Source organism: Mastacembelus armatus, chromosome 10 (assembly GCF_900324485.2).
Source record: "Mastacembelus armatus chromosome 10, fMasArm1.2, whole genome shotgun sequence".
In the NCBI taxonomy this organism is placed as follows: domain Eukaryota; kingdom Metazoa; phylum Chordata; class Actinopteri; order Synbranchiformes; family Mastacembelidae; genus Mastacembelus; species Mastacembelus armatus.
This window is the reverse complement of record NC_046642.1, coordinates 23,601,728-23,723,623: the sequence shown is the minus strand read 5'-3', so window position 1 is coordinate 23,723,623 and position 121,896 is coordinate 23,601,728. Positions and strand designations below refer to the sequence as shown.

Sequence of the window (121,896 nt, the reverse complement as noted above, 5' to 3'; positions counted from 1 at the left end):
TCCCTGGACCAGTATCAGTTCTTCTCATCAGTGAGGTTATCTTTGCATACGGTAACTGCAGAGCTTGTTGAATAAGATTTACTGCAGTGCTTTTTTATTCTGGCAACATATTTATCTGGCATTATTAACAGAGTTGTCATTGATATTACATGACCTCATGAGAATGTGACCAGATTTTAAATTGAAACTGGCTCATGTGATGACACTGGTAGGCTGTCAAGAAATACTTAAACTGGTGGCTAAGTCACTATGAGTTGCTCTTCCTCTGGCAGACAGGACTGACAGAGAGGGAGAGCTACACACACTGACTGATGGACATTGTGCTGTTTTAGCACGTTGGTGGTGAATGATTGAAACACACGCTCATATGACTCATAAACCCAACACACACAGAGACACAGAAGAGAAACTAATGCTGTGTGCAAAGTGTAGCTCTCATCTGTTTTGAATATTCTATTGAACTGCACAAATACACATTTGTTTGCAGCCTGAGTTTATCCAGGCAAACGTTACGCAACCATTAGCCTACATGGCACTTAAATTAATATGAGCAGTTCAGTTTGGTCTCAGTAACATCTGTAGGAAGTGCATAGTTTACTTTTTAAGAACTATACTTTGCATACAGGTATATTTTGTGACACGTAATGCATTAATAAAGCGGTTGATCGGAGATGGTACAATTTCATTTGTGTTATTGCTTTGCCTTGTATTATATTTTATTTATAAAGAAATAAATATTTCAAAGTGAGTCACAAATATATATTTTAATATAATATACATTTAATAAGTTATATTTATAGATATATTTAAAATTTCCTTTACACTCTGTAACAATTTGTCAGTGTAGTTTTTAGCAAAAGTTACTTAGTGGTACATGTACATTTTTCATCTGTGGATTTATACATAGTGGATATTGCAGTGAGTATTTCTCCCTGGAGCAAGACAACATATGTGGGATTTAGAACATCGAATGTCACCACACTTAAATCAAATTATATATTTATTTCATTCAAACATGACAGTACATGCAGTATATCTATGTACAGTGAGTAAAAAAGTCCATTGCAGGGTCAGCTTTAAATGAGGGATAGTATGTAGTGCATTTGGGTTGTCACAAGCATCCATGCAACCCCCTTTGTCAAGTGTGAACCATGCAGTCATTTTCTTCACTGTGTGGCACTGGCAGTGTTGGCTGACAGTTTTTAGCTGTCAATCAGGTATGGCTATATGCAGCTTGACTTGAGTCGCTGGGAGTTTATTTCAGTGTTTTCAGAAAAAAAATGCTAAAAAGCAACATGTTGCGGAGATATCAGAAGCATCACAGGATGTTCCTGTTTATAAGCAGAGGAACATCTATTCGTGCTGTTTGACCTCTGACCTCCACTGCACTCCAGTGGAGTCATGTTGCATAAAGGAGTGGGGGATGTGGATGCTTGTGACTGGCCACTTCCAGTGCAAACTATCAACTATTTTGTGATGTTTAGTATCTTTTCATCCAGCTGAATCAATAATTCTGGGCCTTAACTTTGCTCATTCAAGGAATTTCTGCGCCTTAACAACACCTACAGGTAAATCACTGTTTGATCATAAACATGTAAGATATGAGTATCACGCAAGTTGGGTCCAGAAAGAAAAATATGAATCGATAGGATAGATATAAGAGCACATAAGAGTTTATGAAGATGTGAGGGAACGTGGCAGTGACTTTTCTTACAGTCGTGGTCAGGGCACAGGAGAAAAGAATCAAGTAGTAGTCTGTCAGACCAGCAATAGTGGGTTTATCAGAGTGTATCAGGGAGTATACTTGTGTGTATGGCTTTAGGCAGGTCCTTCAGAGAACATTATAGTACCCCCCCCCCCACACACACACAGACACACAGTCCCATTGATGTTAGCTCACTTGTCCTTATTTGGTCATGCTGGCAGCTCAGCTGATGATTGGTGGAGGGGAAAAATGATTGAGACACACACCTGTGCAGACTTGCACACACACACCCACGCCTGTTTTAAGCAGCAGTGTATGGGCACACACAAGCTCGGTTTATTAGGAACACTTACAAACAATAATGCAGTGTAATCCAACAGTTCTGCAATAAATTCTGTCATGAAGGCAAATATGTTCCGTTTTTGTTAAGTTTAACCTTTTAGGAGGCTATAGTTTTTGCTGCCATTGCATTGTTCTCTACTAATGTGCTATAGTATCTTTGGGTTTATTACAGGGTTGCTGGACAAGAGTTTTACCTGGTGCACTGCCAACTGAATTTACACTGCGTTTTTCTAAACTGCCAGGGTTATGTCTGCATAGATGACTGCTGCCAAAAACAATGTGATATTCAAATCAGTTTTAATCTTTTTTTCCTAGTTTGCTGTCAGTCGAGCAATGGTTTAAGTTAAAAAGGCTGAATTACAAGATTACAGCTTAAGAGTATCCAAGACACACCAAAGCAGAAAATCAAAAGATTTGCACACACACAAACCCACACCTCAGGCTACCGACTTTGTCTAGACATGCAGTCCAATTGTCTGTCTGCAAAAATACACATGGCACATTCCTGCATCTGCAGATGCACCACTATCTTTCTATCTGTATTCTTTTTCTAATGCTGCCAAATTTGAATAGAGAATGAAAAGTCCAGAGGAGCATTCCAGACCCACCAGATGTGACACATGCAGCATTTTGAGGAAGTAGCTTATCAGTAATTAGAGAAAATGGGTTCATTATCAGGAGCAATTTGTGACTGCATTTTTTCCCCCTACAGCACAAATATTTTAAGATCATGGACTCAAATGAACTGGCGACCTGTCCAGGGTGCACCCCTGCCTTTCACCTGAAGGGAGTATCCCCATCTGTGGTCTCAACTTTTATTTTTTTAAATTATTTTTTCAGGTCTTTATCAGATGCTTTTCACTACTGTTTTTTTTTTTTTTTTACTGTAATAATACAGCAACAAGTCTTCTGCTTTTCACAAAACCTAAGCTGCAAACAACCATGTAATGCAAAAAATGTCTGTAAAAGGAGCTACTTTATGGTTCCCTAAAAAAATAGTGACCTCTAGCTGCCACACTAAAGAAAACACTGGGAAAGGTTTGTTTCTTTACTATTGTCCCATATATTTTTATTACACAGATACACACAACGGGTAAACAATTAATTTGTCATATTTTCCCACTCAATGGATTTTAAATTTAGTTATCAGCATCATAATGGTCCACACACCCTTATCTCATTCAGTCAGAGGGCTCTCCTGCAGACTCCAATTCAGATACAATGGCTCTGGACAGGACAGAGAAAAAACAGGATTCAGAAAATGAAATACTCATGTTATATAACACCAAGACATGAAAGGACTGGGGGCATGATTATCGAAACTCTGGCTTTTACAAGTTATATTGATTGGATTTAGGTTACAAATCTAAACTTTGCCTGTAATAATATGTGCTGAACCCAAGATTTATTTTCCATGGTTTAAGACAAGTAAAAATCTATTTTTTTTTTTACATTGAGACTTTTTTTGTAGGTATCTGTACCCTCACAATAACTATTCCCCAGATTATTTTTTTTGCATAGTTGCAGAATATTAAGGACAATTTTACAGTTATCTTCACTTTACTTGGGTATTTTCATTTTCTGCTACTTTTTACTTTAGCTTCAATACAATCCAAAGGCAAACATTTTCCTTTTTTGCCCCACATTCATTTGATAACAGTCAGATCAATAAAACAAAATACAACATAATATGACTTTATTCGTCATTACCCGGCAATATAAAATTAAATTCATATTATAACCAGTTAAAACTGGCTCCACACACACCATTAAGGAGACTAGGAAACAATAATAAGAATCCAACCATATTATACACAGCGCATTATTATGAGATCACATCACATGTACTTTTACCTTTGATACTCCAGTATAATTTGATTATGGCAATTTTTTTTTTTTTTTTTTTTACTTTTAAGTAACATTTTAAATGCAGGAATTTTTTTTTGGGGGGGGGGTTGCCTTAATTTCTTATAGGACAGCAGAGAGAGACAGAAAATTTGGGAAAGGAGAGCAAGGGGAGACATGCAGTAGGAGATAACTGGTCCAGGAAATGAACCAGTCTCACTGCGTTCATGGTTGGGCACATAAACCACAACACCACTCAGGGTCCCCGAATGCAGGTCTTTTACTTGTAATAGAGAATTTTTTCACTGTGGTATTTCTATTTCTACATACATACAGGATCTGAGTATCTCTACATGAAGATGATGTGTATTGCTGTAATGTATATCTACACCCCACACCTTTGCTCCTCAGTCAGGTCAAACTCAGCCAGTACTTGCTTTGCCAGCACTGATGTTGCCGGCAGGCAGAAGGCTGCAGACAGCTGGACCAGGTCCACCGCTCTCTGGCAGGAACCATCGCTGCGACACACTGACAGGAAATTGTTCAGAAGCCGCTCACTGGAGAATAACACAGCAGGAAATACACATTCACAGCTCGGCCATTGGGAACATTGCATGTATTACTGCATGTGATCACCACATCAGAACTGATTTCTTTATGGCTGAGAATTGGGAAGGGACTTACGAAGGAACTCTGTTCTTAGCTTTAAAGATCTGTAGCATCTCCCTGCAGAGAGAAGGATCGAGGGAAGATTTTACATACTTTTTACTTTAACAGTAACTGCCTGTTAAAGTAAAGCTCTCCTGTAAAATGACTGCACAGACAAACATATATACAGCTGTCTCTCTCACCAGGCCTGTTGGGTCTTGTTGGCTTTCAGCAGCAAAGAGGTGATGTGTGTGAGAGAGGAGGTGCTCCACTCCAGACCAGGCCTCCCTTTGTCACCATCAAACACACTCTTCACATCCAGAGCGCACACTGCAAGAGACTCCTGAACCTGCACACACCCAAATGTGTATTGATAAACATGGTCTAACATATCCTCAGTGTGGTTACATTCTTAACTGGTGGGAAACATTGTAGCCTCCCAGAGTGGAGATCATGCTGCTTTAAAAGTGTGACAGTAGCAGAAGCAGTTTTGAGCACAACAATAATCAAGCAAAAAAATGAAATGCTGCTTGTTCACTTCACTGACCTCAGGACTGTGTTCGTCTCTGGCCATCAGGCTGAGCACCTCCTCTACTAGAGCCAACTTATTATCATGACCCAGGGACCGTATATCTGGAAAGCATGTAGATATCAGACAGGGAGGCAGATACTGCTGACATGACATTTCATGATCCAGTGAAATAGTCTGTGCCACTAACTGGAAGTCACATTGTGTGAGTGATCAATCTCTTAAGATATGTGCTTAATAATATTAGATCCTTCCAACCGTAGCAGTATCTCTAAACTCACCTTTCCATATGGCAGGCAGTAAATCAAGGCGACTGTCTGTGTCCAGAGCCTGAAACAAGTCCCTCAGACTCTGAGGGTTTGGGTAATACAACTAGAAACAAAGAACACAGTCAAAACCACGACTGATTTCCAAAAAACAACGGTGAGCATAAGTTACAGTTCAGTATCCATCCCATGTTCTTAGACGAGCAGCTCTACTATGTTAAATGAAGATGACCACTTGGAAAACCTGATGCAATGTTTGTCCAAGATTTTAAGCTGCACTAATCAATATGTTTTCATATTAGCAACGGATGAAAAGACCATATGCAATATTACAATGTGTCACTTTCAATGACGAATCCACAGAGGAATATTTCTTAACTGGGTAGTTTTCTTCAGCTGTGTAGAGCTTTTTAGGTTCATTATGTTTTGTTTGCCCAACTGCAAACTCGTCGTCACCAGCACTTTTGCAGCGGCAGCAGGCAACTCTGACAAATCCACTGTCCGCTAATTGTGCAAAAAGCATTTTAGTAGCTGGTGTTTTTGCACGAGTGGGTGGCAGCCAAAAACAGCTAAAAGAAGTGGATATCAGCTTTACACTTTTCAAGTGGACAGAAACAAAGAATAAATATTAATGCTGCTTCTTATCTGTTAAATGTGTAAACACTGATGAGCAGAAACATTATGGTACAAGGTTTAATTGCTCTGTGAAGTTCCACCTGCAGCTTATAACATTTTTAAACAGGTACTGATTCTTCATGTAATGCATGACATGGTCTTGATTTGTATGAGACAGATGTATAGGTTTACTGACCGATGGAATGAGCAGTCTGTACCACTTCAGCACCTCATCGATGTGCTCCATAATACACAGCAGCTTGAAGAAGCGACCACTAGAGAGGGGACAGTGGAGGTCCAATTATAAAGGACAGTAAGACAGAGGATCAAGTGATTTAGTTGCACTGGATAATAAAACTGAACTTGGTATGTCATGACTGAATGAACAAGACCTAACTCGATTTACCATACATGAATGAATCAAACCTTAAAAACTTGCTTTAGTTTCAGTTAGTTCATGCAGGGCAGGATTTACTGAAATGCTAAATTTAAGGCTGATGGTCAGACACTGAGGTGGAGGTGCAGGGAAAGTGTTTTTAGCTGGGTTGAAGACTTTCACTTACTAATAAATACTCTGCTGGTAGGAATCTCCTAGCATCCTCCAGTTCTCCCCTACTTCGACAAGATTCTGGACCTTATAACCCAGTTCTAGGTCTTTACTCTCCAGACACTGTTATGACAGAGACATTTATGGCAGAGAGGAATTAAGGTGAGGTGCTTGGCTGGATATCAGTTATCAGCATGTTTTAAGATAAATTCATAGCACAATTAAATCAGATCAAAATACCACTGAGAATTTAGTTTTAGGTTCATGTAACTAGTGAAATAGATAAAACTGTTGCAACAAGCCTGGAACTGATTAGAATAGATGTAAATATGAAGAAAATATGTGGAAAAAAGTAAAAAGACTTACAATTCTCATTGCATTACAGAAGAAATGAACTGGAAAGGAGAAGCATGAGAATAAGTCAGGTTTAAATTCTTAAAACTCTGCTTTTCTATGACACATATAACTGCTCATGTTTCATGCATTTATAAAATAAGAAGTATGATCAGTCACTTCATACATATTCCACAACATACCGTCATAAGGGTCCTGACAGGTGAAGCTGCTTCCCACCAGCTCTGACATCACTTCCTGTAATATGTTTGTTTTGCCTTGCCCATTGGAAGCTGGAGAGGAAAATAAACCTGCTTAATGTAAGTTCAGCACACAGACAACCAAGCACTAAGGCCTGTACTGGTCATGTAACATCAGACTCCACTGCTGCGTTTACCTGATTTGTAAAAAACGGCAATGACATGGTCGAAGGAAGCCAGGCTGGGAGCTGCACACACGCAAAAGTGTTAGAGTGGGAATAAACAAGAAAGGTGACAAAACTCACAAATGAAATCTACTATTATTGCAGAGTATAGTATGACCTGTACTAAATAGGAATACTAGTGGCATATTACATGTCAATTTGGGTGCACAGCTTCCAACTGTGCTTGCTACTGTAACCCAAAGTGCATGTGTCAGTTAATAGTAATTAATAGTCACCGATTCCCACAGCTTTCATCTCGTTCAGAGTAAGCAGAGCCTGTGTTCTGGCCAAGGGGCCACAGCGCCTCAGAGCTTTGAGAACACTGTTGAAGGTCAGCAGGTTGGGCCACACTTTCTGTTGACTCATCTGGTTCAGCAGGTCCTGCAGAGAGAAAATGACAAATCTGCAAGTTTTAACTCAGCGACCATGCATAGAAACATTTCACTTGCTGCCTCAACTGTATAGCTTTGGGCAGCTCTGGTCTGAGTAATCACTTTGAGTTTCTTAGTGAGGAAAAATGCTATTTTGCCACCTTAGTGACTTTGTTTACCACACGTGTCTTCAAACCTTTAAATGGTTAGATGCTACAAACAATGCCATGATGTAGCTGTTATTCCAACAGATCAGTATATAAGCAAAATGCACTAGAATACAGTGATGACATAAGCCATCAGAAGGTTTCATATTTAGACACTCTTCATATTTTGTCATTATACAGTATATGGAGCCAAAAAGTGCTCAATAGTTTAGTAATACATTATGAAACTGTCACAAGAATAAATGGTGTAAAATATAATAAACCCATATGTGAACTATTCTTTACAATTTTAAATGTATGGTTATGAAATGGTTTTAAAGGTATGTTTTTATTTCAAATTAATTTTGGGGGCATTTTGCCTTTATGCAAATAAGTCATTGGAAGGTGTACAGGAAAGAGGGGGAGACTGAGGAAGAGAGGGGAGAGCTGCAACACAGGTAGACGGCTGGACCCAAACTTAATATACTTCAGAACACTGTAATTTCACAGTTTATTGGTTCAAATAGCACATTATTTATTTATATGATTTAGTGATCTTACAGCAATGAGGTCCCATCTCTCATTGTATTTCTCTCTCACATCTGGAGCTGCTGAGATCAGAACGTTGAAGATGTGGACATCAGCTGGAGAGAGAGATTTGCGTTATTAGCCATCTTCTTCCAACACACTCAAACTTCAACATGAAACAAATGCTATTTGCAATTTGATTATTTGTAGGATTTAGATGATCACATTTAAAGCCACTACATCAAGGCTTTGAAAATGTAACCAGCACCAACTAGTGTCAAAACTGATCGCGCAACAAAATAATATTGAAAAATCCAGTATCACCACTCAAATTAAACATCAAGAAAACTCGACTGACCATCTTACTTTATATCACAATGAGTTTTGAAGAAAACAGATTAAGTACATGTAATTGTCATCACTTGAAGCAAACATTTTACTCCAAATATTGCCTTTATCATAGTGTTTGCACACAGCAATCAGCAGTTTTCCTCTTCCCACTGTCTCTTGCTACTCACCAGTCAATCTGTTGTTAAGCAAGTCTGTGTACATGCTGAAGGCCTTTGCATAGGCTCCATGCTGCAGAGAGAGAGTGAAACAATTATTATGGGATGCACCAAGACAATATAACAACAACTCAGTAATGCTGCTGTACTTTCTTCACAAATATGAAGAGGCTATAGCAGCACTAGCAGCAGCGATAACAAATGAAGTCGTACCTTCACCATGCCTCTGATCAGAGCAGAGTAACACCGTGTGTCTCTCTCTGGCAGCAGGTTAAAGATTCTCTCTGCATTGTTGTTTTCTCTCCACATGGTCTTCATGAAGTCTGAAGCGTGACGGAACCGCCCTTTCCTCCTCTTCGCCTCCTCACCTGGCTGCTCCTGGTCATATGGCATAAAGTACATACAAAGTAAACACAGAAAGATATTGCAGCATTAGTGTGATGTCTGAAGTTACTGCAGCAGAATGCTTTCATGTTATCATGTGCCTCATCATCACCTTGAGGTTTGTATGAGGCAAAACTCACCATGTCCTCTGTCTGAGGCACCTCCTCTTGGACAGGGTCTCTGTCACAGTGCAGACAGATCAGGTCCAGAAGGTCATGGGTTGTTTCCATGGAGACTGCTGTACCTGGAGGAACAACATTGAAGACAAAGCTGATTGTGTAAAATTAGAGTAAAGACAAAGAATGTGTGTGTGTGTGTGTGTGTGTGCACACTCACCAGCTTGTAGCAGCTGATCGTACATGTCAACAGCAGCTGTGACTTTGCTCAAGCTGATTCGTTCCTTCAGTGCCTCCTCGCTCACCTCCTCAAGACGCAGTGACACCGTCTCTGGCATGAGACACTACAAATGCGACACATTGACGTCTTTACCATTAAAATTAAACCAACACACCGCCTCCACATGTTTACGTGTTTCTTACCGGTATATGTGGTTCAGCAAAGTCTTTGGTGAAGAACTTAGGATTGGTATTGACAAAGTATTTGGCTGCAGATCTGCCAGACTCCTGAGAGAGAGTGTACAACTTCTGCAGCAGGAGAGGGAGAAAATGATGTATGAAGTATGTCCCACTGATGGTACTCTTTACTGTAATTATGAATAGAGCAGGGCTATTAACACACACACACACACAAACACACACACTACGTGTTCACTTTATGTGAAGATATTTGAACACAACAAAAACAACTAAAGAGCTAACAGTACGTGTTTCACATACAAACTCAGCTGAGTTCCTGGGAGAGAGGTAGGAATCATCCTGGAGCTCATACGGATACGCTGTAGGGTCCTGCTGGGGAAAGACACCATGAGATCAGACTGATAAATCCATAAATAGCTCCACGTCCACACTGACACAAAGAAAGAGAGAGGTCTGACCCTACTGACAGTTGAAGCCAGAGCCTTCAGCACTGCCTCCCTGCTCCTGTTCAATAAGAAGGAACATTAAGTTGTTTAAAGAAACAGGTAAATACATGCTTACTTACACTGAACATCAGTAGTCTGCTAAAACTGAAACCTTTTGGAAACCCCACGGACTGTACGACACCTCAAGACTTCATGTAAGACTGAGATGCAGTATGCACATACCATGTTTTCCTACTGGGGATGACAACAGCATCTGCAGATTCTGAGAAAAGACAAATGGTCTGAGTGTCAATGACATGTTGTCCATAATATCAGGTCAAGAGTAAGGAAATGCTGAGGGTGTAAACTTAAAACCAGGATCTGGTCGTGCTCCCTGTGGGTGACTAAAAAGCCTGTGCTGGGAACTACTTTCTGCTGTGCACTGATACTGCAGCTGCAGGACGCTAAGCTCTAATTGCAGCACAGATCCGTATGGGTATGGGTATGGGTATGGGGCCTAACTAAGCACGTGACCCCACCTGGCTCTCCTGTGCTGGCCTCAGCAGCCTTTCGTCGCACAGCTGGAGTCCAACCAAACGCCCTGCAAACATGAGACAGAACAAGACTGCGTTAACTCACGTGCCCTCTGACCCTATAACCTCTCGGGCTCGCTGCACGTGCCGGGCCCGTGTAGCACCTGAAACCAAACGACAACAGGTATTTGGGTCACAAACGGAGCTGTCAGACCTGGTGCGGACAAATTGCTCCGCGGCCTTCAGCAGAAACCCGCAGTGTCTCTGCGCCAACCGTCCTGCCTGCAGCCCAGCCACCGCCATGTTGGGACGACTAGAGGCTTCTGGGAGGGCGAGACCATGTGGACTCGGATGAAGGGGGGAGATTAAAAAAAAATCATATATTGAATTTGTCTTTTGAAGACAGTCTACAATTTGCCTACCCATTGTAGGACCACACTCCGGCTTTAAGCGTGTGGTCCAACGTGACGTTTGACAAGGTAAACATTAGTGAGTTTAAAGAAAAGATTCTTCCCCAGTATTTGCGTCCCCGTAGCCTCGTTGGTTTGACGCCCCACGTGGGAGCAGAAGCAGCAGCAGCAGCAGCAGCAGCACGTGGTGTCTTGCCATGGACGGAGCTCAGTAAACAACCGGAAAACAACCGGAGACACGCTGATCCTTAAAATGCTGTTCGGGAGAGACGAGCCGTGGCGCCGTGTGGACGGTATATCCTTCGGCCTTTACTGTCCCGAGGAGATCAGGTACCTGGTCCATGCTAACCCCAGACCTCATGGCAGCTGAGCCATCGGGCTGGGTACCTGCAAACTACACGCTTTACTCTGACCAGTCTGTTTACACTGTGGGCTGATGTCGCACAGCTATTGGTTCTGGACTGGACCGAACTTGGAGCCATTGTGACCGGAAGTCAGGCCGGATACACACAGTCCTTTTAGAAAGGACTCGGACCTCCTTCACTTTCTCCTGTTTTCTTATGTTGCAGCCTGATACCACAACTGCTTTTTCTCACTAACCTACACTCAGTTCCACGTACTGACAAAATCAAACTGTAGAAATGTCTGTAAATGTATTAAAAAGGAAAAACGGACCTGTCAAATTTACAGAAGTATTCAGACCCTTTATTCTTTTTGGGTATGACACAACGAGATTTGCAAATTCTGTCAAGCTCGGCCAGGTTGGATGGGGACCATCAGTGGACAGACATGTCCACAGTGTCTCTCCACAGATGTTGGACAGGGTTCAGGTCTGGGCTCTGACTCTGGGACATTCACAGAGTTGTCCCTAAGCCACTCCTGTGGTGTCTTGGCTGTGTGCTCAGGGTCGTTGTCATGTTGGAAGGTGAAGCCTCTGTCCAGTCTGAGGTCCTGAGAGCTGGGGATTTCATTGAGGATATCTCTGCTTCATTCAGTGTTCCATCAACTCTGACCAGTCTCCCAGTCCCAGCTGCTGAAAAACACCCCACAGCCTGACGCTGCCACCACCATGCTTCACTGTTGGAAGGATGGTACTGGGCAGCTGATGAGAGTTGCCTGGTTTCCTCTAGATATAATGTTTAGAGCTGAGGCCAGACAGTTCAATCTTGGTTTCATGAGACCAGAGGATCTTGTTCCTCACAATCTGAGAGTCCTTCAGGTTTTCTTTTACAAACTCCAAGCAGCTTTCATGAGTTTTACACTGAGGAGAAGCTTCTGTCTAGTCACTCTGCCATAAATCCCAGATCGGTGGAGGGCTGCAGTGATGGTTGTCCTCCTGGAACTTTGTCCCATCTCCACAGAGGATCTCTGCAGCTCAGTCAGAGTGACCATCGGGTTCTTGGTCACCTCTCTTACTAAGGTTGTGCCCAGACCTCTTCCATTTGAGTATTATGGGAACCTTCAGTGCAGCAATCCTGTCTCTGAGATCTGCAGACAGTTCCTTTGACCTCGTGGTTTGGTTGTTGCCAGCTGTGAGGCCTTCTATAGAGAGGTGTGTGTCTTTCCAAATCATATCCATTCAATTTAATTTACCACAGCTGGACTCCAGTCAAGGTGTAGAGACATCTCAGCAAAGATCAGGAGAAATGGGAGGCACCTCAGCCTATTTTTCACATGTTGTTGCAAAGGGTCTGAATACTTTTATCAATGTGATATTTCACTTTTTCCTTTTTAATAAATTTACAGACATTCCTAAAATTCAGTTTTCACTTTGTCATTATGTGGCCCTGAGTGTAGAATAATGAGAAAACAGTGAATTTAAAGTATTTTAGTATCAAAATTGAACAAAGTGAAGGGGCTCTGAATACTTTCTGAATGCACTGTACATTGTCATGTTGATGCTTCCTCCCTTGTTGTGGTTGTACTCTAAAATCCATCCATAGCAGTCTGCTGTGGTATGAGAAATATCTTTGAAAATCATTTCTGCCTTTTACGTTTATATATCCAGCTTCTAGTGTCTCATCAAGATGACACTAAACAGAATAATGAATACACAGACAAATAATGTCATGGTGAACTGATCAAAGAGCTGCTAAGAATCCATAAAAAACAGTGGATATACCTATAAAGGAAAAAAAATATATATATATATATATATATTTTCTTTCTTTCTTTCTCATCTTCTGCCAGGAAGCTGAGTGTGAAGGCGATAACTAACTTCAGGTTCCTTGATGGTGTCGGGAATGTTGCTCCAAACAGCCTGTATGATCTGGCCCTGGGACCAGCTGACAGCAAAGAGGTGCATCTCCACTGAAAGTCTAGTGCATGCAGTTACGTTTTGGCCCTAGGTTTGAAAAAGTACTGAAAATGTACTTACATTAACTGCTGGGTAATTATTTGTCCAGGTGTGCTCAACCTGTTGTCAGGACTTCAACAACTGTCCAGGACACCTGGGACATGTGGAGCTTCCTCTGCCTGTGTACAACCCGCTGTTCTTTGATGTAAGCACATCTATAATCCAACACACATACGTATACTCTATGAACAGTACAAAGTCTTTCCTAAAGGGCTGGTTTTAGGAGCTTTTACCATCATTGTCTCTTCTTTTCAACCACTCTTCTTGATCAGAAACTCTACCTGTTGATTCGTGGGTCATGTCTGGTATGTCACATGCTTACGTGTCCCCGAGCCGCCATCCACCTGCTACTCAACCAGCTGAAGTTAGTGGACCATGGAGCCATACAGGATGTCTACCAAATAGAGCAGGTTCTGAGTCAGGTGGGTTTCTAAGTAATTATCTTTCATGTGGCTGTAGGTTGTCCTCGGACTGGTGTAGCCCTATGCTGTTTTGTAATCATTATAAATTATGCTTATACTTTATGAATGTGTATGTTAGTACCTGGAAGAGAACCCTAAAGCCACAGGACATGAGATTGAGCAGGTGCTTAAGGAGTTTACAGACACAATAATTGGAGTGAACACTGAAGGCTCAGAGTACAACAAACCAGTGAGTACACACACACACACACACAATTCATTTGAAAACTGTTGAATATTTAAAATATGTAAACTGACAATGATTTGAACCATACCATGCAGAGGCACAGTTACCTAATTTGTGTTTGTTTTTCAGATCAAACATCTTACTGAAAAGAAAAGCAGCCTGATAAATGACTTCTGGAAGATCCATATGAAAACTAGGAAATGTCCTTACTGCAGGTAACTTGATCAAGATGGTCAGACCTTGTTTTCTACATTGGTGGCCCAGTGACATTGAGCCTCTCTGCCTGAATATTGATGAAATTTATAATTGTTTTTTGTGTGATAGGAGTGGCAGGTCTGTGGTGCGTCGTGAACACAACAGTAAGCTGATTATCACAATGCCGTCAGGAGCACAGACCACTGACAATACGGAGGGTAAGTAAGATGAACAAACATGGAGCTTATGGTTTGTGCATATTATGTTTATTATATTACCTAGAGTTCTGCTGACTAGACAAGTTTGAGAATAAACATATTTTGTCCTTCGAAGTGATAGAGTGATTAGTGTGAAGGTTTGTTGTATGTGTTTGTTTTTGTGCAAGTGAGTGTAACCTGCAGCTGTGCAACATCATGTGCCCATTTTACATTCTGGACAAACCCTGCCTTTGCACGTGTGCATACAGTAAACAGAACTTGCTTGGTTTTTGTCTTGTTTTGTCACTAGATCTGGTGGCTGGAAGGAGAGTCTACCTGACGGCTAGCACTGCTAGAGAACACACCAGCAAACTGTGGGAGAAAGAAGGTAGGCCAACACGAGCCGTGCTACTTCTGACTCACTGCTCTGGTTTATTAATGTTTGAGTGTGGTTACAAAGGGTCTAGGTGGATGTTTCTTCATTGAGCTATCACTGTAACTGAGGTTAAGCGCCTTGTTATCTTTGAGAACACAAAGTGATGAAGCAGTAAAAGCAAAGCTAAAAGATCAGCTGCCTTTGACAGAGAGAATAAACAATTTTTGAAATATCACCTTTCTGTCCTCATTTTATTGCAGGTTTCTTCCTGAAGTACTTGTTCTCTGGGCTGGAGGAGGGCATAGAGAACGGTTTCTATTCTGATCTGTTCTTCCTGGAGCTGCTGGTGGTCCCACCCTGCAGGTGCAGTATTACAATACTTTAAAGCTTTCAGAGTACTAGATGTTTTTTTGTTTTTTTTTCTCATCAGAGACATGCATGCATATTTGGTAGGATGGATGCATGATAGGAATTTCTGTTGTGAACTGAGGTTGTGTGAGTATCTCATGTAGTCTTACACTCACCTCGTCCTTCCCCTGTCAGGTATCGCCCAATCAATCGACTGGGCGACCAGATGTTTACCAATGGTCAGACAGTCAACATACAGGCAGTCATGAAGGACTGTGGGATCATAAGGAAACTTCTGGCTCTAATAGCCTGGGAGAAGAATCCTGAGGAAGGAGAGGTAAAATGATATGAGCACGATTACCTGTAAATGATGTTGATTTCTGAAGAGGCAAAGCTGCACAGATCCTACATCATATTTTCCTGGCACAGCCTGTAATCTGGTGTTTGTGAACAAAACATGTCAGCCTGTCCTTTCTCATGTTTTTCAGGCTCCTGAACAGACCGACCAGTCGTTTCTGTCTAGCATCCCTGGACAAACATTAACAGATAAACTCTACAACATCTGGGTCCGGTTACAGACCCACGTCAACATTGTCTTTGACAGTGACATGGACAAAATGATGACTGAGAAGTACCCTGGAATTAGACAGGTATGACGTCATACAGAGGCATTGTGGGTAACACACAATAGCACAGTGTAACCTAACATTTCCAGGTCAATACTGAATAGCACGTTAAAGTGTATTTTAAGCTGCCTCTTACCTATTCCACAGATACATACCTTTACAGTGTAGCTAACCAGCATGTATCTAAACACTTTTGTCCCTGACAAAAACTTTGCTAAACTTCAGTCTCCCCTGTCAGATCCTGGAGAAGAAGGAGGGATTATTCCGGAAACATATGATGGGCAAACGAGTGGACTACGCAGCACGATCTGTCATTTGTCCTGACATGTACATAGGAACCAACGAGATAGGAATACCTATGGTACATGTGTTTTTCTGTGTGGGCGACACTTATGTGGAAATGAGATTACTTTCTCTTTTGACCACAGTCAAAGAATCACGATTCAACAGCTCTCAGTGTGCTAACTTTGAGACAAAATAAAACCAAAAAAACTCTCACTCTCACCTCTGCAGGTATTTGCCACCAAGCTGACCTATCCTCAGCCTGTCACTCCTTGGAATGTGAAGGAGCTTCGTCAGGCCGTACTTAACGGGCCTAACGTCCACCCTGGTGCTTCCATGGTGATAAACGAGGACGGCAGGAGAACCATCCTCTCAGCTGCCAGCCTTGCACAGAGAGAAGCTGTTGCCAAACAACTGCTGACACCCTGTCCTGGCCCACATAAGATGCCAATGAAGATAGTGAGCTAAAAACTCCTCTGACTGTTCAACAGACATAAACTCCTGTGCATCCTACAGTCTGAGCTTTTACTGTCAGAGCTATAACTCTACTTTCTGTTTCCAGGTGAATCGCCATATAAAGAATGGAGATGTTTTGTTACTCAATAGACAGCCAACTCTGCACAGACCTTCCATACAAGCCCACTGTGCCCGCATCCTACCAGGAGAGAAGGTAAGATCTAATATGTCCAAGCTTATATATTGCTTACTATGCAAGCTTGTATTATTCAAATCACATTGAATTTATCTTAACTGATGTTACAGGTACTTAGGCTGCACTATGCCAACTGTAAGGCATACAACGCTGACTTTGACGGAGACGAAATGAATGCTCACTTCCCTCAGAGCGAGCTGGGCAGAGCTGAGGCCTACACGTTAGTCAGCACTGACCAGCAGTACCTTGTCCCCAAGGTGAGGATATACCAGATTTTCTATACTATAAGTCCCTTTTTTTTTTTTCAAACCTGCAATTTTCAGGTTACAAGTCCAACTCCCTAGCCATTAGGCCACGACTGCCCCACAAAAGGAAAAAAGAAAAAAGAAAAAGAAATACAAGTGAAAATGCCACCCAAAACAAAGAGCTAAGCTGCAGACTTCAAAGTGCAGGTAATAAAGTCTGCAGCTGAAACACAGTTTGGACTGAGTGTTGGCATTCAGACAACCTGAGAGAAGATGCCACTTCACCTTTCGCCACATGTTGGCGCAGTTGTTTAACGTTACTTAACACGGGTGAATAAATTTCGTAATGCACTTCTGCTTGTTGTTATTCCTATGTTGTCCATAGGATAATTTAGACTATAATTAGTATAATTAGACATATGACTTATACACTGAAGCGACTTACAACAGCAACTTATAGTCTGGAAAATAGGGTGCTCACAGCTCTCATGCTGGTGACAACAATAGCTACAAACTCCTGTGTTTTAAACAGTTTCATTCAAACTGAATACAGAGTTCGACCTGTGCTGAGTAAATGAGTAAATATTTTACAAACACAATAAGGTCAGCACTTCTTTCGCTTTTTTCTCTCACTTTAACTTTAGGATGGTAAACCTTTAGCCGGTCTGATCCAGGACCACATGGTGTCAGGAACGAGGATGACGATACGAGGATGTTTCTTCACCAGAGACCAGTACACAGAGCTGGTATACAGAGGACTGACCGACAAACCAGGCAGAGTTAAGCTACTGCCGCCAGCCATACTCAAACCACAGCAACTATGGACCGGAAAACAGGTCATTGATCTGACATTTTATTCTGTTTCAGTCTTTTGGGGGTTTATTGAATGTAATGCCTCTGCAGTTTCATTGTCATGTCATCAAATTGTTTTTACTTGAAGGTTGTTTCTACACTACTGCTGAATGTGATCCCACAAAATGCTGTGCCTCTCAATCTGGTCAGCAAATCAAAAATCCCCAGCAAAGCCTGGATCCAGGTCCCACCGCGTGCAGCTCCGGGATACAGACCTGACAGCATGTGTGACTCACAGGTATACATACACACACAAAGTTGGAAACATATCACTTTCCAGTCCAAATGTTTTAACAGCTTGTGTTTTGGCATAATGAAACCTGTCTGTGAAATAACTCTTTTGTTAGAAACACACAGGAATCAAATTGGATAAATTAAGGTATGAAATATTTTTAGGGCATTGTCCAAAGTTAGTCAGTTTTTCACATTTTTCTAATATTTTCCCCCACTTTTTTGTTTCCCAGGTGGTGATTCGTCAGGGAGAGCTGTTGGTGGGGGTTCTCGACAAAGCTCACTACGGCTCATCAGCCTATGGACTGGTCCACTGCTGCTATGAGCTGTATGGAGGGGAGACCAGTGGCAAACTGCTTAGCTGTCTGGCACGACTTTTCACTGCTTACCTGCAGCTGTACCGAGGCTTTACTCTGGGTAAGAGCGCAGATGCAGGAAATGAGACACTAAGGCTAAGACCTTTCCAACATGTCCATATCTACAATAGCTGGATTTAATTTGAAATGGAAAAAAACATCAATTTTTGCCCATCAGTCGACACTCAATAGCCCACAGTTACAAAGTGATAAAATGGTTTTAGAACTTATGTAACCCAAAACTTAAATATCACATTTACAAAAAATGTTCAGACACTTCATAGAAGCCTTTTTGTCCATATGGGCTACTGGATGTCATAAGGACTGATATCCATCCATCTTCTGTACCCGCTTTTTCCTGAAAGCCAGCGTCACGGGGATCTGCTGGAGCCTATCCCAGCTCTCTCTCGGGTGAAAGGCAGGGGTACACCCTGGACAGGTCACTAGTCCATCACAGGGCCACATAGAGACACACAAAGACAGACAACCTCTCACACTCACACTCACTCCTACGGGCAACTTAGATTCACCAATCAACCTAACATGCATGTTTTTGGACTGTGGGAGGAAACCGGAATACCCGGAGTAAACCCACGCAAGCACAGGGAGAACATGCAAACTCCACACAGAAACAGGGTTGCGAACCCACGACCTTCTTGCTGTGAGGCAACAGTGCTAACCACTCAGCCACCATGCTGCCCGGACTGATATCCATTTCAAATAAAATTTACAATGGAGTGAAAAGGTCTTATTTGTGTAGCTCAGTAGTTGTGTGTAATTTACTGAGGATTAATACCTTTTTTGTCTTTGTGTGTAGGCGTGGAGGACATCCTGGTGAAACCGGGAGCCAATAAGCAAAGGAAAAAAATCATTCGAGAGTCACTGAAGATTGGCACCAAAGTGAGTCCACAATAAATGAGTGTTTAGAGAGAGACTGAAGCCTTGTCAAATTCAGTGCCTCCTGCTCAGTGGATGCCACTGGCCAAAATGGCTGCCACAGTGAAGGTGTAGTTCATGGGCCCCACAGAGCTTCACCATGACTGCTGTGGATAAATATGTACTACACACAGGCATTACGTACACCATTATGGATGGCCACCTTAGGTGACTTATGACTAAGTGTTTGGTCTTTAATATGTCAATCGAAATCATACAATCCAAAAGAAGAGAAAATTAATTTTGCATTAATGTTGTTTTGGTCATATATTTTAGTTGATTTTGTATATTTCAGTTTCATTGAAGATACATTGCATTAGACCAATGTCATTATTGAAACCACCACTGGATTTTTTGAAATTCCACATTTGGAGGCCTTAACCTGTAATGAAAGAGTTTTTGGTGGAAAGGGATGATATGTCTTTTGCTAGAATTAAAAATAGAGGTGTTCTGGTCTTTCATTCCCTCAGGCCCTCCAGGCAGCCTTCAGCCTGCCCTCCGGCGTGGATCAAGCTGAGGCTCGGAGCCGCTGGCAGGATGCACACCTTGACCCAGACCAGAGAGACTTCAGCATGGCCGACCACAAGTTCAAAGAAGTGGCTAACCAAGTGAACAATGAAATCAACAAGGTGTCTTATCACTACTACCACTACTAGTAGTAGTATCAGCACCACCTCTACTGCTGATGGTCAGATTAAAAATGTTAAGTCGTCTAAAGCCAAGTAGTAAAAGGAGGCAGCAGCAAAAAAAAAAAAAAAAAAAGTGTGTATTGGGGCATCCTCACAGGTCCTCTGTTTCTGGGAGAGGATGTCTGTAATAAATGATTTCCCTTTGATTTATTATGCACTTTCTAAAATGTTATAAAGACCTCCAAAAATACATGTTTAAAAAAATAGTGCCTGTGGCGAGTCTCCACAATTCTGGATGACGACATACTGTCTGGTGTGTGCGTACTCTAGGTGTGTATGCCAGCTGGACTCCACACCTCTTTCCCAGACAACAATCTCCAACTAATGGTCCAATCAGGAGCCAAGGGATCGACTGTTAATACCATGCAGGTACACCCCATCATCACCTATACTCAGTCTAACTTCACTAAAACCTAAAATAGTGTATGCTTTTAACCTTCTAATACACTGACCTGTTTGTGTGTTGTTTCAGATTTCGTGTCTGCTAGGTCAGATCGAGCTGGAGGGGCGTAGGCCTCCACTGATGCCTTCTGGGAAGTCCTTGCCATGCTTCCAGGCATATGACCCTGCACCTGGTGCTGGGGGCTTCGTCTATGGGCGATTTCTTACAGGCATCAAACCACAGGTTGACTCTGTTTAATTTGCTTTTACACTGTAGCTCTGCAATACCAAATGGCAAACAAAAAAGCACTCTGTATGTCTTGAGTCCTTTTATACAGTACTGCTGCTGTGACTTTGTAATTGTGGTCCTTAAAGAGATTTATGAAAAACTCTTCTTGCATGATGCACTTCATTTTGTCTTTGTGATCTGGTTGTGTTCAGGAGTTTTTCTTCCATTGTATGGCTGGGAGAGAGGGACTGGTCGACACGGCTGTTAAGACATCTAGATCAGGATACCTGCAGCGGTAATGTAAACTTCACTGCTTAGTAGACAATGAAATTCAATTCAATTTTATTTGTATAGCGCCAAATCACAATACAAATCATCTCAAGGCACTTTACAAAAACTAAAACTAAGAACCCAACAATTCCCTTATGAGCAAGCACTTGGCGACAGTGGAGAGGAAAAAACTCCCTTTAACGGAAGAAAAAAAACCTCCAGCAGAACCGGGCTCAGTTTGGGCGGCCATCTGCCTCGACCGGTTGGGGTGAGTGGATAGAGCAGAGAGAAAAGAACAGCAACAATAAACAACAAATAGACACTGCAAGTTGGTGGGGCCAGTAACTGCACATCAGCGATAAACAGCTCCAGGACCAGGGACACCTGCAGAAGGTACAGAGAGAGAGAGAGAGGGAGAGCACAAACTAGGGGAGAGAGAGAGCACAAGGTTAGTAACATTCAATGGTGGAATATACATGAGGTGGGAGAGAAGAGGGGGGGGGGGGGGGGGGGGGGGGGGGGGGGTGGGGGTTAGGGTAGGGGAGCTCAGTGCACCGATGGTCCTCGGGCAGTCTAGGCTTATAGCAGCATAACTAACTAAGGGATGGTTCAGGGTTGCCTGAAGCCAGCCCTAACTAACTAACTGAAAGGCTGCAGTCCATTCAAAGCTGTGGTCGCATATGTCTCACAGAGGCTCTGAAACAGGAACACATCTTATATAAAGCAAAGTACACAGCCTTTGACTTCACGGCTTGCCTGTGTAGACCCAGTCATGATTATATGTCATTTAAATTTGAAACTTTTCATTTGAACTACTTCCCATCAGATGATTTAATAACATGCTAACAGGCAACCATTGAAATATTTTGATGTGAGTCAGTGGGACTTTACAACCCAACCTTGATGGGACAGCATGGACCGTGACTTATCTTGTTCCTGATTTCTCCTGTATGATCTCTATAGATGTGTCATAAAGCATCTGGAAGGCTTGGTGGTACAGTATGACTTGACGGTGAGGGACAGCGATGGATCTGTGGTACAGTTCCTGTATGGTGAAGATGGGCTGGATATCCCCAAGACTCAGTTCCTGCAGCCAAGACAGTTTCCATTCATAGAGGACAACTATGAGGTAGCACAGAGCGAAATACAGACACAGGGATGTTGTCAACATGTCATAAAATTCAGTGGTTTTAATTTCTGTTTTTCTGCATTGTAGCTTAATGTGGAAGGATCATATTACATTAAATAACATCGAATTGTGTAGTAAACGTATTAAATATCTTCAAGCTAATTTGTTTCATAATTTAAGTAATTTAAGTAAGTCAAAAAGTGCTCACCTAAGTAAAGAGAAACAATAATACATCATTAATTTACCAACGGAAGGTCAGTCCGTCACCTTGAAGTTTCTTCAAGGTCTGTCACAAATCCCAGCAAATGTTTTGATGAAACTGCCTCTTGTGAGGACGAGCTCAGGAAAGCAAGATTATATTGTATTTCAGATTTGAGTTCACATCAGTGAGTTCAAGTGGTTCAAGTGACACATCTCATTATCAGTTGATTGGAGTAGACTGTGAATCCGGCTCTCAAGGTTGAGTTGCTGCAAAGTAAACACTCCTGGATGTAAGAAGAAAAGAACTGATTGGGTGAAAAAACAGAAGGTGAACGAATCATGTGTGCTTCCTACAAAAAAATGTCTGGTAATTGAGGTTAGACCCCATTAAGCCAATGAAGTGAATGCCATGTATTTACTTTATATGTATTCTACTGTACCTCCCCACACAGAACGCCTAGAGTTAATTACTGTATCACTGGTATAATTGTGATAATATTACTTTCTCCTCTTTTTAATTCCAGTGAGAGGTGATGTGTGCAGAAGAAAAACTGCATCATGGACAACACTTTGTTTTTGATGTTAGTGTATTAGCTGGCTTCAGGTTCATTCGCTCAGTGTTTTCACTTAATATTCAAGAAGCTCTTTCTGCTAAGCTCTTACTCTTTAACTTCCTGCCGAGTTTCTGTTAAAAATAAGCTTAGCAAGAACTGATTTATTTTTGTTTTTGTTTTCTCTCGCCCTTTTAGGTCATCAAGAGGTCCCAGGGCCTGGACAATGTTTTGGCACATTTGGACCCTCAGACTGCCAGTCAACACTTTACAGCCATCCAGCGATGGAAAGCAAAGAGAGACAGGGCATGTCCACGCAGAGGTACACAGCAACACACATTTGGTACAATACAATGAGCTTACATCTTCAGTGCTTCAACTTCTGTGACATATCATCAGATTGTTCAAAAAACCATTTGGTTCATTTAACTAATGAACTAAACCTATTGTAAAACAATATATAGAATTAAATACTTGTCAATATTTGGATCTGAATATGAGTGTATACTGATATATACTGTTTTTCAGCTGAAAAGGGTGGTTTGTGGGTTTAGTTAGATTGCAAAAATAGTAGCAAAAATAATCTTTTCATGGTTAGGTCTTTTCTAATTTGTAGGCGAGTATTGTAAATTTCACACTGTCAAGAGGAAATCAAAATATAAAAATGTTTTTGTTTCTGTAAAACATGCAGAGGTGGTCAGTCAGATTGTTACAGCAGCATATTCAGAGGCAAAACCTAAAACTCCCAAAAAAAAGTTGTTGCTGTTTGTCCTGCTTATTACAAAAAGGATGAAAGTTTCCCTCCAGGTGAAAATTACACACTTCACTTCACTGACTGCATCAGAGAACACTTATAGGTGGACCAGGCTCCAGGGAATGCACTGTGAAATGTTTGGCACACTTTGACTTTGACATCGTCTTGACCGTACTTTGTCATGTAATGTTTTATTGTGTGTCAGGAGCGTTCCTGTTCTTTTCCCAGAAGAAGTTGGCCAAACTAAAACAAGCAGAACAAATAATACAGCCAGATGTCTGCAGCAGAGAGGTATTTATTCACGACATCATTCATCTGTTTGTTGGTCACTCTGTTCTTTGAGCATCAGTGCTTACGGTATCAAGTGGACCATTGACCTCTAACCTAGTCCACCCTCATTTGAACCCTGCTCCCTCCACAGCTCACACAGCAGTGGCACACTCTGGACGAGGCTAGCAGGTCAAAATACAGAAAGAAGTCCTCCGCCTGCCCTGAGCCCTGTCTGAGCTTGTTTAGACCAGATGTCTGCTTTGGATCAGTATCTGAAACCTTTCACAACATCACAGAGAAATACCTGCAGAACAGAGGCAGGATGAGTCAGGACAACCTGGACACTCACAGGTAACCAAATTAAATGGAACCAAATCCCTGGATTTAGCTTGAGATTTTAAATTACAGTGGTGTGAAAAAGTGTTGCCCCCCTTTCTGATTTCTTTTTTTTTTTTGCATGTTTGTCACTCTTTAATGTTTCAGATCATCAAACAAATTTAAAGATAACACAAGTAAACACATCATGCAGTTTTTAAATGAAGGTTTTTATTAAGGGAAAACAAAATCCAAAACTACATGGCCCTGTGGGAAAAAGTGTTTGCCCTCCGTTAAAACATAACTTAACTGTTGTTTATCACACCTGAGTTCAATTCCTCTAGCCACACCCAGGCCTGATTACTGCCACACCTGTTCACAATCAAGAAATCACTTAAATAGGACCTGCCTGACAAAGTGAAGTAGACCAAAAGATCCTCAAAACCTAGACATCATGCTGAGATCCAAAGAAATTCAAAAACAAATGAGAAAGAAAGTAGATCTATCAGTCTGGAAAAGGTTATAAAGCCATTTCTAAAGCTTTGGGACTGCAGCGAACCACAGTGAGAGCCATTATCTACAAATGGCGAAAACATGGAACACTGGAGAACCTTCCCAGGAGTGGCCGGCTGACCATAATTACCCCAAGAGCGCAGCGACGACTCATCCAAGAGGTCACAAAAGACCCCACAGAACTGCAGGCCTCACTTGCCTCAGTTAAGGTCACTGTTTATGACTCCAACATAAGAAAGAGACTGGGCAAAAATGGTCTGCATGGCAGAGTTCTAAGACGAAAACCGCTGCTGAGCAAAAAGAACAGAAAGGCTTGTCTCAGTTTTGCCAGAAAACATCTTGATGATCATCAAGACTTTTGGGAAAATACTCTGTGGACTGACGACACAAAAGTTGAACTTTTTGGAAGGTGTGTGTCCCATTATGTCTGGGGAAAAAGTAACCCTGCATTTCAGAAAAAGAACATCATACCAACAGTAAAATATGGTGGTGGTAGTGTGATGGTCTGGGGCTGTTTTGCTGCTTCAGGACCTGGAAGACTTGTTGTGATAAATGGAACCATGAATTCTGCTGTCTACCAAAAAATCCTGAAGGAGAATGTCCGGCCATCTGTTTATGACGTCAAGCTGAAGTGAACTTGGGTTCTGCAGCAGGACAATGATCCAGAACACACTAGCAAGTCCACCTCTGAATGGCTGAAGAAAAACAAAATGAAGACCTTTGAGTGGCCTAGTCAAAGTCCTGACCTGAATCCGATTGAGATGCTGTGGCATGACCTTAAAAAGGCGGTTCATACTCGAAAACCCTCCAATGTGGCTGAATTACAACAATTCAGCAAAGATGAGTGGGCCAAAATTCCTCCACAGCGCTGTAACAGACTCATTGCAAGTTATTACAAACACTTGATTGCAGTTGTTGCTGCTAAGGGGCCACCCCAGTTATTAGGTTTAGAGGGCAAACACTTTTTCACACATGGCCATGTAGTTTTGGATTTTGTTTTCCCTTAATAATAAAAACCTTCATTTAAAAACTGCATGATGTGTTTACTTGTGTTATCTTTGACTAATATTTACATTTGTTTGATGATCTGAAACATTAAAGTGTGACAAACATGCAAAAAAAAAAATCAGGAAGGGGGCCAACACTTTTTCACACCACTGTACTTCAGTCTAAACTCAGTGAATATTGTCATTAGTTGTTCAGAGTTAATTTCCATTTGCACATGAACACTTTGTATCGACAAATGAAATAAAATTGATAGAGTAATCTAGCAGAAATGCAAGATTGGTGATTTTGAATAAGTAAACTGGCCAGTAGCTCCTGTAGTAAATAAAGATTATGTATCTTTCATCATTTGGACTGTGTTCAGTAAAGCCAGAAGGAAATTAAACATGCATTTGTATCAAGTAGAGTTAATTAACCATGTTGTTACTATACTATACTATTTGAATATTAAATTTTTATGTATATATACACTTGCATTACTTTGAGGTAAAGCATCAAAGTGTGTGTGTGTGTGTGTGCGCGCGCGTGTGTGCGTGTGTGTGTGTGTGTGTGTGTGTTTGCACCTTCAGCCTTCGCCAGCTGTTGCATTATAAGTGGCAGCGATCGCTGTGTGATCCAGGTGAAGCAGTGGGTCTGCTGGCAGCTCAGTCCATAGGTGAGCCCTCCACCCAGATGACCCTCAACACCTTCCACTTTGCTGGCAGAGGAGAGATGAACGTCACTTTGGGAATCCCTCGGTAACGTCACCTCCGCTTCACCCTCCTGTTCCTTATTTACCTTATATATTTTTATATATATATATAAAAAATATATATGTTTATATATATATATATATATATATATATATACATAGCAACAAGTGTGTATGGATCAGTGAATAACAAAATCAGATTTTTTAAAGTGTTCACGGTTCAGCCAAGGATTCTACACAACATGGTTTGGTTCCTTATTAGCATCCTTTCAAACAATCCAACAGTTTAATTACCACAGAAGAAGAGCTAATCATCAGTTGTGACTGTGCTACAGGGTACTGTAAAATAATTGTAGGGTAGGAAGTAGTTTCCTCCAAAGTTTCAGTTGTCATGGGCAAAATGGCAGTTTTATCAAAATTAATCAAGATAATGTGTTCAAAAAGTGAAGGGTTCTGAATACTTTCTGAAGCCACTGCACCATAGTTGTGGTAAAAATGCAGCTGTGGATCTGTGAATCACAGGAAAAACACAAAGTATATGTAGTACACTATATACTACATGACTACGCCACTACATAAAAAACTTTGCCACTTTCTGTTTCTCTCTCTGTGTCTGTCTCAGACTAAGAGAAATCCTCATGGTGGCCAGTTCCAACATTAAAACTCCAATGATGAGTGTTCCAGTGCTGAACAACAAGAAAGCGTTGAAGAAGGCCAAGACTCTTCGTAAGAAACTCACCAGGGTTTGTCTGGCTGAGGTAAGGATAAACTCTAGTGTTTGTCTGTCTCCTGTCATCTCATCTTCCTGTGTTTCATTTTTGCTGTGGCATGTTTGGTGTCTGTGTTTTTGATTTTTGGTTACTCTTATTTTTCCATCCTCACTCTGTGTTTTCGCTTCGCTCAAACTGTCAGAGAAATGTTGATGGATGTAAGGTTAAGGTAAATGAAAAAACAAAACGTGTGTGTGAACGGGCAGGTGCTGCAGAAGGTGGATGTGGTGGAGACATTACGAATCGAAAATCACCAAAAGCTACGGGTTTTCAAAGTCACTTTCACCTTCCTGCCTCCTGACCGCTACTGTGATGATAAGCTGCTATCACCCCAAAAGATCCTCCGTTACATGGAAACGAGGTGTGTGGGCTGTTGTAGTCCCTGTATCTTTTATTTCTATGCACAAAATCACAAACCTGGGCCATTCAGCCCCTAGAAGCTGCACATCTTCTTATCATTTGTCCTCCCAGGTTTTTCCACCTCCTCCTTGAAGCCATTAAGAAGCGTAGTGCCAAGCTGGCCTCCATCGCTGTGGAGACCAGGAAGGCCACTCCCAGGGATAAAGACCATAATGGTGACTCAACCAGTGACACAGGAAGGGTCTGTTTATTTGTAATTGGCTTATCTCAAATGCAACACATCACTAATTGTAAAAATGCTTAAGGGACTACCCCTTAAGCATTTTTACAATTAGTGTTGTCACTCAGACTTTTCTTTTCCTCTGTGACACCCACCAAATTTAAATGGCTTTGGAATGTTGCTCCTCATCAGTTGGATGACGGGGAGGGAGAAGAGGAGAGAGAGATTGTTGATGACCAGGGGAACGAAGGAGACGCTGACGCTTCTGATGCCAAGAGAAAAGGCAAACAGGAAGAGGAGGTATGAAGATAGCTACAACTTTGTATTGTCCTGTTGAGGCATGTTGGTGAAGATCAATGCTCATTTCACATAGCTTTAGTCTTGAATGCCACAGTATTCATGGTTACTGAAGTATTACTGCAGACTACTTTCAATTAGGAAAATATTGCCTCATCTCTTGGGCAAAAATGTAGGTATGGTATGTTTAAACTTCCTCCTGCATGTAGTTGTGGTAAGTTTTGAGTAATTAGCTACAGGTCACCCCGCACACACACATAAGTTCACTGTAGAATTTTAAGCCAAGAGGGTGGGGGCTGTTTGGTCATAGGTATTTGAAGAATGAGAATATTGACCTGATGATGACAAGTTAAGGAAAACTGTGTTTCAGCTGCAGACTTTATTACCTGCACTTTAAAGTCTGCAGTATAGCTCTTTCTTTTGGGCAGCATTTCCTGACTTCCTGAGGAAAGGACTGTAAATATACACATACACGACAGAGGAGTAAATTATTGACTTAGAAACCGGAAAATCCGGTACAGACATGCATGTGTGTACCAAATATGGCAACGCATCAAGTAGGTGAGACCTGTTTTTTTCACCTCATTCATTAGAATACTAGTCATACAGTGTCCAGATTTTGCTTCTGCATTTATTAGATGTTAAGATGTTTTTGTGGAGAGACATGAGGGTCACCAAAGATATTACAATTAATTTCCTGGACACTGTTAAGTCAGAATTGCTAACCACAGAGGCACATAACGAACACTAGAATGGATAAAGATGAAAGTAAGGTTTGTGTTTGCAGCTTGACCAAATAAAACAAAAAGATATATGTCATAGTTCAATGTCAAGCTCTTTCCAGAACTTTTGACTGGAGCCTGTCGTCAGTGGCTTAAACAGTGAATTTATAATCCAAATAGCCATCTTGTTTTCTCTTTTCTCTCAATAGTTGCTAAGCATATCAGTGTGACAGCAATGTGGTCCACTTTGGAGCTTTATTTCTATCAGAAAAATATTGACATTAAATATTTACTTCATTCAATGACATTTACATATTAACAATGTGATTCAAATGGAACCCAACAAGATAATGAAGCATGTTGAGACCCTTGAGCAAGGCACCGGACCCCCAACTTCTCCCCGGGCGCCGCAGCATTGGCTGCTCACTGCTCCTGTTGTGTGTGCACGGTGTGTGTGTGTGTTCACTACTGTGTGTGTGCACTTTGTGATAGGTTAAATGCGGAACACAAATTCCGAGTATGGGTCGCCATATAAGTCACTTTCACCGTATGTTCCTCTTTGTTCTTAAACGTCCTCTTCAAACACAATGAAACACAATGTGTGTTTCTTGTTTTAGTCGAGCTTTATGTATTTCAATAAACATGTGAACCACAAGGTGAATGGGGTGATCTACAATTGCTACTGTCCTCATCAGTTGGCCTCCTCTGAGACAAAATTTAAAAAAAAAAAAAAAAAAAAGACAGTGACAAAAGACAGGGACTACTGCCTAACCTATGACATACCCAGGTCCATATGTTGTATGGTGACACATGATATACAACTAATGCCCACTAATCGGTTTTCTTCTGCAGGTGGACTATGAGAGTGAGGAGGAGGCTGAAGGTGATGATGCAGAAGATAAAGAAGATCAGGAGGAGGAGAACATGGAGAAGAACAATATGGAGGATGAAGAACCAGAGTCTGCAGGAGTCCAAATGGAGAGGAAGAAGAACCGGACAAAAAGACGGGAAGGTGAAGAGACCTTGAACCAAATGAGAGTGAACTTTGTTCTGGAGTCCAACCCGGCGATAGAGAGGTACTGCTACGATCAGCAGCACGAACTCTGGTGTGAGGTGAGTTCACGAGTGGTGCACAAGCAGATCTAAAAGAATTTACCTGCTACTAAGTATTGTTTGTGTAGCTGTAACCTCATATATCCCATTCCTCTTTGCCATAAAACCCACTGTCATCCAGAAGCTACTAAGAACACAAAAGCCCTTTTGGAAACGCTACATTACTTTCGTGTAATCTTGCTTATGAGTCCTTTTAATGACCTTTATGGAGAGCACAATCAGCAGGGTCTTATTTTCTTCCCCACCTTATCCACCTCTTGCCTCCTCTGTGTAGGTTGACCTGGTTTTGCCAATGAGCAAGGTGCACTTCGACCTGACGACAGTCCTGTCAACTCTGGCCCAGAATGCCATCATCATGGAGACCAGGGGCCTGACCCGCTGCCTGCTGAGTGAGACTACAACAAAAACGGGAGAAAAACAGATGGTTCTCAACACAGAAGGCATCAACATGCATGAAATGTTCAAGCACAGTGATGTATGTAGTTATTGGTTTCACACTTGTCATTGTAATCACTGTGGGTTCACCGTGTTTATTTAAGGTCTAAACAGCAAAGCCGTAAACAGACACTGGCACTTCCTAGTTTCATTTGTTGTTATGTTTCTCACATTTTACTGTAGTGTCCCCAGTAGTTCTTCGACATGGCTTTTCAGTGTAGCTTGTCTTGGCCTGTGAAGGAAACACACATGCTACAGATACATCTACTGAATATACTGCAGTATCATATCATTCATTACTTTGATAACAGTGGGTTTCTCCTTTCTGTTCTCCACTTTTAAAAGCCTTGCCATTGCATGTTTTACATTACACACCAGTCAGAACATCAGATTACTTTCAGGGCTCTACTATTACAAATTCCTAATGGTACTGAATTGTTTAGAGGTTCTGGTCAAGTGAAATATGAATTCTGGGTATATATTTAAAATATGACCAGGCAACTGATTTGATATCCATACCTATATTTAAGATTTAGATGTGATGCTGTATCCACAGAAACTCTGAGAAGTTGTGAAATGCATTGACATTCAGAGAGTTTATGGTTAGGGTTAATTGCTCAATAAACGTGGTAAAGTTGTTACAGAACCTTACATGTTGCTTGGTAGTAATTGTGTGTTTTCCCTTCAGGTCTTGGACATCAGCAGGCTCTACTCCAATGAGGTCCATGCCATGGCCAACACCTATGGGATTGAAGTGGCTCTGAAGGTCATCGAGAAGGAGATCAAAGATGTGTTTGCTGTCTATGGTACGCAATAACACTGACACACATACAGCACACAGGTAGACCACTGGGCTTTGAGAACAACCTGTCTGCATTTCTCTGCCTCCAGGTATTGAGGTTGACCCCAGGCATCTGTCACTGGTTGCGGACTACATGTGTTTTGAAGGTGTATATAAACCACTGAACCGGCATGCCATCAGGTCCAACTCGTCCCCTCTGCAGCAGATGACTTTCGAGACCAGCTACAAGTTCCTCAAGCAGGCCACCATGCTAGGTGAGGGAAAGGTGATGATCATGGTACAGATACATGATAGGGTGGGCTGATTTGAGCCAAGAACGCATCTTTCGTGTCAGAAGTTAGTGTCTGTAACTTTACGTGCCGTTACACCTTATGTGCCATTTCTCTTCCTGTTTCAGGGTCACATGATCAGCTGGCGTCGCCCTCGGCCTGCCTGGTGCTGGGGAAGGTAGTCAGAGGTGGAACAGGCCTGTTCGACCTGAAACAGCCTTTGCAGTAGGAGTGCGACTGGTTTGCTGTGATAGAGAAGGAGATCTACCCCGATCCTCCCGTAGAGATCTGACCCGGGTTTATTTTAACATCCTCCACATGCTGTGTAGCTTCCTTGGGGTTTTTTTTTTTTTTCTGGTGAACTTTATACTTTAACACAGATTAAACTTTTATTATGCTCAGAATTCATGTCCATCTGATGTGAATGTGTGTGTGTGTACTTGTATGTCTATTGATTATGTGGATCAATTGGATTTACATAACCTGGGAATAACAACATTTTGGGAAAGTGCTGACATTTTGGCTGGTCTTTTGCGAAAGCGGAAGTCATGGCAAGTGTCTGGCCACTGATTGGCTGCTGGACACGCGAAGCTGGACCGAGCCGCTTTGTGACCAAAGACGATCTCTGCAGGACGGACCCGTTATGGCGCATGGCCCGGACCCATGACAGGGTGAGTCCATCAGCTACTGGCCAGGATTCGCGGTGGTTTGGCGGGTACACCGCGTGAAAGCCGCGGTCCACAGGCTAACGGGTGCAGTTGCGTAGCTTTACGTAACTTGGAGCTCAGACGATAACGAACCATCCACTACTGACCCGAAATATCTGAGCCGCTTTATTTCTCCACTCGGTGTTTGTGCTGCTGCGGTACCGGCGTTGTTCGGATCGGTTCGGTCCAGATGGAGACGCGTTAACGTCCGGGAAAATATGGCACCTGGTTGATGCTCGCTGCCATACGGCAGAAATGAACTGCAGCAGAAATAAACTAACTGTTACAGCAGAAGTTGCTGTATTTAGCATATGCTTATACCTTATTCAGAAGTCATAGCACCGAAACCTATTTTCCTAAATGCGTTGACGGTGACCCCACCCTGTGAGCATTGCGGGACGATCGCCTGGGGTCTGATCATTTTTTCTGCTAACATTTCAATAGGATTGATCGACTGTGTTTGAGATGTTCCACAGTAGCTGGTCTTTTTCTTCATGGGGGACAATGAGGTAAAGGTGTGCTGGCACATCGCTCAGTTATGACACACAGTTAAATGTGAAACTGTACAAGACCCTCCACTAGCTGCACACCCAGTGCATTTATTGTAAATGTATTAAAGTTTCATCTGAAAAACAGTATTTCCATCCTTTGGCCAGTACTTTGAAGAAGCAGCCTGGCTGAGAGTCTGCACAAGCTCTGTACAGCTGAGCGCCTTATCCCTGCAGGGAGAACAGTCTGTGTGCTCTGAGACATAATGAAGACCTTTATGACACTATAAAACTACCTGATGGCCACAGGCATCCTAACACTACACTGGTAACACTGTTGTGCTTGATTGTGTAGTTACAATACTAGTCCGTTGATGTTAATGCATCAGTTATAATAATTCAATGATATATTACTTATTGTTGGTAGTTTAAACACACTTTACTGTTTATTCTGTATTTACTTTGGAGTGAAAGTATGACTGCACTATGAGATGTTGTGGTATTGCAGAGTTAGGGATTGAAATAAATGATGCGAAGACAGAAGTGCAGATAGAGTGGCCAAGCTTTAGAAGATTGTTTTTATTTACAGTGATTCAATTCAATTCAATTTTATTTGTATAGCGCCAAATCACAATACAAATCATCTCAAGGCACTTTACAAAAACTAAAACTAAAAACCCAACAAATCCCTTATGAGCAAGCACTTGGCAACAGTGGAGAGGAAAAACTCCCTTTAACGGAAGAAAAAACCTCCAGCAGAACCAGGCTCAGTTTGGGCGGCCATCTGCCTCGACCGGTTGGGGTGAGTGGATAGAGCAGAGAGAAAAGAACAGCAACAATAAACAACAAATACACACTGCAGGTTGGTGGGGCCAGTAACTGCACATCAGCGATATACAGGGTTAGGGTAGGGGAGCTCAGATGGTCCTCGGGGAGTCTAGGCCTATAGCAGCATAACTAAGGGATGGTTCAGGGCTGCCTGAAGCCAGCCCTAACTATATGCTTTGTCAAAGAGGAAGGTTTTAAGTCTAGCCTTAAACGTATAGAGAGTGTCTGCCTCCTGAACCCAGGGTGGGAGCTGGTTCCATAGGAGAGGAGCTTGATAACTAAAGGCTCTGCCTCCCATTCTGCTTTTGGAAACTCTGGGAACCACAAGTGGACTGAAGTGGTCTATTGGGATAATATGGTACTATGAGGTCTTTAAGGTATGAAGGAGCTTGATTATTAAGGGATTTGTATGTGAGAAGAAGGATTTTAAAATATATTCTGTATTTTACAAGGAGCCAATGAAGAGAAGGAGAAATATGATCTCTCTTGCTAGTTCCTGTCAGGACTCTGGCTGCGGCATTCTGAGTTAACTGGAGGCGCGTTTTTGCGCTGGAGGTGCGATAGAATGACAGAATGGCATACTCAAGAGCAAACTAACAAAATGCTGTGAAGAAACAGCCCTTTGTCCACAGGTGCAAGCTGCTCTGTCATCAAGAACCACCGGAGGAAACACTGGAAAGACGATTCACCAGACCACATCAGATGCTGCTGACTATGAACACAGCAGTGAAGGTGGATGGACATACTTCGTGGGTCCACGCCAGTCACTGTAAGAGGATTCCAACACCAGACAACGACCCCCACCCAGATGTACCCCGACTGGACGAGGAAACAGCTGCCATGGAAGATGATCAACAAGGCACAGAGAGTCAAATTTGTTACCTGAATTGTTCACCTCGGTGAGGGGGGAGAAGTGCTGATTGGGCAGGGCCCACACTTCGAGCTCCAATAAACGTCAAGACAGGTGAATACAGGAAGGTGACAAAGACGATATCTGGTGCCCAACGATAGAGAAATCATGCAGAACAAGTGCATCCTCTCTCTTCACTGTGATTTCAACAATCACGTGAATGAGTTACAAATTATGGCAAGATCAGCAGATCACAGAAGTTCACCACCAATACGGGACTGACAAGGAATATGACTGAACCTGGACATTTGCTCAGCAGCAGCTGAGAAGAGATTCTGACTACATTAACACCAGCACTTGAAGCTGGTTTGATGCCGTGGTTGGAAAATGAAAAGCTTTTCTTGTTTCTTCACACAGTTTGGGCTCTCGGGCTCTCTCGCTCTCTCTCTCTCTCTCTCTCCCAGTTCTCTCTCTGTACCTTCTGCAGGTGTCCCTGGTCCTGGAGCTGTATATCGCTGATGTGCAGTTACTGGTCCCACCAGCCTGCAGTGTCTATTTGTTGTTTATTGTTGCTGTTCTTTTCTCTCCTCTATCCACTCACCCCAACCGGTCGAGGCAGATGGCCGCCCAAACTGAGCCCGGTTCTGCTGGAGGTTTTTTCTTCCGTTAAAGGGAGTTTTTCCTCTCCACTGTCGCCAGGCGCTTGCTCATAAGGGATTTGTTGGGTTCTTGTTTGGTTCTTGTAAAGTGCCTTGACATGGCTACATTGCAAATTGGTATGATACAAACATTACTCAATGACAATGCCTCCCCTGTATCTCTTTACACCTCTGATTGGGAAGTTCTGTTTCATGAAGAAGACATCAGTGTCTAGCCTTGAGCATTATTCCTGGAAAAATAAGTGACAAAATGTTGTGAAAGTCTTTGTGAATTAACATTCCTGAGAAAACATCCTGATTTTTGCTCTGCCTTAAGAAATCCTGACCATTTTTATTAACCTTTTTAGCTGTGGTTATCATAGAATGATAAAAGGAGGGATATGTGAGGGAAATTTATACATTGACAGACAAATGTCTACTACCCCCCTTTTGTGTCCTATGTTAATTCAATAAAGACTTTTAACACTGCTTTGAAGTCACAAGGAAGCAGACGGAAAGTCAGGGAGACGCTAATTATATTATGTATGCCATCCTGCCGGCATGATTTACATGTGAGTGACTGATGTGTAAATTAATGCTGTTCAACTGATACAAAAGCTGATCGTTTTCTGTGCTTGTGGTCAATCGGTGTTGACCCGTCCTGCAGGCCGTATGTTCTGTTGTGACTCTGCTGCTTTGCCCGTTGCCTTGACTATTAAATTCCATCCTTTGACCTGAGATTTGCCTCCAAGTATTTTTTTCCACGACAGTCTTACAGATGATTCAAGAGTTACTGTAGTAGAAGGTTCATTTATTGCAGGTATAGGAAGCATCTGCTGAATTTTATCTCTAATAGTTGTGATTTTATTTGTAAAGAAACTCATTACTCATTATAACATATACTCATTAAATTCATTACTGCTGAGAGCTAAGGGAACACTGGGCTTAACAGAGCTGTGACTTTTTGTCAGCCTGGCTACAGTGCTGAAAAGAAACCTGGGATTTTTCTTATTTTCCTCTATTAGTGATGAATAGTATGCAGTTCGGGCTTTACGGAGAGCTTTTTTATATGTTAGTAGACTGTTTTAGACTGTTGTACTCAGGAGTACATTTGGATGGGCAGCACCGCTGTGCTCTGTCCTCTCTTTGTCCTATGTTCTCTCAGTCATCTCTTCTCATGTCCTATTCTCTCACCTCCTGTCCATTTAATCACGTGTTCTGACATTTTCAAGGGTGTTTTTGTGCCTATCATTGACATTGATAAAAGAACAGCATATTCATCCAAAGTCCAGTCTGTACAGTTTCTCCTGGTGCTAGAGGCACATGGCCACATTATTCGGTCTTAGTAGTGGAAATTTTCACACTTATTTGCAAATTTGCTAATTTATCAGCTACATGATGAGTCATTGTACCTGCACTCAGCAATTACATCGAAGATTTTGAAATAGTAATGAACTACTCCTCAGCCGTCTCTGGTGTCTGCTCTGATCGAGTGACAGCTTCTGCTGGAACACAGCAAAACCTATTGGACACAGCACACACAGAACTGCATTAGAGTATATTATAATTATGGCTGTGTTGTGGTATTGCAGTACTGCACTGAGTAATCAGCCCAGCCCTTAGGTTAATCATTATAATGATATGCAGGCCATAAAGTGACATAGCAGGCCGCTTTGTCACTTTGCTGTGAAAAACTAAGTTATCCATGAATGTACTACTGCTGAGTTAGTATCTTTCCGGACTAGTGTGGCTAATGAATAGTTCACATCTAATGATTGTGTCTGACTATCCTGTGTTTCCAGGACAGCAATCCTGAGAGCCAGAGGGCTTCAGTCTTCGGCAGAGAGACCTCAACAATCGGACTCCAGTGTGTGTGAGCACAACATGTGGCTTTCTCTACGCAGGGCAGCACACAGGTGATGTTCACATAACACGGCACAAAGAATCCTGCATGTGGTCTGGTATGCACAGCTGACTTGGTCTAAGGTGTCCTTAACGTTTTAATGTAGTTTCTAGGGCTGCTCGATTATAGAAAAAAATCATAATCACTATTATTTTGGTCATTATTGAAATCACGATTATTTTACACGATTACTTATTGACTTTGGAAATAAGTTGCATTTATTGAACCAAAACAATGAATTCTCCTTAAAGCAAATAATATAAAATATATTCAAATGTATAAATAGCCTTGCTATTTGGATTTCAAGGTGGAGCTTTAAACAGACTGTTGTGACTGTGAACTTTGGGTCGACATTACTGTGGCTTAGAAAGTGTGTGGTTACAGCTCAATGGTGTGAATATTATCAAACAACATTAGCTGACTTAGCTTAGAAATAATAACATGCAGTATTATGAAGCATTGCAATTATTCTTCTTCATTAAGAAATGAACAGAAACTCTTATTTTATGTTTACATTAAACACTATGGTAACTTTGCGCTAATTAGCAAACTTCTATATCACATACTGTTTTTATGATGGCTTTAGACACATTGGCTATGCAGTTACACAAGGAAGTATTTTTCCAGTATATTTATGGACAGTGACAGTTTAATAACTGTCTGTTTGCCCATACATAGTTACGTAATAATTGACATAACTGATCAGCCATCGGCTGCGTTGAGTTCTAAAAAGCAGCGTTCTTCTCTTTGACTTTCTACAATGTTGTGATGTTCTGTTCTTATCTTAACCTACTAATATCTCTTTTTGTGTCACTGCAGTGATAAGGTCTCTGCAGTTGCTTTTGTTGGAAAAGTCTAGGTAGTGTTGTTCTCTCTTCTCAGGTGTTGAGAGAGTAAATGTGGTGAGGAACACACAGGCATGTGCAGGTGAAAGAATAACTAATGTCACACAGTTGAATATCCAGCTTGAGCATTGTGAGTATGTCCTGGGCTATACACCTAATTGGCTCACACCCAAATGCTAACAGGTTGTAGAATGAGGCTTTCAGTTATGCAGGATTACAACATGTAGTTGTCTTCTTACAGCTGCAGTCTTCATGCTGTTTGGTGATCCACATCAGTCATCAAAAACCACATGCAGCCTTTATTGAAGGCATCAGCCTCAGCTTTGTCCTGTCTGTGATCACTGACTTCACTAAGCTTTCATGAATCAGTGGCACAGGTAGTTTGTTGCTGCTGTACATCTTGCTTATCTTTCCTTCGCTCATCAGCTGCTGCAGTGCTGAGAATCATGTGCAGCAGATTCACATAGGCGAGGTTTCTGGTTTTCAGCATGCAACTGCTATTTCATCATTATGATTCCTGAGTAAGCGAGAGCCGTGTGGTGCATGTACAAAATCCAGTACTCTGAATAAATCTTTAACTCCTGCTTTTATCTTGTTGTTAGAAAATGTGTGTGTGTGTATTCTGTTTGGGTTCTGGTTCTCATCTGCACTTGATTGTCTGATCACCTTGTACACTAATTACAGTACTGACTCAATCAAGCAAACCTGTCCACTGAATAAAAAGATGCATCTATTCCACCCTCGCCACACTCAAGTCTTTTGTGGTTCTTCGAGGGATAGCACATAACAGAGTTCAATCCATTCTCTGCTCCTGTGTACATCTATAAAGGCATTTGAATTATATCTGCACTTTAGCCTGTGTGGTATCAAGGAGTTGCTTAATAAAGCCCTTTTCACAGCATGAGGAATCTTCAACACTTGTCACGAAGTAGGAAAATCAGAACATTTTCTTAATACAGTTCCGAACATCTCATTTACACCCGATTGAAGTCTGATCACACACTGTGTACATCTCAACCATAGTGATGTTAGCATTTATTTCTTTTATCAGCTTCTTTACTCAGCTCTTATGCTGATATATTTTTTAGCTGTTATTTCCTCACAGTGATTCAAACTCTAAAACAAAACTCCCTCTCTCCATCTTGTGTGTGTGTTGTGTCCAGGCGTGTGTTGGTTCTGGTTCTGGTTTTAGGTTTGCTGGTTTTGGTTATAATCTTTCCACTGAGGATCGAAATGCCGACTCACAAACCTTTGGACATGCTCATCAACCCTGCTCATAAAAAGGTTAGAGTAATTTACCTGCAAACCGGAGAGTCAACATGCTTCACAAATGTGATTGTAAAATGTTTGCTTAGATCTCATGCTTCCTTTTTATCTTTTTGCACACATATTCTTGCTCCTCAAAGAATGAAGCCTGCTGACTGTGTAGGCATCCAAACCTTTAGCACCAACATAAGCTTGACATAATTCCTTTTATAGCAATGGAGAGCAATGAAATTGGGCCCAGACAATCATGGTGCTCAGAGGGTGAATTATAAATTTATGTGCTGGCTTTTCTCCTAGTTCAAAACAACAGGGCCACATTTCAGTCACTTCATGTTTCCTTTCAGGTCCAAAAGAATTTCACTGACCCAGAGCAGAGGTTTTTGACTAAATTGTCATTGTAAGCATGTTAGCATGACTGTAGTGTCTTAGTACTGTTTTGTTTTTGGCATATACACGAGTTCAATGCAGCGGGCTCCATGCTTTTGTTGTGCACATTCAGTTTGAAATAAAATAATGGATTCTACATTGTACCAAGTCTCAGCTATAACATGAATAGGTTTACATCAGTACAGAAAAAAATCTAGAGATACAGTCCTCTTAACACAAAGTGACCACATCGCAGATGATTTGTGTCTAGGTGTTGAACGAATGAGTGTTGAAACATCACAGCTACCCAACAAGCATTTACTAGCCAAGTGCCTGATCACTTTTCACCCGCTGCCTTTTGGCACTAAGTGTTGAAAGGGCTTTGTCTGCTACTCTTCATTTCTAATTTCATTCATTACTCAATGTGAACCTACTTAAAATGAAACTCAGCACTGAATGTAGTATCCATTATTTAATTTCAATCTGAAGTACAGAATCACTATCCAGTTAATTCAAACTTAGCTTCAGATTTCTGGTCCACTTAATGTCAAATGGGCACAAAGCTTTTGCTAATTGTTATTAAATCTCTACAGTCTTTACAACAAGACTGAAAATCCTCTGAATTGTTTTATCACAGTGCTTTCAGCTGCATATGTTCATATATGCAATGCTTGTAACTGACTTTCTGGTTTCATGAGCTCTGTTCTACTTGCAGCATGTGCATGAGCACACACACAGAGTTCTGGAGACTCAGTGCCGCCCCGGCAAGGCTAGGCAGAGCTTGTTACTTCGACTCCCTTCTTCCAGTCAAAAGACACAGCCCTTCCTGTGGAACAATTTGCCACTTCCTGATGACATTTTCCTGCAGCCATCGCCATTTGGTTTCAAGGGCTTTCAGAGGAAAGTGGAAGACCTGCTAAAACTGGTAAATGCAACTTATTTCTAATTTTGATTTTATTTGATAATTACACAAATTTTAGACATGGTACTTTTAATGTTCTGGCTATGTGACATGTGAGCTAAGACACTCCAAAAGCTTGGTGTGTCATCTGGCTTTGATTGGAAGCTGCCTTTGCCATATAACCATACAATACAAATATAGTGCAGCAGTGCACCACAGTTGTTACAGCAGTTGAACCTCATCGAAATACTAATTTACTACTCCAGATTGACAAGCTGTCTGATACAGATTACTAATGTCATTAGTCATGCTGACTAATACAGATTTCGGTTGTTCATTTTTTAAAAATGTGGAACTTTTTTATAGTGATGGGCGAATTGATCAATTTACAGTAAAGAATGCAAAACATGACAGGAACTGAATACGTAAGAAGTCATCGTAACAGAGCCAAGCTTTTTTTCAGTCATGCACAGGTAGCTCGACCTGTGTTTGATGACTCACCACTTCCAGGAATGTGTTATAATATACTGCACACACAACATTATTTTGTGACGTGTAATACAAACAATTTTTATAGTTCAAACTCATCTGAGAGCATCAACATTGGTGCAGAAACTAATAACCGTGTAGTGTATTGTTCTGTGTACCAAGTATAAAAAAATGTATTGAGATGCACTTGATGCATTACTTGACAATCAAAGTATATGTTATAGTATATGTTTTTTTCAAATTCATACTGGTGTTTTAACCGGAGTAATGATGTTGGTTTGTTTGACACCTGCCCAAACCTTGGTGCGGTTTGAGAATGCACTGATAGAGATTTTAAGTTTTCATAGCATTGCTGTGTCACGGATTGGCCAGGGTCTCCCCTCAGACAATCAACAAAATCCGCTTCACCTGAGTCCTTAGCACGATCACCTGCACCTCATTACCACAGCCACGCATAAAAGCACTCCCCACACTCCTCTCCTTGTCCGATCTTGTAAACACAACGTGGACCTTACTCCCGCGAGCTTCCGCTGAACTACAATTCTCCTATTCCTGTTTCCTAGGTTTTCCTTTTGTGGCAGTCTCTGTATTCCTGTTTAATAAAACACTGGGGTGACTTCACTTACCTCTTACTCCGCTAGTATATGTTACATGCTGAGGCAAATGTAGTTTAGAAAACTGAGAAGAATTCATGCCTAATATGTATATTGTGCAGCCTAGTAACACAGAGATCACATGTTTACATGGGTTTCCTTTGGGGGAGAGAGGAGCAGACAGCACTTCCATGAGCATAAATCTAACAATTCTGTGAAATTTTCCTTGAAAGCTTCCAGACTTCAAGCCAGAACAAGAAAAGACCTCAGAGACATGTCGGCGCTGCGTGGTCATTGGAAATGGAGGCATTCTCAGAGGTCTGGAACTAGGCCCACTGATAGATCGTTTTGATACCATTATAAGGTAAGCGTGGCAGTGTCACTTAAACACTGTAACATGTCCCTGTAACATGTTGAATTGACAAAAAACCTGGCTAAACCCATGTATGTTGTGAAGCCATATCATGTTTTAGTTTGACTAAAAGGTTTAGTTGCTACATGTTCTAGAAATAATTATCATTGTTGAAAGCTCCCACTGTGCACACTCACTACAGCATTTTTTCACTGAGTATAAGCTAATCAGTGGCTGTGTCCTCCTCCTCCTTGCTCAGGTTAAACAGGGGTCCTTTGGGAGAGTTCAGTGATGACGTCGGAAATCGAACCAGCATCAGGATGAGTTACCCAGAGGGTACTCCCCTCCACTGGGTTGACACAGACCCATACACTCTGTTTGTAGGTGTGGTGTATAAAGAAGTAGACATCAGCTGGATGTCTGCTATGATCAGCAAGCTTACCGTGGTGAGTAGTGGTAGTGTGTGTTCCTGTTTGGTGTTGATTTGACAAAGCTAGTCTACTGAAAGCACTTGAAGATTAATGCAAACATTCAAAAGGATTCAAAACTTGAGGAAACAGTAGGTAAAGAAATTCACTTTAAATCACAAAATGTAGCACTAAATATTAACTGTCTTAAAATACACAACCTGCCAAAGGTTGGCTGCCATATATGGACATGCTTCACAGTAAGCTTGAAAGCAAAGAAGCAAGTAGACCCATCACCTCAATTCATTTCCCCTTTGGCAGTCTACATTATGAGGTTTAGGAATTACCCATCTTTGGATTAACTTCATCTTCGTCTATACTCGGTCTGGATTTAAATGATAGTTTGGACTGTGTGAGATCCCAGCTGTGACACATCTGTGCTTTCTGTTGTAGCCTCTGTGGGACTGGCTCTTCTTCTGGCAGAAGGTTCCAGATCATATCCCAATTGAACCCTACAGGTTCAGACTTTTAAACCCGCATGTCATCAGAGAAACTGCACTTGACCTACTGAAGTACCCTGCACCCAGATCACACCTGTGGGGTTCGGACCAGGTAATAATACAAAAATGCACAATGATGAGCATGGAGTGAATACTAAAGTCATTCATAATGAGTCGTTATGTTTCATATTATTTAAATATAATTTAAACCACAAAACACACTTTGTACTTCCATAAGAAATACCTACATGAAGCATTATGTGCTGTGGCTTGCTTGCTCAAACCTTGGTGTGTTCAAGCTTTATATTGGCCTATACCATTTCCATGACCAAATAAATGAAACCATGACGTTGGATACATAAAACATAAGCAAAAATGTAGCTAATTGTATTAAAGGGTTTATTATACACATATACAGTATATTCTCATAGAGGCCAAATTTTGGATATTGGAGATGGATTTGACCAAGGTAGTCTGTATTTTAAGGTTAGTTTGTGTGGTAATGGCTGTGAAAAAACACAAACTCTTTGGCTTGTTTTTTTTTCCATTGGGTGGAGCTGTGCCCACTGTTGTGTATGGGAGGCTCCCCCTTGAGGTTGGTTTTGGTTACGGCACTGGCAACAATAAAACCAGTATTACCATTTGTATTCCACATTATAATTCTGAATTCATATCAGCAATGGCAGTGCAGTATATTGAGGTTTTAAGCATTGAACCACATCAAGCCTCTCCTGAAGAAGAGCAGTCTCAATGCCATGGTACTGAACAACTACCGGCCCATATCGAACCTGCCGTTTTTAGGCAAAATCATTGAAAAAGTTGTTTACCAACAACTTACTGACTTTCTCATGCTAAACAACTGCTTTGATGATTTTCAGTCAGGATTTAGGCCCCATCACAGCACTGAAACTGCCCTTATCAAGGTGACAAATGACATTCGTCTGAACACAGACGCTGGCAGAGTCTCTGTCTTAGTACTGCTGGATCTAAGTGCTGCTTTTGACACAGTGGACCATGTGATCCTGTTACAAAGGCTAGAGGACTGGATAGGCATCTCTGGTACTGCCCTTAAATGGTTTAAGTCCTATCTTGAAGACAGGAAGTATTTCATTGAAGTTGGTAACTGTGTCTCAGACCAAATGGTGTTCACATGTGGGGTCCCCCAAGGGTCCATCTTGGGACCCCTTTTGTTCAATCTTTACATGTTTCCTTTAGGCCAGTTAATACGCAGCAATAATGTGTCATACCGTAACTATGCAGATGACACTCAGATTTACATTTCACTCACAGCTGGTGAATATGGACCAGTCGACTCACTGTGCAGCTGTATTGAACAGATCACTCTGTGGATGCAAAACAACTCTCTGCAAATAAACAGTGACAAGACTGAAATAATCATCTTTGGGCCTCAGAAACAAAGAGAAAGTGTCAGCAGTCACCTCGAGTCTCGTTCTCTAAAATTTAAAAATCAAGTTAGAAATCTAGGGGTAATCATGGACTCAGACTTGAATTTTAACAACAATTTTAACATCGTCAGCTTTTTACCATCTCAAAAACATTGCCAGAATCAAAGGGATCATGTCTAAACCAGACTTGGAAAGACTCATCCATGCATTTATCTCTAGCTGGTTAGATTACTGTAATGGCCTGTTCACGGGGCTCTCAAAACGAGCTGTAAGGCAGCTACAGTAGATTCAGAACGCTGCTGCTCGGGTCCTGACTAGAACCAGGAAGTACAACCACATTACTCCTGTTCTCAGATCTCTGCATTGGCTTCCTGTCTCTCAGAGAATAGACTTCAAAACAGCACTGCTTGTGTATAAGTCTCTTCATGGCTCAGCACCACGTTACATCTCTGACATGCTGATGCCATATGAACCATCTCGAACTCTGAGAACATCAGGGACAGGCCTTCTGCTCGTGCCCAGAGTCAGGACTAAACAGGGAGAAGCAGCGTTTCAGTTATATGCAGCTAAAACCTGGAATAGTCTTCCTGATGATGTTAGACAAGCCTCATCTCTGGCAATGTTTAAGTCCAAGCTAAAAACCTTTCTTTTAGTGTGGCATATAACATATGACCAGACTAGCCCTGACAGTGTTTTATCCAAACCGATCTATCTGCACTCAGTTTCCTTTAATATTAATTTTTACCTTTTTATTATTATTTATTTTTTCTTTTTTAAAACTGTCTTGTCACTGCTTTTGTCCAGTTGGGGGAGACAATCGGACTCTCGGTCAGTACTCTAAGTTGATTAGGTTGGGAACCTTCGATCTAAAGCCAATTGGGTCAGGGACTCAGGGGTTAGGAACCCTGGTGCTTTAGTGTTATCCTTAGAATACGGGTCTAAACAGCTGTAGACTTAAATAAGGGGTTTGGAACCTCCAGCTGTAGTCTACTCGATCCTAGACGTAAGAGTCCGGGACTCAGGATCGTCTCCGCAGATAGTCTGTGTTGAGGTACTTTTAGTCCATCAGGGATGGGACAAACTGAAAGTAGGGGACCCACAAATATGGGTCAGCGTGGTCCGATAGTCGATATCACAAGGGGCAAATATGGTAACAAAGTGGTGGCATGCCTTTTTATTTTTTATTCTTGCTTATGTATTTTTAACCTGTCTTTTATTTCTGTAAAGCACTTTGAATTACTCTGTGTATGAATTGTGCTATATAAATAAACTTGCCTTGCCTTGAACCACAGGAACATTGATAGAGGAGAAAAATGAATGAAGCCTGTTATTGCTGCTTTGCTGGGTTTAGTATAGACCATGTTCAGTGAGAGGCACTTGCATATTCTTTCTGAATAACCACATATCTATATATTGTTTTCAGTTTTTCAGTCATTATTGTCATTACCATGACAGTTTTGGTGTCTTTTGTCCCTTGTGTCCCATGTCTTTTGAAATTTATTCCTTTTTTATAGTGTCGACAAAGGCAGTAACTTAGTGTAGCGTATGCTAAATTATTACTGTGAAGGACCCGGTAATAATAATCTATCTAGGTATAGAAAAACATAACATATAATGATGTGACATCAATGGTTAATTAGGTAGTTTATTATTATTAACCATTATCTATACCCACTTATTCCTAACCAGGGTCACAGGGATCTGCTGGAGCCTATCCCAGCTCTCTTTGTGTGAAAGGCAGGGGTACACCCTGTCTATCAAAGAGCTTATTATAAGTATAAATGTAGTTTATTGAGAAAACACAAAACACACAATCATTAATGTTTTTTCCCTAATAAATAGTTTTGGGTCTTTTTCTGCAGAATGTGCCTACCCTGGGGGTCTCTGCACTGAATTTAGCCAGTCTGCTATGTGACGAGGTCAGTCTGGCGGGCTTCGGCTACAACCTCTCTCAGCAAGTGGTGCCACTGCATTACTATGACAACCTGCCCATGAACACCATGTGGCAGCAGAAGATGCACAATGTGGACAGAGAGACTGAACTCCTACAAAGCCTTTTCCAAGAGGGAACCATAACTGACCTGACAGGGGGGATTCACTGCCCCTTCTGCCCCAGATGACCACATGGGACTATAAAGCAACTTTTTAAGTGCTTTTAAAATAAGCTATGGCAAGATAGGTTAGAGAAGAAGCTAAATGAATACTGGATAAATCTCGTTGACAAAATGCTCTGTCAATTCACATCATCTGATTATCTACTGATCTTGTTATGTTTTTGTATATAAATAAATTTATTTGGACCCAAGGATGCAGACAAAGACTATATTTAACATATAAATCAAAACTGAGCTTAGGTATAGATCTAGGAACACTGGGGAGAGTTGGACTAGGAAACACAGAACTAGATGAGGGCAGAGGAAATACATGGAAAGACAGCAGGAACCAGGAAACTCACAGGGGCTAGGAGAGACAGGAGAACTGGAACAAGGTGACACAGAGCAAATGTGGACAAAAAGCCAGGGTACCAGAAGGGAGTGTGGTTACTGTCGTGGCAAAATGTAACCAAGAAGCAGAACTCAGGTTATAGGATGGCAAGTTTAATGGGAAAAGTAGCAGAGTCACAAGCAGAGCATTCATTCTACAGAATGGGCCAATACCGATTGACCCGGGACAAAGGAAATTACAACTTTTATATCAACTCAGCAGTTTCAGTTCACACATCAGTCAGTCACATGTAAATCACGCCTGCATGACATACACATAAGTGAATACACAGTGGTCGGTAATATGATTAGCATGTCTGTGTGACTACCAGTGTTTTCTTCTGCTTCCTGCATTTCCCTACTGAAATACAAAGCAGTGTCAAAAGTCTTTGTTGCATTGACACAGGTCACATGGGCAGGTAGCAAACGTGATGGGGGGCGGGGGGACCAGGGAACACAAGTAGATGTAGGTGAAAGCAATTAAAGCAATCAAAACTAAAGCCTAACTAGGGAACCACAGGAAATAAATACAAAACAAGTCCAAAACAGAAAGTTAGAGCTGAATTATGATCTTTACAGTCTTTCAGTTTTCCATAAATAAAATGTAGCAGCAGTTTAATTCACCTGAACCACACATTTAGCCCAACCATTGAAATACTTTTAAAGTTTACACCCATGGTGCATGCAGAATTATATATTTTTTAAAAATTATTCATCCATCCATTATCTATACCCGCTTATTCCTTAACCAGGGTCACAGGGATCTGCTGGAGTCTATCAGCTGTCTTTGGGTGAAATGCAGGGGTACACCCTGGACAGGTCACCAGTCCATCACAGGGCCAATTCTTTTTAATTATTTGAATCCATATCAACATTACACACTAGAATTCCTTCACATGTTCAGTGTATTTGAGGTCACATACACTTGTGTATTTACTTAAGCTTTACAGTTTAGCAGTGGCGGCTTACCACCAGAGGGCGCTAGAGCGCCACCCCACCACTCACCACATTACCTTAAGAAAGATGTAAATAAAATTAAAATAAAATACTATATGAGTGACGACACTGTTTTATCTCGCCGCCACACGGTCACGTGGTTCATGTATGCTTCAATAGTTCCAAACAAACCCACACTGGGAAGGACCTTACCAAGTACTGCTGTCCACACCCATGGCTGTGAGAACTGCTGAAAGGCCGTCCTGGATTCATCTAACTCACTAGAAGTACTGTCTGAGTAATTCTGTCAAACCAGCAGGGACTCACTCTAAACTCCAACTAACCTGTGGTGAAGTCTGGCTACCAAGGGGGGTGGGACTAATAGGGACCACTCGTCTCAAACCAGTGAAGAAACCAACCACACCCAGGGGAATTAGGTGAGTGAGGAGTAGAGTGACCTGGGGAGAAGACTGCTCAGAAGTACATTTTGCCACGGAGGGTCCAATATATCGACCCTGGCACCCCTTTAGAAGATATTGTGGGATGAGATTGACGTTAAGCATTCTGACTGTCATAGCGCTGATCATAGTGATGTCACTTTTACTTTTTGGAAAGGGATTGCGACAGCCAGGAGGTGCCGTTAACAGCACTGAAGTAAAGCCTAGACCAAAGAACAAAGAGAGCAAATAGTAATGTACCTACCTTTGTCCTTTGGAGTGATGAGACTCAGACTGTACAGTTTGATCTCTGCAAAATAGACTGTGGTGTTGAGAGCCACAGTCACTGAAGAAAGAGCTAAGGAAACCTTTACTGTTGAAACAGGGTTTGTTGACAGGAACAAATGTCTCGTCTGGGTCACATATTCTTCTCAGCAGCTTAATATGTTTAATTGTTTAGCCTGTGTAGACTCCAGACTACAACTAAGAACTATGACTTACTCCACACAATGATCCAACAGGCCTGAACTGCACACTACAACAACAGTTTAAGATAGTTTAGGTCATTTTGAGAGTCCCTTTTCTATGTTTTAGTGAAACAAAAAGAAATCATTTTAACAAATGGACAAATGGGGTGTAGTTGAGCCTGTCAAAATTATTCTTGGCATGAGATACGACACTAGGAGAAACAAAAAAACAGGATGTTATGATCAGGTCCCAGTAAAAGAAACATGTCCCAATTTTGGAATCATTAAAATTTGTGTCGAAATGTAGAAAGACTTTACAGGAAGGCAGAAATCACATTTTGAGGACTTCTATGATGGAAGTTACTTCCAGAGTCATCCATTATTCTCAAAACATCCCAGTGCTTTACAAATTCAGATATACGGCAATGAATTTGAAACTGCAAACCCTCTTGGCTCTAAACGCAGGTGTTATGAGCATAGGTTTTCTGTTTCCTGTCAGACTTTTATTTTGATGTTCTGGTTTCCTGTGTTCCCTAGTTTAGTTGTGGGTAGCTTTGTTTCTTGTTAGTTGATAGTTTTCACCTGTGTTAATTACTCATGAGTTCTGTCTATATATACCACCTGCCTTCCTTTGTTCTTTGTCGTAGCATTAATTAGATAACTGTGGATGAAGCAGTGTGTTGTCTCCCTGTACTTATTGTTTGCCTACTTGCCTGCTTGTCCTCAGAGTGGCGTTTCGTCCCTGGACAGTAATCCTCCGTTTTCTTGTATCTGAGTCTTGTGTCCGCGCCGATGTCCAGCCAGTTCCAGTCCCTCTGCGTCGCGGCGAAGGTGCCCACGCCGAGCCCCAGCCAGTTCCTTTCCCTCTGCGTCACAGCGAAGGAGTCCAGGCCAAGGTCCAGGCCCCAGTTCCAGCTCCTCAGCGGCAGAGTGAGGTCCTCTGCACCGACGTCCAGCCTGTTCCTGTCCAGCCAGTCCTAGTCCCTCGGTGTCACGGCGAAGGCGCCCCTGCCGAGGACGAACCTGTTCCAGTCCCTCGGAGTTACGGCGAAGGCATCCACGCCGAGCTCCAGCCAGTTCCAGTCCCTTGGTGGCGGAGCGAGCTCCATAAGAGGCCAGTGCTGTGTGGATCAGGCAGTGGTCAAAGGCGGGGACCTCGATGACCCAATTCCTGGATGCTGGACTGGCTCTAGGGACATGGAATGTCACCGCGCTGGGGGGGAAGGAGTCTGAGCTTGTGTGGGAGATTGAGCAGTACCGACCAGAAATAGTTGGGCTCACCTCCCAATAGACCACTTCGCTCTCAGAGTGCAGGCCTACTTGTGGTTCCCAGAGTTCTCAAAAGCAGAATGGGAGGCAGAGCCTTTAGCTATCAAGCTCCTCTCCTGTGGAACCAGCTCTCAGCCTGGGTTCAGGAGGCAGACACTCTCTGTACTTTTAAGGCTAGACTTAAAACCTTCCTCTTTGACAAAGCATATAGTTAGGGCTGGCTTCAGGCAACCCTGAACCATCCCTTAGTTAGTTATGCTGCTATAGGCCTAGACTGCCCGAGGACCATCGGTGCACTGAGCTCCCCTACCCTAACCCCCCCCCTCTTCTCTCCCACCTCATGTATAATCCACCATTGAATGTTACTAACCTTGTGCTCTCTCTCTCCCCTAGTTTGTGCTCTTTCCCTCCCTCTCTCTCTCTCTCTCTGTACCTTCTGCAGGTGTCCCTGGTCCTGGAGCTGTTTATCGCTGATGTGCAGTTACTGGCCCCACCAACTTGCAGTGTCTATTTGTTGTTTATTGTTGCTGTTCTTTTCTCTCTGCTCTATCCACTCACCCCAACTGGTCGAGGCAGATGGCCGCCCAAACTGAGCCCGGTTCTGCTGGAGGTTTTTTTCTTCCGTTAAAGGGAGTTTTTTCCTCTCCACTGTCGCCAAGTGCTTGCTCATAAGGGAATTGTTGGGTTTTTAGTTTTAGTTTTTGTAAAGTGCCTTGAGATGATTTGTATTGTGATTTGGCGCTATACAAATAAAATTGAATTGATATTGAACCTCCACGCACAGCCTGGACTGTGGAACCCAACTCCTTGAGAGAGGCTGGACTCTCTTCTACTCTGGAGTTGCTCACGGTGAGAGGTGGCGAGCTGGTGTGGGCTTGCTTATAGCTCCCCAGCTCAGCTGCCACGTGCTGGAGTTTTCCCCCCTAAATGAAAGGGCCACTTTCCTGTGCATTTGGGTCAGGGATAGGTCTCTCTCTGTTGTTACGGTCTATGGGCCGAACAGTAGTGCAGAGTACCCGGCGTTTTTGGAGTTTCTAGGAGGCGTGCTGAAAGGTGCTCCAACTGGGGACTCCATTGTTCTGCTGGGGGACTTCAATGCTCACGTGGGCAGCGACAGTGAAACCTGGAGGGGCGTGATTGGGAGGAACGGCCTCCTCGATTTGAACTCGAGCAGTGTTCTGTTGTTGGACTTCTGTGCTAGTCACAGCTTGTCCATAACAAACACACTGTTCGGGCATAAGGGGGTCCATCAGTGCACATGGCACCAGGACACCCTAGGTCAGAAGTCGGTGATCGGCTTTGTGGTCGGGTCACCTGACCTTTAGCCGTGTGTCTTGGACACTCGGGAGAAGAGAGGGGCAGAGCTGTCAACTGATCACCACCTGGTGCTGAGGTGGATCCGCTGGCAGAGGAGGAAGCGGCTCAGACTTGGCAGACCTAAACCTATTGTGAGGGTCTGTTGGGAACGTGGAAACCTCTGTCAGAGAGGTCTTCAACTCCCACCTCCGAGAGAGATTCCACCAGATCCCAAGTGAGGCTGGGGACACTGAGTCCGAATGGACCATGCTCTCCACTTCCATTGTCAATGCAGCAGCTTGGAGCTCTGGTCGTAAGGTCTCTGGATCCACCTGCTCCCCGAACCCGGTGATGGACACCGGAGGTAAGGGCTGCCGTCAAGCTGAAGAAGGAGTCCTACCAAGTCTGGCTGGCTTGGGGGACCCCAGAGGCAGCTGATAGGTACCGGCAGTCCAAGTGTGGCGGAGGCAAAAACTCTGGTATGGGAGGAGTTTGGTGAAATCATGGATAAGGACCATCGGTCAGCCACGAAGAAATTCTGGCAAACCAACTGTTGCCTCAGGAGGGGGAAGCAGTGCTCTGCCAACACTGTTTACACCGGAGGTGAGGAGCTGCTGACCTCAACTGGAGACATTGTTGGATGGTGGAAGGAATACTTTGAGGATCTCTTCAACCCCGGCGACGCTCCTTCCATAGAGGAAGCAGAGGCTGGGAGGTCAGAGGCTGATCTGTCCATTACCCAAGCTGAAGTCACTGAGGTAGTTTGGCAGCTACTTGGTGGCAAAGCACCGGGGGTGGATGAGATCCGCCCTGAGTATCTCAGTCTCTGGATGTTGTTGGGATGTCATGGTTGACACGCCTCTGCAACACCGCTTGGCGACTGGGGACACTACCCCCGGATTGGCAGACCGGGGTGGTGGTCCCACTTTTTAAGAAGGGGTACTGGAGGGTGTATTCCAACTACAGGGGATCACACTCCTCAGTCTCCTGGGGAAAGTCTATGCCTTGGTGTTTGAGAGGAGGATTTTATTTTTCTTTTTAACACTTTGACCTATTAAGGGACTACAGCCATGGATTGTTTTCAACATAAATATTTCAACATGTCTGGAAAAGAAAACACATTGTGCCAAAACTGCCGGATATATCTTGAGGAAATCAATGTGTTACAAATGAAGATTCTTGCTCTGGAATCTGAAAGAGGACTTCACGACACACTTCTGTTCAGACCCAGTGGTAAGAAGCCGAAACCTACTATCAATAATAAGTGCTATGTTGACCAAAACGCTACTCTGAACCTGGACGATAGTGTTTCCCAAAACTTTCAAGAGTGGGAATAGATCAAAATGAAGCCACCTGGCATAAACTTGGTGCCAAGCCAAAGCGTCACAGAATTAGAAAGAAGAATGGTGGCACCCCAGGACCACATGTAGCATCAACAAACATACAGCTCAGTAACAGGTTTCAACCACTGTCTGAACTAAATCTTATTGAGCAAGAAATGTCTGCTGTGACTGAAAACCAAAAAAGCAATAACTTTAAAAACAGGAGCCATGGAGCCAGTCAGAGAAACAGAGACAAAGAATCTGTGACAAATGTGAAGGACAGAGATATCCTTCTGCTTGGAGACAGTGCTATCAGTGACATAGACAACAGCAGAATTATTACATGCAGCTATCCAAGTGCCATGGTCACTGATATAGCAGCTCTCCTCCCCCAGGTCATCTCAAAACACCATGGAGTCAAACAGCTGATCCTGCATGTGGGTGCAGTGGACACCAGAAAGGGAGAATCAGAGGTTTTAAAAGAGGACTTCTATAAATTATTAGAGAAACTTGACAAACTGAAAATCCAGTCATTTGTCAGTGGGCCTCTCCTAAACATTGACAGGAGGATTAATAACTTCAGTCGGCTGCTTGCATTGAACACATGGCTGTCCAAGGCCTGTGAGATAAGAGGAGGAGTGCACTTCATTGATAACTTCAACCTGTTTTGGCAACGCGACGACCTGTTCAAGGGAAAGGGCCCATATCTGAGCAGGAGTGGAGTGAGACGGCTAACGGATAACCTCCTCCACTCTCTGAGACACCACACTGGGTCTGGATGGCCGTCTGAACAGCTAACGGCTCCTCTGAGAGAAGAGAGGAGTGAAGTAAACACTCACACCACACCAGGAACGGACCCCTCATCACCCAAGGATCCCCCCTCAACAGCACCTTCAATGGTGCCCCGTCCACTGCCCTGGGCCCCCCCAGCTACATCCGCATCCTCTGCAGACTCATCATTGACTATCCCATCCCCGGCTTCACCAATGGGATTTCCAAATCATTTGGAAACCTTGGTGAAATCAGGAATTAAAATGGTGCCTCTTACCCCTAACCTGGCAAGATCACGGGTATTATCATCAACACCAGTGAATTCATGCCCCCAGCAAACACCACCCCCTTTGCCACCCAGGAGCATGACCTATGTCCCTCAATCAATTAAAACTCCACCATCTCGACCACCTCGGCCAACACCTACACCTGTCTTTCCTCAGAGCACCCCTGTCAGACCCCCCCACCTGCTCCCGGACAAAAGATCCTGACTAGCATCAATGCTGCTATCAGCAACTAGGACACCCAGGGCCTCTGCTGTTCTAGGACTTATAGCCATAATAAACCACTTATCGACCTGAGGCCCAGGGAGAGAACACTCTCCCCTAGTGCTATAGCTATAGTCAAAACACGCAGAGTGGCTAAAAGTGACAGTTAGACTGTCCAATCAGAGGAATCTAATTCTAATCTTTTGCAGACAGATAGTTTCAGGTCCTATTCAATCTAATTTGAAACTTGCAGTGCTCAATGTCAGATCTCTATGTAACAAATCATTCTTAATAATTTTATCTCCTTTTACAATCTTGATTTTATGTTTTTAACAGAAACATGGTTAGATAGCAGGACAGCAAATGCAGTTCTTATTGAATCCACCCCACCTAATTTTACATTTCTATCAGAAACACAAGAAAACAAAAAGGGTGGTGGCGTCTGTGCCTTTTTTAGGGATAATATGGTTACCCATAGTTTGTCATTTGGGGAGTTCTTATCATTTGAGTATGTATCTTTTAAAATGGAGCAAAAATTATCTCCCTCTGTACTTTTTATTATCATTTACAAACCTCCCCAATGCTGTCAAAATTTTATTGATGAATTTACTGAGATGCTTTCAGTTGTCCTCACAGAATTTGACTGTTTGGTTATTACAGGTGATTTTAATGTTCACATGGATAAGGCCTGTGACAGATATGCCAAAGAACTTTCTGCTGTCCTTGAAACATATGGCCTTAGCCAGCACGTTAGAGAGCCGACCCATACCAGAGGTCACACTCTGGACCTTGTCATTACTCAGGGTGTTAACGCTTCTAATATCACTGTGACTGATGTTGCTTTGTCTGACCATTTTTGTGTCTTTTTTGATTTGTCCATAATTCCCAAAGATGCAACTGGACCTACACTTGTTCAGAAAAGACACATAAATGATAACACGAGGAAACTGTTTATGGAGATGATTAGGTTTGAAAATACCACTTTCTCTCATGTTGAAGATTTGTTGAATTCATATACTTCTAGTGTACTAAATGTCATAGATGTGATTGCTCCTGTTAAGGATAAATTAATCAGGAACAGGCAAAAGCCACCGTGGAGAAATGATGACTCGGTCAGGGCACAGAAAAGGGAGTGCCGGGAGGCTGAACGAAGATGGCGTAAATCAAAGCTCCAGGTTCATTATGACATTTATAAGCAGATGCTGTGTGTGTTCAATGAAACTCTATGTAGAAGGAGAAAAATGTATTTTTCTGAAATCATCAACAACAGTAGTAACAACTCACGTGTCCTGTTTGCTACAGTGAGTAGGTTAACAAACCCTCCATCTCCATTGCCACTGGAACTCATTTCAAAATCTAAATGTAATGAATTTGCATTATTTTTTAATGACAAGATTCAGGGTATTAAACAAACAATAAATTGCACAAGGCAGATACCAACTCTGCAGTCATCCAGGAAACACTTGGTAGAACTGACACACTTTACACCATTAAATGACATAACAGTTGAAGAGATCATCTCCAGTCTGAGCTCATCCACCTGTTGCCTTGATGTTTTACCCACTAAATTTCTGAAATCAGTACTAACCAGTTTGTTACCACAACTCACTCAATTAGTTAATAACTCATTACAGTCTGGAACATTTCCAAGGGCCTTGAAAATTGCTGTCATCAAGCCTCTCCTGAAGAAGAGCAGTCTTGATGCCATGGTACTGAACAACTACCTGCCGTTTTTAGTCAAAATCCTTGAAAAAGTTGTTTACCAACAACTTCCTGACTTTCTCATGCTAAACAACTGCTTTGATGATTTTCAGTCAGGTTTTAGGCCCCATCACAGCACTGAAACTGCCCTCATCAAGGTGACAAATGACATTCGTCTGAACACAGACGCTGGCAGAGTCTCTGTCTTAGTACTGCTGGATCTAAGTGCTGCTTTTGACACAGCGGACCATGTGATCCTGTTACAAAGGTTAGAGGACTGGATAGGCATCTCTGGTACTACCCTTAAATGGTTTAAGTCCTATCTTGAAGACAGGAAGTATTTCATTGAAGTTGGTAACTGTGTTGACATGTGGGGTCCCCCAAGGGTCCATCTTGGGACCCCTTTTGTTCAATCTTTACATGTTTCCATTAGGCCAGTTAACACACAGCAATAATGTGTCCTACCATAACTGCAGATGACGCTCAGATTTACATTTCACTCACAGCTGGTGAATACGGACCAGTCGATTCACTGTACAGCTGTATTGAACAGATCACTCTGTGGATGCAAAACAACTCTCTGCAAATAAACAGTGACAAGACTGAAATAATCATCTTTGGGCCTCAGAAACAAAGAGAAAGTGTCAGCAGTCACCTCGAGTCTCGTTCTCTAAAATTTAAAAATCATGTTAGAAATCTAGGGGTAATCATGGACTCAGACTTGAATTTTAACAACAATTTTAACATCGTCAACTTTTTACCATCTCAAAAACATTGCCAGAATCAAAGGGATCATGTCTAAACCAGACTTGGAAAGACTCATCCATGCATTTATCTCTAGCTGGTTAGATTACTGTAATGGCCTGTTCACGGGGCTATCAAAACGAGCTGTAAGGCAGCTACAGTACATTCAGAACGCTGCTGCTCGGGTCCTGACTAGAACCAGGAAGTACAATCACATTACTCCTGTTCTCAGATCTCTGCACTGGCTTCCTGTCTCTCAGAGAATAGATTTCAAAACAGCACTGCTTGTGTATAAGTCTCTTCATGGCTCAGCACCACATTACATCTCTGACATGCTGATGCCATATGAACCATCTCGAACTCTGAGAACATCAGGGACAGGCCTTCTGCTCGTGCCCAGAGTCAAGACTAAACAGGGAGAAGCAGTGTTTCAGTTCTATGCAGCTAAAACCTAGAATAGTCTTCCTGATGATGTTAGGCAAGCCTCATCTCTGGCAATGTTTAAGTCCAAGCTAAAAACCTTTCTTTTTAGTGTGGCATATAACATATGACAACTGACAGTGTTTTATCCAAAGTGATTTATCTGCACTCAGTTTCTTTTAATATTAATTTTTAACTTTTATTATTATTTCTTGCTTATGTTTTTTTAACTGGTCTTTGATTTCTGTAAAGCACTTTGAATTACTCTGTGTATGAATTGTGCTATATAAATAAACTTGCCTTGCCTTCAGGGTGCTTGAGGGTTTGTGGGAGTTTGCCCAACCAGTTCACATGGTTTGTGGGCTTGGAGAAGGCATTCGACCGCATCCCTCACGACATTCTGTGGGAGGTGCTCTGAGAGTATGGGGTCCGGGGCTTTTTGTTCTCTGGTCTTTTGGTCTCTGTACAACCGGAGCAGGAGCTTGGTTCGCATTGCCAGCAGTAAGTCAGACTTGTTCCCAGTGCATGGTGGACTCTGGCAGGGCTCCCCTTTGTCACCAGAATCTCTAGGGGCAAGCAGGGACGGGATGGACCACAGGTTTTTTTGCAGATGATGTTATTTTTCAATTCAATTTCAATTCAATTTATTTGTATAGCGCCAAATCACAATACACATCTCAAGGCACTTTAGAAAAACAAAAAACCCAACAAATCCCTTATTAGCAAGTACTTAGCGACAGTGGAGAGGAAAAACTCCCTTTAACGGAAAAAAAAAATCTCCAGCAGAACTGGGCTTAGTTTGGGCGACCATCTGCCTCGACCGGTTGGGGTGAGTGGATAGAGGAGAGAAAAGAACAGCAATAATAAACAACAAATAGACACACACTGAAGGTTGGTGGGATCAGTAACTGCACATCAGCAATATCAGTGCACCGATGGTCCTCAGGCAGTCTAGGCCTATAGCAGCATAACTAAGGGATGGTTCAGGGTTACCTGAAGCCAGCCCTAAGTCTAGGAGACTTTAAGTCTAGCCTTAAAAGTACAGAAAGTGTCTCCCTCCTGAACCCAGACTGGGAGCAGGTTCCATAGGAGAGGAGCTTGATAGCTAAAGGCTCTCCCTCCCATTCTGCTTTTGGAAACTCTGGGAACCACAAGTAGACCTGCACTCTGAGAGCGAAGTGGTCTATTGGGATAATATGGTACTATGAGGTCTTTAAGGTATGAAGAAGCTTGATTATGAAGGGATTTGTATGTGAGAAGAAGGATTTTAAATTCTATTCTGTATTTTACAGGGAGCCAATGAAGAGAAGCTAATATAGGAGAAATATGATCTCTCTTGCTAGTTCCTGTCAGGACTCTGGCTGCGGCATTCTGGATTAACTGGAGGCTTTTTATGGAGATATTGGGACATCCAGATAGTTCTGAGTTACGGTAATCTAGCCTTGAGGTAACAAATGCATGGACTAATTTTTCTGCATCATTTTGAGACAGGATGTTCCTAATTTTGGAAAGAATGCAGTTCTAGAGATTTGTTTTATGTGTTAGTTAAAGGACATGTCCTGGTCAAAAATAACTCCAAGGTTTTTTCACAGTAGTGATGGAGGCCAGGGCTATGCCATTTAGGTAGCTATAATTTTAGAAAAGTTATTTCTGAGATTTTTTGGCCCAAATATAATGACTTCTGTTTTCTCTGAGTTTAAAAGTAAAAAGTTACTGGTCATCCAGGCCTTTATGTCAGTTAGACAGGCTTGAAGTCTGGTTAACTGGTTTGTGTTAACAGGTTTAATAGATAGATATAACTGAGTGTCATCTGCATAGCAGTGGTAATTAATAGAGTGCTTCCTAATGACATATCCTAAAGGAAGCATGTACAGGGTGAACAGAATCGGTCCTAGCACGGAGCCTTGTGGAACTCCATAACTAACTTGTTCGTGTGGAAGGTTCATCATGGACATAAACAAACTGGAATCTGTCCAATAAATTGGATTGGAACCATTTCCGCGATCATGCTCTTATTTTGAATAGATAACAGGATCCACTCGTTCTTGACTGTCACGCTTAAATTAATTCCTAATTGAATTCACCTGTCTGCTCTTTGATTTCAGATAAGTAGGATGCCTCGCTCATGAACCAACCGCCAGGTTGTCTGTTGCTGACCCCACGTCAAGACCGCTGTACTTGGAACTTTTCCCGCGACCTTCTACACTGAGTGTTGGAAACCTCGCCAGGAGAACGCCTTTTTGTTTTTTGACTCATGATGACTTCGACAATAACTAACCATCCTGCTCTTTTCCCCCACCAACTGGTCCTCATATCATCACCTCCCTCTTCAGAACTTCTTAAAAGAAAAAGAAAGAGAAAGAATAAAAGTCGGTTTTTGACTCTTTGATAATTGTGTGGATAATTTTGTGATCCAGACTTCTGATTCGTGACAAATCTTCCCTGATTCACTAACTTCTTTTTCAGAGGAGCCACAGTATCAAGTGTTTTACACAGTGAAACAACACTGTCAACAACATGATCAATTTGGTAGGGAGTGGGATTGAGGCAGCTGCCCTCCACTGTGTTGGCACATGGCATAGATGTAAATAAAGATGGAATCATTATCTTAAATTTATCAACAGCGTAGTCAGATAAACATCTGTTGTAGTGGAATTTTCTTCCAAATGCTGCATGATCCATTATCTTAAATTCAAAAGTTATTAAAGAATGATCTGACAAAATAGGATTTTGGGGGAGAAACTATTAAATGTTCAATTTCAATGCCATCGGTCAGAACAAGATCAAGGGTGTGATTGAAAAAGTGAGTGGGTTTATGAAGATTTTGAGTGAAACCAATTGAATCTAATATTGAATCAAAGTCAATTTGGTGATCAGTTATCAAATCATTTACTAACAGAGATTTAGATGAAAGAGACCTAATATTTAATAATCCACATCTGACTGTTCTGTTTTTCTGTTCAATAAGAGGAGTGGTCTTAATTTGTGTTAGGTTTTTAGGAATATCTCTATGTGGTTTGAGGGGGGTGACGGCTCTAAGGAAACTGCAGAGAGGCGTTTTAAACTGAGTTTCTGCATCACGGTCTGCATTCTGGATTGTCAAACTTTAGGTTGGCTAATACCCTCGACCAAATTTCTACAGATGAGAGCTGCACCATCCAAAGTGGGATGGATGCCATCCCTCACTACCAGACTGGGTTTTGCCCAGAAAGTGGCCCAATTGTCTATGAAGTCCACATCGTTTACTGGACACAACCTAGCAGCAGGGCCAAGCTCAATTTGTGGTAGTGGCAGCGAGTAGTGGCATCTGCAGTGGCATCCGCCAGAAGTGCCATTAAAAATGCCGGAAGTGCCACTACAGATGCCACTGCATTTCAAGAGGTGCCACAGCAGCTGCCACAGGATTTTAAGAGGTGCTGTGACATTTTAGTACTAGTTAGCAGCCCCACGAGTGGCATCTCTGGGTGCTGCTGTATTTTGCGCAGTGTTAGCGGCACCAGAAGTGGCAGCCGGCGATGCCACTGACATTTTTATTGACACCCCATGTTGCGTAAGCAGCCACACTGTTATTGTTGTCCTCTTTTAAACAAAAAAAAAATGCAAAGGCACATTTAACTAAATAACCTAAATATAACTTTGTTTACGTAGCCTATTTCCACACCTCCCCGATGGTTTTCCTATTGTTGTTAAGGTGACACTCATGTCTACACTCTCAAATATGGCGTAAGCTGCAATGTTTTCTGTGATTATTTTTATTGTCAATATTTGGAGCCACATGATATTTAAAGTGCTAATACAGAAATAGATTGGTGTATGACTTCTTAACCAGTAGGTGGTGCTGTAGTAAAAATGTATAGCAATGCGAGGTTAGAGTTTGATGCTTAAAATAAGACAAGGATCAAACAGTACATTTTTATATACACCAGAACATTGATGACCGTGTAGACTAGTCTACGCTTTTCTTGTCTTCTCAGCAGTCACAAATCAATTAAATGAATAAATAAATAAGTTATGTTTTCCGGGTGCCACTGCAGGTGCAACTACTCGCTGCCGCTGCCACAAATTCAGCCTGCTGTCTCTCCCACCTAGACAGCCAGCGACGGAACGACGAGATGCGGCTAAACATGTCATCGCTGGTCAGATTGGGGAGGGGTCCAGAGAAAACTACGGAGTCCGACGTTAATTTAGCAAAGTTACACACAGACTCAACATTAATTTTAGTGACCTCCGATTGGCGTAATCGGGTGTCATTGCTGCCGACGTGAATATCAATTTTTCCATATTTACGATTAGCTTTAGCCAGCAGCTTCAGATTTGAGTCGATGTTGCCCACTCCGGCCCCAGGAAACATTTGACTATGGTCGCTGGTGTCTCTAGCTTCTGTAAACTTGTTCGTTTTCTGCAAGCAGTTACCTGCAACCAACTTCACAACTAGAGAAGTGCCTAACTTAGCATTATACAAACTTATATATGGAAATGTGCTTCTATCTAGCACCGTGGTTTAAACTTAAACTTAGCCCTCCCATCGTTGGTGGCTCCTCAGCACGACATTGCATCCCATCCGATGAGCCTACGCCCTATAGGTGGCTTCAGTCTTCTTCTGCCCAGCAACCCTGTCAACTAGAACACTATGTATTCTAAGAGATTAATGCTAACTCTGTGTTACACCCTATTGAGCAACAGTTCTGACTGGCTACAGCAGATTAGACACGTGAGACTACACCCTTCCTGTTTATGCCCTCACAGGGGAGCTCACTATTTGACTGTCACTCCCCTTATACACGATGCAGTTACTCAATACAATCAGTAGCCAATAGATGAGAATTTGGAAATTCTTGGTTCCCTGATATGTCCTCATGAATGATATCTAATTTGGAGCAACTGCCCTACATTGATTAATCAATTGACAAGCTTTCATCTGGTTCTGGAATCATCCGCCCACTATGGAATCAATCTATCTATGGAATTGCCAATTATCAGAGTCGGTTTCTCAGCGGGTGTGTCACTGAGCGGGGAAAATCTATTAGAAACGTGAACAGGCAGGTGATGAGCCGTGGGCTTCTGCTTAGGAGTACGTTTCCGTCGGACCGTCGCCCAGGCTAATTCTCCGGGCTGCTCCGGAGCTGCCCTTGGACCGCTAACAGACCCTGAGCTCGGTGGCTCCACACCTGCTAACGGGGCTAGGCTAGCTGGCTTTTGTTCAAAGGTGCGGAGCCGAGCTTCCAAATCAGTGATCCTCGCCTCCAAACCTCCAACCTTACACTTATTACAGGTATCATTATCGCTAAAGGAGGCAGAGGAATAACTAAACATGTGGCACACCGAGCAGGAGAGAGAGAGGGAGAGGGAGAGATGTTACTAGCTAGCTAAGCTAACCGGTAGGCTAACGAAGTCTGGAAATAGCAATATTACCGGTCAAAATAGAAAGGTACTTGACTAGTACCAGAATGTGTAGCGGTTAAATTCATTGTTTAGAGAGTTTAGTTATTTTTGGTGTGTTAGACTAAAGCTAGTCTATTGCTAATCTGCAAACGAACTATACAGCACAACACGCTTGCAATAGGAAGCGATTCACTTACCAGTTGGTTTTGTTGGCTCTATCGAGCCAGGACCTTCAGTGTGCACTGGGGCGGTTTGCAACTGAGCGCAAAGCGGTGGGGATGAAAATCAGCACCTCCAGGTCCGATGCCATGGTCCTCAACCGGAAAAAGGTGGCCTGCCATCTCCAGGGGAGAGTCCCTGCCTCAGGTGGAGTTTTAGTATCTTGGGATCCTGTTCACGAGTAAGGAAAGGACGGAGTGGGAGATTGAAAGACGGATCGGTGCATCGGCAGCAGCAATGCGGTCGGTGTACCAGTCATTTGTGGTGAAGAATGAGCTGAGCCGAAAGGCAAAGCTCTCGATTTACCGGTCAATCTATGTTCCAACTCTCACCTATGGTCATGAGCTTCTGGTCATGACCAAAAGGACAAGATCTCGGTTACAATCAGCTGAAATAAGCTTCCTCCCCAGGGTGGCCGAGCACTCCCTTAGAGATAGGGTGAGGAGCTCGGTCACCTGGGAGGAGCTCGGAGTACAGCCTCTGCTCCTGGGCGCCTCCCCGGGGAGGTGTTCTGAGCATGTCCCACCAGGAGGAGGCCCTGGGGAAGACCCAGAACACGCTGGAGGGACTATGTCACTTGCCTGGCCCGGGAACGGGAAAGTGCCATTCGGATGAGATGGAGGAGGTTTCCAGGGTAAAGGATGTCTGGGCGTCCCTGCTTAGGCTACTGCCTACTACCTGGTCCCGGCTAAGCAGAAGACGATGGATGGATGGATAAAATGGCTAAACAAGCTGTGATGTAACCCCCCCATACCATATCAATGTTCTTTACTTGCTCTATGTCCTGCACAATTAATATTTAAGCCTCCTTAAACCTTATTACACGATACGCTAAACATAAGCACTTCCATTAACAGTTCAATTAATAATTATTTGACCGGCTCTAATTTGTTAAATTAAAAGTTAATAATTTTTAAAAATCGAGTTAATCGGTCATGTGATTAATTGTCATTATATAATACAATTATTTACTTACATATACAGTGGTGTAAGAAACACTGAGGTCCTTTAACATAAAAAAGTACCACAGTAAATACCACAGTAATACTGTTACAAGTAAAGGTCCGCTGTCAAAATTTTACTTATATTATGTTTTAATATTAGCAGCAAAATATACTGGAAGTAGCCTAACAAAAGGTATTCAGTAATACATTTCACATGAATGTATTTTCTTTTATTAGATCATATTTAGTGCATTACTGAACAGTGAACACTGAACAGTGACCTGAATAAGCTGGAGTGTATGTTTGTCAATTTGCGGATTCATAAAACACCAACAATATTAGTGTTAGCCATTCATAGAAATAGGTGTTGGTTGCACAGGCAGACCTGCATGTGTGTTTAGAGTGTGAGCTCTGCTACCACCAAGTGGTCACAACTGAGATCACTCTGTTGAAAATGCACTGGACAGCACTAGGCTGACAGATCACTGCGCTTAGAAAAGTAGGTCCTTCAGTTCTTTGAATACTTCATTTTCTGCAATCCTTCAATAATTTCTTATTTTGAATTAAGCTCAACAGCTGAACTTGCAAAGGATAACGGTATCTTAAGTGAACTGAATAAATGTCTTAGTGGGTTATTAAAACAATTACAAGCGTAATAATCCAGCAGCTCTGTATGTTGTGCAGTCTCATCAGCTATTTGTTTAGATTTCATGCATGACACAGGAAGTGCAGCAGAGACCATGTTTATGTGAGTTTGAGTGGTGGTGGTGCTGGTGTATAAACCAGCTCAAAGCCATATGTCTGCATTCTCATCATTAGATGCTGAATTCCTGGTGATATTTCATTAAGGCTCATCTTGATGATAGAAACTAGTGGGCGGTGATCTGTTTCTACAGTGGAGAAGGGTAAACCATATACTGTAGACTGGGAATTAATTTACTGATGAAGTTCACTATTGCTATTATGCAAAGCACTCCTGTTTTGTCTGTGGGTCTTGGCATGTGCTCTATTGCCTTGAATTTTTCTTGGTCAGGTTGAACACCTTGTGCTGAGAGCTTGTCTCTCAGAATCTCTTGCACTCCAAACTGGCAAATAGGTCCTGTTGAGTTTAAGCCCATGCTTTCATGTTTGTTCGAGCAGTCTCAGTCCTTCCTTGTTTTCTTGTGTTGTAGAGCCCCAGACAATTAGGTCATCCACATAAACTCAGACACCTTCCAGGCCTTTAATTTCAACTGCAACTGATTTTCATAGACTTTATCACCAAACACTGATTCATATTCTTCAGCCCCAACAGAGAGCCATAGTTGGTGCACTTTATTTTCACCATAATATTCAACCTGCATATGCCAAAACTCTGAATCCTTTGTCCATTGTAGTCTTAAAAAGAGCAGATTTCGTTCTTTGATCAGATGTGCTTTACCACCGATGTCTAGTTTCAATGTGACAAGTGTCCCATTGACTGCCAATGGTGTTGTCCATTTGTCTTCAATTATGGCATTTATTTCTGTTTCTGGCTCATTTTCACAGTTAACCAAGCCAACAAAAAATGTCTCACCTATATCAGCATCTTCAGCTGTGTTTTCTTTTTGAGAAGCATTGCTTGGCAAAGTGGTCCCCTTGGATCTTTTTACCATAAGCTGGACATTGGGCACATTTTTCAGGCCGCAGTGCCTGCAGTCAACAATCCTGTTGTTGGACTGCTTCTATGTGTGTCTCTCCCTTGTTGGAAACTGCTCCCACAGTAACGTTGTCACTGTCTTTGGCTGTGCACTGACTGTGTGTTTTTAGATACTGGCATTAATAGACAGAAAGGTCCTCTTTAAACATGCTCAAACCAAAAAACATGTGTAAGAACCTCTTGCCTGATAATAACAGCAATGATGCAAAGCCCTACTGTGTTGTTTTCAAGTGCAGTGTTCTATTTATGTATTTTTTTAGTAGGTAGCAATGATAAAGACATTTTTTAAAATAAGATTTTAAAATGTATTGAACAAATACAGTCTACAGATTCTTTTGTTTAGGAGAGGCTGTATGGAGAACTTTGTGATCACATTTAGACTTTATCTAGATTTCTGTCTCAATCTCAATCTCATCTGAAAACAGTTATGCTCTGTTGCCACCACCTGTCAGGACTGGACTCAGACCTCAATACAACATTTCATGGGGAGCAAATCTCTCATTTAACCTCCCTTGCAATGAACTGGCAAAACACTGGCATATGCATAGGAGTAAGCACTCTGACTCTTTATATGCACAGACAGCAGGGTGGCATTCAACCATCGAAGTATGCAGAACTGTCCAATGACAACCTGAACAGAGTTGATGGTGAAATTCTTCAGTCTGCCTCAAATGCAGGTGAATTTGAGATGATGTGGGTTGCACATTCAAAATCCATGTTTACTTTAAACTCAATAATGTATTTTGAGGTAGTTCCTGCATCATGTTCTTGGTGAAGAAATTTATTTGAAAGTTGTGGAGTGGCTTGGAACAGTACTGACACATGTGGCAAAGGCAAGAATTGTTCCCAGTTTGTGTATTCCTTCTTGATCTAGACAAAAAACAGTAACAAGTTACAAAACAAATTGTAGTTCATTTTTATTTACGAATGAAAAAATAATTCATTTTAGAAAGAGTTAAAACAACTAACAGCAATTTCCTCAGCATGTCTTCTATTGCTGCCAGCTGGGGATAGGTGAATGGTAATGGTTTTAGTGGCATGCAGTTAAATTGCAGACATTGCAGAGACTAAAGAAGAGTAACAATTTATTTACAGGGAAGCAGGAGACTGAAGAATACAGAAGGTGAGGCATGAACTAACTAAGGTGAAGAGTGAAGCAAAGAACACAGACTGGTATCTTCCAACAACTGAAGGTCTGCTCAAGTAGATGGCCAATCACTTAACACGCTGCAGCTGCGTCTCATCAACCTCTCACCACCAACTCCTCTGAAACAGAGAGGGAGGGAGAGAAAGCACAAACACAACTACCAACCCTAACAGAAAGCTTTCTGGTTGGGCTTGGATTTTGTCCAACTCCACAAAGGTTCTCAGTCAATCTTGAAATTTGTTTAAAAAATAAATAAAGCACATTTTAAAATTGGTTTTAATACACAAATGTTAATTTTTAAATTTGTACATGTATAATCTATTTAAGGTTAGTTACAGCAGTAAAGTATGTTTGTCAAAGCCATGCTGTTCAGGGCACCTCCTAAGCTGCCAAGAGCAGTGTTAATTTTGACAGCAGATTTTAATTTAGTTTTAGTCATAGTGTTTTGACTAAAATGCAATTTTAGTTTTAGTCATATTTTAGTCATCTGCTTTGTTTTAGTTTTAGTCTAGTTTTAGTCGACTGAATAGCATAAGATTTTAGTCGACTAAATCTACAGTAGATTTTAAAATCTATTGGGTTTAATTTAAGTGTAATTTAGTTAAACTATTGTGATATACAAAATATTCTAAATTAAAATTAAATGAAAAACAAGTTTCATTAAACATATATGGAATATGGCCTTTCCATAAAAGACCAAAAATTAGATATGCATCATTTATAACTTGCATATGACATTCGTCATTCTTTAAAGCAAAAGAGCAATTCCAAAATATTTAAGATAAAAACTGTATTTAGCAGTAATGCCATTGCATCAAAGATGAAACTGACCCATATATCTTCTCTTTGTTTTCTCCCAGCTGTTGCCATTTCATTATAGTTTAAGTCAGACAGAAACCCAGTGATGATGATGTCGTGTACTCGCACATCCCGCGTCACTAGGTGGATCAGTTACTTTTCAAATGTGCGTGTGTGTCTAAGAAGATTAATTCTGACTGGATCTTATCTAAAAACGTCCCTCACTCACATTCTCGTCTCGTTTTTATTAGTCAACGAAAATGTCAATATATTTTTATTTAGTTTTCGTCGTCATCACTTAATTTTTATTTAGTTAACGTCTCGTTTTCGTCAGTGAAAACTTGTTGACGAAAATTATAACGAAAATACTTCGTCAACAAAATTAACACTGGCCAAGAGTCAAAGGTGTCATAGTTTGCCAATATATGTGGAGGGCAGGCATGCTCTGGCACACTACACTGTTAAACTGAAATGCTCACATTGGTTTCAGTTCCTGAGTGGAAAGGCAGAAATGGATTAAAATTAAGGCTGTGCAAAAAAACCGATATTTAGATATATATCAAGACATTTTAAAACATTACAATATTGATATTACAGTCCCTAATATTGTTATTTCCTCCAGCCATAAGGGCCCACTGTAGTTTCCCCACTTGAACACAAATGACACTGCTGTGCAAGAGCTGAGGCTTAAGGCACTTTTTTATGTTTGATATTTATGATTTTTTTATTGATGTTTTTGTTTATGTTTTTTATGAATTTGAATGTTTGAATTCATTTATTTTCAATATTATTATCAATATTATTTTCATATTTACAGCATATACGAATGTAACACCACTGACATATGCACTTAATTTTCATGTTCATACTGTATAAGAATATAATATTTGTCTATTTACTGTGGTCTACCAGGTGCAGTTGCGCCAGAGGAACCTGGTGGTTGACCTCCACATGAATTGTCTTTTTAATACTCTTATTTAATAAAATCTTGTTTTAGTCACATTGGAGTTGTTAATGTTAGGATATTATTTTGCTTGTAGGTCATTAGATTAATGACTTCTTGGCTGTGAAGTGTGTCCCATGTCAGTGCTGACTTATTTTAGTCTTTATTCTGCATCATTACAAACTTTGAAACTTAAAGTAAGTGAATGTAAAGTAGCAGAATCATCTCCATCAGCAATTGTTATGTTTGGCTTTTTGAAAATCATGATTTTAGAGTACTTTTTAAATAGGATAAACCCAGTCATTGCCTTTTCCACATCCACATCACTGTAGAAGTAAAAAAAAATCAGATCTGATGAAAAGTAATATAGGGCGGCCAAAAAGTTATATACTTCTATTTGAAGAAAGAAAAAACAGTTCTCTGTGACACCTGAAACAAATGCCCTGAATCACCACACTCACACCTGCTGCATGACTAACCCAGTCATATAGAGGGACTATTATAACATGTCCCTGGGTTAGATATGTGCTTGCTGTTGTATATGTCTTTGCATGATTGACAGCTGCGTTCTGCAGCTCTGCTCAGCTCTCCTGTGACTTTGCTTGTGAATGAAATATCAGGGAGCTGAAAGGCAGATAGACAGCATCCTAAGGCAAAATACACTGGTGGGATTCCAGCTGAGAAATCTGTTTGATGACAATTATATTTCATCACACACCTGTTTCATTGTTAGCATTTTCTGCTTGCCCCTGCCAAAAACATTGCATAACCAGTTCCATCTGTTTCCACATTTGACTTTCACATCACTTCTTGCTTTCTTTCATTAACTTTTCTCAAGAGATTTAAGAAATGTTTGGATTAGATGTGCTGACAGATTAATGTGCTCACTCTATTTTTAGATGCCTCTAAGTACTGATGGATACATATAGGTAAAAACAAACCCAGGTGATACACACATCAATACAATTGGTTACAGCTGTTTGTGTATGAGAGTGACTTGTAGGTACATAGCCCCCAATAACTAATGTTTTAACAAATATTTTTCCTATATTATATAACTAATCTGGGGGGCGGCCTCTCTGCGGGGGTTGGGCCCTTGCCAGAACTCGGTAAAAACTTGCACACACACATATTTATACACACACATATACTCTTGCACGCGTTCACATTTTCACATACACGTAATTTATGGTAGTTGTCATCTCTGTCGCATTGCTGACACTGTAACTTGTGTTATTAACATATAGTTAATATTAGAATCATTATTACTATTATTATTAACAATTTTGTATTGCAGCTGTTATCACTGACTGTCAGTTGTTTTTCTGTTATCTGTCTTTCTCCCTCTTCTCTATCTACTCTCTTTCTCAATCTCTATCCCTTCTTCTTCATATGGGTCATATTATTCCTCTGTATGTATATTTGCTTTTTTAAATTTTGTTTTCCTTTATCTTCCTTTTTTTGATTTTTTCAGGATTGAAGGGATAGCGGAATAATTACACCTTCTCCTGTGTAGCACTGCGGATGAGCAACAGTCATTCACACATTAATGTTGGATCAGACATTTCATATTTCAGTTTTTCTTTTTTAATAAATTTGCAAAAATTTCTACATTTCTGGTTTTTTCTGTCAAGATGGGGTGCTGAGTGTACATTAATGAGAAATAAAATTAACTTTTTTGATTTTGGTTTCAGTGACCCCTTATGGAGCGACAATTGAAGACCGTGACGTCGCCCGGCATGGCGAAGCCGGGGCCCCACCCTGGAGCCAGGCCTGGGGTTCGGGCTCGTAGGCGAGCGCCTGGTGGCTGGGTCTCCCCCCATGGGGCCCAGCCGGGCAAAGCCCGAAAGAGTGACGTGGGGCCGTCCTTCTGTGGACCCACCACCCGCAGGAGGATCCATAAGGGGCCGGTGCATAGTGGATCGGGCAGTGGTCGAGGACGGGGACCTCGGCGACCCGATCCCTGGAAGCTGAAACTGGCTCTAGGGACATGGAATGTCACCTCACTGGGGGGGAAGGAGCCTGAGCTTGTGAGGGAGGTTGAGCGGTACCGACTAGAGATAGTCGGGCTCACCTCCACGCACAGCCTGGGCTCTGGAACCCAGCTCCTTGAGAGGGGCTGGACTCTCTTCTACTCTGGAGTTGCTTGCGGTGAGCGGCGGCGAGCTGGTGTGGGCTTGCTCATAGCTCCCCAGCTCAGCCGCAACGTGTTGGAGTTTTCCCCCCAGAGTGAAAGGGTCGTTTCCCTGCGCCTTCGGGTCGGGGATAGGTCTCTCACTGTTGTTTCGGCTTATGGGCCGAACAACTGTGGTGAGTACCCGGCCTTTTTGGAGTCTCTCGGGGGGGTGCTGAAAGGTGCTCCTACCGGGGACTCCATAATTCTGTTGGGGGACTTCAACGCTCACGTGGGCAGCGACAGTGAAACCTGGAGGGGCGTGATTGGGAGGAACGGCCTCCCCGATACGAACCCGAGTGGTGTTTTGTTGTTGGACTTCTGTGCTAGTCACAGTTTGTCCATAACGAACACCATGTTCAAGCATAAGGGTGTCCATCAGTGCACATGGCACCAGGACACCCTAGGCCGGAGGTCAATGATCGACTTTGTAGTCGTGTCATCTGACATTCGGCCGTATGTCTTGGACACTCGGGTGAAGAGAGGGGCAGAGCTGTCAACTGATCACCACCTGGTGGTGAGTTGGATCCGCTGGCGCAGGAGGAAGCGGGACAGACTTGGCAGGCCCAAACGTACTGTGAGGGTCTGTTGGGAATGTTTGGCCGAATCCACTGTCAGAGGGGTCTTTAACTCACACCTCCGAGAGAGCTTCTACCAGATCCCGGGGGAGGCTGGGGACATTGAGTCCGAATGGACCATGTTTTCCACCTCCATTGTCGACGCGGCGGCTAGGAGCTGTGGCCGTAAGGTTTCGGGTGCCTGTCGTGGCGGCAATCCCCGAACCCGGTGGTGGACACCGGAGGTAAGGGATGCCGTCAAGCTGAAGAAGGAGTCCTACCGAGCTTGGTTGGCTTGTGGGACTTCCGAAGCAGCTGACAGGTACCGCAGGGCTAAGCGTGCTGCAGCCCAAGCGGTGATGGAGGCAAAAACTCGGGTATGGGAGGAGTTCGGTGAGGCCATGGAGAAGGACTACCTGTCGGCCCCGAAGAAATTCTGGCAAACCGTCCGGCGCCTCAGGAGGGGGAAGCAGTGCTCTACCAATGCTGTTTACAGTGGAAGTGGTGAGCTGCTGACCTCGACTGGGGATATTGTCGGACGGTGGAAGGAATACTTCGAGGATCTCCTCAATCCTGTCAACACGTCTTCCATAAGGGAAGCAGGGGCTGGGGATTCGGAGGCTGATCCATCCATCACCCAAGCCGAAGTCACTGAGGTAGTTCGGCAGCTCCTCGGTGGCAAAGCACCGGGGGTGGATGAGATCCGTCCCGAGTACCTCAAGTCTCTGGATGTTGTTGGGCTGTCATGGCTGACACGCCTGTGCAACATCGCGTGGCGTTCGGGGACAGTACCCCTGGATTGGCAGACCGGGGTGGTGGTTCCTCTTTTTAAGAAGGGGGACCGGAGGGTGTGTTCCAACTACAGAGGGATCACACTCCTCAGCCTCCCGGGGAAGGTCTATGCCAGGGTGCTGGAGAGGAGGATCCGGCCGGTGGTCGAACCTCGGATTCAGGAGGAACAATGCGGTTTCCGTCCTGGGCGTGGAACACTGGACCAGCTCTACACACTCTCGAGGGTGCTCGAGGGTTCATGGGAGGTTGCCCAACCAGTCCACATGTGTTTTGTGGACTTGGAGAAGGCATTCGACCGGGTCCCTCGTGACATCCTGTGGGAGGTGCTCCAGGAGTATGGGGTCCGGGGCTCTTTGCTGGGGGCTATCCGGTCTCTGTACAAACGGAGCAGGAGCTTGGTTCGCATTGCCGGCAGTAAGTCAGACCTGTTCCCAGTGCACGTTGGTCTCCGGCAGGGCTGCCCTTTGTCACCGGTTCTGTTCATTACTTTTATGGACAGAATTTCTAGGCGCAGCCAGGGGCCGGAGGGAGTCCAGTTCGGGGACCACAGGATTTCATCTCTGCTTTTTGCAGATGATGTTGTCCTGCTGGCTCCATCGAGCCAGGATCTCCAGCGTTCACTGGGGCGGTTTGCAACCGAGTGTGAAGCGGCTGGGATGAGAATCAGCACCTCCAAGTCCGAGGCCATGGTACTCAACCGGAAAAAGGTGGTTTGCCATCTCCAGGCCAGGGGAGAGATCCTGCCTCAAGTGGAGGAGTTTAAGTATCTCGGGGTCTTGTTCACGAGTGAGGGAAGGACGGAACGTGAGATTGACAGACGGATCGGGGCATCGGCAGCAGTAATGCGGTCGGTGTACCGGTCCGTTGTGGTGAAGAAGGAGCTGAGCCAGAAGGCGAAGCTCTCGATTTACCGGTCAATCTACGTTCCCACTCTCACCTATGGTCATGAGCTCTGGGTCATGACCGAAAGAACGAGATCGCGGATACAAGCGGCTGAAATGAGCTTCCTCCGCAGGGTGGCCGGGCGCTCCCTTAGAGATAGGGTGAGGAGCTCGGTCACCCGGGAGGAGCTCGGAGTAGAGCCGCTGCTCCTCCACATCGAGAGGAGTCAGTTGAGGTGGCTCGGGCATCTGTTTCGGATGCCTCCTGGGCGCCTTCCTGGGGAGGTGTTCCGGGCATGTCCCACCGGGAGGAGGCCCCGGGGAAGACCCAGGACACGCTGGAGGGACTATGTCTCCCGGCTGGCCTGGGAACGCCTCGGTGTCCCCCCGGAAGAGCTGGAGGAAGTGTCCAGGGAGAAGGAAGTCTGGGTATCCCTGATTCGGCTACTGCCCCCGCGACCCGGCCCCGGATAAGCGGTAGAAAATGGATGGATGGATGGATGGATTTTGGAAAATGGCTGCAATGACACAAAGAGTGAAAAATTTCAAGGGGTCTGATTACTTTCCGTACCCACTGTATATGCACACCTAATTTTGATGACCCATATTTTACCGATGGGCTTTTCAGCAATCTCCTTTTCCTAAACTTGAATTGCGTTATTAATCCTTCTTTAGATCGCTGAAATCTTTGTACTTTGGCCCAATCCTCTATATCTATCCATCTGTCCCTGGAGGTTTTCCAACCATCACCATCACAACCTTCACAGGTGCATCAATAGTATTCTTGCATGGATTACTTTTTCGTTGACAGCTCTCTTCTCCCCAAAATGACTTCTTCCAAATACTATTCAATTGTTATTTCAGATCATGCCCCCTTATCGCTAAACATAAAATTTTCTGAACGGCCCTGTTTTTTCTGTCAGGTTTTGGGAAACTGATATAAATTTTGGACCAAAAATGCGCCCACTCTGGTACTCAATGTTCAACACAAGACTTTATTTAATGAAATAACACAAGAAGCCAGGAACAGACACCAACTAAGCAGGGATTGGTCTAGACAGGGAAACTCATGAACGTAAAACAAGAACGGACACAAGAAAACAAGGCACGAGGGTCTACATAAAAACATGAACATGGGACAAGAACACAAGGGAACAAGGTCGGAGGAATCTGGGTCACACACACTTGGGGAGACGCACCAGATCACACAAACACTTGAACATGAGAGACGGGGAGTCAGGGCATGAAGGTCTGGGTCACACACACATCAAGGGAGACGCACCAGACCAGATAGGGAACACGAAACACATACAGGGAATCAAGGCATGAAGGGATCTGGGTCACACACAGCTAAGGAGACGCACCAGACCACACAGGGAAACCTGAACACGGGATTCAGGAAAACACTGGGCATGAAACACCTGGGCATGAAACAAGAGACAAACATGGGACAAGGACACATGAACCGAGGACATGGGAAAAGACCAGCAAACTAAAATAAAAGGAGGCAGAATACTTAACTTAAACTGGCAAACACAAGGTAGTCCAAGAACCAAAATCCAAAAGAAAACACAAATGTATAAATAGACTCAAAACAATGCCCTAGCAGGACTCTAAGCTCAAACGTAAACAGCGGCAAAAACAAACAACCTGGCAACTAAAACATGGATCAAACAAGGTATATAAAGACAGGGGACAAAACAAGAAACAGGTGAAAGCAATCAAACTAATTGGGTCAACATAAAGGGAACAGACTAACCAAAAACCAGTTCCTGTCAGGATCCTACAAAATAAAATAAACAGGAAGTCTGGAGAAATGGATCCTGACATTTTCAACCCACTGCTGTTAACCAATGATGCCTTTATATCTTCCTCAATAGACGATTTCATTGCTCTGAATAAAAGTGACTCTATTAGTTCTTTGTTAGTATGGTAATCACTCAAAGCATATTTATGTGGTCAAATAATCTCTTATTCAGCATATTGCAATAATGTCTGCAAGGCAAAATTGCAAGAGCTAACATCTAAAATTTTAGATATAGACAGACTAAATTCATTAAACCCATCCCCAAACCTGAAGCAACGACTTAATTTGCAGTCAGGGTTCGACCTTCTATCAGCAAAAGAGGCAGAACATCTTCTATTACGTTCCTATTATGAACATGGCGATATTTGGCTCATCATCTTAAAAGACAAGCAACATCCAGATTGATCCCCAGAAATAGAAATTCTCCTGGCTCACTCACTTCTTATCCAACTTCCATCAACACAATTTAAATTACTCCTCTCTATACGAATCAGGATCTTCATCTGAACCATTAGAAATGACCTCCTTCTTTGTAAATTTCACTGTCCCTACTGTTGATCTAGAATGTGTCAGTCTCCAGGTTCATTATGGTGTAGACTAGAGGGTCAGTCACTCACTTCATCTTCCCTACCTGCTTTACTCTCCTCCTCCCTACCATTGAATCTCACAAGTAATTCTGTGGTACTTTGCCTTAAGATTTTGGCGTCAGTTTAGGCACCATTTATTTCTGCATCTACCCCCATGTCTGTGACTAAAAATCAATTTTTACAAATTTACAAATTTTTTACAATTTGACAGAGTCGAGGAAAGAAGCATTTCAGAGATCCCTATCTTTTCCACATTTTCAGATCTAATGTCAGATTTTAGCTAGCTTGCTTCCCACTTGTTCCATTATTTCCAACACTGACATTGTGCCTCTCATCTATTTCCAAGGCCAATAAGTAGAATTTCTTACCTCTTCTTGTTAGGGACATGCTTTTAGGAAGCCCTTCGCTTCCTGTCAACCAACCATGGAACAGTCTTCCAACCTTGAAGTCTAGTCACAAGTCTGTTATATCTAAAATATATGCCCAACTAATGTCATTTGATGGTCACTTGGTTGCTAAAACCCACATTTCTTGGGAATGGGAACTACAGATGAACTTCATAGATCAATTATGCGTTACTTACTTACTATACTTTCTAGCACGCCTTGTGCTAGACTATAACTTATACAATTCAAAGTACTATATAGAACCCATTTGCCAACATCTTGACTGAAATATATCCAAATATTGTAGACCAATGTGATAAATGTCATGCCACTCATTGTAATCTAAACCATATGTTTTTTCTTGTCCTAGGTTACAGAAATTTTGGGGTGACTATTCTATAACCATGTCTAAAGTTCTGGAGACAAATATCGCTACGGGTCCTCTTGTTGGTCTCTCTGTTGACTCCTCTCATATCAACTCTATACAATGAGATATAATGGCCTTTACATTTCTCCTTGCAAGACCTTGTATTCTATTTTCATGTAAATCCAATTGGGTTAAAAGAAAGAAAAAGGATAGGATAGAGGAAATCTATATTTTGTGTAACCTTATTTCTTTGTATTCATTGTTATGTTTCTATAAAAAGATGAATAAAAAAAGAAAAGAAAAAGCAGCTCTCTTGTCTCAACAAGATATCCAGATCCTCAATACTGTATGCCAAGCAGCTGGAGAGGAGAGGTTAAAAAAATAATAATTTGAACTAGATTTGACTTTGACAGCTTCCTAAAGGCATGTCCCTAAAAAGAAAAGGTAAGAATTTCTACTTATTGGCCTACTTATTAAGAGCCTCTGGCTCCTGGCATCTGTCATTTGGATGCTTTAAAACTTATTTTAAGTCCCGTGGTCACAAATTTAGGTAAAAAATTTGATAAAAAGATAAACTTGGTGGTGAAATCTGGCTTTTCCCAGTCTGCCTTCTCAGCTAAAATCATTTTTTATCTCATCCTGATTTAGAAAAAAAGCAATTCATACATTCATTGTCATTACTAAGGCAAATTATATAGGTGAGTACATTCGTAGCAAGTACATTCGTAGCAACCAAGAAAGGCATCCTAAAGAATTTATTGTTTAACTGGTAGAATAAATCAGGGGCGATTCTAGGATTCGATCACCTACTGTCACTGTCACCTCAGCCCCTCAGTAGGTGACAGGTGAGAGAGATGGGGCTACTGGGTATAAAGACCTTTTCTGTCACGAGTACCAGCATTACATCCGGTCCAGACAGGGCCATAAATGGGGCTTAAGAAACATTCTAATCGATGTTGCGTAGTAGTAGTACACATACCAAAGTGAACCTCTTCCTTTACATCAATATTTGAAAAAGTCGTATTAAAACTGGGGCACTGAAGAGGAATATGAATATGCTTGTGAACATACAAGGGCAGTGAAGGTGCTCGCGCAACTGATGTAGGGGGAAACTTTATTAATTTTTATTTCAAAACAGTATTTGTTCAACAGTGTTGGGGTTTAAGAGATTCCTCTTTTTCCAAATGAGTTCTCTGGCTTTGTGGAGCTTCCGCTGGCTTTATATCTGTCAACACATCGTGCCATAATTTGAACCACTTCCTTCAAACGTCATCGATGACGTCACTCACAGTAAACAATACAAGCCTTGATATGTGCTTCACTAAATACTTCCTGGATTTCGCAACACACACTTCAAAGCATTGGCACATCCCATCCCACTACTTGTTCCTGTTTCCTGGACCTTTCTCTTGGCTCTCCCAGGAAACTGTGTTTGACTCTGTGTTTTTGGACCATCTTGCCCTGCCTGACTACATCTCCCAGGATTCCCTGCTTGGCAGTCTTCTTACCAACTGACATATTCCACTCCAAGTTAGACTAGTGCCACTCCCAGTCCCGGGAAGGCCCCTACTATTGCAACCTTGACTACATTCTTTATTTTGTCACAATAAATATTATTTTACTTATATTAGCAGTGTCTGGCAATTTAACTGGGTTCCTCCAGCCAATGAGTTTTCTACACTCACCCTTACACTTTTATAATAGACCCACGATACCAAAAAAAAATCTTATTGAAGAATGATCTCTCAATGTATGAATCTTTTTCGTGGGGTCCCTCCTCATCTACCCATAGATGAACTGTACTGGCATTCAACCCCCTGTTAACTTTTTCATTTCTGTGGCTTTCTAACGGTGTGAGTGAACAATCAGATTTCAACAGTATACAGTTCTTTTCGAAAGGACCCTTTCTAAATGTTTAATGTAAATTGAGAGGATTGAGTCATAATGACCAGAACTGTCCAAACTAAGTAAAACATGAATTTTGAACACTCAGTCGCTCAGACACCCACCAATCAGAGACACATGTGACTCCTGCATGTAATATTACACTTCCTGCTTCTGTAGAGTGTAGACGCACTTCTGCTTGCTCCTGCTTCTGCCAGTTTTACTTTGCTTTTATTCCTTTTTACTTCATGCATTCTTACCCAATGATTTTATAATACTTTTTAACATTATCTTACCCCTTTTTTACCGCATTTGGAATTTTGGTGAGAATTTTATTTTTTATTTTATTTTTGATCAACCTCCGATGACCATGCCTCCCTTCCCTGAGGATGATCACAGCAAACTCCTACAGAAAATCACTATGCTGGAAACTAAAGTGCAAAGGTTAGAGATGTACGTGGAGATAAATGGACTATCTGGGAAAGAGGACACTACTATACCACTCTACCATAGTAGCAGACAAGAGCATGCTAGTATACAGATAACTAGCACTAACAAGACCGAGCAACAGGAGGGTTGTGTCCGGGTAAATAAAACTACTGGTATCAGTCCTCCCTGGAACGCTCTCGGAGCAAAGCCAAAGACTAAATCAGGACAAGCAACAGGCAGAACTCAGCGCCCAGAAATCTGTGATGCGACAGGCTGGCCAGCGTTACCATCCTCCTCAACTCCTGTGCAGAGGAAAGCACAGCCATGGATTACAGCTAAAGGGAAAAGGAGCAACAAAACTCCTAAGAAACTAATTGTACAGCTACAAAATAGATTCGCTCCACTACTGCAGGACCCTGGATCTTCATCTGATCACTTGGACAATCCTCCACATCCACAGAGAGGGGTAAGGTCTGAAAACTCAACAGAAGACAGAAAACTAAGAGGAAAGCTAACAGGGCCTCAGACTCTGATTGTGGGCGACTTGGCCATAAAAGATGTGAGACAGATGTGCAGTAACAACACAAAAGTGCTGTATTTCCCAAAAGATATGGTCTCTGACACTACTGACAAAATCCTGAGCATTGTTGCAGAAAACCCAACTGTGAAAAACCTCGTACTACACACAGGGGCAAATGATATTGTGAAGCAGCAGTCCGAAATCCTCAAAAAGGACTTTAATAATCTGCTAAACACAGTAAGGTCGCTAAATGCAGAGGTTTTTATCAGTGGACCTCTACCACCAGTCAGAGGAGGAACTGAGAAATTCAGCAGGTTACTAGCACTGAACACATGGCTTTCAACTGCATGTGATGTCCACTCAATACATTTTATTGATCATTTTAACCATTTCTGGGATCGCAGGCATCTTTTTAAGGGAGACGGATTGTCTCTAAATAAATCAGGAGTTAAAGCTTTCACCTCCAACCTATTTTTCTTCCTGCGCCACAACCTTCCCTCTGCCAAGGACAAGATACGACGGGAATCTGCCAAGGACAAGATACGGGAATCTAAACAAAATGAAGAAACATCAAAACATCCAAAGCCAACACTCCCCCCCGAATGCTCTAACATGGAGAGAAGTCAGAGCAAAGATGAGGAGGCCACACCCCCTCCACTAGCAGACACTGCCTGTGAGGATTCACTTCCCACAACCCCGCAAACCCTACCTAGTTCACCATCTTCCCGGGGCATCCCATTCCCCATCACCAAGAACCTCGCCAACCTAATGAAGCACATCACTACTGGGCCCAAACTGACCTCCTCCCCCAGTGTCATTTTCACCCCCAGAAGTCCCTCAAAGCGGCATGCCCCACCAATTCCTCAGCAAGCTCTGCTGCAATCACAATTGCAGCATCCACCAACCCCTCCTCCACGCCGTCATCAAAATCATTCTTTGTCTCCACAGCCTGATAACAGCACTGTAAGCTCTAACTGATATGTGCTGGGTCCAGGCTGCAATACTGTTAGTCATGGCTCTCTCCAGGAAAAGCCGGGGCCCAGTATGCAAATAGCTGTTTCAATCCCAGTTTTGATAGGTAACAGAAAAAGTTTGGTAAATCTACAGAGAAATAAGATTTACCCAACGCATTCTGCAAATTTATGTATCCCTTGCCAACCACAGTATGTCCCAGAACATGGGGAACACAATGTTTTTAACACACTAAATTTAGCTCTTTTAAATGTCAGGTCTTTGGTAGGCAAATCATTTTTAATCAATGATTTTATTATTAAGCACAAGCTTGATTTTATGTTTTTAACCGAAACATGGTTAGGACAAGATAATAATGCTGCAGTTCTTATTGAATCAACCCCTCCAAATTTCAGTTTTATGAGTGAAACAAGAATACATAAGAAAGGAGGTGGAGTTGCTATTTTATTTAGTGATAGCCTCAAATGCAAAAACATATCATATGGAAAGTTTGACTCCTTTGAATATGTTGCTATTCATACCAAATCCTCCTGTCAAGCAATATTTGTAACTATTTATAGACCCCCAAAGTACAATGCACATTTTTTTGACGAGTTTGCAAAATTACTATCTATTGTATGCATTGACTTTGATTGTATTGTCTTAGTGGGTGACTTTAACATTCATGTTGATAATCTCAATGATGCAAGTGCAAATGAACTCTTGAACATCCTGGACAACTTTGGGCTTTCTCAGCATGTAACAGATCCAACACACATCAAGGGACACACACTGGATCTAATAATCTCTAAAGGTCTTAATATTTCTGAGGTGGAGGTGACCGATGTTGCTCTTTCTGATCATTGCTGTGTTTTTTTTAAAACAACCACCCCTACTGCTTTGAACACAGGTGAAACAGAGGTAGTCAAAAAGCAGAACATCAACGAGAAGAGCTGTGCATTATTCATTCAGGCATTTACATCATCACCAACCATGCCATCAGCCCCTGTTGATGATCTTGTAAGCAGTTTCAGTTCCAAAGTTATGACTGTTATTGATTCCATTGCCCCAATTAGGACCAAGGTATTGTCAGCAAGAAAAAAGTCAAAGTCACCTTGGAGAAAAGCCACAGTGGTTAAAATTCAGAAAAGAATATGCAGACAAGCAGAACGCAGGTGGCGAAAAACCAAACTCCAGGTTCATTTTGACTTGTACAAAGAGAGTCTTCACAACTATAACCAAAAACTAAAAAATGCAAGGCAATCATTTTTCTCAGAGGTTATCAATAGAAACAGCAATAATGCCCGCGCATTGTTTTCTGTTGTAGACAGACTCACAAACCCAGCACCCTCTCTTCCTTCTGAACTACTGTCCAAAAAGTCATGCAATGATTTTGCAGCCTTTTTCACAGACAAAATATTAAAGATAAGACAAACTATATCTAGCTGCAGTCCTAGGAACACGACAATATCACCTGTGCCTCCTTGTTCTCCAGTGAATCTAGAACATTTTGATCTCCTTGATCACAGAGCTCTGGCAGAAACGCTTCTACAATTAAAATCTACATCATGCTGCCTTGATATTTTACCAACAAATTTTTTTAAAAATGTTTTTAACAGCTTAGCTCCAGATGTATTGCAGATTGTCAATAGTTCTCTTCAGTCAGGGCAGTTTCCCCAGGCCTTAAAAACTGCTGTTATAAAACCTCTTCTTAAAAAGCCTAATCTAGATGCTTCAGCAGTAAGTAACTACAGGCCAATATCAAATCTTCCATTTCTGGGAAAAATAATTGAAAAAGTAGTTTCTCAACAAATTCACAGATTTATGGTGCAAAACAATCTTTTTAATGCACTTCAGTCTGGATTTCGCGCACACCACAGCACAGAGACTGCACTTATTAAAATTTTAAATGATTTACAATTAAATAATGATGAGTCCAAAACCTCTGTTTTAGTATTACTGGATCTCAGTGCTGCATTTGACACAGTTGATCATGATGTGCTGCTTCATAGACTAGAAGCTTGGGTGGGAGTTACTGGCTCAGTGTTAAATTGGCTAAAATCTTACAAGATAGAGACTATTTTGTCTCACTTGGTAACTATGAGTCTGAGCGAACAAAAATGAAATGTGGGGTTCCTCAGGGGTCTATTCTTGGTCCTCTCTTATTCAATATCTACATGCTGCCCCTTGCTCAGATTATGGAATACTACAACATTGACTACCATACCCATGCAGATGACACCCAACTTTATATATCAGTATTATCTCATGATTATAGTCCTCTAATTTCATTATGTGAGTGTATTAATCAAGTCAAAGAATGGATGTGCCAGAATTTTCTCCAGCTTAATACAGACAAGACAGAAGTGATTGTTTTTGGCCCCAAAAATGAAAGGTCAAAGGTCATTGCTCACCTTGACTCCATGTCATTGAAAGCTACAAATCAAGCCAGAAACCTTGGTGTAATCATTGACTCAGACCTGAATTTTAACAACCACATAAAATCCATCACTAAATCTTCCTATTACCACCTGAAAAACATTGCTAGAATAAAAGGTTTTCTGTCTACACAAGATGCAGAAAAACTTGTTCACGCATTTATCTTCAGTAGGTTAGATTATTGTAATGGCTTGTTCACAGGTCTTAGCAAAAAGTCAATCAGGCAGCTGCAGCTAATCCAGAATGCTGCTGCCAGAGTCCTTACAAACACCAAGAGACTGGACCATATCACACCAGTTCTCAGATCACTACACTGGCTTCCCGTTAGTCAAAGGATAGATTTTAAAATTTTATTGCTAGTTTATAAAGCACTAAATGGTTGTGGACCAAAATATATCCAAGATATATTGGTTCCCTATGAGGTTTCCAGACCCCTCAGGTCATCTGGGACAGGTCTATTGTGTGTTCCCAGAACCAGAACCAAACAAAGTGAAGCAGCATTTAGTCACTATGCTCCTCAATTGTGGAACAAACTTCCTGAACACCTGAGGTCTGCTCAAACTGTCAGCTCATTCAAATCTGGAGTGAAAACTCTGTTGTTTACTGCTGCCTTCGAATAATTGTTATCTTTGTCTTCTTAATGTGCTTTTATGTTTTATATTAATTTACTTTACTTGATTTAAATTTATTTTATGTTAAATGCCTTTATTTTTAAATGCTCTTTTCAATGCTTTTAATGCTTTTAATGTAATTGTATGCCTTGTAAAGCACTTTGAATTGCGTAGTGTATGAAAGGTGCTATACAAATAAATTTGCCTTTGCCTTTTGCCTTTGCCTTTGCCTTTGCCTTTAATATCATTTATTTTATTTGTCCATTTGAACCTAAAATTGTTCATTTCATGTTTAAAAAGCAAGTCCTCATAATCTAACACAACACACAACACAACATCACAAAATCATGAAGATAATGACTTTAATTTCCAGGGGTGCTGAGCTGAGAATTAGGGGTGCTTCAACACCCCTAAAAACAGCGAGCGAGTCAGGAGGTGAGATCACCACAACTAATCAAGAGACCCCTTTTGATCCTGGACACACACCAGATGTGGAGGCGTGACAGAGATCCTTTGATCCTGCACAAGTGACTTATACATTACATTCTGGGCTCTTAGGGAGATAAACTACTGAAAGCTTAGCATCTCCTTAGGTCTCTCAATGCTAACATTTTTGCACTGGAATAATGGTAGCACTGAGACACCTAAGGAAATCTCAGCTTGCTATGTTCCGTTCTGAATCACATTATGCTGTGAGAAAGAAAAGGCAGTGGATTTAATAATATTATTTAGAGACTGCAGTGAGACAACACACTGAAACACATCATTGTAAGGTTACAGTGAAGCAAGGTTTCATACTGTTATTCCCCACAGGATTTCTGCTACAGTGGATTTTTGCCGACTTTGTCTCACTCATGGTTGCAGAAGGTTGCATCAATCCCCTTTCATGTCATCTAAGTTCAGTAACAGTTATTCTCAGGATAGTGCTTGAAAGCACTGTCCTATTTATAATGATGATGTTCATCATTCCTCTGCTACTCCATGTAGGAAAATTTGATCTCCCTTTGTAATGTTGACACAGAACGTCTCTCGTCTTTAAAAACAGAAGCCTTGTGTCTAAATTGTCCTGAAGGCAAATTTCAACCTGATTATTGGTTAAAATGCAAAATCAATGTGAATGTGTTTTATTTCCTTTTCTTCAGTATGTGTTTGGAAATAGCTTAAACCATATGGTAAACTTTATGTTACTTGATTTTCGTTTATTCAATATTTCAATAGTGATTAGATCAGATTTATCTCTAATTATAGGTTAATCATTCTTATTACACACACAGTGTACTTGACACTTGTAAACACAGACCAAAATTCAAAGTACGATGTTTTTTTATTTTCTACAGGTTAAATTGTATATAAAACTTACTCAAAGAAATGAAGGGAACACCCGATGGTCACATTACAACATCAAGTCAGTTAAACTTCAGGAATATTTAGGAAGCACAAGGTTCACCTGATTCAGGGCAAATGAAAGTAACAACAGGTACAATGGAGAGGCAAAAGCAAGACCATGGTTTCCATGTGGTAGCATCAGACAAATGTTCTGTCCTTCTCCTTTATGACTGATTCTTCTCAATTGTTTACAATTTTTAAAACTAATTATTTTTCATAATTTTAATTACAATTGTGAGAGCCACTTAATATTTACTGCTAGCAATCCCTGATGTAAAACTGACAACAGTAGTTTATACGTTATTTCATGATTTGCTTTTCAATTTCAATTTATTTATTTGTATAGCTCCAAATCACAATACAATCAATACAGTCATGTCAAGACACTTTTCAAAACACAAAAACAAATCCCAACACATCCCTTATTAGCAAGCACTTGGCAATGTCAAGCAGGGTGTAGTGAACGCACCCAAAAGCACAAACTAGAGGCGATGTAGAAGTAAGTAGAGCTTTAATCAACTACTCTACAACGTAGACTAGAGGCAGGCAGAGGTATCCAAAAAACAGGTAAGACAAAAGACAAGTCAAACACGAGCAGTAAATCAATACACGGAAAACACTTTACTAACACCAAACACTAGCAAATACCCTGGTTAGGATGGATGGTTATGAAGGTAACAGATAAACTGGCACCGGTCAAAGGAACACGGGGAGTATATATACAGACAGGGGTAACATTAGCAAGACACAGGTGGAAACAATTAGGGAAAACACGTTTGTGAAATGAGGACATAGGAAACAGAAGAACAATTTCAAAATGAAACAGGAAACAGACAGAACATGAAACACTAACAACATAACATATATACATGACATGTTTGGCTGTAGATAAGTGGATAGAAAACCAGTTTAACCCCAGTTTTCCCAATACTTATTTCAATGGGATACTGACTGTTGCTGAGAGTTTTCGGCACACATTTCAGTAAAGCTGACTGATTTAACTGCTATGTTGCTCTGGTGATAGTATTTACTTTCAGCTTGGACCTCAGCACTAAATGGCATGAAGGGATTTTTTTTAAACAGCACAAGCTAACATTTCAGATATCAGTTGTCTGCCTGTGTGTCAAAGAGTGGCAACAGTTTGTGCTGTTATTTGGATGATATAGCTGATATAGCTTTTGATATAGCTGCAAATTTGTCTGCATCTTGTCTGATGATATGTCTTATCTGTGATATGTCTTATATATGGCCTCATGGGGGTATTGTTTAAAAGTTGCCTTTTAGACCATTTGTGGTTAAAAAAATTCTATCCACACAAGCACTATTTTAAAGAAAGCTTTGTCCACATGAAAACACACAAACAAGCTCTCAGAAACATGACTAATCAACAGGCAATGAAATAAACAACCATAAACCATATTGACTAATTACAGTAGAAACCTGAAAAATTTAATTACCAGTACCAGCAACAATGTGTAGAGCATTCAGGCACCTCTTTCTGTCAGGTTAGTGAAACACCCAATGCTGATGTCAGAAGCCAAAAACTCAGTGTGTTTACATTTTCCTTCTAAAATCTTCCATAACTTTAAAAAATAACTGTATATGTGTGGGCAAGGCCTGTCACTGTAGACCCAAACAATAGCAATATGCATATTTTCTATGTACACATTGGTGAGGTGTCCTGATTTTTTTTCTTTTAAACATTTAGTCCTAGCTGACCTGTATCACTGTTTGCGTGGGTAGGCCTGGGATACATCTGACTTGGACTTAGCCTGTCCAGGCTTTGTGCCTGGTATGGGGAAGTTTCTGATCTCCCACTAGAGCACTTTACCAGTTTGAAAACTTGTACCTACAAAACTCAGTAACAGAACTAATTTATTAATGAAATGAATCCTCAAACCAAACCCAATCTGAACTATGAACAGTCTGACAGCAACTGGGCTAGGGAACAAAATAAATGATGAACCTGAATACATTCAAAGTGAATAATCTGTAGTTATACATGCAGATTGTTAGGGCAGAGGTACTCTCTATACCTCATGTTTTTACTGGATTAAGTTCACTTTTGTTTCCACCTGCTCAGATAATCTTTTTGGCAGAGGAGCACATTTTGTGAGCACACTGGCACAATGTGGATACCTTTATGAATTATTTAAGTCTTCTACACTGTAACTGTATGTAAGTGGCTTTGGGTCTATTTTAAACCTGTAAACCAACCAACGAACAGTCTGTATGTATTTGTTTAATGATATGCAGACAGTTTACAAACTTACTTTTAGAAAACACTGGATAAAGAAGGAATGCTGTTACTCTGACTGGTTCATGAATATAGCCTATGCAGAACATGGCTGTCCTTGGTCAATTGTTATCATTTTAGGATTAGGATTAGGCTGTACACACATCAAAATTAATTTAGTTTAGTTTCTGTCTGTAAAATTTTATCAACATTTCAGATGTTACAATTACAGTATCCTCAATAATTTCTAGCATACTACACCCAGAAAGGCAATCCTTAGACTCCCTTCAAAAATCTTCTTTGGAATATTTTTTTAATGTTGGTTTGGATTTCATGTAATACATTATTTCTTTCTTCATGTAAAAAGTATGTAATCTCAAACTGCTGCTTTCCAACATCATAGTTGCACCGTCTGTTTCTTGCTTTCCTACTGTAAATGTTACTAGTTGCTAGTTTTTTGGCATCCATTGTCAGTCTGTTTTGCTGTACCTTCTATTTTCAGTCAAAATTCTCCCAGAGGCGTTTTTATGGGCTCCGGCTCACTAACAGATGTTAATTAATGGTTATTGGTGCACACAGCGGCTCCTATGAGACTTAAAATACAAATGAATTTAAGCGCCCCCTTTGGTGGGTAGTAGTTACAATTGCATCAGATTTTACTTTTAAATAGAAACTTCTCAGATCACTCCTATCACATAGCCCTCTTTGCCAGTGTGCATCTGGGCGGGACCAGCTCTCAAGCCCTACAGAGGCTGATATTCCAAAGGTTTATTTTGGGCTTAAATATGACATTCAGGTAATGTTACAGTATCTCTGTTGTGATTAAATACCACCTGTCTGCAGCTTTCCCTCCTCTTGGCCATCAGGCATCCATAGATCTGTCCGTCTGCCGTCTTTCCTGCTCTCCTGCTGATGCTTCCTGTACCTCTTTAAGGACTGAAATGAGAAAAAGTTGGGCTGTTGAAATGGGCTGTTAAAAATGTCCTCAAAGACACGATGACAATAAACTGTTGGGCACTGAGTCAACATTAGGTGGAGCAGATGTCCAATGACACGCTGTCATTCATGTGACAATCTATGAATAATTCATGCTAATTAATGTTTTTAAATATATGAATTCAATCAAGAAAGTTGACATTGTGATTAAATCTTGTCTCAACTTTCCTGCTGCAGAGTCTATGTGTCTGTCATGGAAAGCTTGACAATCCCCACTTCCCAACTGACAATTTCCTGTGACAAGCTTTCCTTCTGAGGGACTCTCAAGCTTTTCCTGTTTTCTTCTGTCCATCACAATATTTTAAAAACTGCTTGCTGAAAAAAATCTGATCTGTATTGTTTTGGGTTAATTCACTGAATTTATTATTACAAGTTTCTGTGAAACATCAACTTATTTTCAAGGGTACTTTGTATGGAGCCAGAACAGTGACAGTTAATTTTGCCATAAAAATAAACTTTGGGCTGGCATTAAAAACAAAATCAAAACTATTTTTCAGTGCCAAAGTTTAACTCCCCTGTTCTGACTCCATAAATTTGAAGATGTGCTCTGATGTCATTTGTCTTAGGCTTAGAGTAACGAAATGTAAATATTTCACGAAATTAAGTTCTGCAGTTTTCTTCATACTGCATGTGTCAGGATTTGAGGATAACTATAAATGGTTAGGACCAAAGATGCGCCCACTCTGGTACTCACGGTTCAAAACAAGACTTTATTTAACTGAACTAGGCCAACAAAACAAGATACAGACACTTGGCAAACCAGGAACAGAACAAGGCAGGGAAACACATGGATATCAAACATGAACACGGGACAAAGACATGGACACCAGGGAACGAGGCGTGAGGGTCTGGGTCACACACATTTATGGAGACGCACCAGACACACAGGGAAACATGAGCATGAACATAGGGAAACAGGGCATGAGGTAGTCGGGGTCACACACTTCCAGGGAGACGCACCAGACTACACAGGGAGCAGGAACATGGACACAAGGTTAACAGGGCATGAAGGGTATGGGTCACACACACTTAAGGAGACGCACCAGACACACAGGAAAACATGAGCATGAACACAGGGAAGCAAGGCATGGAAACACAAGGGCCTAAAACATGAAACATGACATGAGACAAAGACACCAGAACAGAGGACATGGGAAAAGGACCAGAAAACTAATAAGGAAAAGGAGACAAAATACTAGTGATGGGCAAATGATACCGAGGCTTCGGAGCTTGTGTCACTCTTCCTGAAGCGGAGTGATTCGAAACACTGTGTCGGAGCTTGTATCAAAATATCAGTGTCACGTGACTTCGAACGTCATCACTGTTTCGCTTCGCGCTTCATTGCTTCAAAATGTTTCAAAGCTTTTCATTGGCTCATAGTCTTTCAGTGTGTGTCATTGGCTCATGGCGTTTCAATGCATTCTGAGGCAATGACAGCTTGACAGGTTTGACAGATTTGAGTGGTTTGGTGCCATACCAGCTATATAAGATGCATCATTCTGCTTCAGGAATTGGAGAGTGAGAGTATTTTGGCAAGTTTCACGGCGAGTCCCACAAATAAGCGACGTTCTAAAGTTTGGGATCATTTTGATTTCAAGAGGTCTGAACTTTTATTGCTGTAATGGGTTTGTAACAGTGCCAGTGCTTCATTCGTGCGCTTTAGAGGTTGCTATTGCTTCAGTTGTCCACCAGATGTCACCGTCACTGACATCTCGAAGCTTTGAATCTTTTTCGGCACAATTGTCAGGAAAGCCTCAGAGCTTCATGAGGCTTCACTTGCCCATCACTACAAAATACTTAACTTAAAACCTGGGGAAAACAAAAGGTAGTCCATGAACAAATATCCAAAAGAAAACACAAGTGCCTCAACAGGCTCAGAAACAAAACTGGCAGCACTCACCCTGCATTAACAGAACCATGGCTTAACACAAACAGTGTCAAAACAGACAACCTGGCCAAGGACAAAAGGCAAAAAGGTGTATAAAAAGGCATGGGGAGAAAACGAGGTGAAAATTCCATCTATAAGTTTGTCTTTCGATGACCAGGTCTTAACCTTAAAAGTACATGAAAAAAAAAAAATTTAAATCAACATGTGAGTGGAAACCAATCACATTATCATCACATTAAAATGACAACAACTAAAGATAGTGTTCCTCTTAACCTCAACCAACTGATGTTATTTCTTAAGGTTTCAAAAAAGTCAAATATACTGTAAATGTTGCATTAAAAGTCCACAAATGTACAGACAGTGCAAATCTCAATTTATGGTCTGTTTTTCCTAAACACTGAATAAAGAAATGTGTGAATAAATTCAGTGGACAGAAAAGAACACTCAGCCTCTATTTAGTGATCACTCAGTGGTTTAGATTTATTACTCTGAATTATACTCCTCCCAGACCACCACTTTCCCCCCACAGTTAATTCTCATCCAGACAGCGAAAATGCCAGTCTGTGTAGAGCGGCCGTTTTTTATCTGCAAAGAAGCATCGTAAAACTATGATATCCCCCTAGATGATATTCTGTTGTCTGAGTCCCAAAACACAGCCAAGTTGTTAGGTAGCAGCTGTCTCACAATTAAAACAGGCAGAGGGGAAGTTCCCTGTCTGGAGTATAAAGAGTCATTAATGTTGTCTTGCTGCTTAGTTCTTTCCAGAGTCTCACCTGCTGCTACTGATATCAACTCTTGTAAAGACTTGCCATCCTCCACATGTCCTGCTACAGAGAATACTTGTATGAACCAATCAGAGACTGTGTTTTTTAGCATTTTTTTAGAAAGACTGGCTCCTGCAGTTTTTGCAAGCGTGCTTGTTTTCTGGTTCAGTCTCAAGACTGGCGGGATTAAATCTAGGAGGGGCAATTAGAAATAAGGCAGTGCTTTTCTTCCTTCATTGTGATGCCCTAAATACCCTTAAATCTAAAACAAATAAAAGAAAAAATAAAGCTAATAATTCATGTATATGTAGTATCATAATTGTAGCATAAATAAGAAATATGCTGACTGGCATGAAATGTGCAAGTAGTCCCTTCAGTATTCTTTGGTGTTCAGCATGCATTAGAAGTCAAGCGACAAGAAGTCAGTTCAAGAGCAGTAACCAAGCCGAGCTGAATGTGCAGCAGTATCGGCGCCAATAACATACAGTACTAAGCCTCAAGGGGAAAACATGAAAACTTTGTCACACAGTTCTCAAGTGAGCTCTTAACATTGGTCAAGATTGTATATGCTTTCAATTGTATAGCTGGTAATTTGGTAATATATAAAAGCTGAGAGGATGAAAAGCTGTGACAATAAACAGCACTTGTGGATCAATAAAGTCACAACTCAAACAGTTATTAATCAGCAATTCTTGCTCCAGTTGGCTGTTACCATAAAACAACACAAAATACTCTGTTACAGCTATATAAAGAAGACCAGTAAAACTAGACTTTCAGCAAAGTTAGAATGAATGGTAGTGGCCTTTCTATTCTACCCAAGATAAATAAAGAGATAAATCCAGATACAGAGACAGGGAGACCATGGTAGATAACAAAGAGGACATGATGAAAGACAAAATGTGAAGCTGCAATGAAAAAAAAAAAAACAGGATGGGCTACAAATGGAGAAAAAAGAAAGACAGCCACTCCCCTTCATATAAGTGCAGATAACATACCACCTTGGGCTTCAAGTAATGCGATTTGATCTTCACCAAAGTCTTCACTGGAATCCAAAAAAACTGGACTACTAGCTAAAACTAATCCATCAAAATCTATTTGGAGACACACCATCACATACTGTATGGGCCACACTAATTCAATTCAATTCAATTCAATTTTATTTGTATAGCGCCAAATCACAATACAAATCATCTCAAGGCACTTTACAAAAACACTAGCAGTATCATCTAGTAAACAATATGTGAAAGAAACACACCTGCATATGAATTACAATCATAGATTTTTGTAATATATTAGTGAAATTTGTTATTTTCATGGTGTTTTTTATTTTTATACTTTGTGAATAAAAACTGTATGAGAAAGATCTTATTATTTGATAGTCCACAACTGCAGCAACAAGGCAGCTCCACTAACTAGCATAACTTTATATTAAATTGTATTTCCACTCTATGACTAATTAGTATTCTATAGAGAGTTTGAAAGATTAGAATTCAAACAGCACTGTACAGCAGCAAATACAGGACCAGACATCTTTATCTTTTTCCTACATTGGATACTTCTAGTGTAATGACACTGTGTAAGTCTGAGATAACCAAGACTCTGAGTGCATTTCTGATGAAACTAGAGAAGAGAAAGCTGTAACATTACCCTGCTAGATAGATTCAGACTAGCTTCCTTCTCACTACTGTAAATTCAACAGGTGTTTGCACTGGGCTCTCTGGTAGCTGTGGTCCTAAATCCTCTCTGTTGTTCCCACTGCTGGGTGCACAATATTTGAAACATTTCGATTGTTTTATTTGAACGCTTTTCTTTAAGCTTTCATTAACACCTTTGTTTCTTAAACTTTGCTTTTGATATAATGGTGGTAAAAATACCAACCCATAAAATTTAAACAGGCAGGTGGGGCTGGGAGACAAATGTGACTACAAAGAACCAGTGTACCATACAGCCTGTTGAGAATAGACCTGCCTTTATCTCTCTGACCTTTCCACTATTCAAAATTACTTTGGTTTTTCCACTGTGGACACTATTGATTCAGTATGTGACACATTATGTTTATGCTAAAATTGTTAGTGTACTCACACAAACCTAAATGCTTGTGCAACTGGTAGATCCAGTTGATGTGTTGATGTTAGTAAGGTCCACCCACAAAACACTGAAACCATACAAATTTTATGGGCCATGCAATGAGCCTGCTGTCAGCACTGTCACACATGCAGCAGCCAGTATTCAGCAATGCTCTGCTTTCCCCTATCTGTATCTTTTTATTGAGGTGCCCTTGAGCAAGACAACTGTTCTGGTGCTGATGAAATGGCCACCAGTACCAGACTTCCTAGATAACTCCCAGAATGAGTGTATGAACACCTGGACATTGCTCCATTCACACACTGAACAGTATGTAAGGTGGACAATGTCACAGCTCCCAAGATGTGAAGCCACCATATGTCATCACCCACTGGTGACTGGTTGTAGTCATAAACCCCTATCTCTGCATGCTATTTTTAGATGGTGCAGAGGAGAAAAGTGTGACCATACACCTGAACATACACGTGTGAACACCTCAAATCTACAGCCAGAGGCAATGTAGTACAATGATAATTACAAACATCTAATAAAATATAATTTAAGGAATCTGCTACTATAATTGTGTTAATCCAACAGTATTTCAATCATAATGTTGTAAATGTGAAAAAAACAGCAATATGTTGTAATGCAGGTCAAAAATGAAACACTGACTGCTGAAACTACTTATAAAAGGTTGGACAGGATACTGTTACACAGGATTAACGATGATGTAATAAAGGTAAAGATATTGCTGGTTGTGTGTAATGGCACTTCGCTCTGTGTGTGTCACAGCTTTCAGAGCTGTCACATTTCCTGCCTCAGCCCTGTGCAACCTGACCACTCTTCTTCCAAATCTTCATCCTGACACCACATGTTCTCGGACTCCTTCCCTTTGGCTTGACTTTTCAGAGAAACAATGACATCGTTGGGCGTCATCCTCAGGGTGGCATGAATGTGTGTAAAATTTTGACTCAGTAGATGGTGAGGCACTTTAATGGATAAGTAAAAACTCTGAGGAACAGTCATTGGGTGACTGAAGTCTTCAGTGTGTTCAACATGTGCTATTACACTCAATCAAAGAAGAAGGAAGACCTAGGATTCCTCTCTGTTGTTTTCTACACACCTCTCCCTAGGAATGGCAAAAGAAAAGAATTGTGAGAATTGCAGTGTTGATTTGGGTCATCATTAACTTTTTTTTTTATGGGTCCAATCATTTATTATTGTTAGTTATGAGGGAAGGGCTGCCTCCCCTAAATACCACTATCTTCCTTTACAGCATCAGAGTTGCGACAGCTATTCACTTATCTGTCTTTAGATACTTTTGTTTCTTTCTTTGCATATTTTTTATTTTGCCTCCTAATCTGATTTTCTTCTACCCACCTTATCATTACACTTTAGGTACATTCCATTTCACTATTTGTACTTATTTTTCTAATCTTTACATTCCTTGGTTTTGACCTACTTCAGTGGCATCCATGTGCACAGGATTGCAGCTGACTAGTGCTGCAACAGTCTTTTCATTGTATTAGATTTTGTCCTGTGCAGTGACAAATTGAATCTGAATTTGACCATACTGCATGATTTCTAATGGATGGGTGATTTCTTCTTCTTTTATACCCAAATAACATATTTACATAACATAATAAATTGTTTTTATTTGACTACCTGAAATGTTAATTCCAGATCTGATCATAAGTCAATAGTGTATTTCAGTATATCTCTGTTTTGCCCTATTTTTTGTCCCATTTGTGGTTTTGTCTCTTAACTTCTTGTTGTTATTGGCTATTCCTGTTCAAATGCCTTGCAATAAGAGGCTAGAAAGCCAGTCAGGTTTGCATGATATTATAAGTCTTCCTCCAGTGGCATTCACATGAATATTTATGATTAGGTAAGGCACCATTTTTCATTGTCATTGGGACAAAATATTGTTCACTGATCATAAATATGCAGACTTTATGCCTCTTCACATATTCACTGAAGTCTCTGGTAACAACTTACTTGAAAATACTGTGATATATTATAGAAATTATAAATCCATGGGAAGGAAAGCATAAACATCTCTTGCCATAAAAGTATTAAATACCATAATAGTACAGTTTATATATCTTGATGTTTTCTGATTTATCACCTGTTACAAATCACTGACACATTTTATATGCAAAATACTCCTGCACACAAAGCTAAAAATACTCTCTTAGTATTTGCATTATTAGATTAGTTTTCTCTATTAGCTCCACCGGGTTGACAGCGCAGCCAGAAGCTGGTTTGCATTATGAAATATTTACAGTTTTGGTTTTTGTATAGGTTAAATAATTAGAAATTAAATGAGATTGTGTGATATGTGAGATTGATTTAATTATGTCTGATGGTTGTTTTTGTAACTAAACCGTGTTTTTATGATATTATATATGTGTAATTTTTTTCTTGGTGTTTTGCAATACATGAATATCCCTTTTATTTATCTTATCTTTATACATATCTTGATCTCAATGAGGTTTCCTGATTAACTAACTAATTAATTAACTGACAAACATAAGAACAGGAAGCCTAGAATAAAGTGACAGTGACAGTGCGAAGATTAATTAAGATTATGACTGCATCAAGTTCCAGGTGTTTTTCAAAATTTCAAAATAACCAACTGTTCTACTGGACATCTGCATATGGACCAAAATGCAGGTAGAGTTTGGTAGAGCATCTTGTTGAGAAGTGGCTGGTTGATTTGTTTCACTGTGAAATCTTCTTTCAAAGGCTTATATTTACATCAACCACAAGGGGGCAGTGCCATATCAGATATGGCCCTTCAGTCTGTTCTGTGTTATGTGCTTATTATGTAGGCTCTCCCATGTGTATCCCTGGGTCTGTTTGTGCATGAATGAATTACAAGAAAGACTCAGGCTAAGTGAATGAGCTTGACTTCCATTGAGTTTCAGCTTTAATAAATAACTTATTTCACCTTCCGTGGACTAAACTAAGATTAATATATTGTAATAATAATGTTTTACAGTATAAGCTAATACAACATTTTATAATGTATTCAATTCTATATTACGAAAGCAATGTCATATTAACCATGTGATTTACACAGCCATTAATGAGTGTAAGAGAGAGTAGAACCTTTAAATCTGTTTCTCATTGGTCACTAATTAAGTCTGTGTCCTATTTGCATTGACAAAGGTTTTACTTGTTGCTAGTGCTTATTTAGTAGCAACTTTTATTGGATTTACTATTGATTATTACAGGTCACTGGAGTTTATGTGTTAAAAACATGTTTCCTCAGATTCTTGAGCTCTAGAGGATCTGCTGTCTTTCAGGTATCATTTAGGTTGATTTAGGGCCTCTGTAATTACAAAGATAGTGAGAGACAAATTAGGAAAAGATCATTTTCAAAGCAAATGCAAAAATCTGAGGTAAACAGGTCTGATCAGCTGTTGGCTGCAGAGCCAGGTGAGTGTTTGATTTTACTGTGGATATAGAAAAAACCTAGTCAAGATTGCAACCAAGGCTTCTGGATTGGAAGCAGTAGAAGTTGTAGTTCAATCCACTAGTTATAGTAATAGCAACACACAGACATAGTAATAGTAGCACCAAAAACAACAGTAACAATAGTTACAGCTGCAACACCGTGTTCAGACACAAACCCAAAAGCAGGAAGTTGCCATTTCATGAGTATCTGTATGCTTTTAATTTCCCCAGCACTCAGAGCGGGTGGGTTGGCCAGCAATAGCCAGCACTTGACTACCCTGTGTTTTGTGTCTCAGGCTACAAAGACGCCACTGCCTCCTGATGCAGCTTGATGCATTTCTACATAGAAAGTGTTTTAGCAGGGTTTATCAGTCATCTGTTTGCTGGGTTCTGAGTGCTGCCAAAAAACATGAGTTGGCCTTCTGAGATGCTGCTGCTGTTCTGCTAATATCCTGGTTGCCAGTGTTACCAAGTGGTTCTAAGCGAGAAGCTGTTAGATGTAACTAGAAGATGTCACATGCTAATGTGTATAGCTGTGCAGTTATAACTGCTACAATTACATATATACAACATTAAATTTGCCTACACAGTAAACACTGTCATTCCAAGAGCAGAGCATAGTCACTAAGAAATATTTCAAATGCCTTGAAGTGAAAAGTGTCAGAGGTCTGTCACTAGATTTGACTCTAAAATTGCTAAGTTGCCAACATAGTGGTTGCACTATGCCATATGTGTGGCCCTGGTGTGAAGACTACAAATGACTTTTTTTCATTTATACTCCTTAAGATGGGATGCTAGGATTAAATATTATTCAAACATAAGGTGGTGAAGGCTGGTGTTTTTTCAACACTTACTGTACTATAAAGAATAAGCTAAATACTGTAAATATCAAGTGTTAATTTATTCAACAATAGCTAATTAACAAGTTGTGCTATGAGCATAACCTTTTCTAATTTTTGAAAAGGCCGGTGACTGGGTTCCTGTTGCTTCTTCACTCCTGTGTCTGGACAAACTAGATAAGAGTGAGACGTACTTCTTAATAGGGACAGTGTCACTAGAGTAGTTGACCTTTCAGGCTGCAGTCATTGCAGACCTTGAGTTTGTCGGGGGTAGTACAATATTGCAGGCACAGTGATGTCATGTGACTGATGTTGTATTGAATGACTTCTGAATGACCTTTCTGTTGCACTCTTGGTAGCACTAATTTCTGACATTACTATAAATCTGATGTGTCATGTCAGAAACAGCTGCCGTCCCACACTGATGTTTTGATTCACCACCCCAACTCTTTGCCCTTTATCACAGAGGTGTTTGAGTCCTGAAGAGACAGCAAAGTGCCACTGAAATGCTTTGCAACACATGCTCATTAGATTTGTATACATTTGATTCCCTGTTATGTGTTTTAAGGGTGTTGGTTGTGTCTGTGGGATTTAACTGTCCCCTTGCTTAAGCTACTGAGCTTATAGGTGACATGTAGCTGTTGTCATGTGCCCTTTGTTGTCTCATTATGTGGTGGGAGTTACTCAGGGTAGTGTGCCAGTTGGTGGTAATGTCTGGTGTCAATTCCTGCCCTGCTTATTGGGGCTTAACACTGTTAATGGGACTTGATTCCAATCAATCCAGCGATTCACTAGCCACCTCTAGCAGTGAATATAAATTAACATAATATGTTACTTTTCTATGAATCAGATGAGAAGATTGTGCCAAGCTAGAAATAAGAGGCTTAGCTAAGCATAAAGACTGAAAGCTGAAGGGCCACTTCCTGGCTCTGTCCAAAAATCTAAATTGTCACTACAAAGCAAAATCACCAGTGTTAAAACACACCTAAACAGTGTTTATATGTCATCAGTGGACACATATAAACACTTTTTAAATAAAATGAAAGCAAGAATTTATGTTTTAAAAAGTGCTGTGCTTGCTTCTTGATAAACAGCAGCCAGGCACAGTGTCTTTTTGGAAGGAATTATACAAAATAACTTAAACAGTTTGACCTTTCAAACAAATATCTAACTTATAGAGGAAAAGTAGAAGCACAGTGCAATGAAGACAGAATAAGGGTTGTTTCCACCCTAGTGTGTATCTTGAGGTATTATATTGGACAACTCTGCAGCACATAATTTACATCCAATGCCTATGCCAAGTGCCAGAGCAGGAAGAAGTATGCATTGCATGGGAAATGGAGAGAATAGACAGGCGCATTTCATGTGCTCTGGTCACGTTTATTGGAAAAGCCTTAAGGCTGGCAAGGTTAACCTTTCAATCCAACAGAAATGTTATGTGTCAGAATAATGAACAATAAATAAGTTGTGGGGAAAATGGATCTTAAACGGCCCACCCAGACACTGGTCATGTGAATTTTACATGTGAAATATTTATGTAAAATAACAGTGTTTATATATATCTGCCACTCTTCCGCTCACTGACTAGCACTACAACCTGGTCAGTGAGGTATTTATTAGACATAACTATGGAGAAAACCTTGCTTACTGCCTGTATGGGTTAAATAAAAGCAAAAGTATTAAAATCACATATGCATTAGTCTATTCTTTGCCAGAATACAAAGTGGATGTTTGGGGGCTTGAGGTGTTAGGCTACCAAAATAGTGTCAGTGTGTCTTTTCATTGATTCTATAAGTCTCTGAACACTACTGGATGGATGGATGCCATTGTTTTAGAAAATATTCCTTTATTTGTTGTGTTGATGATGGTGAAGAGTGCTGTCTAACATGTCAGTCCAGTATTTTTCATAGGTGACCATAGTGACCCCTTGTGCCCTATGGGTGGGGGCACTGTCATCCTGGAAGACATCCCATCAGGATAGAAGTGTTTCTTCACAGGATAAATATGATCACTCACAACAGATGTGTACTGATTTGGAGTCAGAGCCACTAGATCGCCTCACTCTAAGGGCCAAGCATTCAGATTTTATTGGTTTTATTAATACTGAATGAGGTTTGGCTGAGAAAGCCAAAGCTCATTATTTATTCACTGATGACATGAATAAAAAGATGCAAGAGTACAGTCACATACAAACATTATTACTTTCAAAACCAATTATATCGTAGATTCTGCGCACTCAACTTGGCAGGTTTGCTGTTGCAGATCATATTGGATTGAAAACTAAGTGCAAGATAAATTTGTTGTTTGGGATTAAAATTTCCCATGGATCCAAAGTTAAAAGTAAAGTTTCAACATTTCTACATGAAATAAAATTAAACAGAACCCCAGTATGTGGAAAACTGAGACAACATTCAGGTCATGATCTCAAATGATCTCCGTAATGTCTCATCTTCTATTATTTGTCTTCCTCAGTGGCTCATCTCTCTTTCTCTCTCCACCCCTCTGTGTCATCTGTTGGGGGCTGGAAGACTTTGGCCTACACTGTCCATGTGTCACCGTGTGTCACAGAGGTTGATGTAAAAATGCACTTTCAGATTTGTCAGTGTTTTTCTCCAGCAGCATGTGGCCACTTCTAAATGTCAGAGTGTTCTTCAGGATTTATGCCATTGAAAAAGAATTAGGTTACGTTCACATCACAAGCCTTCATGCTCAATTCTTTCTTTTTTTTTGTTGGATCTGATCTTTTGTTTTTGATGGTTCATATTCATTCTGGAATGTGACTTTTATCTGAATGTCATTAAATCTGCAGCTATATGTTATATATATGTTTCTACCAATTTGGCTTGATTAGAAGTTTCTCCATGGATGTCCAACAAATTTGAGGCTTCTTTGTTTCATCACTAACCACTCACCCGTACCACTACTTCTTTCAAGGAAATCATAGTGAAACTTCAAAGAGGTGGAAATGAACAATAACTGCAGTTTTATAAATTTTATAAATTTTTATACATTTTATAAATACTGTGAAAATAACTTTTTTTTTCTTCTTATTCAGCTGAATGTTGGTACAGGTGATTATCAGGAGGCCTGTAGGCATTTAACAATTTAAGCAGTTCAAATATCAAGTTATTAAAATCCAATCAGATATTCAGAGCATTTAAAAAATGCCACACTGAAATGATGTCACACATATCACAGTATGAAAGGATGCAATAAAAACAAAAAAAGATGCATGTCACATTCTGCATGAAAAAGGCAATGCACTTAACAAAGCAATATAATGCGACTTATCTGGAGGCAATGCTGCCGCTGGAGAACATTTCAAAACGTTTTGTTTTTTTTTACTAGTTATGGATTTCTGTGAGATTAGAGAATTAATGTTTTTTTCTTATTTGGGTTATATATTGTTTTTAACAGTGCTGTTCCTTTAAAGCACAAAGGTCCTGTGTTTGAACTCTCCCTGGTCTCTGGAGACTCTTTCCATAACTGAGTGTGAGAGTGTAGAGTTATCCATGTCATAACCTGTGCATATTGAGATTAGCTGCAGCTTCCAATGACCCTGAACAGGGTCAGTGACAGGATTTGTGTTTTTGAATACCAGTATGTTCAAAACAATGATGTTCAGTCAGCTAAAGTCAAATATTCAGTCACACTTTAGATGGTACAAATGCACATACACTGTGTGGTTATTCAGGCATTTCTGAATCTGTATTATATATTATCTGTGTATATAGGCAATGCTAAAGGACTAGTGTGAAATAGTGAACCTTTCACACCACATAGTATAAACAAACATACATGTGGAGCACACACTAAGTAAAGTACAACAGTAAGTCTATTAGTTTTGTACATCTGGTTTGTTGCAGTCGGTGTTAATTTTAACAGCAGATTTAATTTTGGTTTTAGTCATAGTCTTTTGACTAAAATGCAATTTTAATTTTAGTCATATTTTAGTCATCTGCTTTGTTTTAGTTTTAGTCTAGTTTTAGTCGACTAAATAGCATAAGAGTGGGTTTGATTTAAGTGTAATTTAGTAAAACTATTGTAATATACAAAATATTCCAAATTAAAATTAAATGAAAAACAAGTTTCATTAAATATATATGGAACATGGCCTTTCCATAAAAGACCAAAAATTAGATATGTATCGTTTATAACCTGCATATGACATTCTTCATTCTTTAAAGCAAAAGTGAAACTCCAAAATATTTAAGATAAAAACTGCATTTAGCAGTAATGCCATTGCATCAAAGATGAAACTGACCCATATATCTTCTCTTTGTTTTCTCCCAGCTGTTGCCATTTCATTATAGTTTAAGTCAGACAGAAACCCAGTGTAGGCTATGCAAGATGATGTCGTATACTCACACATCCCGCATCACTAGGTGGATCAGTTACTTTTCAAATGTGCGTGTGCGTCTAAGAAGATTAATTCAGATTGGATCTTTTCTATCTTATTTTCGTCGTCATCACTTAATTTTTATTTAGTTAACATCTCGTTTTCGTCAGTGAAAACTTGTTGTTGATGAAAATTACAACAAAAATACTTCGTCAACGAAATTAACACTGGTTGCAGTAGGCCTATAACCCCCATTCATTAAGTATTTTAAGGTTATTACATGACTGTACAGATGCAGAGGAAATTATTCATAAGTTTGGATATTTAGATGGATTTGTACATGTAGCTTGGTTATCGAATTCCAACTGCATATTCAGATTTTACAAAAAGGTCTACTAACACACATACGGTGGATCACCTGTCCATCTGTTGCAGTGACGGCCAGCTCTGGTCCTCAAGAGCCACCGCCCTGCTTACTGTCCAACTATCCCTGCCCCACCCACTGCTGATTACCTGGATCAAGTGTGTTTAGTCAATCAGAAACTGGAATGGCAAGGGTTGTTGGATTTTTTGTTTTTTTGTAAAGTGCCTTGAAATGATTGCATTGTGATATGGCGCTATACAAATAAAATTGATTTGAACTGAATTGATATTTGGAAAATGAGCAGTGGCACTTAAGGACTGGAGTTATTTACCCTTAGTCTAGAATCTATATTTTTATCAGTTACAGAACAAGCCTACAGATTTGGAGTTGTGCTGATACTTATTTGGATCAATTTTATGTTTGTGATTAAGAGTACACATGTAGCTAGCATGCAGTCTACTGACATGCTGACATGCAATATACTGTACCAAGTCTTTTGATCATGGCAGTCACTGTCTGCTGAACTTAACTTTGCTTACATTGGTTTTCTGACCTCGTGGGTTCGCAACCTGGCCTTTCTGTGTGGAGTTTGCATGTTCTCCCTGTGCTTGCGTGGGTTTACTCCAGGTACTCTGCTTTCCTCCCACAGTCCAAAAACATGCATGTTAGGTTGTTTGGTGACTCTAAATTGCCCATAGGAGTGAGTGTGAGTGTGTGAGGTTGTTTGTCTCTATGTGGCCCTGTGATGGACTGGTGACCTGTGCAGGGTGTAATTCAATTCAATTCAATTCAATTCAATTCAATTTTATTTGTATAGCGCCAAATCACAATACAAATCATCTCAAGGCACTTTACAAAAACTAAAACTAAAAACCCAACAAATCCCTTATGAGCAAGCACTTGGCGACAGTAGAGAGGAAAAAACTCCCTTTAACAGAAGAAAAAACCTCCAGCAGAACCGGGCTCAGTTTGGGCGGCCATCTGCCTTGACTGGTTGGGGTGAGTGGATAGAGCAGAGAGAAAAGGGGTAGGGGACCTCAGTGGACCGATGGTCCTCGGGCAGTCTAGGCCTATAGCAGCATAACTAAGGGATGGTTCAGGGTTGCCTGAAGCCAGCCCTAATTATATGCTTTGTCAAAGAGGAAGGTTTTAAGTCTAGCCTTAAAAGTACAGAGAGTGTCTGCCTCCTGAAACCAGGCTGGGAGCTGGTTCCACCGGAGAGGAGCTTGATAACTAAAGGCTCTGCCTCCCATTCTGCTTTTGGAAACTCTGGGCACCACAAGTAGACCTGCACTCTGACAGCGAAGTGCTCTATTGGGATAATATGGTACTATGAGGTCTTTATGGTATGAAGGAGCTTGATTATGAAGGGATTTGTATGTGAGGAGAAGGATTTTCAATTCTATTCTGTATTTTATAGGGAGCCAATGAAGAGAAGCTAATATAGGAGAAATATGATCTCTCTTGCTAGTTCCTGTCAGGACTCTGGCTGCAGCATTCTGGATTAACTGGAGGCTTTTTATGGAGATACTGGGACATCCAGATAGTAATGAGTTACAGTAATCTAGCCTTGAGGTAACAAATGCATGGACTAGTTTTTCTGCTGCTTTACTGCTTAGAGCTAAGGGAACACTGGGCTCAACAGAGCTGTGACTTTTTGTCAGCCTGGCTACAGTGCTGAAAAGTAACGTGGGATTGTTCTTATTTTTCTCTATTAGTGATGAATAGTATGCAGTTCTGGCTTTAAGGAGAGCTTTTTTATATGTTAGTAGACTGTTTTTCCAGGCTAGAAAAATGCAGCTAAACATGTCATCGCTGGTCAGATTGGGGAGGGGTCCAGAGAAAACTACGGAGTCTGACATTAATTTGGCAAAGTTACACACCGACTCAACATTAATTTTAGTGACCTCCGATTGGCGTAATCGGGTGTCATTGCTGCCGACGTGAATAACAATTTTTCCATATTTACGATTAGCCTTAGCCAGCAGCTTCAGATTTGACTTGATGTCGCCCGTTTTGGCCCCAGGAATACATTTGACTATGGTAGCTGGCATCTTTATTTTCACGTTTCTGACTATGGAATCGCCAATTATCAGAGTCGGTTTTTCAGCGTGTACACCTGCCTTCCACCCAAAAGAGAGCTGGGATAGGCTCCAGCAGATCCCGTGACCCTGGTTAAGGAATAAGCGGGTATTGAAAATGGATGGATGGATGGATGGATGGGTTTTCTGACCAAAAACAGACTTTATGACGATGGATACTGTCTTCACGAGGCTCTGTCCTTTTGTGATCTCTAAACAGACAAATACTTTGTTTCATTTCATGTCTTGAATTCAAAACAGAGGGTTGTTTTGCTGGGGATTAGGATATAGTTGAAGCTTCCAGTATGTGTGTTCAGATGGATGAACTGTCACCTCTTTGACATCAGATTGTGAGCCTCAATACAACTTTCTGAAACCGTCCGCTCAATATTTACGTCCACTTACGGCTGTAATTGTGAAAGAGAAAAGAGCCTTGATTTTTTTCAATGATTTTTGTCACTTTTCATGTTAATGAAATGCAACTTAACATGCGACCTTCAACACACTGTTAATGTGAGAATGTCTCTACTATAGTTTACAAGTTTTCACATCAAACCCACTCTGCCAGCTTTTCAGATTGACTTCTAATGGATATAAACACATCGTTAAAATCAGTTCTTCAACCCCGCTTGAATTTGATCATGAAATCATACTCACATTTTGAAGATGCTGCTGCTGCTAACCAACAACAAACTCTTGCTCTACCTTGGCACAAAGTCACACAAAAGAGCTGTTTATGGGAGCTGAAAGATTAAAACTCAGAGGCAGCCACAGCTGCTTTTGGCTAGAATATTTGTTGACCTTCTGTTGCCACATGTTGGGGCGAATCTATTAACCTGGGTAAGGGTTAAGGTCAACGGTTAGTTTTGGCTAGAGGTATTTGGAAATAGTCATGGGAAACAGTAAAGAACAACATATAATAACTAACAACTGGCAAAATAAACTTATTGAAAAGAAAAATGTGAATATGTATCTTGTAGACTAACCTTGCCAAAAGGCAGGTTTAAAACAGTATCTGATTAGATCTGCCTCAGTAGCACGCACACACGCACATACACAGCAGAACCTAAACACTTCCAGCAGCTACAGTAATACTGACATTTTTGATGTTAGTGAAATAAAACAGAGGTAGGCTAAAGCAGAATAAATCAGAACCACCACATATTAAAAGAAGCTGTTTAATTCAAACACCTTTATTTATTCTAATCTGTTAAAGTGGAATGACTTTGACAAATGTTTCCATTTTCAGAGTAGGTACACAATGTTTGTGTGTATGTGCATGCGAGCGTGTATATGTAATTTACAAATTGATTCCAGTCAGGCATATTGTAGTAAGCACATAGTCAGCTGGAGCAACACAGTACCTCCAGTCTATCACTGCTATATATACATATCTGTAATGTATAATTCTATAATTATTAGTCACTAAATAAGAAATCTAAGAAATTATACCTGTCTCTTCAGGTCATGAATGTGACAAAGTTATACTGAAGTTACAAAGAATGTATAACTGCTTTAACCACCCATCTATTATTTTTACCTTCTTTCTGGCTGTGTGTCCTGTTGCACCCAATGTGACTGGTGTCCTATATTGGGATTAACCTAAACTCTTTCCTGCATCATTTCCTCCCAGGAACAGGCACGTGTGGTACTGGACAGGATTTATTGCAAAAAATTGTGAAACTGAAATGATATACAAACACAGACAAATATTCATTAAATAAATACACACAACCACAACCAAGAAGATAGGTACTATCATTTAAAGTGCGCTAAAGGGTTAACTTAACCTTGACAAGCTAGCCCATGCATCTCAAATCAAACTGCTTAATATGTTGTGGTAGAAATTTCTTTAAGTTTGAGAGTTGCTAATTCTCAGAAAACAACCACAAGTGTGATGAATCATCTCAGGTTTAATCACGGGCCCGGAGAGGACGTCCTTGCAGAAAGTCCTCTCCCGTCTGGGTTACAAGAGCAGTTTATATACCATACGTCAAACTAATCCTGAACAGACCCCCACATTGTTTGTTCAGGTACTATCTTCAGTCTTCTTACCATCAAAGAAACAAATTGTTGGCAGTTATTTACAACTTCCTACCCTAAAACACTAAAACAATAAAACAGATAGAACCACATACCATGAAAGGGTCAAGCAAGCATTCAACCCCCACATTGGTTTAAGTTAGTGACCATTTGCTCTGTCGTAAAATCCCACATTCCCCCCTTTTGACACAAAGTGTCAACACATTTAAGACAAGACATTAGCAATCAAGGGATCAAAATGTTACATCATTAGTCAGGGTCTTTCTACATCTAGATCACTGTCATTGTATGGGTTTCCCGGGGCCCAATCATTTAACTGTATTTCAGCAGTATTTGTCGATTCAGTTGGTAAGCTAACATAAAGTGAAGTGTATTCTCCTCCAAGTACTCCTCCTAACCATTTATACATCAGGGCCCGCATGCAAGTGAGTGCACATGTACAAAAACACAGGAGCATACTAAACATAATAACTACAGGGATTAAAATTTGCACAATTCCAGCACCCCAAGGACCAAACTTATCTGATAACCAATTTCTAAAACTGAAACCCGAAGATTCGGATGGCCCAAAAGCATCCCGAATCCGTTGTAATGTTGCTATAACATTTGTCATATTATCAGAATTGTCAGGAATGAGAGTGACGCAAGCATCTCCTGTCAAATTTAAAGTTAAACACAGGCCTCCAGTTTTGGCTAAAAGATAGTCTAAAGCCATTTCATGTTTTAATAATGTTAGTCTATGAGATTTGTCATTTGCTTGAAGTAAATAAAACCCTTTTATAGTCTCATTGGCAAATGCAGACATTGAATAGGTAATATTGTCAATGTGATCGGCTAAGAATGTTACACCGTACCAAGGTAACAACCCAATTCCCCATTTTTCACCTAAAGAAATACGCCAATGGAAAGCTTCAAGGGTTGAGAATTTTGCTATCTCTCGCTTCTCAATGTGGTTTACACTATGCATTAAATTAACAGGAACTAAGGCTAAGTTAACAATTGTAAGATTAACAAAATAGCAACACCCTGACCATCCTAGGAAAAGAAATGCTCTGTTCCCACAAAGCCAATACAAATTTCCAATAGGTGGTATACCCATATATGCAGGAGCATGAAGGTAATCATTTACTAATATTGTCTGTCCATCTTTGAAAGTGATATTAACTGAACCAGAAGCTGGCTGGTGCTCAGTCCCATGTGCAGTCATAATTGTTCGACTTGTAAGACCTGCAACAGGGTTTGTACATTGTGATATTCCCATAAACTGCCCTGTGCCATTTGAACACAAACACACCGAATGTGAAATATTTGTGGGTTGCAAAGGTACTTCCACAGGGTCAGCTATAGTAGAATTCAATGGAAATGGTGCAGGCAACATGTGATCACAAAACCAATCTACACATGATAAATAAATAGATTTCTGTTCCTGTGTATGTCCATATGCATCTGCGGTTGCACCATACCACATTCGATGGGAATATTTACAGTATTGCCTGCTGTGTTCGCTTACAGATGTATATTTTGTAAAAGACTGTACTAAACTAATAACAGGGTCCAAACAAGGGCAATGCTGTGTTTCTAATTTAAAAAGAGAATGCCAACTTTCAGGAGGACCCTGAATAGCTAGAATGTTAGAATACGGTCCGTAAAGGTTGTTTTTATGCCACTGAATGTAGGAATACCAACTATTAACATGAACAGCGGGTTGAGATAACACTTCCTCTGCGTCAAACCCCCAAGGTTTCCACTCGGACTGTTCGAACAACTGTCTTTTGCGTCTTATTAAGAGTTCTTTGTTTGCCTGTAAGATGTCATCTTCTGGGAGTCTGGATGACATGTCTTTGGTTCTTCCTTTCGTGGTTTCGTTTGTTCTGAATGCAGTCTGAATTATGGCTGCAGTGGTCATCACTCCAGTGATGACAACTGCTAACAGCACCCACAGTCCGTGCATCTTCTCAGCTCCTCGTCGTCGTCTCATCGGTGGCACCCTGTGGGAAGGGTTTACAGTGGGATGCATGAATCCACGTATCCTTCTCTGCAATCCGGACAGCCGTTGGGGTCGTCAGTAGCACCTGGTATGGTCCTGTCCAACGGGGCTGGTTCCAATGCTTCCTCCTAAGGTCTTTAACCACTATCCAGTCTCCTGGCTGGATGGCATGGAGTTGTCCTACCACAGGCTCAGGAAGGGCAGCTTTTACCTTAGGGAAAATGAGCTTGAGAGTCTGGTTAAGTGCACAACAGTATTGTAACATCTCATCATCCATTCCTGTTAAAGTTAACTTATTCTGGGGAAAAGGTGTATTTGTCATTCGCATGGGTCGTCCAGTGAGTATCTCATAAGAAGAGAGCCCAGTTGTTTTATGTGGGCGGCCTCTCATAAACATTAGCGCTAAAGGTAAGACTTTTACCCATGACAATTGTGTTTCAGCCATTAATTTTGTAAGTTTGGTTTTCAGTGTCTGATTAGCTCTCTCAACTGCACCACCACTAGATGGATGGTATGCACAGTGTGTAATGCATACTGAACTAGTGTGCAGTAATGCCTTCGCCACTGAAACAGCAGTAGCATTTCTGCATGGAAAACACTCAATCCATTTCGAAAACATATCCAATATTACTAAGCAATATTTGTAGCCATTGCATGGAGTGAGTTCAATAAAATCCATCATTAAGTGTTCAAATGGGCCCTCTGGTTTTGGATGCGCAGACATAGTTACTTCTAAACTTTTACCTATATTGTTAGTAGCACAAATCACACATTTTTGACAAAAATTTTCAGCAAACACTGAAAATCCTGGTGCATACCAAAATCTATTTACAATATCCACCATCCCCCCTTTTGACGCATGGTCAGGCCCATGAGTCAATTTTGCCAAGAAGGGAAATATGGATCTAGGGAGCACCGGGAGTCCAGTAGGGCTAACCCAGATACCCGAGGGACGTTGTGTGCACCCTTTTCTTTTCCAGGCAGTTTGCTCACCCACATCAGCTCCTGTCTGTAATAAGGAGACATCATCAAGGGAAAAAACATTTTCCTGAATAGACAGGGGCATCTGTAGAATTGGGGAGACAGGTGAATTTGCTGCTGCCTTAGCTGCCCCATCCGCAGTTGCATTCCCCTGCGAGATGTGATCAGTAGCACCGGTGTGGGCCTGGCATTTACACACTGCTACTGACGTAGGGAGCAATAAGGCATTCAGAAGATTAATAATGAGAATTCTGTGAGCAATAGGTTTACCCGTTGAGGTGAGGAAACCTCTGTTCTTCCACAAAGCATGGAAGTTGTGACAAACGTTAAATGCATATTGAGAGTCAGTGTAGACTGTGATGCGTTTTCCGGTACCCAAAATGAAAGCTCTGGTTAGGGCAAACAACTCTGCAGCCTGAGCTGATAAGTGAGAGGGCAATCTAGCACTTTCAATTATATCATATTCAGTACAGACTGCATAAGCAACACATGGTGCCCCATTTGATGGGTTCCTCATTGAAGACCCATCAACAAAGAATACAGCTTCAGCATTAACCAAAGGTGTGTCAAATAAATCATCACGTGGATTAGCTGTAGCTTCTACAAGCTCTAAGCATGAATGAGGCTCTCCGTCTTCAGCTGTAGGGAGCAAGGTTGAAGGGTTAAGAACAGTGCAGCGTTTGAGAGTAACATGTGACATTGTTAATAAAATATTCTGCCAGTGCATCTGTCTAGCTGGTGTAAGATGAGCTGTTTTTGCTTGCAGAATGAGAGAGTGGACTGCATGGGGGACATGTACTGTAAGAGGACTCATGGCAACAATATCAGTTGTAGCTAAGACAGCTTCTGTAGTAGCTGCTACTGCTCTCAAACATGGTACCATACCTCTCTCTGTTATAGAAAGATATTTTGAATAATAACCTATGGGTCGTTGCTTGTCACCATGTTGCTGGGTGAGGACAGCAGACATGAAGCCATTTCGTTCAGATACAAATAAATTAAATGGTTTAGTGTGGTCTGGAAGTCCTAGACAGGGTGTGCTTGACAAGGCCTGTTTTAGTTCTGTGAAAGCAGTCTCTGCAGTCAAAGTCCAAGTCAAATCGTCAGTCATGGCCAAATGTTTTCCCCCATGTGTGATGTCATTAAGGGGTTGGGAGATCTCCGCATAGTTACGAATCCATGGACGGCAATAGCCTGCTAATCCTAAAAATGACATCATTTGTTTTTTATTTCGCGGTTTTGGTACATCCAGAATTGCTTGGATGCGTTCAGGACCCAATTTGCGACCCTCCGGAGTTAAAATATGGCCAAGATAGCGCACAGATTGTGAGACAAGTTGTAATTTGTCTTTTGAAACCTTGTGGCCGTTTTCTGCCAGAAAACTTAGTAGAGACACTGTGTCTGTTTGGCATGCTAGCTTTGTTGGGGAACATATTAACAAATCATCAACATACTGAACTAGTGTGCTACCACATGGACTCTCCCAATGTGAGAGGTTTTCAGCCACTGCCACTGTGAACAGAGTAGGACTTGAAGAAAACCCTTGGGGCATGCGAGTCCATGTGTAGCGTTTACCATTGAAAGTGAATGCAAACCAGAACTGTGAGTCAGGATGAACAGGAATGCTAAAATATGCATTTGCTAAATCAATAACAGAATACCAACGAGCATCCCCCGGAATTTGAGACACTAGTGTTATTACGTTTGGAACTGTAGGAGCCACTTGGTGAACAGCTGCATTCACGGCTCTGAGGTCCTGAACCGGCCTCCAACTACCATTTGGTTTCTTTACAGGCAAGATTGGGGTGTTGCAGGGTGACTGAGGACATTCCACAATAGCACCTTTATCTATCAGTGACTGAATGACAGGAGCAATGCCTTCAACAGCTTCAGGACTCAGTGTATACTGTTTTTTACAAGGCCTAAAATTAGACTTTGGCTGTACAACAACAGGAGTTGCACCTTTTATTTCCCCAAAATCAAACTTACTTGTAGCCCACAATTTGCTAGGTACTGTTGAAAGTAATGCTTCCTCATCAGCCGTCAGAGGCATAAGGAGTAACGGTTCTTTATGCTGTGAATACAACCTATGAATAGATCGTATAACTGGTACTAGGATATGTAAGGAGCAGGATGTAATGTTCAATGATTTGCAATGTAATCTACCATCACACTCTGGCTGCCAGTCTGTAGCCTCTAGGGCTGTTTTAACCCACGAACCTATATCTTCCCAGGACTGATATGGTTGCTTTGTCAATGCAATATGTGGGACAAAACCCCTTTCTGTAAACACAGCTAATTGTGACTTAGAGAGGCTTACTACAGCTGCTGCACAGTTGTGTCCAATTAATACTGAGGTTATTTCCAGTGTGTCTTTGTCAGTTGTAGTCCAAGCTTCTTCATATGTGATATCTCTGTTTTCTGCCGAAACATGAGAAATACATTGTAGGATTGCAGGTGCCTGTGTTATCTGTGGCACCATTGAATATAATTCATCTATGTCAGGGAACTGTATGAGATCCCATGAGTAATAACAGGCAGGTTGTGACAAAGAGAAGGGATAGAGACCGGCTGTTGCACAAGTTATGTTAATGCCTGTGGGCTCACATTTAACATCAACCCTTAGTGCACACATGAGGTCTTGGCCCATTAAATTTACAGGACATACATCTGACAAAAGGAACACATGGTCGCCTCTGTAATCACCAAAACATACTGTAAGTGGCTCTGATAGTGGTTCAAGACCAGGAATGCCTGATGCTCCAATTGTCTTAAGGTATTGTGTTGTTTTCTGTGCATTTGGGAGCAATTTAGATTGAATGACAGAAATCTCTGCTCCTGAATCTACTAAGAATGTTACATTTACTCCTTGTATCTTAAGAGTTAATCTAGGTGGTGTTTTTGAGTCTGATGTTAGTTGTATGTATTGATGGTATGTAACAACTGGTCTATTAGTGTGTGGTTGTAGAACTGTATGTGTGTCTCCGTGTAGTGCGATGTCCTGACCTGCCTCCCCTGTCTCCTATGCTTGAGGAGCCTGGAACCCTGGTGAATGCACAGCAAGTCCCTGGGGCGGAGCATGTGGCCAGGGTTTCTCTTGCACTTGTGTGTCCTGTGAAGTCCTCCTCCTGTTTGTAGGACAGTTACGGGATATGTGTCCATATCCGTCACAAGTGTAACACCGTACTTCTGTGTTAGGCTGTCCTCTTTGACGCTGATCCTGCAGAAATTTTCGGCCTTTTGGAGTGTAGTGTCGTGGCCTCAGGCCCCTTCTGAGGGTTTGCGTTCCCTGTTGGTAATACATCAACTGAGCAGTTTGGAGAGTCTTTACCTGGTTCATGTGAGCCTCCACTCGGTTTCTTTCTGCGTGTAAGACATGTGTCCATACATTTGGCAAAGTCTCTGTTTCCCAGCCTACACATGATGTCATCACGCAGCTCCTTAAGCCAGGATAAAGACCATTTACTAATGCAGTTTTCAACAGGTGGGTGTATGCCGCATTACCTGGGTCGATTCCTGAATGAGCAGCGAATACCGTTTCCATGCGGGTGCGATAATCAGCTGCTGACTCCCCCTCTTTTTGTCTGGTATTGTGAATCTCAGGCCAGCAGACTCTCAAAGGGAACGCAGCTCGCACAGCATCATACAGGGTGTCCATCATGGTGGTGAACTGTTGGGACCCCACTGTTGCCGTGGTTGACCATGTTGTGGGTCTGATGTTTGCCCACCGGAGTTTGAAAAACCTGCGACACACAGCTTCTACTTCCTGTAACGTAGCTGCTAGGGGAGACTTTGTTCTGCTCAAAGGATCAGGTGAAATTTGAGTTTTTTTCTCAGTCTGGGTTTTCGCTGGTTGAGGGGTTATGTAAAGAGAAGACAGGTCAGGATAGAGTTGCTCAGATTCACTTTCTTGTTCTTCGTCTGAGCTTCCCTGTGACTGGGCACTTGCTGCTGCAGCCACCTGGGCTCTGATAGGCTGTGCTGCTGCTGGACCCCCCACGGGCATAGCGACAGCATATGGAGGAGGCAGGTTACCCTTTCTTACTCTACGTTTCTGTTTTCCCTTTTTAACTTCCTCACCATCAGACTTTGCTAAGTTTACCATCAACCCTGCAGTGGATTTCTTTTCTTTCACCTCTGCCTCCCTTTCCCATTTCTGGAAAGAGTGCCAATTTATTTTCTTCCCTTTTCTTTTCTTTGTCACTTCCGCTTCTCTTTCTTCCAACAATATTCTACACCGCTTCAAACAGTCTGTGCTAAGTGTGCCTTGCAATGGAAACACCCCTTCAGTAATGGCGTGCCATAGTGGAATCTCCTCAACTGCACATTTACCCCATTTCTCTGTCATTATTTTAGCAGGGCCTGTCAGAGGGTCAGGTAGGATTTCTAATTTCCCCGGATTATTCCCCATGTTCCTAGACTCACTGGGACTGGTGCTTACACTTTCATTGGGCTTATAACACACACAATAAATTCTCATTCACTCTGATCTTCCCATCTCATCGTATGGTCGGATCTTATCAGACAAACACTAACTTTGGGTAACTTTCTTCAGCCAGGTAGTTTGTATGACACTTTCGTTCCGAGCAACGTACCCTTACTGTACACACATTGTGCATACAAGACACTGAAGGAGTCACCACAAAGCTTATAAAATTATCACCACATTCACACGCCCAATTTATTTTATGGGATGATTTCTATGGATGAGAATAATAGACAATAATACCCTCACTCTTCAGAAACAATAATAGCTTACTCCTCATTACTTACTTCTCAGTAACAACATTAACAATAACAGCTTACTTTTCAAAAAACAACATCGTTTTCCATTAACAATCATAGCTTACTTCGTCAGTACTGTCTTAATTTTTTCATGTTTGCCACGTACGGGTCGTTTCCTTAATAAACCATATGGCTTCCCGAAGGAAGACTTACGTTTGTAATCCTCAGCCAGTGGGGTTTTCTCGTTGTTTCTTGTTTTTTTATTCTTTTTTGGTTTTTGTTTTTTAGGATTATTTTTTCATCATCTGGCGTCTGTCCCGCAGACACACTGGTCTCATTACCAGGAGGGATTACAACGATCACGTGATTACCAAACACACACCTAGGGTTTTTCTTTAACGCAGACCAAAAACATACCAAAAAACATACAGAAGAAATGATTCATAACACTGTACTCACTCAGTAAATGAATGGAGCATCCACTGTCCGCCACCCGTTCTGACCTCAGGCGGGATCCAGGTCCTCCGTTTGTCGGAGCGGAATTTTCCCTGTGTTTAACTTTTACCACCGGTAGTTTCCTTCGGTCTAGAACAGGCGCCAGTCAGTGGCATGTCCATCCCATCCTCGTCGCCAAATTGTGGTAGAAATTTCTTTAAGTTTGAGAGTTGCTAATTCTCAGAAAACAACCACAAGTGTGATGAATCATCTCAGGTTTAATCACGGGCCCGGAGAGGACGTCCTTGCAGAAAGTCCTCTCCCGTCTGGGTTACAAGAGCAGTTTATATACCATACGTCAAACTAATCCTGAACAGACCCCCACATTGGTTTAAGTTAGTGACCATTTGCTCTGTCGTAAAATCCCACATTGTCCTGAACATCACACTACTCACAAATATAAAGTCTAAAAATTATACAAAACAAATAAATTTACTCATATTGCCACTCAAAGGGCTATCAACAAGCTGATGGCATTGGATGGAGAACAAATTACACTGTACACCATTCTCTGCTGACAGTGGAAAAGTGGAATCTCCTGATACATCACTTCCTTTAGCCAATTACAAGCAAAAACTCTGAAAAACTGACTCCCTCTAGGGGCCTGAAGGGATCAACAACATATAAACAGCGTTAATACACTGTGGAAGCCATGATTCATCCTAATTGTGCAGTTATAACAAATAGGGTTATAGTCTGGTGTGAATTCTGACTGGTCTAAAGCGTTTCTGTGAAAAAAAATGCTGCAGCTCTGTGGCACTGGGAATGACTACACTCATATTGACAAGAGTTGAGAGCTCCATCAGATCTGCCACAAGCCACTGTAACCCTACAAACACATCATAAAATGTACTTTCATGGGAAGATTATAATTAGTTATTTTTCTGTCACTGCCATTTTTTGGAAATGGGGGCATTGCCACTTTTTTTCCATACTGGAATGAAGATGGTGAGACAGGTGAGGCAAAATAAACCTTACATTATACCATGTTGGTACCCTGGAACCTTGATTCAGTATCTGTTATACTCATTTAACTTTCTGGTTGTGAGTCTTAGAGGTACTTTTCAAAAGAAACCAGGGTAATGAGTGTAATCAAAGGAGCTGAACAACACAAAGTTTTGTTTAATGGTTGGTGTCATGTAAGGGGTTAAACAGTGCTGAGAGAAGTGCCTCCCAAGGGTTGGAGGTGTGCTCTAAGGCCCAGATGGAGGAATGCAGTACCTCAAGTGGGAAGGTCAAAAGCAACTGAACTAGAAAGAGGAAATCATGGCAAAGATTACCAGGATGATGCAGACAGGGTTGAAATGCGCTGTGTGTGATTGTGAGTGTGTGTATGTGCGTGCGTGCGTGTGTGTGTGTGTGTGTGTGTGTGTGTGTGTGCGTGTGTGCACAGCTAGTTGTGAGCCCCTGCAGCCACTGCGTGTTAGAGCACACCTTCAGCGGCTTGTGTGTGTCTTGAGCAGACTATAGCACAATGCAGTCATGTGTGAAGCATTTCAAGTATGTCTTTATCAGATGCCTCTCTCTCTTTTTCTTTCCCTCTCCTCACAAACAGGAAAAAAGAATGAGAGATAGGCAGAGTCACTTTCTGCCCTCACTCTTTGCCTTCTCAGGTCTCTGTGTTGCAGTAACAAGACTCCAGTTTTCATTGGTAGAAACAGAGGAGACAAAAACAGTAGATGTAGGAAATATATGGCTCAACACACAAACACACAGTGGGTTTACTTTTTGGATTGGATGGTTTAGAAATACACAGCAATATTACATTTGAGCCATGAAGACATCATTGCCCTCTCCCTTTCAGAAATGCACTTATTCTGTATTCTGGTTTTGATTAATTTACGTTTACAGTGGGAGGAAGCTGTTGGTGGGAGGAGGTTTGGCTTAATGCGGGGAGTGTGATATGCAGCATATGGCATTTTTTTGCTGTCTGTCATGCACATACTGTACTAGTAGCATACAGTACACAGTGCTGTGTATATTATGATTAATACGTCAGTGTATATAGTTCTAATCCATGTGATGCACACATGAAGAAAAGTATGACTCCATGATGCAGGAGGACAATGACCCTCTCTGGCCTTGTGTCTTCTTTTATTCTTTTGTTTTAATAAAATGTGACTTCTCTCCCCCCCATCCTGCTTCTTTCACTGTCTTGTTATTGTGCAAATATGTGTGTCTGTGTGTGTGTGTACTTGAGAGACAGAGTGGTTGCCTGTATCCCATGAGAAAGATGAGAGAGTCACAAAAGAGCACCAAGGGGATGAAAGTAATTCATTTTGCACAGATAGAGGACAGTGAGAGGGTGAAAGTGTTTCTGTGTGTAATTGGAATCTCTATCCAGCAAAAGTTTCAGAATAATGAATCAAAGGGACTGTGTGAATCATGTGAGCTGTGTACACAAAATTTTTGGCATTAACTAGGCTTGACTAAGCTCTGAACAGTGTGTCATGGGAGCTGATCTAGGACATGCTATTGCAGCAGAAGCTGTGTTAACTTATGTGTGTATGTCTGTGCGTCTTTTATGGTTCTGTGGGCAAATTTGAGTTCAAACCATCTTCGAGAGGACATTTCAGCAGTAGCCATTTTGGACACACCTTCAAAGGGCTGTTTAAGGGATATGACTTGGTTTTAGGATTCAGTTTAGTATCAGGTTTATGTTAAGGTTTGGGTATGGACTAGACAGTTGCAAATTTGTCATTTTGTGACCACTATCAACTCTTACAGTAAAGTTTAGCCACTTTCTACTGAAAATAGTTTGTAGCACTGGCTACTCAAAAAATGAGAATTCAAATTTTTTGTTTAACTTTATTTTATTCAACACGGTACTCAAATCTCCGCATTCCTCTCAGATCACAATGAATGTTTTAAAAAGCTCATATCACAGTTGAGTTTCAAAATGTGAGCAATGTGTTGGGCTTATTCACACTGTCTGTACGGAGGACAGAGATATGAATAGTAACATTTTCTGACCAACTTTGAGATGTAATGGTGTGTTGCAGCGCTGACAATGTGCTGTGTGTGGGTCTGTGTTGACTTCACAACATCACAGGTGACACTGCTGTTACTTGTAAATATGTTAGTGAGTACAGAAATTCTGCATGCTCGTGTGTGTGTGTGCGTGTGTGTGTGTGTGTGCACTCAGGGTCAGCTTTATTCTCTTTTATGCTCCAGTAGCTCAAAACAAAAACAGGGCTAGGGAATATGCTTTTGATCAAGGGTGGCTTGGACTGCATGTCCTAAAGTCAGACACTGTATTGCCGTAGTCCGCACAGGTTCAGAATTTTAGAAGCATAGGAAACTTATGGTTCCTCTGTATTGACTAGTCTACGTGAACACAGTGTTTGAACACTTAATATAATACTTAAGCTAAAATGTTTAGAGAGGAACAAATGATCTGACTATTTGTATCACTGATGTGCTGTAGAAACTGACTCTCTTCTATCTGATCAGCTCTTACTCTGTTTCTTTTTTTAGCACTCTTTCAAGATTGTATAGTGCTCAGAGAGATATTGACAAGCCCTGAAGCTGGTTCGATTCTTTGTAATGATGGCAATCTTGGAATTGACACTACTAGTGGACCCACTATACACTATGTTGCTTCAGTTCAAAAAGATCGATGCTGCTGCTCAAGCTGAGAATGCTTTCTGAAGTAATAGGTGCATGAAATTCATCTGATTATCACACTGGCAAGATTTGTAAAAAAAACTGTTTTCTTAATTCCTGAAAGGTTGTCTTTATACATTTGAAAATATGGCATACCACAGAAACATGAGATATCGTTATGCCAGCAGGATATAACAAAATGTATGTTAAAAACATTAAATGTCACATCAGCGAGCCATGCTGCTGCACTGGGTGACATGTTCCATTACCATGAGCACACACACATACACACTGTAGTTTATTTTGACTCGGTACCACATACGTCATCCTACTGCCCCAAATACTCACTAGAGCACCAAATGCGGATTCAGCTATGACTGAAAACATTTGCCAATAAACACAGTGTTTCCTTGTGTTTGAGTGATGTTTTCTATGGACTGCAGTGCCCTATCGAGCCTTTTTGAAATGAAATTGTAATTTGGAAATTAATTTTAAACAAATCTCCAAACCCTCTTTCCTGTGGATAATCCAAATAAAATCCATGCCAGCAGGATAATTTGATAGTTTTCCACTGATGTAAGTGGCTGGTTTTATTTTATTACAGTATTTACCGAAAAGGCAGTATTGCTATTTTCCTGTGTTCACTGCTTACCTGTTGCAATGATAATGTCAAAGAAAATGCTGCTTGTATTTTACTGTCCGTCCTAAGAGTTGTGCTTTTTACTGAGCCATTATAACTACAATGTTGGTTTTGGAATATTCTTGTAGGGGCTTAAATTATCCTCAGTTGTGTGAGTTAATCTCATATTTTTACATGACTGTTTGCTACAGTGGTTCCAGTCTTTTACAGTAACAGTGTTTGATTTTCTTAATAGGTATTACATAGCTATGATGCATAGATACATAATGCTTGCCTTAAAATATCTGTAATAGGATGATTGGTTTTAATAAAGTATATACAGTGTAGTTACATAAGGCCTACGGTCAGGTCCCTGATTTCCCTCTGTCTTGCCATCTTGCACCATTTTTCATCATTACATTTGTGTCTACCTCTTCCCACGCCTTCCTTTATTTTCCTCTGTGACTCCAGCGTTGCCTCTTTGTGTCACTTCCACCATCTCGCTCTCTCTCCCCCTGACAGTTTGTTTAAAGCGCACTTCAAACCAGACCAAGCCTTTTGACCATGGCAGTTTGCACTTGCATGTGTGTGAGCAGAGGGAACAGCTCCTTTCATCTTGAAATAGGCAGGCCAATTTTTAAGTCCCTTCTGTCTTGGTTTCCACTTGGGTTGTGTGTCTAACTTTCTAACTATCCCTCAAATCTTTGACTAACATCACTCATATTTATCACTCTTTTATGTTATAAACTTTTTTTATTATTATTTTTCTATCCTCATTCTCTCCTCTTTGTACATCCTGTTTATGCAAATCATTTCTCACTGCTTCTCTTTTGTTTGTGCTTTACTCTCTCAAAAATTCCTTTTTTCCCCTTTCAGTCTAATGCCACTGAGTTACAATAAGCTTTACTGACACAGTATTGCAGTGGTTAGCACTGCTGCCTTACAGCAAGAAGGTTCTGGGTTTGAACCTGCTGTTGAGCCAGAGCCTCATATCTTTGGTTAGATTAAAAATATGATGGTGATGATGGTATACAATTTTTGATAGTGGGAGACCTGCAGAGTGGTGCATGTCATTGAAACCCTTCTATAAGCTTAACATACCTCTCTCAGTCATATTTAATACTCATGCAAGGCAAGAAATTCAGGTTTTCAAAAATTACTCTGTTTCCTAACTCCTCAAGAAGCCCTATCAGGACTCCTCCCATGGAGCGAGTTACTCCATGAAGCCAGATAACCATGAAGACAAAGAAGAAAATGGTATTTATCTTTTACCTAACTGGGTGCAACTCAAGCAAATCATTCAAAACAGCACATTAAAAAAAAGAAAAATCTATTTTGCTTTTTGTCAGGTTACGAAAATCAATGGAATGAGTTACATAAAATAGAAATCAGTAAAGTAAATGAAAAGTGTTAGAATTCACCAAGATTGTTCTGAGCTCATAAATACTGACACGAGTGAGGTAAAGAACAAGTACAATTTAATTTTGAAATTAATGAAGGATGGATCTGGTGGAAGATCTGGGAATAACGGGATCTAAAATGAAGCAAACAGTCAGTTAATTCTGGGCATAGTATGAACGGAGAATAAGTGTGTGTGTTACTAATTACCTAGACTGCTCCCTAGGTTCCTTGGGAGTTAGCAGAATCAAGTGTCACAGGAAACTAAGGCAATCAGAGACACAGGTGCATGGGGAAAACTAAACACTTCTTAACTGCCTTTAGTTGGGGTCTTCTTATTTTAGGGCTCTTTGTCGCGATGATCCAGGAAGTTCCCTTATTGTCCTTTATTCCTAATGGTAGAAAAACTCAAATCTTTTAGGTCCGAACAGAACAGCTTCCTCACAATCCAGAAAGCAACTCCACCGTCAAAAGTCACATTGATTGTGTCAGTTACAAAACTTAGCTTCTTCAATACTAGTTATTTGTGGAAGCGCTTAAGAGCTAGGTCTCCTCTGCCGTGTCCACTTAAGGGAAGAATTGATATCCAGTTACTTATCTCCTTCTCCGGTCAGGTAAAGGAATCCAGAGGTACGTCGTAGTAATCCGTACGAACCCAGGTGAGGCAGTTCCTCTTCGTTTCCACTGTTCACACAAGTCAAAGGCAGATCTCTAGAAGACAATCTGTACAAGTGAAAGCAGGGAAATAGCACTACGGTTTTTAAGGTCAATTCAGACGTTCTCAGAGATTTAGTTTTATCAAGTAGCAGTGAAGTGTCCACACGAGGTTTAACCACAATCTGGCAAGGAGCACCGTGTCCTGGTCTGCTTTAAAAGCTGCAGCGGGCAGGTGCAGTGAATCAACTAATTGCTCCAGAATAGTAGACAGTCTAAAGTCAGCAGGGGGCAGTGTTGGGCAAACCACCTCCCGGAATCCTGACAGTACTCCTCCCCAAAAAGACCGTCTCCTGACGGTCACCGCGGTTGATCGGGATGACGGTGGTGGAATGCCGCGATGAGACCCGGATCCAGAATAAAGCGGGCCGGAACCCAGGAACGTTCCTCTGGGCCGTATCCCTTCCAGTCAACCAAGTACTGCACCCCACGTCCTCGTCGACGGGACCGGAGGAGACACTTCACCGTGTAGACCGGCCCGCCGCCAATGGTACGGGAGGGTGGGGGGGGGTCTGGGGCAGGCACTAGGGAACTCACCACCTCTGGCTTTATCTTAGAGACATGGAATGTTGGATGAATGCGAAGGGATTTCGGTAGTCGCAGCCGGACGGCCACCGGATTGACCACCTTCGAAACCGGAAAGGGTCCAATGAACCTGGGTGAGAGTTTCTTGTGCATGGCTTGAAGTGGTATATCAGAGGTGGAGGGCCAGACCCGCTGACCTGTGCGGTATGTGGGAGGAGTAGACCTCTTTTTGTTGGCCCAGCGTTGGTACGCAGATACTGTCCGTAAAAGTGTCACTCTGGCTCTTTTCCACGCCAGATGGCAGCGCCGGAAAGACGCTTGGGCCGAACGCACCGACGAGGCGCGCTCTTGCGCTTCAAACAGGGGTGGCTGGTAGCCGTAAACCACATGAAAGGGAGATAGTCCAGTGGCTGAGGAGGGGAGGGAGTTATGGGCGTATTCTACCCACATCAAATTCGTGGCCCATGAAGCGGGCTCCTTGGAACACAGCAGTCGAAGACCAGTCTTTAGCTCCTGGTTTAATCTCTCTGCTTGACCGTTTGTCTGGGGATGGAAACCAGAGGAGAGGTTAACAGAAATGCCAAGCAATCTACAGAATTCTGACCAGAACTTGGCTACAAACTGTGGGCCATGGTCGGAGACAATGTTCCGAGGTATGCCATGTAACCTGAAGATGTGTTGTTTGATAATGTTGGCCATCTCTCTAGCTGAGGGTAGTTTGGGTAGTGGAATGAAATGTACAATATTTGAAAAACGATCTACCACAGTCAAAATCACTGAGTTCCCTGAAGACCTAGGTAGCCCCGTAACAAAGTCCATGGATATGTGCGACCACGGTCGATGTGGAACAGGTAGAGGTCGTAATAATCCCGGGGGTCGTTGTCTGGAGGGCTTAAACTGGGAACAAGTGGGGCAAGCTGCTACAAACTCTTTTACATCTTTCTTGAGAGATGACCACCAGAAGCGTTGTGATATCAACTGAAGGGTGCGAGAGGGTCCGGGGTGACAAAAGAAACGTGCTGAATGGAACCAATTAAGAACATCAGAATGAAGATGATCAGGGACATACAGTAAGTCCGGTGGGCAGGCAGAGGGTGATGGTGCATGAGCTTGTACTATTTTCTTTTCAATACAGGTCAGGCCTAGTCGCGTGGCAGCAGGAAGAATGTAATCAGAGTCCGACTGCTGATTGGGAGGTTCATGAAGGCGAGACAGGGCATCAGCTTTGTGATTCTTGTAGCCCGGTAGGTAAGACAAATGAAAATTAAATCTTTCAAAAAACATAGCCCAGCGGGCCTGTCGAGGATTAAGTCTCTTTGCGGTTCTCAGATATTCTAGATTCTTGTGGTCTGTCAAGACAAGAAACGGCTGTTCGGTTCCCTCAAGCAGTGTCGCCACTCCTCCAATGCCAACTTGACCGCCAGTAACTCCTTATCACCAATGCTGTAGTTTCTTTCGGCCGGGGAGAGTTTATGGGAGAAAAAGGCGGATGGGTGTAACTTGTGATCTTTCGGACTCCTTTGTGACAATACCGCTCCCACACCAGTATCCGAGGCGTCGACTTCGACCTGGAACTGGAGTTTCGGGTCGGGCAGGGTGAGTATAGGTGCTTCCGTAAACTTCATTTTTAACCTTGAAAAAGCCTCCTGGGCCTCGGCAGACCAAATAAAAGGAACCTTGGAAGAGGTGAGCTTGTGTAAAGGACTTGTAACATTACTGTACCCCTTGATAAATTTACGGTAAATGTTAGCAAAGCCGAGAAATCGTTGCAATTCCTTGCGGCTGAGGGGCTCTGGCAACTCTCGCACTGCCTGCACCTTCCCTGGATCCATGTGTATGTGTCCTTGTGTCAAAACATAACCTAAGAAGGAGATTTCCGTTACATGGAATTCACATTTCTCTGCTTTCACGTACAGTTGGTTTTGAAGGAGTCTTTGGAGAACTACTCTTACATGTGTAATGTGTTCCCCCTTAGAACGGGAGAATATCAGTATATCATCCAGATATACGAACACAAACTTGTTCAACATGTCCCTTAATACATCATTAACTAAGTTTTGAAAAGTGGCTGGAGCATTAGTGAGTCCAAATGGCATTACTAGGTATTCATAGTGTCCAACAGGTGTGTTAAAGGCAGTCTTCCATTCATCACCGTCTCTTATCCGTACTAGGTGGTAAGCATTTCTTAAGTCTAGTTTGGTAAAAATTGTGGCCCCCTGCACCAGTTCAAAAGCAGATGATATTAGTGGCAATGGGTAGCGGTTCTTGACTACAATTCGATTAAGCCCATGGTAATCAATGCACGGCCTTACCCCTCCGTCTTTCTTCCCCACGAAGAAGAAGCTGGCACCGGCGGGTGAGGAAGAGGGTCTAATGATCCCAGCTGCCAATGCCTCGTTTAGATATTTCTGCATGGCCTCTCTCTCTGGGCCCGAGAGAGAGAATATCCTTCCCCGGGGGGGCATTGAGCCAGGCAGGAGGTCGATGTTACAATCGTATGGCCGGTGTGGTTTGAATTGAAAAGATAATGTGCTATGCACAATTATGTACAGTAAATAGATATTGTCATAGACTTCTTGTTCTGGGTCCTTATTTTGCTGTCGGCTCACTTCCTGTTTCCCCTGGTGTGTGTTGTAC

The 121,896-nt window shown here is 41.6% G+C and overlaps 3 protein-coding genes and 1 non-coding gene across 7 annotated transcripts; 3 read left to right on the top strand and 1 right to left on the bottom strand.

Annotated features, from left to right (window-relative positions):
* Positions 1-3,099: 3,099 nt before the first annotated feature.
* Positions 3,100-11,021, bottom strand: ptcd3 (pentatricopeptide repeat domain 3). Of its 3 annotated transcripts, none has more exons than XM_026330167.1 (23): positions 10,898-11,021; positions 10,690-10,751; positions 10,394-10,433; positions 10,184-10,229; positions 10,026-10,094; positions 9,729-9,833; positions 9,526-9,649; positions 9,330-9,433; positions 9,019-9,183; positions 8,818-8,878; positions 8,333-8,415; positions 7,491-7,635; positions 7,228-7,278; positions 7,034-7,123; positions 6,864-6,892; positions 6,514-6,620; positions 6,147-6,225; positions 5,351-5,441; positions 5,088-5,173; positions 4,744-4,889; positions 4,577-4,618; positions 4,291-4,449; positions 3,100-3,274 (listed from the first exon to the last, which is right to left on the bottom strand). In XM_026330167.1, exons 1-23 carry the CDS (start codon positions 10,984-10,986, stop codon positions 3,229-3,231), a joined length of 2,019 nt encoding a protein of 672 aa, XP_026185952.1. In that variant the 5' UTR covers positions 10,987-11,021; the 3' UTR covers positions 3,100-3,228. The 3 variants fall into 3 exon arrangements, with proteins under 3 accessions (XP_026185952.1, XP_026185954.1, XP_026185953.1); XM_026330169.1 differs by having other exon boundaries at positions 10,193-10,229; XM_026330168.1 differs by having other exon boundaries at positions 10,699-10,751.
* Positions 11,022-11,217: 196 nt separating this feature from the next.
* Positions 11,218-31,731, top strand: polr1a (RNA polymerase I subunit A). Its single transcript, XM_026330166.2, has 37 exons — positions 11,218-11,423; positions 13,284-13,392; positions 13,499-13,594; positions 13,722-13,871; positions 13,990-14,100; positions 14,227-14,312; positions 14,422-14,510; positions 14,800-14,877; positions 15,126-15,228; positions 15,409-15,550; positions 15,702-15,863; positions 16,078-16,200; positions 16,353-16,580; positions 16,684-16,791; positions 16,884-17,030; positions 17,663-17,854; positions 17,959-18,108; positions 18,335-18,518; positions 19,275-19,357; positions 19,864-20,022; positions 20,353-20,451; positions 20,555-20,707; positions 20,905-20,987; positions 21,926-22,091; positions 23,042-23,165; positions 23,803-23,888; positions 24,019-24,218; positions 26,270-26,437; positions 27,014-27,149; positions 27,368-27,522; positions 27,633-27,762; positions 27,934-28,041; positions 29,613-29,873; positions 30,148-30,348; positions 30,997-31,114; positions 31,200-31,364; positions 31,508-31,731. The coding sequence occupies exons 1-37, from the start codon at positions 11,347-11,349 to the stop codon at positions 31,606-31,608; spliced, it is 5,031 nt and encodes a 1,676-aa protein (XP_026185951.1). The 5' UTR covers positions 11,218-11,346; the 3' UTR covers positions 31,609-31,731.
* LOC113144996 (small nucleolar RNA SNORA5) lies at positions 19,393-19,529 on the top strand. Its single transcript, XR_003297201.1, has one exon. It is a non-coding gene; the product is annotated as a small nucleolar RNA SNORA5 (small nucleolar RNA).
* Positions 31,732-31,908: 177 nt separating the features above from the next.
* Positions 31,909-46,248, top strand: st3gal5 (ST3 beta-galactoside alpha-2,3-sialyltransferase 5). 2 transcript variants are annotated; one of them, XM_026331190.1, is made up of 8 exons: positions 31,909-32,050; positions 36,693-36,806; positions 38,802-38,922; positions 39,986-40,195; positions 41,487-41,617; positions 41,865-42,051; positions 42,466-42,624; positions 45,781-46,248. In XM_026331190.1, exons 1-8 carry the CDS (start codon positions 32,043-32,045, stop codon positions 46,036-46,038), a joined length of 1,188 nt encoding a protein of 395 aa, XP_026186975.1. In that variant the 5' UTR covers positions 31,909-32,042; the 3' UTR covers positions 46,039-46,248. The 2 variants fall into 2 exon arrangements, with proteins under 2 accessions (XP_026186975.1, XP_026186976.1); XM_026331191.1 differs by lacking the exon at positions 31,909-32,050 and having other exon boundaries at positions 36,763-36,851.
* The last annotated feature ends 75,648 nt before the right edge of the window (positions 46,249-121,896 follow it).

What these genes read in the sequence shown, in the direction of transcription:
- ptcd3 (XM_026330167.1), bottom strand. Translation starts at nt 10,986, where the DNA reads ATGGCGGTGGCTGGGCTGCAGGCAGGACGGTTGGCGCAGAGACACTGC. An exon ending in GCTTAACAACAGATTGACTG is followed by an intron (nt 8,416 to 8,817) that starts GTGAGTAGCAAG and finishes CTCTCTCTCCAG; the next exon opens with CTGATGTCCACATCTTCAAC. An exon ending in ACAGACTGCTCATTCCATCG is followed by an intron (nt 5,442 to 6,146) that starts GTCAGTAAACCT and finishes CTTTGTTTCTAG; the next exon opens with TTGTATTACCCAAACCCTCA.
- polr1a (XM_026330166.2), top strand. Translation starts at nt 11,347, where the DNA reads ATGCTGTTCGGGAGAGACGAGCCGTGGCGCCGTGTGGACGGTATATCC. An exon ending in AGCAGTACCTTGTCCCCAAG is followed by an intron (nt 17,031 to 17,662) that starts GTGAGGATATAC and finishes CTTTAACTTTAG; the next exon opens with GATGGTAAACCTTTAGCCGG. An exon ending in CACTGAAGATTGGCACCAAA is followed by an intron (nt 19,358 to 19,863) that starts GTGAGTCCACAA and finishes TCATTCCCTCAG; the next exon opens with GCCCTCCAGGCAGCCTTCAG.
- st3gal5 (XM_026331190.1), top strand. An exon ending in TCAACCCTGCTCATAAAAAG is followed by an intron (nt 38,923 to 39,985) that starts GTTAGAGTAATT and finishes TTCTACTTGCAG; the next exon opens with CATGTGCATGAGCACACACA. An exon ending in CGTTTTGATACCATTATAAG is followed by an intron (nt 41,618 to 41,864) that starts GTAAGCGTGGCA and finishes CTCCTTGCTCAG; the next exon opens with GTTAAACAGGGGTCCTTTGG.